Below are 141975 nucleotides of genomic sequence, written 5' to 3'. Positions count from 1 at the left end.
CTATACTTGCGTATATACAGTGCATTATACTGTGAATGTACATATTGGTTGCAGCAGGAGCTTGATACGTATGATTACAGTGACCAGTGTATGCTGATCCCTGACTTTTCCTGTAGTGCCACCATGAGGTCAAAATTCAAATTTGTCCAAAACTAATTTATGACCAAATACCTTCAAAACTAATGTCATTTTAATTAGCCCCTGTACTTTGTGTTTGTGTGCTAAATACCTGTTTTAACATCAGTTTGACATCATTGTCATGGTTAACATGTTAGCCAATGTTAGCATCTAGCTGAAGGCTCTCGGTTCTTAGTCTTAATTTTTTCATAACATTCTTCAAAGGAATATTTTTCTTTTAATACGTGTTTCAGTGTTTTGATTTGTTTTGTAAAAATGATCTTAACTTGGCCCACACACTTCAAAGTGAGTCAGAGTGCATCACTGGCAAAGCTTATTTGTGATGAAGCCCCTCGAGTAGGATTTGAAGTTTCAGACTCTGGTGCCCCTTGTGGAAATAAAGATACACGCTAATTTATCAGAATGGTTTTAAATTCTACAATCACATTAAAATGTATTCATAGGGCCTTTAAATGTTAAGAAATTCCTTCAAGTCAGAGTGACCCCCCATGAGGCAAGTAAATGTAGGCTATATACAAAAATACAAGAGCACAAAAATCAGACTTTTACCTTTAATCTACATTGAAGCCCCCATGAGGCCAATCAGTGCAATTCTTAAAGTCTACCTTGAAAATATTTTCATTTTCTGAACAACCTCTGAAGAAATCTTTTCTTTTGACAAGTGTTTTATGGTTGTGATTTGTAAAATGTATGTTAATGTGTGTCAGAGACACTTCAAAGCAGGGTAAGGGAGCATCATCTCAGAGAAACTGATGAGAGATGACACTTGATGCTTTTGAAGCCCGAATGTGCACCATTTGAAAATTTCTGACTATGGCACCCCCAAGTGGTCAAAATACAGTTTCAAACAGCCTAATTTCTCTCCAAATAAAAAATGAATGCCATCAGAATGATTAGAAATATACAATAATCACATCAAAATGCGCTCACAGCAGCTACAAATGTTGAAAATTGTCGTTTTAGTCATGAGACAAACATGGAATTAAAAACACGATCCAGGGAAGCTCGCCAGTATTAAATGATGCAGACAAACTAAAATGAAGGCACTCAGCGCTTCCTTCCTCCTTTCCAAACAAACATCTATCACAGTATGAAAATGCACCGTTCCTTATCAAAATGAGACCATCTGAGATATCATCTGTGAGTTGAAAATGTTTACCAAAAATCATTAGGCCAATCAGATTAATTCTCAAACACTGGAATTAAGTCCAACGGCGAGACACATCGTCCCTCTAGGTTTTGTCAACATAAGATCCTATCAACATTTGACAGACTTATGACAAACACACACACACACGCACACGCACACACACACACCACCAACCATTAGGTGTAGGATAATACCCTGCTGTAGCGCAGAGCATCCTAACAGATTAGTGTAGCGGTTGTTTTGTTGTCTGCTCTGTGGAAATCCCTTTTGTCATTCACCTCAGCCTCCGCCTCAACCTGCTGTCTCTCTGGCTCACAGTGACTTGGCTAAATTAGTCACACACACACACACACACACACACACAAAAAAAAAAAACAAAAACAGTTGGCTTCTCAAATGGATTATTGTGTAGATAGCCGTCTGTAGCTCACAATGTATTTTACTTTTATCTTCCGATGTCTCTGCTCTGTGGCCACAGTGCAATGTTTGATATTTAACTTAACTGTACGCCGCACAAAAGTGCACTCCGACTCTAAGCTACTTCACAGACTTCTTCTCAGTGCTGATCATATCCCGTAACAAATACAGCTCGCTAGCTTTACTATAAAGGTTTGACTGTGAGGTAAAAGTATTGGACTTCGTCTGATGTGTGACTTGTCATTGTGGCAATTTCCCGTTTTTACTATTCAACAACAATTGATAAGAAAAGGGCGACAGACAGTGATAACAGGATCAAATCTTAATCTGTTGAGATACTTTTGGCAGAAGTACAAAAGGGTCTGTGGCTCTTTAACATTTTATTTGATAGGGTTTAAAATCCCCTCCAGCGCTCAAAGCTGACAATGTGAACTCTTAGCATCACAGTCATCGTCTCATTTAACAGTCAAAGTACGAAACCTCCCGATATGCCACAGTCGGAGCACTCAGAGCTCAGCGCGGGTGCCTTTGGAGATCTTTGCCTGAATCCTTACAGTTTTTCAACTAGAAGTATAAAATGCTGAAAGAGAATCTGACCTCAGTCATGTAACACAATCAGTTTCTCTTAGTAGCTTCTGCCATTGTTCCGATTAACCCCGCGAATGCAGCTCCATCCGACTCTCAAGGACAAAATACAATACTAACATGTATTTATTAGCAGACTTCATTGTACCAGCAATCTCTGAGGACTGTTGTTCTGTTTAAGCTGTGCAAGAGGTTTGAGAGGATTCTTGTGTTTTATTGTAAAGGCACACAGGCTGCAGAGCTGGAGGTGCCAGTAGCTTTGGCAGCGCGCAGCGGTAAAGCTCAGCGCTTCAAGAGAAGTTGGGCTTTCTTGTTCTCACAACAGTTGCTGCTGAATGTGTCACCCTGTCCACCCATGCATCATGTAAGCCCTGTAAGCCAAGACCATATAATATACATAAGATCTATTTTGCAAGGAGAAGAATATTCATACGAGGTTTTTTATTTCAGAGGAAAAATAATGATCAGTGATCAAAGAGCAGTACTTAGTGCAGCTTGTTTGACATATTTCAAACCAAAGTAGACAAAAACTGAAAGTTTACTTATAGGCATCTATCTAATTACACTTTAATCAGCCAGTTATGAATTTGAACAAGGGGAACTTTTATGCAACATGCAAACTAGAGTAATTGCACTGGATATTTAGCGTTATTCTCCATTGCAAGTAAATGTTACATCAGTAAAATTGCCCATTATTGCAAACTGTACTTAAGTAACACTACTTAATGTAGAAAAATGGTGTCAGTGAGTGTCAATCTACATATTATCGTAACAGATTATGCATTAATTAATGTAATTAATTTTCATTGTTTTCTTTACTGTTGGATAGTTTAATTTCCACAGATAGTATTTCCTAAACTTCTCATATGTTATTTATGCAAGCAGCCATAGTTGTCATTTTTGTGGTACGATATTTTCCTCATACAGTACACTGGAGTATAAATATGAGATTAAAATACTTACTGTATGTAGTTAAGTACATTTCTGCCACTGAAAATCTGTAGATCTTAAAAAAAATCGCCAGTCTAATATTAAGACTTTTCTTCCTGTATAAGGTTTGTTTGTTATTACTTATTTTCATATACAGCATCTGTGTTCTAAACTAGTTTCCAGTGCAGAGCGTTTGCTCACCCAGTTAAGTACATAATCAGTGATGTTATCTGAGGATCAGTCTTATCAGCTCTTTTTAAATCAGCCACTCTCTGCTAGACAACAGGAGGATTGATCAGGCCGTGGAATGTGTCCAGGCAGTATGTATAATCTATGGATAACTCCTCTAAATCCACAGCCATCATAAGAGCCTGCCTGCAGCCTGTGCCGCAGTATGTGCACATCTGTGCTACCCCAGAAGACACAAATGATCCTGCTACACATCCCTGGGCTACTGCCCTGTGCACCCACCTCCCTCTTGGTGGTCCACCTCCCCGGGTAGAGGTGTCCTGTCTGCCTTCTCGGTTAATCCAGGCCTGTCAGGAGACTGCTGGGTTTGTGGAAAGACAACTATGTGACCTTCCTTGATGAGTACATACTGTGCACATCACTCTTAGCTGTGCCGTCAAGCCCTGATACTCTGTCATCTTCTCATCATCAGGTCTCCTCTGGCTGGTCCTCCCAGGACACAGTCAGCTCACTTTAAGTATCTGTGCTGATGTTTTAGACAGCAGCACATTGTTTGGACCAGGAATGGGCGCAGTAATGTGAATTTGAGCTGAAAATACCGCTATGCTTTGAACTGTCTGTCTTAAACTGCTCGGTTGACCCTCTCGGCTCTGACTTCTCCCCTGCTCTGATGAAAGTGGAGCCATGCCAAGCTGGTTGGAGTATCTCGCCTTCAGCACCTGGCTGTCACACCAGTGATGACTGTCTCCTCCCAGCGCTTAGAGCTTAAGATGTCTTACAGTCTTTCTCTTCTGAGGCACAGAGGGCATAATAGTCGCTCAGCAGAAGAAGTTGGAGAGGCAGTATAAACTGACTGAATCATGAAATTGACACAGTGAGGCCTATCAGGGCCAAGAACAAGAGATATCGTGGCCCATCACCTGCTCATGCACCTCGCTGCTTTATTCCTGCCGTCTTATTGGTGTGTAACTCTCACACCGCTGCTGGCACTTCCTCCTGGACTAGTTGTCATCAGAACTACTGTTTCCTGTCTATCTGGATAGCATCCGCATCATAAGGATACTGCAGCACAGTTGTGGCTGAACACTTCTAGCTGAATGTGAATATCATCCACGAGATTGCTCTCCGGCAGGATGGCTTAGCCGTGTGCCCCCCGAGGGCCTCTTTTCCACAAGGAGTCACACAATTAACACAAAATGCTTTTGTCCTTGTTATCGTGTCCGATCTTCCTCTAAGAGCCCTCAACAGTAGGCAGCGGGAATGTGCAGACAAATCCAGGTCATTTGGCAGCCTTGAGTTCCTCACTGCCACCAAATATGGGCCTAACACCAATCTAATCATTAGGATGGATGCTGCATCCTTCAGGTTGCAGTCAAAGCATGGATTGGATGATGGATGAAACACTCCCCATCTTCAACAGCAGAGAGCTTGTTTTGCTGAAGCTCGTCTCTGCCCAGATGATGTGAATCTTTAGGTTCCAGATGACCAGTTTTCTGAGGCAACAGTCCAGCAAAGACAGCAAATGAATCCTGAAATACACTTCACTGTATATGGATGCCCCCTTTTTTAAAAAATGCGTATAAGGAAAATGTGTTTTGACTTGTACAGATTTTTGCAATTTTCAACAGTATTTCTAAACGCACAGCTCTACCTTCAGTTACATTGCTACCATTTGCATGTGTGAAGAAGAAGTGTTGAAAGACATGGCACTACCCTCCAGCGCTTGTACATAAACTCATCTTTCTTCATGGAGAGATGGGGGGGGGGGGGGGGGGATCACATGCACATAAATAATGCATTGTTTTGAGTTGTTGCAGAGCACTCAGCGAGAGGAGAGAAAAGCAAACGCGACATATTAGAAACATTCCAGTTTGTTCTTGCTCTTGCTCGGCTCTCACGACATGGAGACTATTTTCACACATCTGCTGCTGCGCAAGAGGCTTCTGTCAGAGTTATGATACCAAACAAGTTCAAGAAAAAAAACCTTCTGTGATACAGGAGGATAAATTACGTCCAAATACGCCGCTCAGTATTCTACAAACAGAGACTCGTCTTGTTTCTCACCTCGTCTAGACGTGCAGCTCCTCGATCTGAATCAATACACCATCACAGCCGCCATGTGTTAGTGTGCAAAAACTACATGAAACAGAACAATGGCAGCACTTAGCCTTCATAACTACAGCCTCCTGCCTCTTTACAGTGAGGGGTGGGTTGAGAAACTTTTGAGTGGGGTGGGAGATTGAAAGAAGGGGAGCACGTGGAAAAAAGCCCTTCATTCTGGGCAATTATAAACTCAATAGTTTTTTTATGAATTAATTAACAACTTTAAATTCTAATATGTAATAATATCAGTACAGTCAATAAATAGCTGCTATTGTAATTCCAAATAGCCTACATGGCTAGCCTTCAAGCATGCGCTTTGCAGTCATTTTGTGTCTCTCTCTCTATCTTTTAGCAGTTATTTGTATCTTTTTGTAGTTGTTTTCTGTGTCTTTGTGGTCATTCTGCGTTTCTTTGTAGTTGCATCGTACCTTTTTCTTTATTTGTTTCTCTGTTTCTCTTTTTGTTTTGGGCCATTTTGCATCTGCATGTCATCGTTTTTACATCTTTTTGTGGTTGTCTTGTCTCTCTTTGAAGGGTTTTGCATCAATTTCTGCCTCTTTATGGTCGGGTTGCATCTCGTTGTAGTTTTGCATCCTCTTGTGATTTTGTAGTTGCATCATGCCTCTTTGTTTATTTGTATTTTCTTTCTCTCTCTTCCTTTTGTGCCTTTTGTTGTTGTTGGTGGTGCTGCTGCTGTTGTAGTTGGTTTGCATCATTTTGTGGTCATCCTGTGTCACGTCCCTCTCATTTTCCTTCCTTGTTGACTTTCCAGCAGTCACTTCATTCAGAGGTTCTGATACAAACAAGCTAATTTGCCATTTGTTGACTGAGGTACAGTTTCTTCATGTTTGTTTGCATCAACAAGTTTTAATCTTTCTCATTAAAGTTAGAGGGGATACAAGTAGCTTGTGTATTTCACACCTTCAGACATTTTAGTCACGAAAGTCAGTGTCTTAAATTTTATATGCATCACTTTCTGCCTATCATGAAGAGTTATTAAAATGAAAGATGAATCTCTACATACTATGTCAGCTTTTGTTATGGTCCAAACAGAAGTAAATGGCTGTGTTGTGCGGAGCATTTAAACATTTGTCTGGATTTCTAGTCACAGCAGTTTAAGATCAGGGCAGGAAGCCGCAGCCACACTGTTCATAATGGATGTGGTTTCATCCACATGCTATAAAGCTGATACTCGCTCACTGGTTTCATGCAGCATTTGCTGCTTTCTCAAAGGGTGTGTCGAATGGAGGAACACACTGTGTGAGTTGGATGTGCTCAGTGACCCTCTTTATAACACTAATGTTCATTACCGGCTAATGTGAGGCTTTGAAGTTTCCCAGATGGTGTTGGTTGTTATTATTCATGCTCAGTGTTCAGGCTTCATGACCTGTAAATAATAATCTAAACTGTGTTGTTTTCAAAGCAGAAGCTACGTACGCGAGCCTCGCTCTTCGAAATTTCCAAGTGTCACTTTCACTGGCTGTTTTAAATGACACGATCGCACTGCCGTCGAATCATACGTGTATTCATGTATTTTTTTTTTTTTTTTTTTTTTTTGCAAATTGTGTTTTTCACAACTTCGAATTATTCTAAGGTGTAATGATTCTATGCTGGCAGACGTCTGCAGTCGCAAAACACCGCTGTGCAAACAACGGAGCTTTTATACATTAATAAACAGAAGAGCACCAGCAGGCCCACATAGTGGAGTAAAAGGAACACACTGCATTAATATATAAGCTAGAATAAGATGGTAATAATACAACTGAAACAGTATCAGTTTTAAAAATGACGAGAGAGAAATACTGAAAATTAGAATTTGGTAAAAGTTTCCGGCCCTATAATTCCTGCTCACATAAATTTTGACACTTAATATTAGGAAAGACCCAGCTGAGATACAGCCTGCTGATTCACAGAGATCCATTAAGCCTTGAACAAACGCCTCTATAAACCGAAAAACATTTCAAGGCGCAGCGCACAAAAGAGCTGCTCACAAAACACAAGATAATGTGCGAAGAAGAGAAAAAATGACTCTCGGATTTACTGAAGATCCATAACGGCAACAGCTTCAACTTCAGCTTCATCATAATTGTACGCTCGCATTTCACCGCTGCTACAACAGATCCGCCATCTTTGTGCTGACATTATTATGCTGTTATTCATGTTTTTAAAACTTAATAACGATAGTGCAGACAGGTAGAACGTTATTTCGAGCGTTAGGCACTCTCTCATTACATATTTACGTGCATGTCTTAAAACAGGCTCCTAAAACAAGTGGAAATCTGCTGAATCCATTTTTTTTTTTTTTTTTTTTACATTATAATAACATAAGTCATGGGCTTTGCTTTATTTGCCTAATGGAAACAGGAGGTGGGTTGAATGTGAGAACCAGCAAAATTTAAGCAGACCGAGTCTTTGGATTTGGATTTTTGTGAAGAGGATAAAGGTTGAAAGTGAGCACTCAGTTCTTATCAGGGCTCGTCGGTCGTGCTATCCGCTACCACCTTGGATCTTGTCTGGCCTGTTAAATGGATTGCTGATAAATCAATTATGTTTTGGGGTGGCATATTTAGCTTATCACTCACTGCAAATTTGAGCTGTGTGAGTGATATTTCCGGATTCCTCTGAACAGTAATTTGGATGACTGAAAGCATCTCTTTAGTATGCAGGTGTAGTTATGGTGGCTATTAGAGCAGCTTTACACCTCAGGAATCAGAAAGCGAGCTCCTGATCCTGACTGATCCTGTGCTCAGGGCAGGCCTTTGCTACCAGCACCATCACTCATCCTTTCATGAGATACATTTATGTAAAGGATAATATTTGAAGATATAAATCCACTTTCAGTGTCCTTAAACCTTCCTTATATTGTGCAGAGACCAGCCCTCTCTGTTCTAGCTTTAACTAACTACCTTTTATCTGCCTTTTACAGGCTGCTCATATTATTTTACACAAATTCTGAGCTTTCTGACTGATTTATAGCAGGTAAGTCTGGTTTATAGACGAAGCCTGAACTGAACAAATTCTTCCTGCAGTGAAAATAATCATCCTCTTTTTGATGTAGCAAACATCCCTGTACTCTTTGTTTCATCTATACTCTCAGTCTCATTTCTGTAAATGCATGCACACACACTCATACACACACACACACACACACACACACACACCTTGGTGCCAGTCTTCACCCTAAAATTTAATGATTTACATTATGTAGACGTGTGTTTTGTCCCCATAAGGAGGACAAGTCAATGCAATGTAACTGTGCAAGCCGATTCATGTCCCCACAGTGTGAGTGATGCACGTCCACGCACACACATGCACACACACACAGAGAGAGTCGTGTTACCTTCACTTCTTGGGATATTACACAGATTTAGTGGAAATCATCAGTGAACGTGGAGGTTACAAGGGCTGACATTAGCAAACAAAGGGGTGGATTTAAACACCTGACCTGACATAAAATGTGAAATAAATCAAAGTGATAAATCTGACAAAAATACACAAACCTGGTTATAAGTCAACCAGGCCTCTTAACAATGTGGATTTTGGCCCAAAGTGGCTCCAGCAGTAACATACAGCTGCAGGTAGTTTGATCTTTCAAACTGGGAAAATGTAAATGGAAAACAACTTTGTCAGCGTGAGTGAGCTGCTGATGATTTGACCTGAACTTCAGGTTTTCTTCCATGTCAAGTCGAACCAGCTTACGTTGTTTTGTAAGCGATGTTTGAATTTAATTCAAGGATTCAAGGACTGAGGGACAGGCCAAACAAGACGGTCTTGTGAAACTGAAGAAAAACATGTCAATCAGAGAGGTTTGATTCTGCATTCAAAGCTGTAAAGAAACGCTGTCTGTCAAGTCAGACAGACAGGATCACGTATGCCGTCCCTGTCTCAGTTACAGTCTATATTCTGTTCTCTTCTATCACACTGTGGTGGCAAACATAGTCGCCTCCTGGATTATCTTCACAGCCAATGTTTTAGTACATTTAGGTACCGCGCTGGAATCACAGGGACATTGTTGGGGTGGATGGTGGGAGTACAACATGCAGGAGATCAGGATTCTAACCTTCACCAAGCGCTGTGAGAACCTAAACTTAATCATAAAGATGTTTATGGAGCCACTACAAGCTGATATTAAATCATTTGTTCAGTCTCAACAGCTTGTCAGATATGTTAATTCATAAGATTTCAATGTTACATGAAGACAAAACATAATCTGATCTACATTATTTTTTCCTTTAAAACATATTTTCTGGCAGTCTTTTTTCCCAGAAATGACATTTTAGCTTACCAAATTATTTTTCTATTAACATAATGAAGAAACGTTAATTCACATGTATGGCATGTGGAGATCAGCAGTCTGTGTCTGTGGGGCTGCAGGGTGTGGCCGGCAGGTTGAGACCAGCCTCCTGAACACACCTGCACACAGTCATCAATTAAGACCCACCTGCTCACTCAGTATACAAGCACCTGGATTACTACCAGTATTTGTCGTATGCCTTGCTGTGTGGTAACGGCCAGACCTGAAGCTCATGCTGAGTACCTAGTTTTTGTCTCGTCTTCATTCAGTATACTGGATCCATCTACCCTCCAGCTCAGTATAAGGGCTTGACTTTGCTGAACTCAGTCATTACCTTTCGTTCATTTATATTACTTATTTAAACTGGTTTCCCGCCTCCTGCCTCATTTGTCTAAGCCTGGCACTTTGAGTCCAGTAAATTCAGTCACAACAGGATCATGCTTTTGTAGCCTAAACCTACCCTCAGTCTGCACGTGACCCCTGAAGTGTGATGTCACAGTCCTTCACCCCGACCCGCTCCACCAACCGCAGCACAGTACATAAATGAAAATGTGAGGAATAGACTAAATGAGTTTGGCTTTTGATAACAACAAAACAAAAGCAGTGTTCAGGCTGGCTGCTGCACGTAGGCAGACAAATCTCCTGTATAAATTATGAGACAAAACAACACTGAGGTATGTTAGTCAAAATAACAATACCTGTAAAGGCCTGTCTGATGAACCAAAACATGTGAGTCACTGAGTTAGATTTGTTTAGTCAGTTATTGTGTACCAAATGAATCTTTTCCAGCTCACGGGTTCTTCATTCATTATTTCCGACCATCTGCTACACAAAACATGACTGATTCCAATCTCTCCAGGTTCTGAGCAGTGGGAGGACACCAGCAATTAGTGTCATAGCCCCCATTCTTCCATCCATCCAACCATGTTGTCGATACCTGCTTTTCCTTCGCGTTCAGGCTCAAAGTGGGGCTGCATGCAGGGAAACGCCCAGGACAAGTCAGCAAGTCTATCGCAGGCTAACACAGTTTCACACTCGTATTCACACATGGAAGAGTCAGAGGCTGCAGTCAGCCTGGCCCGCATGCCTCTGGACTGCAGGAGGAAACGGGAGCACCCAGAGGAAAAAGCCTTGTGAAGTCAAGTCAAGTCAAGTTTATTTGTACGGCCCGATATCACATAACACGTCTCAACGGGCTTCACAACGGCAACTGTTCCAGGCCCAGTCCGAGCTCTGTAAGAAGACAAGGAAAACCTCAGTAAAAAGACAACCACTGAAGAAGAAAGAAGAAACCTCAGGAGAAACAACTCAGTGAGAGATTCCCCTTTGTCTGACAGCTGGAGTGCAAATTGAGTGATAGTAGAGGTGAGAAAATAGCAAAAAAGAATAAAGTGTTGTACCAATTAATAGAAATACAAATGTGTAAAACGTGGTGCTCTGCAAGCAGTTTGCAGTGTGGATGTTCTCTTTGCTGTAGTATTTACCATGAGGTGACCACCCACAAACTAGACACAGAGTGGTAAAAGACTATAATTATGCATTTGATTTTCCCACTGTGGTGATTGAACATTCATCTGTATGACTATGACCATTTGTTAAGCTGAAATATGAGGGTTTTCCTCCTCGAGAATCTATTCATCAGACGGTCTTGTAGTCCTCTGGCTGCATGATAAACAATAACCTAAAAATAAAAATATGCAATCAGAGTGCTAACGAGTAATCAGATTACTTGACATTTACGATGAAAGATGGGATCTCGGCAGGTTTGTTTTTGCAGCAGTCACTTTGAAACACAGCAAACTGGTTGACTAAAAGGTGTTTTTATTTTTAATTAGGATGCACCTTGTATTCCAGATCACTTTACACTCTAATGCTGCAGTAAAATTTCATCGGCTCACCACAGTTTATCTGCATTGTATTTGACTGTATAAGTTAGTGCACATACAGAAAAACTGTCTTTTTAACCTGTTTTAACCTTTTTAACTTACCTCTTTGGTAGTGTTTGATATTTTTATTATATCTACTTCTTTCATTTTCCTTTTAATAAGGATGTCCTTGCACATATGGATGTAATTATATCATTTCCTCCCTGCAGGCATTTGCCTGAGGTCAAAACATGACAAATAAAATTAAATGGAGTCGTGATTCCAGTGTGGGTGTTCTTTGTGCTGCAACCCTGCATCAATGACCTAGAATTTCTATCAGTGCAATAATGCACAATATTTTAGTTGTAGATTTCACCGTTTTAATGGCACATTTGATTCATAGACAGTATAATAAGTGGACGAAGCCTCTGGGTGTGAAAAGTGAAGCTAGTGCACAATTGCCTTGAACCTGCATTCTTTCTAATGGGCAGCAGGGGCGACACTACAAGCTTGTGAGAAAATTACCCTACTTCTCACTTGATTTATTACCTCAGTAAACAATTTCTTAATAAGTTTACGGTCTCGATCCTCATTTCAGGACTTCTTCAAGGCAGCATAATGTTGATTTTGTAGATTGTGGTCCCATTTAGTGTAAAATAGAAGATAAAGCACGGTATGCTTTAGGGCGCTACTGCGGTGTTTCCTCAGGTTTTCACTGAGATCCAATTGTGATGGAGGCATAGAAAGACATGTGTCCCCCACCCCGAGCGCCATCCTTTCATCCAAATATGGTCACCTCTGGCTGTAAAAAGCCATGACGGCAAACTCAAGGCTTCAAAACGGTACTCTACAAACTGATTGGTGAATGAAAGGCAATTGAATATGCATCAGTGGTGTCCTAAACATAGAGCCCCAAAGCAGCAGTGTGCTATGTAGATTTAACTATTCTCATCACAATATATCAGTGCCAGTAATATTCTCTTTTGATTGAAAAAATATCTGCAGCTACCAAAAAAAAAAAACTTTCTCATCCTGTCCTCGTCCGGGCCTGCAAGACCCCCAGGAGTTCTGCAATTATGCAGGCTGTCATGTACAATTGAGGCCACGTGGGGATACACGTACAAGATGATTGAGATGGCCTCACATGGAGACCTGCCGATGCTGTGGATGCAGGAATATACTGTAGTAGGAGATGGCAGTGTTCCTGTACCTTAAACCACACAACAGCATAGCAGCTCACTACATATTGAAGGAATAAGAGCCAAATATTTTGATGCAATTAAAGAATTAAATTGATTTGTTCAGGCACCCAATGGATCACTGCGACTGAGAGTAAGACACAGATTAAATGAATACCTCTAGACGAGATTCTTCTCGCTTGTTTACATGAAGGAGCAGAATGAGGTGCCAGAGCTAGCCATTACCTCAAATTACATTCACGTCTTTTCAAAGAATCACAAGATAAAGGCAGATGTATCACAGTGTAAGCGGGATTGTTTTAGCAGTCAGCTCTGGAAAAGATGCAGTCCTCATCTCTCAGACACTCCTTCAACAAAGCATGTCTAATTTGAAAAAGAGTGAAGGAGGAAAAAAGCTATTTCAATGAGCCAGGAAATGTAATGCATCTGGCCCAGCAGCTTTGATGGGAGTCTATCAACTCCAATATTAATGCAAGGATTTGAGTGGCCATTCATGTGTCTCGTGCTCTCCATCTGAGAGAGAGCACAGTTGTTCTATTACATGGGTTAGCACTTCTACAGAGATCACCTGAGACCTGCAGGACATTTTCCCTCCGCACCCTCTCCCACATTGTCACTGATGTGTTGAGTGAAGTCAAACAAATAGCACCTACAGTATGCAGATGAGACGAGCGTGTACGTGGTGAATATACTGTTTCTTATCTGAGTCACAGAAGAGCTCGGATGATGTCATCAAGAGGAAAATTATGAAGCTCTTTCATGGCCAGTGAATAGGAAACAGATTTGTGGGTATGGCAACAGCCCCGAGGTTGATTTTCACAAAAAATATGGGGTATTTTCTGGTTCATAATAGTACTAGTAATACTATAGCAAATTATACTCATTTTTATGTCAAACATCAAATATTACAGGAGACTAAAAAATGCTTACAACATATTTTGCCTGGATTTCATGTTTGTCCATCATCACTGCATATTGTTTGAGGAGATACAAGAAAGAGTCAGTGCATGGATTCTGTAGCTCTTCAATTAAAGGAATAGTTCAGCATTTTAGGAAATGTGGTCATTTGCTTTCTTGCCCAGAGTCTGTTCATCTAACTCTCAGCAAGAAAGTGAATAAGGTTATGTCCCAAAATGTCAGACTGTTCCTTTTGAAAGATTTGTCAATAATATATTCAGGGTCAATAAGGAGTCAAAGCCACTGCTCCAAGATTAACCTTTAAGAAAGACACATTTTAAGGGTTTAGTATTAAAAAATTTAAAGGCAACTAAACACACAAGCATTCAAGCTCTGCAGCACCGACTGCACTCTCTTGAAATTATCTTTCTAATTCACAGACAGAAATGGGAATAAGGATAGACCAAGCATTCAAACATAACGGCAGCAGTCTGGCAATCCATGAGCGCAAATGTCAAAGGCCGTTTAGGTGCAGTGAAGAGCGTGCAGAGGTTGGAGCTTCTCGGACAAGCAGTGGCGCAGCTCACCAGCGGTGGGAAATGGAGGACATCTTGCCAGGGTTATGACTTCAAACAAGTAACAGCCTCAGCAGCTCCAGGCCAAGGGAACAGATTGCTCCAATTACAGCAAGCCTCACGCACCAGAGTCCCCTTGACACATGCAACGGTCTATTGGAGTGGACTTAGGGTAGTGGTATGTTGCTCAGGAGCAGTGGGGGCCCACACATCCCACTGCCAATCTGTATTCTGTTTGAACCCGCAGACATCTCCTTTTACCCCTGCTTTCGTTTCAAATTCTGTTCAGACTGGGTGTTTTTGGCTGCCAACATAGGTGATTGGCACCTTCTCTCTGAATTTATAACAAAATCAATTCTCTAACAGCATCCCTGAGCACATCAATCTAAGAGAGATGCTTTCTACTCCCTCATTTTCAGCTTCACAGGCACATAGTGGTTATGGATGAATCCCTCAGTATACCCTGAGAGCTGTGGCAGAGCGCTGCTTTAATTGGCAGCGTCAAGTAATGCACAACATGTTAGGAGCCAGCAGCATTGGGAATCACCTTGTTAATTGAGGGCCGCAGTTGAGAGATTGACTAATTGATCAAGGCCGTTACAGAGGTAGATAATTCATGGCGGCAACACCGCGGGGGGAGGAGCCTTGTCAGGGATGATTCATGTGTCTCTTGGAAGAGAGCTGGTCTCGATGGTCTCTTTTGTTCCGTGGGCCCGGTGTGAAGGGGATTGTATCATCAGCACCTCCGCCCAACCGCTTTCTTCACCCTCTAAATCAGAATTAAAAAGGTGAGGCTGGTGTTGATAGGTTGCCACAAATGATGCAGTGTTGTATGTCTGTATGCTTCCCCAGATGGTTGCTGCTCTCCCCGAACACCATCAAGATACGGGGAAGATGTATGGTTGTGTTGTAATGAAAGCATGAAGGGACCCCAAGTCATGGAGGAAATGTCTCCATCACACAGGTAGAGAGGTAATCATGCCCCTGTGTACTGTACTCTGGGAAAAAAAAATGAAATGTGTGACAACAATGCAAAGCTTATAAATTGAAGGAGAGGCTGAAATACCTCTGATCAGATCTGTGGACTGACTCTGTGTTGTGGTGTAAATAATATCGGAGGATTGTGGAGTATCTCTGGAAAAATATTCATGTGATGGGTGGAAGGTATGGACAAGATGGTGAGCAGAGTAAATATGGTGTGGTTGGAGTAATGGAAGATAATGTCATAGCCTTAGGGCAAGTGGATGGGGCAAAGGGGATTAACAGAGAAAGAAATGCAGGTATTTTACAGCATACATTATGCGCAGTGTTTAAAAATACATCAAAGACTATGGCTGGTGAGATTTCATGTTTTTCTTATTGTCAACTGCCATGAAAAGCCTTTAAACAAAAATCCTACGAATAAATATTTCCCATACAGCCACAGTCCGATAGAGCCAATCTATCTGGAGTTGGATTAAAAATACATTAATGAGTCCTCCGAACGAAACAAAAAAATATGTTTTTTGGCCGTGGCCTTGGTTTTGGATTCAAATAAGTTCTTGTTGGGGGAGCTACAGTTAAGGCTATGAAACGATGGTGATCATGCTTTAAAAAAGCAAGCTGGACTCGCAGTTGGCGGTTGGAAATGAACAACAGCCTCCAGCCTTAAAGTCTGATGCTTTCCTGACTCATCCACCCCAACCTCCTGACCTTCTCCTTTGCTTCCATTGTAATTACTGCACTATAAGGCTTTGATACGTCAGCATAAACATGTCGTTTTGGGGCACTTGTTGAATCAAGGAGGACGGCCTCCACCAGCACGTCACACGTACAAATATGCTGCAGAAAATAGTCCCAACAAATCTACCATTTACTTCTGTTTGGTAGTACTTGCTAAAAACTATAATAAATTATAATAAATATCATGTCTCTTCCTTCTTCAGAAGAACATCCGAGTCTGATGATGCTAACTCAGAGGATATGAGCTTGACTGGAGAACAGCAGGGCACACAGCTATGGTGCAGCAATCAGAGGACTAATTTGCGTTTGGTGACTCATTAAAGAATCCATATGTGTAACACAGCACAGCATGCATGTTAACATAAAGGCATACAGAACTAGGCTGCGCAGTGTTCGGCTTAAATGACTGGAAAAACCAAAAAAAGGTGAAAATGTGTTTTATTTTGTCGCCCAATCTCTCCTGCAGCCTCTAAGAGGGATATTAAGCCAAACATCCGTGCATTTAATGGTTGAATTAAACTGGCTTTGTTCTGTGAGGTGAAAACAATTCTACGAATGAGTCATGGGGCGAAAACAGAAGAAATCAAATCTGCCCTGATAAGAAGAATCATGTAGGCATGTTTTTTTTTGTTTGTTTTTTTTGTTTTATCTTTGTGGGAAGTTGCGATATCTGCATCGTTCTTCTTTTTCTCAGCAGCAGCGTCTCCTCTTTAGATTTTCCCCCAGAATTGAAGTCATCACTTCCAGCTGAAATCAAGTTGGAGGGTCTCCAAATTTAATTTTGTGAGAGTGTCTTGGGGGAATTAAAGTCAAAATCTATTTTTTGCATTGTGGTAAATTAGGGGCGATTCCTATGCTCGGCTCTATAATTATAGGTGGAAGCTGCATGTATTGTTATTTTTCTTTTAAACTTCTTCTCTATTTTGGGAGATGTGTGTTTACTTTGCATGCCATGTATACATATACTCTGAAAATATGAAAGTAAATCTGTAGTATGTTTGTCCATATGTGTGCATGGTACAAGTATACATTTATTTCTTTAGCATTAGTTAGATAAACATGATATTTACTGACATTTAATTGACTGTGATAATGCCAGTGATGAAGATGATGATGATCGCAGTGACCACACATGCCCATCACGTTGGAATAATTGCAAAATGACTGGTGATGCTGTTTCATCTTCCCGTTGCCACAGAGAAGGAACATGGACAGAAGAAATTCTCTGAAAAATGGGGTTTTCAAGTCATGATGTATTTTACAAAAATGTGCTTTTTCTTTCTTTTTCTCCCATTCTCTGTTCTGGAAGAGGAGTCACCAACTGCACCGAAAAATGACTTGAGGTGAACAGCCTGAATTATTTTCATGCTTTCACATAGTCTACTCTCTGCTGTAATATGACCAAATGAATCACAACAGTTTTATGCTTTGCTTAACATTAGCATCAAGATTGGAAGAGCACATCAAGGAGAGGCTTGGGTCCGCTATGCCGGATAGACTGGAGTCTATCTGAGCTAAAACACAAACTAGTGAGGCTTGCCAAGTTTGCTTGGAGTCAGTGAACTGCCAAATCTTTCACATCCTACAAGTAAAGGATTCATCTCAGTGTTTCAACAGCAGAAAATATGGCAAATGGAAATGTTTTCTGTGGCCAGACAGAGAATCAAAGGCTCTTCCCACTCACATTTAACTGTTTTTTTTATATGGATTAAGTCCACAAAGTATGTTATTGATTACTGCAGAACTGCTGAAGCCTCTTGACTTCGCTGCAAATAAAAGCACATTGTGAATTCTGCTGATGAAAATGACACTTTTGGTGAGGAAAATGGTCCTCTGACCACCAGCTTCATAACACTGAATTCAAGTTTTTGAAACCATTTAAAAGCCTGTTGAATGAGTTAACTTCTAATTTAGATATTTCAATTTTCAGAGTCAAAATTTTAACATTAACAGGACAACACAGTTCCCATCAAGTCTATAAGAAGCTTATGGGGGACGACAGTCCTTGAGCCAGTTCAGCTGTGTCCTGAGTATCATTTGAGACATTTATTGATTCCTCTTTTTGCAGATTTGCTCAGAGAATACATCACACGCAAGAACATAGAGTATGAAACTTTAAACTGCATCCTTCCTGACAAACCTGATGAGGCGAGAACACACGCAAAGCTGATTGACCACATTTTCTGTCAATTTTTACGACATTATGCATGAACGTTGTGGAAGATTGAATAATCTGAAATTTTCAAGAAACAGTGCCAGAGCCATTTCAAACAAGTCTTCAGTTTCCAAGGTTACCAGTAATACAGCTTTGTTTTCTTGGTTTTTGTTTTTAGGTAGCAGAGCTTGGGAATAGATCACAATTTGTTTCTGATGAGGAGCAGGAAAAGATTTATTTGTAATAGGAAATCTGTAAAAGTCTGCTGTGTTGGGTGAAGTGCTGCAACAGCTTGCCGCGGCGAGCCTGCCCTTGTTGAACTGTCCCTCAATAAGACAATAAACACCTTATAAAGGGTGACAGATACACACTCAGACCCACACACCATATAAAGGTGTACCAAAAGAGAAAAGTGACAAATTGTTTTGGAATATGGAAATTCATCCCTGTAAATTCAAGCACAAAAAATATGAACACCCAACTGGTTCAGACATATTAAAGATTTATTGGGAGAGGTCAAAGTGTCACAAGGTGAACACAGAACTTGGATGATGTATCAGCTCCCGTTTGACAGCTGGATGTGATGAGAGCCCTTGAGCATGTTCAGGATATGTTTGCTCATTGGAGAGGCAGGTGGCTGAAGGAATGAATTACTTTGCTCGGCTTTATTTGTGTTTTGGCTCCAGCTCCTGCAAAGCATGCTGGATACAATGCAAGGAAAGTAAGCACATTTGTGCATTTTGAAGGAAAATATGGTGACTTTCCCCCTGTATGAAGCATCTCTGTCACACACGCAGAGCCAAACAGAGAGCCAATGAGAAAGAAGCTGGTTGTTCCAGATCCAGAGTCGAAATCATCAATCAGCTCCTCGGCATTCCTAAATCAATACCATGTGATGACATTTTGGTGGCGCTCTGCATACGTCTTCGAAGACTGTTTGGATAAAAAAAAAAAAAAAAAAAAGACTGCCACGATACATCTTCTTCTCTCCCTCCTTATTCACCCAGGCAGTTGTTTGTGACAGAAACAGTGGCAGGTCACAGGTGCCACGAAAATTAACCATCTTCTTCCTTCCACTGCAAACAAGTGCAAACGTTTACCCTCCCATAACTGACACACCGCTCTGTGGACGCACTCAGCCGGTGCATTAGATTTCAACTTGTGCACAAATGAAGAGTCGACTTCTTTTCACGAGGAGAGGTGACTGCTGACCCAGTTTGAAGCTGGTAGTGTGTGCCAAGGTCAGACACCCACAGCTTTTATTTGTTCACAAACAGCCAAAAGGCATTCTTGACTCAGGTGTAGACACAGTTATGTTGTTTTTGAGCATGTTCATTTTCAATTCTGGATGTTTTTCTGGTCTTCTCTCACCTTTGTGAGTCTGTGCAGTACAACGGGAAAACAAAGAGCAGGATAAAGGTGCAAAAAAACAAATTACACCTGTCTTTTGATAAAATATATATATATATATATTTGTTAATCTCTAAATTCAAGGACAACCTGGATACATCTTGTTTAGGAGATTGGATGCATTCAGTGTATTGTTAAATTTCAATTATTTCAATATGGAGTTCTCTGTTGGCTAATTCCTGTTTATAACTGTGTCACACACACCTGCTTATTTACCTGAAGTAATCATTCTGCCGTATATTGGAAAGTGCAGCAAACAATAAATTTGTGAGTTAGTGTACATAGCTAATAATAATTGTCTGTTTCTTGACAGGATTTTGAAGTCTTAATCTCTGTTTCACAGCCTCTCTCTGTAGTGCTGAGGATGTCATTCAGAAACCTGACCTGATGAAAAGCCTTTGGAGTCAAAACACTGTCAACACAGAAAGCATGAGATACGCGACTATCTGTGTTTCCTCTTTGCATACTAAATTATTTAGCCATGATGGGGGAAGACTTTGCTGCCACAATACTGCTCTCTGCTGGTAAATGAACTCCTCGTGTTGGACTGACCTTTGAACTGTGTCAGAGCAGAGCTGGGGGAGTATGAGCGTTTAGGTTTGTGAAAGGAAAAGTGTTTCAAAGACATCTCTGTCCACGAACAAATTCAAATCCCTGGATGAGTGTGCACTGTTGCTATATCATTAAAAATGCATGTACTGTATATTTGCATATGTATGGCGAGAGATTAATGAAACCACTGTCATTAATTTGGTTTTTCCTGTACCTCAGGAGTGCAGCTTGTAAAGACTTCATGCAGATTTAGAAATGTTGCCATGTAGGTTTATGATACAGATTTTCCACCTTGTGACTTGCAGATTTACAGACTGTGGGGGGGCAGGTAGTTTCAGTAATGATTCCCAGGATCCCCAGCTGCAGGGGCCTCCTGAACATTTGGAGTAATATCACTTTGTTCCGATCCCGCAGTCGCATGTATGAGCTCTGCACTCACACGCTGTCAGGAGCTTAGAATTTCCTGCAGAGCCCCTGGAGCTGACCACCCACCTCTTTTTAGCCTTGTTAAAGAACCAAAGGGAAATCATATTTCAAGATGGATACCTTCTCTCTTCATCTGCACTATGCTTATTACTGCATCCAAGAAAGATCAAAGCTACCTAAACTACCCTCAGAGCTTGCAGCCCCCTGAAGATTCTCCACAGTACTAGAATAACGAGGTGAAGACTGCCTCCACTTTTATCTTCACCTTGCTTAGCAAGTGAGTCATATTTGTCAGAAGTGAGTCTTTTTGGCCAGAAGTGCCCTTCTCTTCTTATTAATACACTGGGGGAAAGTTAAAATCAGGGGATTATTCACGCAGGCAAGCACATTCAGTGTCATTATTACTGTTTCATTTGCCACTAAAAGGTGAAAAAAGTATATTTCCCCACTGCCAGGTATCGATTTATGTATCAGCATTACCCAAAACTTGCAGAAATAATCAAATGTGACCGGTATCAAGTGGTGAGACAGCAAACTAACCTGGGGACCTTCTCCCTCTCTGTCTATCCTGAAACAGCTGTTTGAGCTCTAATTAAAGGGAAGTAGCAGGTGTCACCTGAGCCCCAACTGCAGGGGCACACCTGGTTGCATTAATTTGATCCAAAGTGGTTTTGACGGACTGCCTGCACTCTGGCGTCCCACATTAAGCCAGTGGAACTGAGCACCTGCTTGGAGTGAGCAGGCAAGAGCACTTCACTAACACCCCTCTGTGGAGGTACGCCAAGCTGACGAGCCCATGTCTCCGCAGTGACCCAGGGGACGGCTCAGTCATCCCTGCCCCTGACTTACCAGCAACATCTGTAAGCGAGCAGCCCTGCAACGCTGACCTGTAGTCACACTGAGCCGAGGGCCGGGTGTGCCTAAGATAATTGTCTGTGGAAACCTCCCAGAGGCTGTAAAGGCAGCTTGTTTCAGATCTCCTGATGATTTCACAGGACATTTAACTTTACACCTCTCATTTGTTACCTCCTCGGGGTATTTCCAAATACCCATTATCAGGTTTCTCAGGAATGTAGCAACCCTTAACCTCCACTAGTTTTTATGTATGCATAAATTGCCTTAGGGATAAATGTGACACTGCATTCGGAGGTACTGACATGATATGTGTTTGTGTGCAAGCTTAAGCAAACACATGACCTTCAAAGCTGAGGAGGGACAGAAAAGGCCAGATTGTGGAATTGCAGATGCAATATTGTGTTGTCTCTCTGTCACATCAGTTGCCAAATTAAATTTAGATCACCCAAGAATTAAGCGCCAGCGGTTTGAATGGGTCCTTCCTCGGGTCATGCTGCACTCTCTGTTGCAACAGTTTCTTTGTGCCACGACAATACATTAATTTCATGAGTCAACAGGCTACGACTGGCAGATTGTGCCGAGCTAAACAGTGTTTAATTGGATTCCAATCCATGGCAACACCACCGGAGGCTTGTTTCCATCTTTTATTTCAGCAGCACCTGCGGCGTAATGGTGGTGATTACATCCCTCCTGTGGTGTCCCGGCAGTTCAGCCCTCGCAGGCCTCTGGGAATACGCTGCTGACAGTCACGCTCCATGCCGCCCTGCTGCCCCGTTCGGCTGCTGGCAAACCCTGACCTGCTGCTGCTGCTGCTGCTGAGGGTTTTTGTTACAGCACTGCTGGGACAAGCAGGTTGAAAGGGAATCATGATAATACAAACCAAATTGTTTTACTGCACAAGCTCAGGCACAGTCGCGATTCCAAGCAACATGTCAAAAAAGACTCCTGTTTGTACAGGCGCACAATTTAAATGGTTTACTTCAAAGTAAATTCAACCTTAATGGAACTCAATCGATTCACTTTTGATCGAAAACAAACCAAGCATGCAGCACTGAGATTGAAAGTTCATTTTTGACCTTGAAAACAACAAAACACAGTCAACAGACACGCCAAGGTCCATTCAGTAGCTGCCCAAGACCACATTTACATGGTGTCAAGCTTAGGGTGGGAAACTCAAATGCTGTTAACAAAAGGATAATATCCAATCATGTCATGAAAGAAGGGATTCTGACAAATCGCATTTCATCCCCAATGGATATGTAGCCGTATTTTAAGATAAACAACATATTTGATGACCCATTCGCTACTGTTAGACAACAGCTGACATTAGGATTCACTTCGTAGCTAACATTACATTTTGATAGTGTTACATGATACTGTAGGAAAGATGTAAATTACTTCTGAAATATCAACATACGTCTTGGACACATTTATATTGACAGCAAGGGTCCAGGAGCAGTGTTCTGTGTCATTTCACTGACCTTTAAATAACTTAGATAAAGTGTGTTAATTAGTGAACTTTAGGGGTGTTGGTAGGTGGGTTTTGTTACCTTATGACAGAGTCAGGCTAGCTGTTTCCCCCTGCTATCAGTATTTAGGCAATGCTAAGCTAAGCTAACCACGTCCTGGCTCCAGCGTCATATTTACCTCATTCTCATCTAACTCTCAGCAAAACAGCAAAGTAAACCAAAAGATAGATTTGATCTAAGCTGGTTAGAGCAGATTGAAGTGTTTAGGAACGTAATTAATTTCTCAGCTCTCCAAATCCTTTGATTTACAAACAATGTAATTGGTGAGGATGCAAGATTAGACTTATTCATTCTCTTGTAAGAATCCTATATTTCAAGAGTACAAGGAAATAGCACACATAACATTTAAGAATGATATGATTCGGTTTCTTCAGAGCGACACCAGCTAACGAGGCCCTGGGAGGAATGGCAGAGCGATCGCCCTCCCCTTCCACATAGACCGGGGAAAGGTCACTGACCCCTGCCGATGGAGATTTGGGAGGACGGCCTGCACATGAAGTCAGCGCTGTCAGGAAGTCAGGAATAACATTGCCAGGCCTCTGACCTTCAGTGTATCCCCACACCGTCTTACAACCACAGAGTCCGACACATCTGAATAATACATCGGCCTCTCCTGCTGGGACCACCCCCACCGCTCACACAAGCAGACGGACACAAACACAGCATTCACTTCATGGTGTGAAGTTTGCCTCTGACAGCATCCCATACAATAATGAACACAGTGAGTTTGACCAGCCGAGGCCAGCCCCCTGTATCTTACACAGGGATTTTTGTTACCCAGTGGCTTTTTTCTGGCTGTAATGCAGGTTGGCACTGATGTTTTTTGGCCCCAAATTTTCTTGTAATTGATCGCTATTGATCTTTTATTTGATGTTATATGCACTTAGTTTCCAGTTTCAAGCACTCTGAAAGTTTTGGCCGCTCTCCATCTGTTCCTTTATTCTTTGACATGAAATTTGTAATTGACTTTTTTTCCTTCTTTAATTCCAAAAACAATAGCAAGATCTTAAAAGAGAAAAAACAGCACAGTGCAGTTTTGGCCTCTACAGTAATTCCTCACCTCCATGCAAGTAAGTGAACAATAGATTGAGCCACGAGAGTTCTGCTGTTTGCACAATGAGAATGAACAGAAATGCATGAAACATTTTAAAATCCCCTGTGATTCTTGGAAAGGCAGGCTAGTCTCTCTTGTTTCCATCTGCTTTACATACAGGAACAGCTCTGCGGTTTGCACTGAGATTATTTGAATTTCATAGAGTGTTTGACATTTGATAATAGTGTCGTGTGTTTATAGATTCTAGACTTCCCTGCTGAAGGTTTCCTATCATGTTTGTTCAGGCTTCACCCCCCAGCCCCCCCTCAAATATCTCTGTGTGACATCGAAAAGACAAACCCAATAACTGTTTTAGCTTTGCATGAGCAGATACATATCAATCAGCCTTCTAGGAATATCTGTATTTACATAAAACATTCTGAGTAGCAGGTGCAATGAAAAGAGGGGGAAAAAAATGTTTTTGTAACAATTGCACCATAATTTATTATAATGGAAGAAATTGTTGCTTCAATACCACATAATGACTGGATGTTGTCTACCTGCTGAGATTATCTAACATCTCTCTGTATGTAGCCTCAATCAGGCTGTGCTGCCAAAGGAGCACTGTTTTATTCTAATTGACTGAACTTTATTACAGCTGGTTGATAATCTCAAAAAAAGAAAGAGCTCAGATGACAGAACAACGTGTTTTTATGCAGCTGCAAGGCTGAGAGGTTGGGGACAGAGGGTGTATGCGCAGCTGGATACTGGCAACATTTGACCAACAGGTGTGGTGTGTGTGCAGTGTCTATGGGGTGTGTACAGCCCAGTCACTGCACAATATGCCATTCATTTCAGTGTTCATCTCAGTGGCTCCACAGAAGATTGTGTCTGATCATGCATTTTACAGATTAGGGGATGTACAGATGTTACTACCCCCTACAGGAGCACAGAGTGAGTGCAGATAAAATATCAAAGTATAAATAAATTAAACATAAAACTTCGAAGTGTTAAAATGGCTTCAGTTATAATAACGGTGAATTTACGTATTTTTATATCATTTCGGGAATTTTTTCTTTTCTGCTTTGGACACCTTGAACGTAACGTGGAACCAATGTCCTCTGTTGTCTGAGTTTCCCCCCGGTGTGTTTTTGTCGTCCCACGCGCTGTGAGTAGAGCCGTTGAAGCGCCGATACTGGTTATAATGTCGTAATTTAAAGATAATATTGGTTTAACTGTGTAAAGGTCCTAATAACAGGTAAATACAGCGTATTGAGTTCAGCTTTAGCTCGTAATGTTTGATATTATATCGCTTTATTGGATTTGTTCGTGTGGGTAAATATTAGCTTAACTTACGATACAAATCAAGCCAAATGTGACACTTGTTGCTTTATTTACCACATTTTTTATCCGTTTTTCATTAAACGTAGCAAAGATAGTTCACATTTCTAAGCAGAGTGTTTTCCCTGAATGCACCAGTCAAAGTGCTTCTCGTGTTATCGAGCTGTGGCCATTGTCGTGCTGTACCTGAATATAAACAGTATATTAAGCCGCATTATTTCATTTGTTGTATTAGCTTAAGTATCCACAATCAAACTAAATATATATCTAGCTAAATTTTCACATGTAACTCGCATTTGCGAGTTTAAATATAGCTGTTATTAAAGTTATTATGACCCAGCGTCAAAGCTGACATCAGGTCCTTCAGTGCGTCTCTTATGGTTTTTGGAAAATTATGGGCATGAGCATAGAGTGGATACATGGTTGTATAAAAGTAGCATTAGAGTCCAATTTCCGAGGCTTTTAAGAAAACATCACTATCTTTCTCCCTGCCCTGGATTTGAAAACGGATGAGGTGCACTCTCAGCGAAGGTTCATCTTCCTTAATGACTTCCGTAATAAAATTTGACAATAGCACCGTAATTGCCCAACCATCCTGAACAATTGGACTTTCTGCTTGTTTTGTTGTTTTTGCAAAATATGCATGAAGCCAAGGGTTGCGTAAATGTTTGAGCTGATGACACTGTGCAGAGCTTCAGACTGGTAGGAGTGCGGCTGGAGTGCACTGCAGCCTCCTGACACTGCTGTTGACCTCAGGCCTGTGGCTTATAAAATGCAGCCACTCAGATCAGTTCTGTGAAGTCTGCCTCAAAGTTCACGGGGCTGCGTTTCTGTGCTCAAATGAAGCAGGTGCTCAAAGTTGGCTGCCTCACACTTTGGCATTGTGTCCACCTGAAGCATCCAAACATGGATGGAGTCACATGTCGGTGGTTTCAGAAACCACGTGGCAGAGTGTCATCAGTGTGCAGGTGTCACGCACATTTCTGGCTCGTGATGTCCTCACCTGCGTTTTGTGGTTGCCAGTTTGGAGATTAGGGGCTTACGTCTGTTTCACTGCAGCCACAGGAAGTATATGAGTAGGCAAGAACAGGATGAAATGACAACCTTTGCCTCCAAAAATCACAATGAATTGTGGAAGTCGTTCATCTCCAAACGGTGCTGTCCTAACTCACCCTCACTGTCTGTCCCTCAGCAGAAAGACCTCCTCATCAATGGCCACGCTGTGGTCAAAGATCTCTGCTGTTCTGCCTGTTAATGAGGAACAGTTTCCGCTGCACTTCAGTGACAAAGTGGAGTCAAGTGTGGTGGAAATGCTGAAACGCTGCAGGCAGCAGCTGTACAGCAACGCCGCCAGTTCCAGCCGAATGCTTGGTGCTCAGATCATTTTGGACTTTTCGTGGGAGAAACTCAACACGGGGACCTGGCACCATGTGGACAAAGAATGGAGACGCGTTTATTCGTATGGCTGCCTGTTCAAAGTGGCCGCGCTGTGTCATGAAGATCCATCAGCAGACAGGATCCAGGAGGCTGTAAGGATCTGTGACATGGGTTTACTCATGGGTGCAGCCATCTTGGATAACATACTGCAGGTTATTGTTGGGATTCTGCAGAGTGAAATCAGGAAATCCGCTGACGGGGAAGATGAAAGTGAACATGCTGAAGTCAAGGTCAGTGGTCTTTTAATCCAAACATTATTTTTGTCACTTTAGTTTATCATAAGCTGTTAGTTGCATCAGTGGGGAGCAGTAATGTGATGCTTCAGTAAGATTTTAGTTTGATGCAACCTTCCTAGCATGTTTCCTCTGTGGCTTAAGACAAATATCTGAAGCACTTTTTTTTAATCAAAGCTCCAAAAATGAAATTCCCATACTGTAGTTTTAGGGGAGCAGCTTTCTTTTCTAGATTCTCGATGATTCAGCAGCAAACACTGAAAGGTCAGATCGCTTTGTTTGGATGCCATCAAAGTTGAGATGAAAAGTTTAGTGTGAGGTTAGCGGGATTTTTCTGAATTACATCCAGTTTCTCCCTTTGCCTTTAAAAAAATCCTTCATACATTCAAACACCATAGCTACTCTGTTTTCATTGTCTTTTAATCTACCAGCGTCACCACTGTTGGTATGACTCCTCCTTGGTTCTGGCGCAGAGCTTGACAACAGCATGACAGTGACTTAGTCCAGCCCATGGTGCTGATTGGCTAATTGTTAGTCCCCCGCTGCACTCATTGGGTCGTCTGAGAAACCGCTCTTTCATTTCGTGATGCCAGATGAATCTGTGAAGTTGGTGGAGTGGGCAGATTCAAAGATCTGGACCGAAGGCAACAAAACAGCAGCATATAACTTTTCCTGCCATTCGATTTATCGATTGATCAGATAATCATTTCACCTCTGCTGTGGAAAAACGTGATCACTCTTTTTTTTTTTGCTTTATTTTCGCCTTCAAGCTCTTGATTTTAGAGCTGATTGAAAGACTTGACGGACTCTTGTTGTTCTGGCGTCATTAACAGAGAATAAAGATCGACTGCCCACGTGTTCCTGTGATCAAAGAGGAGCTGGCAGTTCCCAGGATGAAGTGTCCTTCACTGGAGAGCTTCAGCACAAACTACCTGCTCCCCCTCAAACCAGTGATTTTAGAAGGCATCATTGACCACTGGCCTGCCCTCAACCAACACCCCTGGAGGTTTGCTTTTTTTACTGTGTTCTTGCTCATTTAAAGAGCGCTGTTTGCACAGTACGGCTCAGTATCATCCAACAGTATCCAGATGCATTCACCAAGTCAGCTGTTTTACCTATTATGAATATGGAAAATATGAATATGAATTATGGAAATCACTTCTGTCTATAAGCACTGGCTCCATGTATCAGTATTAGCATGTGCAACAGTCGTCTTCCATCATGGTTAAACGCTACAACCCTACTTATGTTCAGTCCAGCCATGTAATCAGACTGATTCACACTTGTGACGCCAGCTGAGGGCACTTATCTTAGCTGAGAGGCCAGAAAACCTGCAGAATGCAACAGAAGATCTACATCAGTTTAACGCCAGGCAGCATGCTGTTAATCCATCGCTGTTAGTTTCAGTCTTAAGATAGGTTAAGATGTGGGAACAATATAAAGTGAGCTTAGGTTGGTTTACTCGTCACAGCATCCCCGATTCCTGACTCTGATGTCTGACACCACAGTCTGATATAACTGCCTCTCTATTTAAGAATATCCTTCACTGTCCTCCCTCTCACTGCCGACTGCTGACAGCTGACTATTCACTCTGACATCTGACATACGGCTCCTGGCATCTGACTCTCAGCGCTGATGGTGGAGGAGGACACTCAGAAGTGCACACTTGATATATTTTTGTGCAGTACCTGAACTGCCAGATTCCTTTTCCTTATAAATGATGCTGAAGCATTACAGCGGTGTTTAATTTGTTCACTGTCTCCCACCTGCAAAGCATAGAATACCTGAGATCTGTCGCCGGTTGCCGGACCGTTCCTGTTGAGGTGGGATCCAGGTACACAGACGAGGAATGGTCACAAACGCTGCTCACGGTCGATGAATTCATTGATCGGTACATTTTAAATAAAGTAAGCGCATCCTTATCAAGTCTCCTGCATTGTTAGCGTGAACAGGGGAAACACCTTCATGTGGTTTCTAACGCGGTGTTTTGACTTGGATTTGCTCTGCGGATCAAAACGAGGCAGCATGGAGGAAAAGCTTTGGGTTACCTCGCTCAGCACCAGCTTTTTGATCAGGTACGGTGCTGGAATATCTTTGGAAATGACTGTCTGATTATGAAACTAATAATTCTGTCAGTTTGCTAATTTATTAATCAGCTTGAATTTTTCAGCACTGAAGAAGAAAATGATCCTTTTTTTGAGCAGCCTCCGTCCTCACGTCACATTGCTTTGAGCAGTATTGGCTTTTTAGTCCTAATTTTACCGTACAAATCAATAGATTGTCTGGACTGAACTTTACAAAAAGGGCACCTTGTCAAGCTAAAAGTTGGGTATATGGGGCGGTTTGATAAATCGGAATGAGGCCAAACGAGGAGTAATCACTGCATCCTCATCCTGCAGGAATCTGTAACCAGCTGTTTATTTATATGCTCCGTGTCTACGAACGGATTTTACAATGTCCTGTTATAACCTGGAAAAAAGTGAAAAATTTGATGTTTTCATTTAGATATTAACACATCTTAATTACTTAATTACATTTACTATGAATAATTATTTGATTTCTCGTGATTAACAAGAATAACTGACTAAAGGAATGTTTTGTGCATAGAAGTGAGGTTGTGAAGTACGTATCTAATGACACATAAAAGCCAAACGCTGGAGTCTGGGCCCTCTCTTATTACACCTCTGATTATTACTTCAGTGACAGCAATGTCCGGCTTCATGTTGCCTCACCGGAAAATAATCACAAGGAGTTCCAGTCAGTGAGGACCACAGATTTCAGATCTGGGAAAAAGAAAGCGCTCATATTGAATCGGTATTGAGTATCAGCAGATCAGCTGATCTGAGTCAGTGCTGGAAGAGAAAACCCTGATTGCAATTACAGTAAAAGATCTGAGGATGAACACATTATAAACAGGACAGCATTTAGCATATGTAAGTGTAAGATGAAAGCGTGCAATGAATAAATAACTCGGAGTCTACAGCCAGGCTATCTGTGCTCTGTGAGGCTCCTCAGGCACAGTGGGGAGTTGAGCTAATTGCTAATATCAGCTAACACGCTCGCAGTGACAATGCTAACATGATCATTCTTTGCAGATATAATGTTCACCATCTGAGCGTGTTAGCATGCTAACATTAGCTAATTAGCATGAACCGCAAAGTACAACTGGGGCTGATGGGAATGCTGTTAAATTTTGATGATGAGAAGTTACGGGTTTGAAAAAAAAAAAAAAAAAAACCGTATTGCAATTCATCCACAGACGAAAAAGCTTCATGACAATACATCCAGTAGTTGTTGAGATTGCTAACTAAAAACCAAAAACTAAACTTATGGCAGCACAAGATGGAAAGTTGGGATCACTAAAGTCAGTAAGCTTCGTCCTCTGGGGACCATGAATATCTGCAGCAAAGTTGTTGAGATATTTCATTCTGGACCAAAGAAGTAGACAGACTGACAGAGCAGCACTGAAGTCCCTGGAGCCGTGCGTGTTTAGTGTCTCTGAAAAAGAGAAACAGCACAATATTATTTAGTCAGTGGAATGAGTCTTACATGCCTGATTGATGTTGCTTTAGATACCAGAGCTGAAGGACGACATCCGCCTCCCTGATTATTGCTGCCTGGGCGACGGAGACGAAGAGGACATCACTGTAAACGCATGGTTTGGGCCTGGAGGTACAGTGTCTCCACTTCACCAAGACCCTCAGCAGAACTTCCTGGCTCAGGTGACAGTAGCACTGATTGATGAATCCAGTTAGTGTCAGAGATCTGTCACGTGATCGCAGTTTGTTTACCACATGGGATTTCCCATCAGGTGGTGGGAAGCAAATACATCCGCCTATATTCCCCGGAGGACTCAGACAAGCTGTACCCTCATCAATCCCAGCTCCTTCACAACACCAGTCAGGTGGGATTGACAGTCCATAGAGATAGCACATGTTGAGCCTGCAAATATATGCAGCATTTCCAATTTCTGGCTCCTTCCATGCAGGTGGAGGTGGAGAATCCAGACACGGAGCGATTCCCGCAGTTTGCCGAGGCTCCGTATCTCGAATGTGTGTTGCAGCCAGGAGAAGTGCTGTTCATCCCTGTCCGACACTGGCATTACGTCCGATCCCTAGAGCTCAGCTTCTCTGTCAGCTTCTGGTGGTCATGACTGCAGATCCAGAATAAAAAAAAGTATATTTTTGTAGAGTAAGATTTGAGTTTGGCTTGTTCTCTGCTGCTGTGGAGGGAAATCAATCCGGAGTTTTTAACTAATGCGAGGCTAATTCTCAGAAATCTTAGGACAACCACTGATCACACAAACCTTTGATCCATGAACAATGAACACACTGCCGAATGATTAGTTTAATTGTGCTGCTGATGATTGCCACGCCGCCTATTGTGTGGAAAGCTACCGGCAGGAAAAAGAACAAACAAATGAGCAGTTAAACTGTTTGTGCTCATTTCATCCTGCATATAATTTAGGGAGGGTTGTTAGTCATCTAATTTGATAGGATATGTTTCTCTTTTCAAATTGGCTTATTTAATTGTGTTCTCAACCTTATTCCTACAAAAATCCTCAGATGTGTGATTTCCATAATTCATGGAAATGAGGCAAGTCTTCCAATTTAATAACCGAGTGAGCCACAGGTACAAAAATGTGGTGCTAAACACGGGTTTCCGGTTTAACTGACAGTGAGGCAATCAAGCAGGTCACCGATGAAAATTAATAAATGAAATGAATTAATCCCCCGGGCACAGACAGACTTTCAAATTAAAACTGTCTCATTGGTTAAGTACCCTGACAGTACAACTCTTGTTGAGCACCAAAAACACAACACCTGACTACAAAGACAGCAACACTTAATTTCGGGTATCGGGCCTCTGACAGGCCCCAGCCGTGCATCCCGTAGGTCCGTGTCTATCAAGCTCTCCAATTAGAAGCACGAAGTGTGTGAGGATGTGACAAAATGGAGAAGATGAGCGCTGATGTACACATTTGATCTGCTCTTCAACCACAGTCGCAGTCAGCTAAAGTAGTGCTCTGGGAAATCAAGGCTGCACCAGGCAGAATGCTTGAGAGGAGAAGGTGAAGAGATGTTTGGGAATATTTTAGTAAACACAGCAGCTCAAGAAAATTGAATTAAATTTGCTGTTTTCCCTGATTTTGAAGAGTTAGAGGTTTGAGTGTGAAGAACGAAATTAAGAGTCTAAAACATGAGAAAATGGCTAAAACCAACTTGAGCAATTGGCTGCAAATGTTTTCGACTGAATTTGGAATCACTTTTCTTGAAGTGCTTGTAAAGGTGATAAATATGTGCTCATAGATACACATTAAATGATGAATGGCTCATAGACATACTTATCTCAGCATCCATCAAAGCGCTGCAGGTAAAATGTGTAAAGATTCTACTTATTTATTCTGATTTTCAACCGAGAAACACTGTGAAATAACTAATGGCTGCTGCATTAGACATGCCGGTGATCAGGTAATAGACTTATCCAAACGAAGTTACTTTCCTTACAAGGTTATCTCTCCAGACCAATAATATGAACCCTGCCAGAATTTAATTCAGTGAGTAAATGCCGTAGACTTCACTTAGCCCATCAGTGCTTTGTTGTTGTCAAGTAAGTGGCACAATTGACTTAAGATCACACAAAACTGCTTACTCTCATTATAATGTAATCAATACTCAATTACCAGTGCAGTAATGTGGGACCTCTGGGCCTATAACCCTTTCTCTTCCATCCAGACCCTCTCCCCCTGCTGCTGTTTTGATTAATGGCCTCATGGATTTTCAAATAAATCTGGCAAATCAGGATTAAATCCAGGAGATTTGTCTTGTTTTGTGATACAATAAAGTGACTCCTGGATGTGCATCGGATGCCTTGTGGTGGGCAAATCAAGTTAAAGTGAAACACAGACTGATCTAAATAAAAAGACAAAGAACAGTTCCAGATTTTTCTCAGTGAAGTTATCCAGATAATTCAGTCAGCCTGCTTAAAGCAGGGCCTTTAACTGATTTACAGGTCCTAAGCAGCATAATCAATAACGTGACCTCAGTAAATATTCCTCTACATTATCTTTAGCTTGAACCTTTTACTTCAGCTGTTTTCAGTTACACTGAGTCTCTCACATCTACACCATCTGAACTGCATGTTTATTACAAAATGCTAAATAACAGTAAAATGCATAAAACTTTATTCATCAAAGATCCACAGAATTACAGACAGACACCGACAACATGCAAAATGTACAAAAACAACGTTAAAAACAATGATTGTCAGGCATTAATTAGTTAACACGTTTCATGACAGGAACAATATTGCATTATTTTGTCTCATCTACTTTTATCAAGCTGCCAATCAGTGACAAACTATGAACGGCTATAAAAGTTACGAGGTTACAGCTTTCGATCAAATATTTTCAACAATACGATTTAACATTTGTCTTTATTAACAAACCTGAGCTGGAAGCAGACGCGGATAAGTACGAGATAAGGCGAGTGGTTATTTTTAAAATCCTACAGTAAGACCAACAGTGCGACGGTGCAGCGAGAAAATCACGTTAAGGATTAATGATGACACTGTGAGCGCCTGGTAATTAGAACAGAAAGAGTGCAATGAACGGTTCAGGCTGATAACTAATCAAAAGTTGTCTGAAGGCACATCGGTTTCAGTTGTGGCAACAGTTCTGAAAGTGAATGTTGTCCAAGTGTCTATGAACTGCAGTGCAATATACTATCACAATAACCCTTCATGAAACAAAAGAGGACTCTTCTGACGCCCTCGTGTCCCACTCTGACTAACAACACAACGCAGATGCAGAAATGTCTTCGTTCTAATATTCCTGCAAGTCTACAGAGAAGTTCTGCATCCTCTCCACCACGAAGAAGCAGAGCGTCCCAGTGAAGCCCAGGATGACCATCAGCAGGAGCTGCCACATCAGCAGGACGTAGCCGCTGTAGAAGAACGCCACGGCTGCAAAAACAGACTGACAAAAGGGGAATGGGTTTTATTCTGCTGTTTAATGGAGGAGCTGTGGACAACAGCTGCAACCTGGACTGCAGGAGCAAGATTATAATCTCAATCCAACACTGCCAATCAGATCTCAATGGTGCATTTACTGTCATAACCATTCAATACAGCCCTCCCCTGAAGCAACACTCCAATACTGTCCAAGTATGTTTTTCTGTAGCTAGCGTTCAAATCCACAGGATGTGTTAGAATGTGGGACATTTTAACGTGCTGTCATAACAAAAACTCTAAATATATAACAATTTCTCCCTTTTGGTGTCAGATTTTTTTCTCAAAGGAAACAGAACAAATGACTGACAGCGTAGATGTGTTCGCTGCAGCAGACCTAAAATGCATTTTAATTTCAGTGGAACTTAAAGAAAATACCACAGTTTCATAAGGTTTACTTCTTAGAGGGCAATTTTGCAGCAGAGAAAAGGGGAGATTAAGTGGTGGATGTGAGTCTGGTTCTTTTCCTTTTTAATGGGGCTTCAGGTGAATTTATTTCATGCTGGACAAGACAACATTTTAACCCAGCTTTGCTCAGCTCTGCTAACAATGTCTGAGAATTGGCAACTCGGGATTACCTGGATGAATTTAAAGATGGCAAACGCAGGCGTGCTTTGTTCAGCATAAACACGGCCTAATATGCTGTAGAGCTGTGTGTTGAAACAACTGTCCCCGAGTCCAAGCAAGAAGCTGCACAGCAGGGCAATGGATACGCTGAGAGAGAAAATACACTTCTCATTAAAATAAAACAGAATCGTGACCGGCCTTCCCCGTGTTCACTCTTTCTTATTCTTACACTGTTAGAGAAATGAACTACCTTGGAGCGAGATATGGCTTCTTTTGGGTGCTGGTGTTAAAGACAACGGGGGCATCATCTGGGATGTTGAGGAAGATCAGATAGAAGGCAACGAAATGGACAACCATTCCCAGGAACACCACAGAGGTCCGTCTGAAGCGATTGTTCTTGCACAACAATCCAAACAAGCCTCCACCTGACAAGAACACATGTATGAATTCAATGCAGCGACTTTAAATCACCTAAACATCACTGACGGAGGAGAGCAAACTTACCCACAATTTCTCCAATGCCTACCACGATCCCAGAGATCCCAATCAGGCCTTTGGCAGCTTCTCCAAACTGTGCAGTTGCTCCAATGCACGTCCCGTAAACTCCACTGTAGAAAGATAGCTCCAGGCCTGGAGAACAAGTAGTTCGCGCTGTAGCTGCGAGCCTTCACTGGAGGCTAAGATACTTATTCCATTAATGCTTTCGACTTACCGCTGTACGCCATGCAGGGACTCAGGAGCAGTATAGTTTTCGCCTTCAGAAGTTGCAGGATGGTTTCTGAAGAGGAGGATACATAATGCACTCATCTGAATTGCTAATAAATACATTATATTCCATACACTTGTATACATCTGGCTCGAGCTCAGATATAAATGCAAAGGCCCCATTACCCCGTGACAACTAGAGTTCAATGCAGATAGAAGCTGGGAAAATATTCTGTCTCAATAAGACAAAATGCCACATTTAAATGCAGGTGAAAAAACCCCCAAGAGAGAATTTCACTCAGGCAGTTAGAGAAATTCAGATTTCAGAGGAAGAAATCTCACTAGGTTTGTTTATATATGCCCCGGTGCCCTTTCGTGACATAAATCACTGTGCATTTTCGATAAACCTGATACCTTTAAGGCAGGTGTACACCTGCACACAAGATACACACAAGACAAAGAGCAATCTGCTCATCCAAACAACTCCAGGCTGCACTGAAGGCAGGCGCAAGTGCAGCAGAGTTTCCTGTTGACAAACAGAGATATGATCTGAAATAAAAGTCTAGCACAGGCAGTTTTTGTGTACTATGTTGTAATGCTAGAAGAGTTTTATCCAGATGAAAGCTGAAGAAAAACAAAACTGCCTGCGACTGCCTGCTACTTTCAGACTGAGCAGAAAAGTGTGGACAACTAGAGGTGACCAGCTAATAACCCGGAACGAAAGGAAAATAATACACACATCTATAAGATCACTTACTACGTACTTATCCTATACCACAGTACCACACACTAACTGTCATGGTGTACTGTTTGAGCAGTAGTATCATCATCACCATCACATACTTCCACCACCATTAAAATGTCTTTTTCCAGGATCTTACTCATATTTTTTGTCATTGTCTACCTTCTGTTTGCTTGGATTTTTCCCAGCAGAGAGCAGCTCCTCAATTCCCTTTGTGCATTGCATCATGGGAGAATAATGTACATCAACATCACGCTCAAAAATCGATCATATTTAATATGCATGCTGTCTGGTTTGTCACTATTCCAGTGTGAAGATGAACCACACTGATTAGAATGAGTATGTAATATGGACTGAGGACACACTATTAGTCTTCTTACTGCATACTGTTAATTATGTGTCCATACATACATATGGATGGATGAATGCAGTCCATGCATGTGCATGAAAAGTGTACATGAGCAAATCCCAAGTGTCACTTAAATCTAACAGCTGATCCAGTATACACTATTGTGTGTTACTCCAAAAGCATCAGACTTACTGAATTCTGATTTGGCATCCTGCACGGCGGCGTTTGCTCTGTGCTTATACCTAAACAGAGAAGAAATCAATTTTAACTTCTACAAAGCTGAAGTTAATCAATAGAAATGCGTGAACGAACAATGACACAACTTCCTGCAGGGGAAGAACAGGTGGAAGATTACAAATCAAAGAGACATTAGCTGCACAAAGGATTCCTGAAAATCCCAACACACTGCAGAAAAACTGTTTTTCACAGTAAATGATGGCTCCCTATAGGATTCCTTGTTGTGCTGTTGGAATCATGCACGCACTCAAACTCAGCCAATACGCGAGGATCAAATACTTCCATCTTGGAGATATGAAAACAGTTTGCAAACACAATCTGCTGCAACAAGACAGAAACAGGCAAAAAGAAAATCTACTTTCAGTCTCATCATCGTTTTTGTTCAAATGTCCTGCACATATCCTTGAACTTCACTTATAAAAATGTCCATTTGTGTCCAGCGGTGTGCTTACGTTGCTGCTGCCTTGAGATTTCCTCTTATATAGTGCCAGCACAAATGAGGGTATGTCAGGAAGAGCCATAGACCAAAAGAGAAAAGCAAACTTTTTCGAGGATGAGATCATGGCGATGGTGGAGGAGACTGAAGGCAGGAAACATGTATTACTGGGACAAAGGGTTGACAAAGAAAGCCAAACACACAGCTCAGGTGTGTGTCGCTGCTGCTGTGAACGAGGTGAAAGACAGAACTGCGGCTGATATTGAGAAGAAAATTAATAATGGACTGACCTTAAACGACAAGGGAGAGACAAAAGAGCGAAAAGGACAATGTGGCGACTTCAAAACACAAAGAGTCGCTGAGAGGCTGAGGCCGCGGCCTTCCTTTGTCTGACGCGCTTAACGGAAAAGAATCACTGCGATACGGAAAAATACGTTTCGCTTTTTGTTAACAAGAAACAATAATCAACTCAAAGTGATCACAGCGATCAAAGAAAACGTCGATCAACAAAAACACGGCGAACCCGCTCACCCTCTCTCTCTCTCTCTCTCTCTTTGTCCAGACTCAAGTCGTAAAACCTTGAATAACTCTGAAATTGAGGGCCGCGCCTGGAGAGTTTGGGGTCTTTAGCTGCTGTCACTCTCCCAGACAAAGATCCGTCCCGGCTGGCCCAAACCTGCCTGATTGCACCCTGCTCGTATAAAGTAAAATGATTAGGCTTGACTGTCAAAATTGCAGCGAGCTGGAGAAAAATGGCTGGTGTCATTTTTTGTGAAGGACAAGAGTGGTTTAAAACTCAGAACTGCGGCGTTAAGTCATCTTGAAAATCCTCCCAAAATTCAGCGTGGGTTATTAGAAAAACTCATTTCTTTGTTGGAAGCTTAACGTGGCGAACTGGATGAAAGGTAAATGAACAGTTTGGTCTTTATGTCGCGTTCATTCTAATATATTTGTACTGTAACATGCAGCAGAAAGCACAGTCTGCTTTGTATTCATCACTCCAGGTCCGTGCCCTCTGTATCCTTTCTCAGCGGTGGTTCAGACATTTGTGAAACATAATTATCTGAAGGATATTCACTTACATCACACGCGTCGAGAGCAGCGACTGCCCTTCCTCTTCAGAGAGCATCTCCTCTTCACGATGATGGCTGTTACCCAGCACCAGAAAGCTGAGTGTGCCGAGTATGGAGGCGACCAACAGGGACAGAAAAATGTTTTTCCTGCTGCTGTCTGAGAGAGGAAGATTAAAATAAACCGCTTAATTAAAATACACAAGATATATTAACAACATTAAGCTGGAGCATTTTCAGAATAACAAATAACTACCATAATCCTCTCCATATTTTGCCTTAGTTTTGCTCTTATAACCCTGACAGTATTTACACAAGTTTAACCTCACCTGAAATCTCTGCTTTTCCGTTCCAGTCCAAGTAAATGTAAAGATTGCCAAACAACATGCTGTGAATGACAAGACAAAGAGGTCAATCAAGAGCGTGAATGACTTTCACACAAACACAAAATGCATTTCACATGATAATAAATCATTGTAGTGTAAAAAAAATAACTACGCTAATATAAGTTATGAAAAGGGAAACACCTGTACATGCACATGTAGTTTAACAATACTAATAATATTAACGGTATCTTTGGTTTTGCAGGAGTTCAGTGCAGCCAGCGAGGAGGCAGCTGGGGAGGACTGGCGGGGTCCGCCATCTTTTCCTGTGCGAAGCTGTAAAAACTCAAACCCAGAGTTACATTCTGTTCCCCTCAGATGATCCAGTCACCACTTGGTCTGATTAATCAGAGCAGTCAGGTCCCAATCTGCGTGCAGCAGGTTTCATGTGGGTTTAAAGTTTTGACCTTTAATCAAGCGCTCCCATTAGGACAGTGAGTGTGCTCACACTGTGTTTGACAGACAGAAGAAGCAAACAGGAAGGGCTGTTTTTTGGGTAGAGTTGGATCAACTCTCCGAACGCAATCTGCATTTCTGCCTCTGAGGATGCTTCTTTCAGTGTTTTTAAAAAGCTATTTATTTTCCTTTCATGGTGAACAGTGCAGCGCTATAAAATGCTACGGTCTATTTCTGTCTTTAATTACACATCACCTCAACTAAAAAATGTAGATGAGCAATTAGTTTGTCCCAAAGCCTCGCTGAGGGATAACTGGGGTTATTCATAAAAGATAAACTGCACGCCGCGTGTGTCTGCAGGCTGCGAGGAACTGATTCACAAGTTTACTGTAGCTGGGATCACCACTGCGGCGTCTGATTAGCATTGCCCTATTGTGAGTTTTGGCACAGGTGACAGCCACAGTAATTATTATACTAAATCAATTTGCATATTTTAACAAATACAAATTTGTTGTCCGGGCCAGTGTGCAAGACGAGTGGGCCAAACCTAAGAGATGAAAAGGCCAAAACTCTCCCCTGCAGAACTCCAGAGGCTTCGCTGTTTATTGATTTTGACTGACAATTTGTAATTTTAAAGTAAAGCGTGCAGTAATATCCTGTCAGGCTAAGAATACAGACAGCACAGCATTCTGGATGACGCGATGTAATTATATCTTACATCGACTGGAATCAAACACAACAAGGGAGGAAAAACCATGAAAAACATGGTGATGAATTGTGTTAAATAATACAATTCAGGCTATTTTAAAAACAACCTTGGTATAAAGCAAATTAGAGAATAATATTTCATTCACTAAAGGCCATTTTTAAATAATTTCACAGAGAATCTCATAAAGTACGAGTATTAAAATGCAGCGTGGTTTAAATTAAACCCTTTCAAATTCTAAGTGAAGTAATGCATAGAGGTAAAGGTACTCGGGCTGCATCTATCAACACTGAATTGACTGGAGTTTAACATAATTGTGTCAACAGTTGTGTACCTGCACTGTAAGAGAGCCCAGAACATCCCCGTGTTCCTGTTGATGGTGGAAGCCTCTGAGTTTTCCACCAGGAATTGACCTTGAGCTGTCCAGAGCACTGCAGGAAAGCAAGAGAGGTCATGTGAGGGGGGATTAAGCAGTCAGCTAATTGCCTGCGTGAAGTGAAAAATTATCTTTCTGTGTTTGTAAGTAATGCATCTAAGCACACAGAAGCCCGGGACATGATAAAAATTCATCACACTGCAATGATGTGCATTAAAAACAGCCCAAAGGAGGGCTGCTTTCTCAGTATTTCACTAACATCTCTGCTCAAAGTGCTGCACACTATTTACAGACACCGCTCCTAACCTATTTAAGGTCTAATTTGGGATATACTGTTTATACGCATCAACACATCCCAGTCATGATAATCCCTGTATGCATGATTAAACACTATTTGGATTTGAACACAGGAACTGAGCCGAGGCTGCAGAAACCAACAGGAACCGAGGCGAAGTGTTTATGTGCCTCAGCATCTTGGGCCATTGTTTACACACTGTATCCTGCTCAAACGTTGATGTGTGCTGTTTTTGTAAATGGGATGTGTTACACTACGTGCCAAACCTGCCTGTTCTTGATAATAAACTGACAGAAATAAACAGGAAGTTTGAGCTGAAATGATAAGCTGATTAACCAGTTAGTCAGCTGATGGGAAGTTATTATTATCATTAATAACTATTTTGATAACTGAGAAAATAACAGACAGATGAAACCATCATGAAAGTAACTGTTTGTGCTGTAAGCAAGATAAAACTCGACATATCCTCTTGAATGACAGTAAATGTAACAAATATCAAAAAATGAATGAGACCCATTAATAATGGATCTTTCCTGATATCATAAGCAGGATCTAGGTCTGCATCACAAAGTAAGGGAGAGTAGTTGTCTTAAAGGACGGGAATTTGCTCTAGTTTTGGGATACTGGAACACATGTCATCTTCGACTCATCGCTTCCCTCTGAGGCAGCGAATAATCACTGCCTTATCTATAATCTGCATGCTGGTGCAAACACATGAAAACAATCTGTTGTGACAGTGAAAATGAAGGGAGACGGACTCACTGGCTGCTCCGATGCCGATCAGCACAGAGGTCAGGTAGAAGGCCCATGTCGAAGGGGCGATGAACACGGCGACGTACCCGCTAGACAGACAGCATGCAGAACAGTAACGAGCAACACGTCTCAGCTTCAGCAACATCCTGTTTTTAATCACCATGACAATGTTTACCTGTAAAGTAGGCCACTCAAAAACATAGCAATTTTTGGTCCAATTACTGCAACGGCTGTCGGTGCAAGCAAATTGGAGAACGAGAAGACCCCGTAGATGATTCCAAGGCTGTAAGGGAAGCAAAGAGAATTATTATTGTGCTTTCACTCAGACATGCTCTCTTTCTTTAATGAACAGCGGCTCCATCCTGAGCCGTGAACCTGCAGGACCCACCTGTGGTACCCGCTTCCACTGAAGGTGCCATTCTCCAGACTTTTCACCACAGTTTGCTGGAAACAGGATGGAGAGAAACTCTGTGAGGGTTAGACTAGACAAATTGGGTCATTGTTGCGTCCTCGGGTCATTCATCCGGTTTGATTACTTCACTGCCCACTGAAGAAAATTAGAAACACGAGGTGCGCCTGACATACAGCTGCGTTTGGCCTGTTTCCAGCTGCGCATCAGACATGTGAGGCTGGATTTTTCTTTTTTTAAACTCAGTCTTTTAATAACGAAATGCGCGTACAAAGGTTATATATCTTTATTAAATTTAAATTAAATGTAAACTTTATAAATGTTCTACATTACAAAACAGAAATGTAATATTTGTAAATCCATAAGAAATAGTGTGCTTTTGTGTGTCGCCTACACTTCTAACTGCACACCCAGGTGTGTGTAAGAGCAGCATGGGCTTATCCTGGAGTTTTTAATGAGTTTTACAAAGTTGGGGGTCAGGAAATCTGTTCCGATCCGTCGATAACAATAAAAAAAAATCTCAACGCAACGGTTTCTCCTGCAGGCTGTGGGGAAAATCAGCTGTTACAGACAACAGAGCAAACCCGAGTGACTCACGGGGTGAGAATCACTGCCTCGGAAGAGTGAAAACTCCGAAAAAAAGCTGAACTCACTTCAACGTTGCCACAGGTGGTGAAGGCGGTGAAAATGAAGAGAAATCCCAAACCCAGAACCACAACGTTGAAAGTCCGTCTGTCTGCCATGGCGTTGGCCCGCAATGCATTTCACATTCACTGCGGCTGAAGTACAGAGCTAAGAGAGACTCCCGTACGGATCCATTAACAACTCGGATAAACCCATCTTAACAAAGTGGCGCCAGTAAAGTTGACTTTTCTAACTGTTCAGTAACACTTTAATGCGCCAGCAGCGCAGTCAGTGGACAGTTTGGACGCAGGCGGCAGCTGTTATAAAGGACACTTCCTCTCCGTCATGCCAAGTACGCATGACAACTTGTGACTTTTATTAAAACCAATTTTCTACTCTTCCTTTTTTCTTCTTCGATCTCTCCGTTACGGATGCCCCCCTTTCCCTCCCACTGCTTCTTCTTCTTCTTCTTGTGCAATTTGCGGTCATTTACACTCATCCAGCTTTGCTGCCTTCCATAGGTAACCAGGAGGAATATTCTCCCATGACGGGGAAAGCCGTCATCCTGAAGAGGGATGAGAGCATTTACCCGCTGTGTTTCATTATTAAATCAATTTCAGTCTCCGTGATTGACTGATATTTAGAGGACATGTCATGATCAAGCGCGTGCACTAATTAAGATCACATGCCTACAGCTTCCGTATGAGGAGGAGGACCAGAAAAACATGCTTATTATTATTATTATTATTATTATTATTATTATTATTATTGTTATTATTATTATTATTATTATTATTATTATTATTATTGTTGTTGTTGTTGTTGTTGTTGTTGTTGTTGTTGTCAGTAGCAGTAGCAGTATAACTGTTTGTCCCATTTTTTTGGCACAATTTTCAGATTCATATAATTAAGTTAAGCCGAAGAGAAACTGGGCGAATGAAGGAATTTCCCAAATTATAGTAATGTCAGTAAAAAGGAACGCTCTATTGAAGATGACTCAAAGATGCAGAACATGGGGATAGATTGTCGTCATAAGTAACTAAAGGGATTTTTGCTTTGTCCATCATAAGTTTTCAGCCTGAGTAGCATAAGAGTTTGGTATATGAGAGAGCAGGGGTGGGTGGGGGGGGTTACATGTTGTCATGGTTGGAGATGTGTCATGTAATCCAATAGTTGGCGATAATGCATTTTTTTAAACCCCAAACGTCAAACAATATCAAGAAAGAAGAAAAACGTAACCAATAGCCATCGACTAAAGTGCCACCTCTCGGTGTCTGCTTTCGCTGCCACAACAACAAAGAAGCTGAGCGAAGTGAGTTGATTCACGCCCGCTCACTTCCGTGTTTGCCAAGAGTCCCGTATGCGGTAACTTTGTACAGTTCGTGTTGTCAGTGACTCCAATAAAATATTTGTTTTGTGCAAGGCTTACTCGATCATTTTAAGGTCATATGTTGTCTGGTTGATCATAAAAACAACTGTTTTTGTCAAAAAATAATAGTTAGTTTCAGTTAGTCTCGAAGGCGCATGCGTATGGTCATTCTGCCGTCTCGTCCACCGGCTAACTGAATTTACATTTTTTCTAATATTGTGACGGTAAGTATAGCTGTACTTGTTATGTCTGTTTAAAACAGATTTTTTTTTCTACTTGTTATGTTGTCACCCATACATGTGTGCTTGAGCACGACTTTCGTTGTGATCGACTTGAACTTCCTGAACATCAGCTCTCATCCTGCTCTCTGTAATCTCTTTGCCACAACCTACAACAGATTGTACACAATCATCATGGCGACCCAGGATGGTGGGTACTAAGAAAATATAGCAGTATTTCTTTTGTATATTTACATTTTGTCCCAACACTCTTAATGAAATAACGCATGGTTGTAACTGACATGTTAATATATTGCCCTTTCCGTTTAGAGTAATGTCAATTTACGTTTCTCCGTAACGTTATTCTGTAAGTTAACTGTTCACCAGTGCTGTAGCTAGCTAACGTTAACGATGGCTAACGTCAGTCAAATTTAGCTAGATCTTTGTAGGGCTAAAGTTGATATTAGAAGATTCAACCACTGTCAGGCTTGAATTTAGTAACTTTTGCTGCTGAATAGATAATTACACATGGTTAGGTTTTAAATGTTAACGACGAAGTACCAACGGACGCTATGTTGCGTTCACGTTACCAGTTTTGTAGCCACTAAGGCCAGTCATGTTACAAGATCCCGTGTTTTGCGTGTGCCGGTATATCATTTCTTATTTAAAAAATCCTTTCTGTTTGGGTTCGAGCGTGGTTCGGACTTATTTGTACCCTAAAGCGACACACAAGAACTGTAAATGGAAGAAAGAAAAAAAAGCATTGGTGGAAAGGGCTAGAAAAACCACAAGAGTCAGAAGCGACTAAGCAGAAAAAAACGAAAGCAGACTTCATTAAGTTACAGTCAAACTCTGTCGACTCATAACCACATGTCTTTACTTCACGTTAGCTGCGTATGAGGAATTACATACAAAACAAATCTAATTTGTATTTCGAAAGAGAGCCATGCCGATTGTGAAATAACTGTTAAGGACCAGCTGAGCCGGTGTTTGTCAAATGAAAGCCTCTAAAATGAAGAGACTTGGTAGATTTTAAAAGGTATAAGTCGTGTGTGAAGGCAAAAATAAATAACTTACTAAAGTTGTTTAAAAAAAAAATAGAGATGGAATGTGTTAAGAAGAAGAAGAGTTTCTTTTCATCAGTGTTGCTAAGTCATCCAGGTTCAGACACATTCAGTGTTTGTTCGTTAGCCACCTTTAAAGCTGATAGAAGATCTTTTATGTTGTGTTATCATGTTTCATTGTATTCCACCGTGCTGTTTGGTGGAGATTAAAGGCTTTTCTGTTGTTTTTCCCATTTTTTTGTGACATAACTTACAGGTCTGCTTTGTTTCAATTTCACTTTCCAAACCTAAAGTGAAAGTTTGCATCATTTGGCCTCATTTCATTGCGAAACAAGGACTCCTAGAAACACATCATCTTAGTGCATGTACTGTACTATCCACTGTTTCAAGTAATTGTTGCGAGACACACGTGCATGTCGAGTGTCTCTGTGGTATGTAGGACATGCCGGATGTGTATTCCTGAATTTTTGCATCTATTTGGGAAAATGTGAGAACAGCAATCCACTTAGGAGCTGCATAGAATTTCATTTAATGGCTCTAAATCAATGTTTTCTTTCTCTTGCAGGAAGTGAAGAAGTCATAATGGAAACTGAGGCGAAGCCAAAAGAAGCTGAACCACTAGGTGAAAATGCTGAAAAAGAGGACGCAGAAACTCACACAGATGCAGGAAACGCCACAACTCAGGACTCTAGTATTAGCAATGGGGACGACGCAGATGACAAGCAGGAGATGGTGGACTTGAAGATTATCTGGAACAAGAATAAATATGATCTGAAAATTCCTGTTGATCACACCGGAGCCAAACTAAAAGAGAGCATCCATTCTCTCACAGGTGAAAGCACACAGTCGTTCACCTTTAGCTAAATCTTATAGTGGTCTTATTCACAAAGACTCAAAACTGAATAAATGTTCTTCTTTCTCTTCCTAGGTCTTCCACCGGCAATGCAGAAAGTGATGTACAAAGGCTTGCTTCCAGAGGACAAGACGCTACGTGAAATTAAGGTTACAAATGGTGCAAAAATTATGGTGGTAGGATCTACAATCAATGATGTATTAGCTGTGAATACACCCAAAGAGGTCATTCAGCAGGAAGTTAAAGCAGAAGAAAACAAGAAGGAGCCTTTATGCAGGCAAAAGGTGAGAGTCATGACATTTCCGCAGAATGGAGGAAAATATGAATGATGTTTTGGGATTTTTAAACCTGCACTGTTGTTTCAGCAACACAGGAAAGTCTTGGACAAAGGTAAACCAGATGACATAATGCCGGCTATTAAAGGAACAAAGGTGAGAGAAGATGAAGGGAGAGCAGTATGTATTTTTGATTGTCTTGTATTGACTGCCACAGAAGTCCAGAGCTGCTCTCACGGACGTATGTGGACGGTATGCCAGACACTGCGAGTAACCGCCTTTTTCCATTAACAGGAACGATTACCAACAGTGCCTTTATCCGGAATGTTTAACAAGTCCGGAGGAAAAGTTAGACTCACATTCAAACTGGAGCAAGATCAGTTGTGGATCGGAACAAAGGGTGAGAGAACTGGCCTCATTTTGCTGAATTCGCTGCAGCACAAACATGCTGGTGATTAAACGTTCTTGATTTTTTTTCTGTGTTTTTCTCTGCAGAGAGAACGGAGAAAGTCCCAATGGGCTCCATTAAAAACGTAGTGTCTGAACCCATCGAAGGCCACGAGGACTATCATATGATGGTAACTGTTCTTGCTGCCACCTGCATGTCAGACTTATCTGTGTTATGACAGGTGATAATGCCAAATGATCCGAGGCTGACGTGTGCATCTGGGGGCAAAATGAAGACAGTGAAGATTGTGTGATAACTGTAACAGCTGAGGAACAGACCGGATTTGTGTTGCTATTTCTTCCACCAAACTAAATGCATTTAGTTCGGTTGTGCGTTGTCTATAAAGATCTTTTCTGGAAGTGAGGAGTGCGGGTTGAGCTGCTCACTGCAGTCAGTGTGGTGTGCGTGCGTCAGAGTGATGGGGTCATCGTTTGCTGTTTTGGGCTCTGCAGCCGAGTGGGAAATGTCAGTGCTTTCTCTAGATTAACCTTTCTGTCTACAGTCTGTTCTTCATTGTCAGTGAAATAGAAGTCCCGGAACAGAGAACTTAATTGATCTTCACTTGTCTCGTGGAGATCAAAATCTGTTTTTAAGAGAGCCAAATTACGTGTCGTAGCTGCATTGATATAAAGAATATAAAGTGTAGAAGAAGGTAGTATATCTGGTATATGAGTGTTATACTTTAAACATGAACGGGAAGTAAATAAGACCAGAAAAAGTCACCTGATAATTCATTTTATTCCAGACTGACAGCAGAATGGGGGGAATGTCGTGGCAGTTGACCACAAGTGCACTCAAGCAAAAATGTCAATCATAAGTTGAACATCTTAGCTTTGTATGTGTGGGAATTTGAGGGAATTTCCAGATATTCCTGCTTCCATGTTGAGATTTACTCCCACCTCCCACTGACTGAACATTTAGGTGAGAAGGGCCTGTGCAGCCAGTGACAGTCTGTGGGAGTTGATTCCTGTGCAGTTCAGCCGTGTTTCATGGTATGGATCCCAGTATGTGCACTGGATTGATAGCAGATACCAGTCTGTTGATCTGAAATCGATGTGTTGTTACATCTGTTAGCGCAGAATAGTGGAAGAAGAGCGACTTAGTGTTCTAATGTTTTGGCTCAAGAATGAAATGTGATGCCAGCGACTCCCTCGGAGCGTGTTTCTGCGTCACTGAGGAGGAGATGAGGATGATTTAAACTGGCAGGGAGCTTTTCCTGTAAAGTAGTATCCTGGTCATTGATTTTTTGTGATCCACCCTGTTTGCACTTCCTGTTTAAGTTTAAAAATAGAAGGTAAGGAGTGAACAGCCGCATGGACGAATATGAAAGTCGCAGTATTTTTTGTACGTCAGACTGGCTTTTGGTGGGCTGTCGTATTTCTGCAAAGGAAGTCTTTTTCATGGAAAGGTCTCAGGAGAGGCAGCGTGCTGCACACAGTAGCTATCAGGTCTCTGAATGTTGATCTGTTTAACAGCTTTGTTATGTTGGAAGACGTGCAGGAATCCAAATGTCCATGCGTGTCGTTCCAGCTGACCTTATTTTACATGGTTAGACCTAATTTCATCCCTCCAGATGTCACATTGATCTGCATCCAAAACAGTTTGTTGGTATCGACAGTTTGTAGGAAATGTGAACTGTAAAATCATTAAATGTGATAATTTGTGACACCCCCCCCCCCCCTTTCCCCTCCTTTGTAGGCTTTTCAGTTGGGTCCAACAGAAGCTTCTCAGTATTGGGTCTACTGGGTGCCTGCACAGTTTGTCGATGCAATCAAAGACACAGTCCTTGGAAAATGGCAGTATTTCTAATGTGCCTCTTTTTTTGATGATGAACTTCGGATTGAGAGGAGAAGCCCATGAAAAATGAAACTGGAGTCAACAGCGAGGCTTCAGGAGCTTCTTGGAATACGTCGGAAGGAAACGGACGGATGCCTGTGGACTAATCATATTGTTTTTAGGTTTAAAGTGCACTATGTGGCAGCATAACATTTCTCAGCCCTGTTGATCATTCAAGGTTTTCAGCAAATCCAAGGGAAAACAATGAAACAATTGTACAGAAATTGCTAACACTTTTCTTCAGTTATTCTTAAAGAAATAAAACTTATTTAATGAAATGAATGCACTGTTGCATTGTTGTTTGTATCCACCCAAAACTTTGTCTTCATGTGTTTTTGATTCACTTTGTGTGGAACCAAAGTTTTGGACGTTTGGACAAAGCTGGTCTCTGTACAAACTCTGTATTGTTGTGTGGTTTCAGGCTCAGCCACGGATTGTGGGATAGATTGAGGTCTGAACTTGGCCTCCTAAAGACTTCTAACGTCTGTCTTTACAGAGTCATCTTGCTGAAAAATAAATCTTTTCTCCCTTCTTTCCTTTACAAGCCTTGCAGGCCTGCTGCCATGTTTAGTGTTCGTCTTGTATTTAACACAGCTTTTACTGTGATGGCCTGAATGCTCATTCTCAGACCAGAGAACTGTCTTCCACTTTGTTAATTCCACATGAAGCTCTTCATTCGGCAGAGCACCTCTTAATGGAGGAAATGATTAACATATTAGGCTTGTATCCCAACCTGCCTTATTTCCCTTTGCTGGGGTGAGTAAAATTCAAGTGATAAATTTATGCATCAGAATTATTTTTGTGACTTGCAGGGTTAATTAGTGTACTAATTCATTGCAGCATGACAGACAAACAGCTCTGTACTTTAAAACATGAAAGTATGGTTAAAAGCAACTTCTCTTGATTGTGTTTTTAATTAGTCTTACAGCCCGCCTCTTCATTTTTTTTATTTATTTATTTGTTTATTTTTTTTGTTTAAATGCAGTGTTTTTCACACCAGTATTCATCAAAGGGAATGAATGATTTACACATTAGTCTTTCCTCAAATTTGCAGTTCACACCACCAAACTGGTGGCAAATAACTCTTAAATCTGTTCCGAATTCGCTAAACAGAACGAGTTAGATAAAAGTTTTTCCTGTGCTAGATGATGTGTCCCTGGAGCTAATATGTACGCACATTTTTTTTTCATCCCATTATAATAATAGAAAAAAATGCGCTGAAGTCAAAATTCAATATGAAGTTTTAAAAAATGGAAAGCCATGACTTGGAGCTCTTTTTATAAATGGCAAAAGCTGAAAATTTACTCCAGAGGACAAAACTGTGTTAGCTTTTTACAAACTTATTTAAAAGGTCCACCTGACCTTCATAAGGTAAAATAAAGTGTGGTTGATGTTTAGAGCCAGAGGTGGTGCTTTTACTCTGAAGGATTCCGGACCGGAACTGAAATTGCTGCTGTCTGAAAGACACGCCCAGAACTTCCGGCAGAAGAATGTTTGGCGGGAAGCGGTTAATGAGAAGTTCCTCAGGCTGGAAAGACTGCGGGGAGACAGCAGCAGCTGGTCATGAACCAAGCGGAGAAAACAGCCGGAGAGAAGAAACGTCCGCCGCCCGTCAAAGTGCTGTCCGCCCAACTGAGGGCGGCGGGGAAGCGGACGACGGCCGACAGCGGGGACGCGTATGTCATCAGGCCGGGCGGGGGTCGCTCTCTGCTGGTCTCACTGGTGTGGATGCAGGGAACTGTGCTGGACGTCCAGCTGGACAGAAACACCGTCCTGCTGATGGATGAGACGGGGACCTTTGCTGTTCAAGGCGTCAACAACATCCCCAAAGGGAAGCCATGTTTGTCCCAAGGTACGTGAAGCAGACCGACGCTGGTGAATGGGTCAGTTTAAGAGATGAAGACTTTCAGGTGTGGAACACCTTTGTTTCACTTTCCTACAGACACACACACACACATCAGGTCTGGATAGGAGAAAAGAGCAAGTCAATAAAAACAGCTGTACTTAAGCCAGATAAATCTGCAGGGACCCAAGACCCCCAGGGGCCCTGATAGACCCAGGCCCACTGTATGTCAAATGATTTCTGATAGTTTCACTGATTAAAATAAATATGGCTGCAACTAACTAATATTATTACACTGGAATCAGAATATCTGGCATTTTTGAAAAATGACTTGAAATATGAATCAGTTATCAAAATCAGAAATTAAAGCAGTTTAGTGATTAGTGTCTTTTTTTTTTTTTTTTTTTTAGCTCTAGGGCCCCCAGACAGGTTAATGCATCCATGGTGGACTCTTTTAAACCCTGTTCTTTCCTCTGTCCAGACCATGTAAGACCACATAAGTCTAGATACAAAACCAGGAGATTTTCTAGACTGGATCCAGTTCTGTGTCCTGTTTGTGAAGATGAAACTAAATGTGATCTTGTGATCTGTTTTACTGGAATGATTTCACCTTATTGCAGATTTCCGTGTGTTTTCTATGTAAATGTTGAGTGCTGAGATCAGAGCACAGCGCGTCTGTTGTCTCATCCTGTGATTCCGGCCTTGTTTACATGAAAGTCTCCCTGAGAATTGCAGACCGTGTGCAGGAACATTAAGCTCCAGGACACTGACTGCACATGAATCTCTTTACCTGAAAAACAGCCTCATCTCGCCGTTATCACCGTCCTCGTTCCCTTCAATCTATTGTCACTGAACAATTGACCACCTGCTGCTGCTTTTACAGGCAAATATGTCATGGTGATGGGTGTCATCCAGGCCGTCTCCCCGGAGCCAGTCATCCGTGCAGTGAAGATGGCAGACCTCTCCGAGCTCGCCGCGCTTCACAGACGGATGTGGAGGCTGGAGGTGGAGGACCTGCAGCAGGTGCTGGCCTGAATGCAGAGCCGTCGGTGGAAACGCCGCCTTCCCTGGCGCTGGGATGACCTGCTCCTGTCATGCGTGTCCAGCTGGGTGTGCGGTATTGAAGTGATTCTTGACAAATGGAAGAAGAAAAAAAAAAAAAAACCTACCTCATAGGACCAAACAGCACACTCTGCTACGATGTCAGGCTCCTGACCGGGAGGCGTGATGCAAGAGTGACAATGACTTTGACATGAGAAAACAGTATTTACGCTGAAGTGTGACGCTTAAATAGCAGAAGTTATTGGCTCCCGCTCCAAGGAGATGAGAGAAGAATTGGAGCTGTAGGCCTCTCTGCTGGATTTATAGCTCTCTGTTCTTTACGGTGCTGGACGTGTACCTGAAGTACACCTCCTCAGGACACTCGCTAGCACACGGCTAAAACGTAAGTTATCCAGTTAAAGGAATGACGTCTCCAGCCATCCTCCTGAAATCAATCCGCTAATGCTCGAGGAGGAAAATACCACCCACACTGAGACATCCTCTACCGTCAACTTGTCTTTGTCAGATTACATCACTGACATCTTTGTAATAATCTGGTATTCAGACCGTCTACAAGATGCCAGATATTAAATATTTTCAAGACCTCTGCCTATTCCTCTGGACTAAAAGTGAAAAGGGTACTTTCACAGTGTGTATTAGTACTTTTAGGGAAAAGAATACTTCCAGATGTGTAATAAAACTGCAGTTGAAACACAGATTATGGAAGAGGTTTTATTTGGTGTGGTGCCCATTACACTGGTAACACTATTAGATAAATGGAAAGTGAGAATGTCAACTGAACTCTCAATTTAAGTATTCCATACTTTAAACTTAAAGATCATTAACATATACTACAAACTGCTTATGAAAAGAAATGAGTTTTTTGTTTTTTTTTTAGGTCAACTGTAAGAACACGTCTCTGATCGAGGTCTACACATGCTGCTTTCCTCACCGCTGTCAGATGCTGCACTGAACGGTGCATAGCAAAGCTTCAGGTGTCTTACACTCGGTATTTGCTGTTAGCGATAACACTCCTGTAGTCCGGATCAGAGTAAACCAGCCACCAGTCTGAGGGCCGGTCCTGAACACCCTCTTTAAAATCATGCTGTGATCAGGCTAATTCCTGCGCGCCTCAGAGGTCCTTAAAGGATCGTCTGATTCAAGTCTGAATACTGCATTACTTGCAAGCGAGCGTAGGTATTGTCATCACATTATTATATAATGTCTTTAAGCAGAAAACTGTATTTTCCAAAGTCATTGTCATTTGGTGCTATAAGATGGTCTTTTCTGGCTTTGGCGAGTTTCATCAAAAGGAATTCCCTGCGCTCCATCCACTCTTTTAGCTCCTGCTCCCCGTGCGCCAGCTTACACAAGTCGTCCTCCGTGCACGTGCCTTTGAGGAACCTGTCAGAACACAAGGTCGAACGTCAACCATCAGGCACGGGTAACCAGAGACACCAGCCTCTTTCACACAGAGCTACTGGTAAATTACTGGGATACCAGCATTTTCCCTGAGGTGGGAAATCAGCGGTACAGATTTCACTGAACATCGATCCCTGCTCCCCCTCATACAGGACGCCATGCGTGAACGGGGCTGTAAAACATTCTGCCGGACAAACTCACCTCTCACAAACTTTGAAAGTGCCCGTGGGAAATCGATACTGCCAGCAGTTCTGATCGTCCTCAGAGTTGAAAACTCTGTCTTTGTGTTTTTCTGAAGTGATGTGCTGCTGCCACTGCTTCTCACTGTTGCAGTTTTTACCACACAGCCAGCAGTGATTGCCAGCCTGTGAACACACACACACACACAGAGCAATCCCATTTACACAGATGACTAATTACCATCTGTTTCTTAATCATTCAAATTTATCATTGTTTATTTTCATCACTTGGAAAATAACTACAATAAACACAAGATTCTATCAAAATGTTGACCCAATTTAACCATCAGGCTCGAACAGTTTCCACTGCATCGACAGCTTCTGCAAACCAAGTGATTATCTGCTAAAAGCATTATCTACAAAGCAAATAGGATGCAGCTGCTAATGAGCAACAGGACGGTGGAACCGTTTAAAATCCAAAACTGCAACCAAAATTAAGCTGTAGGGTTTCACTAAAAGGTCCCTCAGCCCTCCACAGTTTCCATGCTGATCATCGCGACACGTTTGCTTTTAAACTCACCACTTCCTCCGCGTAGTCTGTCGGCATATGGATCTGTTTGCCATTCTCCCTCACAGAGTTATTGGAGGTCTCTTCGCCCCAGCCGGGCTTCTGAGACAGCAGCCACTGCTCATAAAGCTGATCCATATCTGGAACTGAACGAGGGGATAAAACGCCTGTGATTACTTCTGGTGCATCACATGCTAATTAAGTTCCCCTAATTAAATTGTGCCGTGTTTAGAGAGCCCGTCTCCTTGACAAAACTCACTGTTGTTTTCCTTCATGTAGGTCCAAAGGTCTCTTTCTTCCACACTGTGAGCAAACGTGCAGTTCCCAATGTACTGACACTTCTTGCCAGCTGTCACATGCATGCAAATCTAAGAGAGAAACATGATTTGGCGACCACTCCTTTGATTTAATCAGAAGCAAACAACAACAAAAATGTCCGACACGTACCTCGAATTGAGACGGGATAGGTTTTTTGGTTGGAAGCGGTCTGACCGTCGTCCACTTTTTCCTTTCATGGGAACTTACAAGCACCACCCGTCTGTCTTTTGCCCACCTGAGACAAAAAGACAGACACTGAGCGTGTGCTGATGTGTTGGCTCGCACGGTTTCACTCATCGATTCACCTGCTGTCCACAGTTCACAAGCTCTGACTTTGTAATACTCACGTGTGTCGCGCCTTGGCTGAGCAATACTTCTTGTTTCTGTCGGCTTCGCTGAGTTGGCCATGCCTCCAGCACTGGCCACAGACAAACATCATCTTCAGATTCGGAGGCCCGAACCTCCTCTGTGCACTAGAAAGCTGCTGATGGAAACGGATTCAAATCTGGTCAAAATTCAGGCAAAGTCAAATCTAATTGTGATGCTTAATAAACATATATGTTGACTTCAAAGCCGATGAGCTGTATTAAAGGTACCCTCAGACTGTTAGCAGCTAATGTTAGCAGCAAACACAAAAGGTGACACATCAGGAAGAGTCCAGATGTTGGGCTCACCTGGGCTCCCTGCAAAGACGACGTTGCACTCCAAAACTTTTTTGCCTCTTGGACAATACTTTCATGCGTGATACCTGTTAAGATGCAAAAGAAAAGAAAAACAATGAACAGTGGAAAAATACTGCAAAAGGTGTTCTTGTTGGTCAAATATGGCAAAAATACATTTCAGCTCCGTTCCAGGCACAACACTGTCCAAACCTTGGACGAGCACTTTGACAGCAGTCTTACCGAGCTCGTGCTGCATCATCCAGACCTTCAGCTCGATGAGGCTGTGTGCGTAGAAGCAGTCGTCCTCCCTCACGCAGCCGTAACGGACTTCATGGCGACAGAGATCCAGCTGGCACTGAGGACTCAAGGGTCTGATTTTCGAATAACGGACTGTATTCTCCTTTAAAATGTGGACCAGGCACCTAAAAGACACACAGGACAGCGACGTCTACAAGTGTATCCCGCTCTTACACATATAAAAAGGTCTTGTTTGCTTTGGTAGATTAATTAAACTTAATTAAAAGTCAAATGATGGTTTTGGAGCTGGAAAGCGAGAAACGACTTACTTATGATCCTCAAAGTCGTGCTTTGTCACTGGGTGAGAGCAAAGCGAAGGCTCGTCTTTGTTGGTTTTGCTGATTATTCTGGGCTTGTGGTCAAAGCACACCTGAAAAATTGAGCAATACGCATTTGGCAATTTCCAATATTGTTTAAAAGCAACAGATATACGACAGCAATGACAGGAAAGAACAACATGTCTGAACACGGGAGCTTCACCTTGCAACATACCAGGAGACAATACCATCAAACGTCACTCTAAAAGTCCCTGACAGCTGATTTAACAATGCTGTTTTCTCGAGCGTTTCTTGTAGAAAACTTCTTTAAAGTGAAGATCCATTTACAACGAGCACATTTTTCCCCTCACAATGGAATGAAAGAATGCTGCCAACAGGCGTCACTGCAGCTAGAGGCGTCATACCAGCTTTAAATAAGAAGTGAACTCACCCCACACAGAAACATGAATATCCCACGATGCTCCTGCAGGATCTTGGGGACGGTCAACCTGACGTTAGAGTTGGGCCCGTAAGGATCGAAGAGAAGCTCTCTGGAGATAAACCCTTTTCGCTCTAGAGTCCAGACATCAATCTCTTCCTGGCAGTATGCAAACGTGCAGTGGCCAGGGTACAGGCACTCTTTCCCAACAGCCACCTCTGAAAAACACAGGCGACATTTTAGCATCGGCTGTTATCCAGATGTGACTCGTGCGTGCAATGACAGCAAAGTGTCTTTACTGAAGAAATGAGGCGGACATTTTGCTTTCTCTGGGAGAAGTGAAGTAATTCTCTAATAAAGTACACAGCTTTTTGACCCAGGGTTAATATGGATAAATGAAAATGAATGTAAATGCGACATTGTCTGACCAAGAAAAAGTACATCTGTATAAATATCACCTTTGCAAATGTAATAAGGTCCAACATATTGGGTTTTTGTCGGTCTGGGACGAATGAGCTTCCACGTTTTGTCTGCCGAATGTTTGATTCTGCCCAGCAAAGCGTCCTTTTTGCATTTATGCTCCTCTGTATGGAGTGTGTAATCCAGCACACCGGGCCCTGTGGACATGTAGAAAAAAAAAAGCCCCACATTAGACCAAACCTTTAAGACACGGACCACACGGACCGTAAAAATGACTCCTCACCAGTTTTCACGTAGCAAATGGAGCACGCTTGTTTGAATTCATGTGTTTCAGCTAAGGGGTTCTTCGCTAAATCCACAGCAGCGGGAAGACCCTTGACTTCAGGCATACCCACAGCCATTCCCATCGGGGTTTCATTATTGTTGAGCTTTAAAAAAAAAAACACGAGATATGACAAAATGTCAGTGTGTAACAAAGCCTGGGCTGACAGTTCCTCATAATTAACACTATAAACAAAAATTACCTGTGGAATGAACGGACTTGGAGCGTACTCTGAAATCATACGAGAGGGGAGGAAAAGACAAAGTGCTGGTCAGATGTTTTTTGTAATGTAACATGTTAATGTAACCCCACAGTTGAGCAGGCAAAAAGCAGCATACCTGTTTTAAAGTCTGTTATGGTGAGACTGTCCAGAGAGTCGAGCGGAGGGGGGAGGGTATCAAAAGTGTCCATACCAAAATACGCACTAGACCCTGACTTGTGATAAAGCGGGGGCAGAGTTACGGTGCACTGCTGGGCACTGCTGTGGAGAAATGGGTTGATGTGAGAAGGCATCAGGAATGGACTCGACATGGAGCTGCCCGAGGCAATACTGGTTGGCAAAGGAAGAGGCCCCTTCACTGTGGGTATAACCTGAACCAAGAGACAAACAAAAGTCACACTTTAGTTCAGATAGCAACACGTTGTCACAGTTTATTCATCAATCAGACCCTGCGGCCATACATGCTCACTAACCATGGCTGATTCGGGGCCAGCTTGGTCCAGTAGATCATCTAGGTCGTCCCCGATGATGTCCGCGTCAAAATCTTGACTGGGTTGAAGCATCGGGCAAGGCTTACTGGTTCTGCACCCGTTAACAAATGTGGGAACAGGAAGAGCGACCGACGTGGGCACGGACACGGGCAGGGGAACAGACTCGAAGCCCGGGGGTTCAGACGGGGTCACAGATGAGATGCTGTTGTTGGGCGGAAGTTCGTCCACCGCCGCGTCATTTAGAGGCGGGTGAGCTGCCGCCGGGGCTTGGATTGGAGCCGGGACTGGAGCGACAACGCCGCTGTCCTGGGTCAGCTGAGGCACTTCTAAAACACGTCAGGGCAAAACAGGATGAGTGACTGCTGCTCCGACTCCCGTTAATTAACTCAAAGCTGTGTGAAGTGTAAACATACCAATTTCTATATCTTCAACTGAAGACGAGCCGTGGGAAAACTGAATGAATGCAGAGGAAGTTCAGTGAGCAGTTTGCTTCGTGGGAGAGCAGATACATATTTTACACAGTGTGGTGAAAGGTTGTTGCTTACCTTGTCACATGATGCATCTTGATAACTTGATCCTCGCAAAACATTCAAGGCAGGCTGTTGAAACGGAAGAAAACTCAATTAGCGTAATGACATTATGGCTTTGGTTCATGCCGCAGTGCATGTGCAAAAACGACATTTAGAAAGCCATAAATCTGAGAGTATAGAGGCAAATGCACTGTAACATAGAAAAAGAACATATTTCAGTAAATATGTATGAGACACACTTACCTTACTCCTTACATAAGCTTTACGGATTTTCAATCCCAGAATTTTGGCAAGGTCCTGAGTCAGCTGTGTGACACTGGAATCCTGGAGAAACAATAAATGACCAGCGTTCAGGAGATCATTTTCCAGACTATTTCAGTGACGATCCACAACATATAGCTCTGACAAAAGCCTAGCGGTTCATTCTCAGCTAAAGGAAAATGGGACAATGTTGAAATAATTTTCCAGGACAGCTAATTTCTCTCTCATTTTCCATGACTGGAAAACTGGCCAACTGCTTTCCAGGCTTGCTCTTATGAATCAGGACTGATTCGCCCTTTTTGCATGTATCTCAGCATCCTTCTGAAGTGCTGTTGTCGGCTGAAAACTGCCTCCCCGCTTCAGTATTTTATCATAGTGCAGTTGAAGGGAGGTCGCCTAAATCTTGTCAAAATGTTCCTGCCACGACGTGTCCACAGATACTCCTCTCCATATCCAGGATTATGTAACACTCTAGGACAGCGATGCAGAGTGATGGAGCTGTGAGGCGATTACTCCTCAAAGCAGAGCGACTCGGCTGCCAAACACACCGCTTTCCTAATTTTAATGTAGCCATAGATGTGTATATCTCTAAGAAACAGTGAACAGAAATGGAGCCAGTGGACTCCGTGTCAGGAAACGCCACACCTGGACGCCATTTCAACCATTTGCCTGATTTTTGTCAACACTGCTGGGACATAAAAGTGAGTGAATTACCATAAAACAAACAGAGGTTGCGCTTACCTGAGGCACTGCTAGAGAGCATTTGGCAACAGCCTCATAGGCCTCTTGATGTCTCCCCATCTCCTTCAAGGATTTCGCTTTTCTGTACAGAGCTTTGTGGTTCCCCTCGTTCAACTGGAGAGCCTTTTCACAGTCTTCTAATGCTTGGTCATACAGTCCCTGAGAAGAACAATACACCCCAGAGTTAGAAAGGCTGTGCTTAACCGCCGTGGTGTAGCAGAACACCAAACAACGACACCACTCTTTGATCACAAATTGACTTTGCGTGTTCAGTGAGTTGAAGCAGGTACGGGTGTCGTCTCCCTGAAGACAGCAGAGTGGTTTCTTACTGCCATGTAACATGATTCAAGGCAGCCAAACACTGACAGTGAACAGGGACTGAATGTTCCTCTGAAAGCACCAATGTTCCCCAAATTGAAGTTTTCTCAACTGAGAAATCATGTGAAATACTTCAACAGATGTAAGAATTCATCACTACAGTTCATGATATTGAACTTTATCATAATAAAGCAGAATGAATGGAGTATGTAGCATAAATCCCTTCATTGTACATGCAACTCACACCTTTCACGTGGATCATTACTTGACGCATTTCCAAAAATAAGCAATTCATCAACTTCCTGCCTTATTAATGTATTTTTTATTGATCCATTTTTGCATGACAACCAAATTATTGCACATTTCACGGACACTCAAAGCATCTCATTATGCTGTCAAGCTAAGGTTATCGCACTCTGTGTAATCAGAGGCGAGCAAACACACCGCTGAATAGAGGCAACAGTTAAGAGCAACAAAGCTTTTTGCTTTAGAGGGAACACTTCATCAGTGTGCTTTGTTGCCCAGAGTTAGATGAGAAGACTGTGTGCATCTTCGTCATGGACACAGTGATTTCCCGCTGCCTCGTCACCACGGTGTTGCCATAAAACACACATGCAACCAGCATTAATAGCAGCTTTGTTCCATAGAGGTGTGCCAGTGAGCAAACATGCATAATACCAGAGCTGGAACTGGCACACATACAAAGAATGCAGCCATTATTAACACTGACAGTTCCAGTCTGCCTCCTGTTAGGTTCACATTTTGTGAGATGTGTTTTGGTAAAAATATGAAAGTACCCACGTGTGACCGTCACCCCCCTGCTTACCGGAACAATATTTAAGTACGCAGCAGCTCGATTTGCATACAGCTTTTCCAGCAGACCTGTTGGAACGCAGATTTCTTCGGAGTCGGCATAATCTGCTATACTCAAGGCTTCGGTGTACATCTCGATGGATTTCGTCCATTCTCCTTCTTTAAACACGTCGTTTCCTTCTCCAAAAAGATTCCACACGAGATCCTTAATGAACACCTGACAATTTAAAGAGACCCAAATCAGCATGAACGAAAAAAAGACACCTTTATTTTGGAAAGAGGAAATCAAAGGCTGCCTTTCACCTGATTCAGTCAATACAACACGCGTGATGATACAAGAAGGAGCTGGAAAAGCCCCGTTAAAATTCACCTATCTTACCTCATACTGGTCTTGACTCCCAGGAAATGGGAGGGTTGATCTAAAAGAGGGGGGGAAGTCCACGTTAAAAACAAAGTGTCAGAAAAACAACACACACAAAAAAAACAGAGTGAGAAGTAACAGTTTTGATTAGTTTGTCAGCATTCAGAGCTAATAAAGTTTAATTCAGGACTGCAGCTGAGGATCATTTTTCATTACTGATTAATCTCCCAATTATTTTCTCAATTAGTCTCTTCTTGTTTCTACACATCTTGTTTTTCATATTTATCCAAATCAAACGTGTGAAGCAGCTTAAAAGTCAATTAATTTGAACTGACAACAATACAGTTTGTTACGTTTTTGTCTAATATGTGTGATTCATCAATTAATATCTCCAGTACGTCACTTGATACTGCATATTCTGTTCTGCATCGTCCTTAAAAAACAGATCTGAACTTCAGACACGGGGAATTCAAGACAGGAAGGTGTGTGTGTGTGTGGGGGGGGTGATAGGTTGCTGTGTGTGCAGCTGCTGACGGCATTGGCTGCTGAATGCAAACAAGTCGGCAGAACAACGTTGCGTAAACAACTTTCAGTCTAATAAAAAAAAAAAAAATCAAACTCAGGGTTGAAAATATTTCTAATTGTTACATTTTGTTTTCCATTTCTATCACTGAAAAATGGGAGCTGTTATTTAGATGGTTGCTGTGTCTCATATCAAAACAACATAGAAGTGGGTAAATAAGGCTGTAGGTGTAATATAATACACATCTGCATGCTGACACAGAACTAAAGTTACTGTAAAGATTAATATCAGCAGTCATGACTCATTTGGAGAATCGGGCAGATCACTTGATTCTCTGAAAACTAGCTTTCTAATCAGAGGTTGTGGCATGAAATGTTGCGGTTAATAACCACTGTAAAGCCGTTTTTGTCTTGCCGGTTTCAAGATCATCTGCCGTCAGCATTAAAAGCTGTCTTCATCTTTTGCACGCTGGACTATGAGAGTAATAAGTTTTAGTTTACACCATCACACCTCCAGTGAGACAGCTCTTCTGAAGCTTTCAGCTAATGAAGAAAACTGCCACAATGCAAAGACCGTCTGGACATGGGAGTCTGACCACTTCACGTCTAAATGTTGCGACTAATTCCTGTTTTCACGTCTTAAGACCACAGCCTCTCTTTCTGATACACTTCTAGCATCAGCTATTTGTCTTTGGTGTACAGGCTGACATATTAGAAGTACTTACTAAATAATATGGCTCATTAAAGTGACAGCACATGTCAATCTTAGACAACACATCATGACATCAGTCAAGTGTCAAGCTGGCTGCAAAGTGATGATGTGCAGGGAAGTATTTTAAGTATCACTTTTGTTTTAAAAAGAAAAGCTCCTGTCAGATTAGATAAAATGCAGTACTGTGCTGCCGGGCATAGCTCGAAAACAGTATGTGGACATGCTTAGAGTCTGCCTGATGCATAAATACAAAAGACCAGATCAGGAAAATACCCCACATTAAAAAGAAATCTTAGGCACAACCAGTAATCAGCGGCCTAGCTGACACCCAGCTCATCTGAACAACATTGCATGCCATCAAATCATTCTTGCATCATGCAGTTAACAGAGAAATGCATTAAAAGGACAAACAAGCAAAGGCAACAGCAGCGTAATATCTAAAGAAAACCCAGCTGATGATTTAGTTGTCTTCTACAATATGTCCAAGATAAGATGATAAGAAAGACGAGTGGGCATGGCAAGATTAGGAAGTATCAAACATAAGATCACAACAGACATCAAGCTTTAGACAAGTTTCAGGTATTACATTAAGTAAAATTCAGTTACTCCGGGATCATCTGAGAGAGAGCCGCTCCCAAACACACAGACACTTCAATGACCAGTGACCTAAATTGAGCTGCAACTAATGATCATTTTCACTGTCAATTAATCTGTTATTTTCATGGTTATTCACTAAGTTGTTTGGTCTATAAAATGTCAGAAAACTGTCTCTCAGTGTTTCCCAAAGCCCAAGATGACATCCTCAAATGTCTCGTTTTCACCACAACCCACAGATATTAAGTTTGCTGTCACAGAGGAGTAAAGAAACCAGAAAATATCCACATTTAAGACGCAGGAATCAGAGAGTTTTGACTTTTTTACTCAAACTGACTAATCGATTTTCAAAGTGGTAAATTTAATAGTTGACAACTAATCCACTGATGATTACAGCTGGAGACCTAAGCCAAGACACTTACTGGATGAACTGTAGGCCCTTCTGAATCTCCTGCCAGCGACTCCTTCTGTCCTGACACGGTCCGGACATGTTTGTGTGTTTTAATATCCTCTCCTCAGTCAGCACCTGCAATGATCATACACAGTATCTTCTCAAGTGGTGACCGTGACCGTGACCGGCAAAAATCACAATGACAGGATCAAACCAGTCCTCGCTTCTAGTTAATCACCATCAGCAAGTTGTCCAACTGGTTCACTGGTTTATTATACTGACAGTCATTCATGAGCTTTATGTTGCCTGTTTTCAATGTTCATAACTTCCGCATTTAGCAATGACGACACACGTGTAGTTCCGGAAACTGAACCTCAACATTTCTGTTAGCTTACGAGCTGATAATGTTAACAACATAGTTGCTCGCCGTGTCTTATAATCAATATTATCAAGAAAACTAGATACCTGAAGCTGTGGGCTACTAAGGGTCCACTTATTGGCCTGGTGAAACTGTTTCATCATAGCATCCGTAAGCAGGAGGTCCATCATCGGACATCACTACGATGGTACTGACTAATATTTCAGCTTTTGGCGTCTATTTTCTATCAAATTCAAGTGTTTCACGGTGTAATAATATACAACGTTTATCTACGGCGCCCAAATAGTTGCTATGGGAGCCTTTAAGGTAACTGTCAGCCATTTATCGTGTTATTATCATGTTTTGATCAGGACGACATCCGCAGCGCATAAAACCGCCAAGTCAAACAGTCAGTTCTGCCACTTCAGAGCTGATGTTTAATACACATTATTGTTTTCACCACTGGACTCAACACTCCTTCAACTAGCTGCTGATAAATGAGGGTTTGGATTACAACTCATGAGCCAGGGAGATGGCGGTAATGTTAAGGTTAGCTGTAGACGGGTGCGCCATCCTATTTTGGTCGACAAAGACGAATTTAACTTTGTTCTAGAAAAACTTTTGCGTATAGAAGCTTTCATCACTGAACGATCATATCTGCGATCAATACGCCGGATCGGCAGGGGAGAAAAACACCCCCTGAGTTCAGTTTTAAGGCTGAGAAAGCGTCAGGTAGGGAGAGTGTCCGATAATGGAGGCACAGCGTTTAGCACACGTGTGTTACCCGCGGCTTGGGACCACCGAGTGTAGACTTCTCGTTAGCAATCATCATCTGCTAGCAAAGGTTAGCAATTTGTGTCTCACAGTTTAACCCCTATCAACACAGAAATACCCTTAACTGGTAAAACTCAACGGTTATCTCCGGTGCTGGAAACACACTGATCTAACAGGCTACATGACGTTACCCGACTAAGTTTCTAGGAAGTAGACTGAACCTAACAAAGCATAGGCATGTCCAACTTAAACTAGTTCCCCAACGCAAACAAAAGCGACAAAACCAAAGATGTTTAGCTGTTGTCTGGGAGCTGGTAAATATCACACAAAATATTTAACAATGGCTGCTGTACATACTCACATGAATGGATCTTTATTCCAGACAAACCTCAGGTGGGTTATCCAAAGGGAGGGAAACTGATTTTTTGTTATAACGTTAGCTAAGATAACTTGATGTGCTATACTGCTGAAGGCCGCCCTTTGCTTCTTCTTCTTCTGTGGGCTGAGGTAGAGCGAATATTGACTCGCGGGCGGTGCTGCCCCCTACGTAAAGTGGAAGTACATCACAACGTTTGACATAAAAAAAATGACAGCAACTTCAACAAACATGGGTCAATATGCAAATAATCAATAATTATATTTCTAATGACAATAGTAATATTTATTATTAATATAATACACCCTGTTTCTTATTATAATTGTTATTGTTATTATTATCACAGGTCCAAGCAACATTGCTCACTGCTGGAACTCTGCTCTGTTTGAACTAATGTTTGTGTTAATTATTCCTTCTCTCTCTCTTTCTCTCTGCTCTTATTTCTTATTTCGTTCGTCTGTTTGTGCAACAAAACTATCAGATGCAAACTTACTAAAATGGGCAGCTGAGCTGTAAAGTCCACCCACGACTCAGGCACAAATAATGACATTCACTGACCTCAAGGTGGCGCTAGTATTATCGAAATTATCTTGAAAACGGATTGCCCTAAAGTCAAAGTTCTTTCATTATACAGTTCTCTCAAGCCCGCTCTAAAAATTGCTCTAAAAAATAGATTTTTTGCAATTTGCTTGGACCCCAATGTTGCTGCTTGTGGCTATATTTGTTATTTTTAGTAGTAGTTGTAGTAGCAGCAGTAGTTGTTGTTGTTTTACAGGTATTTAAATATTATATGGATATATAGATTAAAACAAAAATAAAATGAATTACATACACATGTTTGTTTGTTTGTTTGTTTGTTTGTTTTTTATGCACAGGCCTCCATTTAAATTGTTGCTTATTTGTTCCATTGCTGTAGTTTGATTGAATTTGCCTTCTATGTATGCTAATGAGGGTGATTTCCTTGTGCCTAATGGCTGACTGTGTGGATGAACTGCGTTTGCCTTGGAGCCACTCTATGTGCATTATTGTTTTGTTATTTGCAAACAAAGCAAAGCGCACAGGAAATGGCTTTCTTCAGGCAAATGACAGAGCTGCCACATCAAGGAAATGAAGCTGAAAGTCATGCCTTTGCTGAATAGAAACCTTTTCACTGACTAAGACGCTCATCAAGTTGCTCCTGAGGCTGACCATGTATAGTTCACAGCACTTCCAATTTCCCTTTTTTATGCATATTTGCCAATATTTATGTGGCAACCTTGAAAATCCATACAGAGGACTCCATATTAACATTACCAATCCAATTAGACCCTTTGCTAATATATATATACTACCAAGACATCCAGTTTCCATCTCTTCAACCAAATGTACACTTGACATAACAGGTCAGACGATCAAGCCTGAAGCAATGAAAACCTCTCTTACCCTCAACTCTCCCTCCAGCAAATCCTCCTCTGACAGTGAATTTCCTGGTTGTGTCCTCTCTGAATTGACCAACACATCGAGCCTCTCACACCATGTGCTCCTGCAAATGTGGAACTGGGAACCACAAAGTAGACGCCGGGGACATCCAAGAGTGGCGTCTGATGGTCCTCGAGTACGATGAAGAAGCATTACATTTTCTTATTTTCAGTTTTAATTTGATTGCCACGTCAGTAGAGTTCAGGTGTGTTGTTTTAGATTACCGCTCATCCAGTGATAAAAGTGTTTTTGATTAAAAAATAGCAAAACAGCAGTAATCATCCGCAAAAAACTGTTACCTTGCAGAGTTCCTTCCACTTTCTGCATTTTGCCAGCCATGTGTGAAATGTCAAACCCATTATGCCAAAGGGAAACAACAGTCCAGGGTTGAGTCAGTGTGTGTTTGAACTCCCCTGGATCAGTTGTGTTTTGTTATGTGTTTTGTGTATTTTTCCCCCGAGTACGCTCAGTTTTAACAAAAGTAAAAATCCTAATCCCCTGATGTTTCTCAGGCTGAAACTCAACAAACTTTCCTTTTGTCCAGTGCTTCTCATTTAACCCGAATAATGTATTTTTTGGATTGTTTTTTTATGCACAAATCTCTCATTTGCATATTACCTCACCTTCAGCCTTAAAACAGCTTTAAGCACCATAAACTGTCTCGGATTTTGCTTTCGCTCCATTTCGCATTTGTAGCTCATTCAGGCTTCACGTTGACATTAACATTTTCAGTCGGGTGTGTTCAGCCTGATACGATCTAAATGTTGACTGGATGTTTTGTGGCAATGGTTTAGTTTAGCTGAAAATCAGATATGAGGGGACCGAGGGATGTGCAGCGCAGTAGTCCTGGCAGCTATAAGAACTGCCAGGAGGAGGCGCTTATCTCACATTGTGCAGAAGCATCACTGAGGAACTGAGTCTCACACAATCACACACACGAAAAAGCAAAACTGTGAATATGTCCCCTGTTATCGAAACCCAAAGCGTGTGTCTTTTATGATTTAGCTGCCCTGACATTACCACACTGTGAATGACAATGGAGTCCAGTGTGGATGAGCTGAAAATACACACTGAGAAAACATAATAAAAAGATGAAGTGCAATGATATGACACAACTCGTGCCATTTTTTCCAACCAGGTGTGCAATTTGTCAAATAAACAATCTCAGCTGTTAAACTTAGACACATGTAGTTCTGCTCAGTAAATCGCACTGACAATGATAATAGCTACGGTGTGTTTGAGTGTTTGCTTTATGGGGAGAAGGCCTTTTCTAATTCACCCTGCTGACGTGTTTATTTACAAGGGGGAAGAGGATGGATGAGAGGCCTCAGTCTGGAGGAAAAACTATGTTATTAGAGTATAATTACCATAATCTGCAAGTCTAGGTGCATTTGTTGTGAGGAAGCGGAACCAAATATGTCATGTGTTGCTTACTAGATATGTGCTGTGTGAGCAAAAATTGGCCCTGCAGCTCAGTGTTTCTTTGTGTTTCATTCATTTCTCATATCCATTCTGTAGATCTTCTGAATGCTGGATATGCAGAAAGCTCAAGATGACTTGAGTTTTATGTGCAAACCATTCATCCAGATTTAGAAACAGCATCCAGAAAGACTCCAGCCTGTAAAATTTAACGCATTTGATTCGTCTTCCTGCCTGTTATGTAACACGTGGCTCAGTAAGAGAGTCAGAAAGTTTTCTCTTCGAGCGTGCGGTGCAGGATCCGTGCAGCATCCAGAAATTCCCTGTCTGTGACTTTTAGAGGCCATGACAAAGACAAAAAAAGAACTTGGACAAGAGGCAGTGATGTTTACATGTGAATGACACCGTATTAAATGACAAACAAATGTGCTTTCATGTCTACTTGTGTATATTTGATTTTCCTACAGCTCCCAAGAGAGCTGTGTCTAAGTAAAACTAATCCTTTTCTGTGATACAAAGCACATTATTGCAGCATAAAGCTGGACCTCCAAACACACCAACACTGGTCCAGCTGAGAAGAAGCAGTGAAAAGCTTCAGACTGTTTCCTCTAGGGGGCGTATGCTTTGACAAACACTGGATTAGCCTCGAGCCAATGGTGATGTTCAGGAGATTATTCAAACAGCATCTAAAAAAAGCTCTCACTCAAACCTGCTCTCACAGAGCGCAAGTGACACTTCTGTGGAGTTCAGCTGCCTGTTGCATGCCATGACTGCGTTTTACCGGATACTCCTCCTGTTATCTGGTGAGTTGATGACTTGCTTTTTAGTGGAGCTCCTATTAGTAATGAAATGCCACAGTCTTGAAAAAGTATTTTAAGGACTCAGTGCAGGTAAGAGCACTGAGGGGAAAATACTGGTGTTTCCATATGCACTATGATTGAGTGAACTTGTTATTCTAAATGAGCAAGTGCAAACAAACTTTAATGATTTTGCTCTGTAAAATTATTGGCTTTCATTTCAACTGTGAGGCTGGTTGATGTGTTCAGACAGAATGTACCTTCCTGGTGTTCATTCGGTGTGAGTAAGCCAATCCCCTGGGTCCTATTAACTGCTGCACTATGGCTCTGTGAGCTTCAGTGGGACACAAACATTAGGTACACTATTAGTACACTTTGTTAAAACAAATGCAGTCTAACACAACAGTTCTGTAATAAATCCTTCCTTTTTGAAGGTTATAATGTCTTTTTTTTTTATTGATACTCTTTTATGGATGTGTTGATACAACTGTGTGTTTATATTGCATTATATGGCGAGGTGTTTCTGTCAGCAGGTGTTTCTGTCAGTTAAAACAATAGAAACACCTCTCTGTATACTGTCCAACAGCACCATAAATTACAGCCCCCAAAACGATCCTAATTTTGGGGGCTTCATGAAAGGTAGGATTCACTGCAGGGCTGTTGTATTAGATTGCATTAGCTTTAGCTAGAATTGTTTCAGCTGATAAAATGAGTGCATAAAGGCTGGGCAAAAGAAAAAGAAACACATAACAATGCAAGACAATCACACTGCAAAGACGTGTCTCTATTAATGTGTCCACCCCTGAATACTGTGCTATACATCAAAACCTCACCACAGAAACAGGAGGACAGAACGACACGAGACAAAGTGGGTGGGGGTAAAGAAACCGACGCTTGTTTACAAGAAGAGATCTGAGTTTGTTCCTCCTCTTTTTGTTCTTTATTTTTCTTTGCAGTGGCCGTGGCCTCTGCGGCGACACGCAGGTCCCAGCGGACAAAAAGAGGTTTACTGGAGTTGGCAGGAGCCATCAAATGCAGCACAGGGAGATCTGCCTTGGCTTACATGATGTACGGATGCTACTGTGGACTGGGGGGTCAAGGCTGGCCCAGGGACAGGGCAGACTGGTGAGACACCACCTTTAATCGCACTCTTCTCAAACCTGAAAGAAGAAAACACGACACTGTTAAGTATGCTTTTCATTTCCAAGAATATCACAGCTGGACACCTGATGACAGTGTGTACCAAAATGTAAACATTCAGTTTACACTCCATATATGGCCCACCTAGACATTATGCAATGTAAAAGATATAATTCAGCACGCAGTGGTGCTGTTTAGACCTCCACTCCTCGCATTGCGTGTGCACATTATATCCTCCCCCCGGGTGCCTTTGGTTCTTCCCAGTCATCCTACATCCTGCATGCATACACACAGTTTCCGCTTCTGAATGAGTCGACCGAACCACAAATGCTGGGCGATGGGATGGAAGGAGGGGATGGTGTCCAAATTGAGCAGACTCACATGGTCCAGTGGGTACTTCAAAATAGGCCCTAAAATTCCACACCCAAATCCTAATTGCCGTCTCCTTCTTTTCCTTTTTCACCGCAAGAACCCCCTCAAACTGGTTAACTGTTAACTATCTGTTGTGAAACCTCATGCGGCGATCCTGCCCTGTCTTTAGAATAGCCGTGGTGTGATTAAAACCACAGGGCTGTGTAAGTATCCACCTACTACTGTCGGGACCCTGTCTTGTCTGGCCCAGCCTTCATATTAAATCATTTTTCATGCTGTTAATCTCTCTGTATGTAGGTGTTGCCACAGACATGACTGCTGTTATGGAGATGCAGAACGTCTTGGCTGCAACACCAAAACAGACCAGTATCAGTGGACGTGTGAGGACAAGACAGCTGAGTGCGGTAATGCATTTTTGATATTCGCGCAAAGCATGATGCTCACCAATATAACACACTGACATGGGTAAACCTGAGGGTGGCACACAGACAAGGCTGCATGTGATCTACAAATATCCATAGTGTTGATAAAAAATAAGCATGCAGGCAGTTGATTGGAGAAAACAGGAAGTTTACCGCAAATATTTATGGCATTTTAAGCCCCCATAAACACAGTAATTGCTGATTATAAATAGCAACAGCCTTAATGGGATTTGCACATTTAGGTTCCAAACATTGTGGGCTGTTTATGATATTCTTTAACTAAATCAATGCGAAATTAATTCCTAATATTTACAGTCACTGTTTGTTCCTGGCAAGTTTCTGTTCAGTAGTCAGAGTGAAATCATTTTCAGATTAATTAGGAAGCAAACTGAATAAAGCTGGACTTTCTCTGTAGCGTTAACAGCCAAGACAAAACACTCAAAAGCAGCACGTCACTGTCTGAAGACATTTACATGCCTGTTCTTCGTTGCAGATGATTTGGAGGACAAATGTGAAAAGCTGCTGTGCAAGTGTGACAGAAATGCAGCCAAATGTTTGAGAAGAGCACCTTTCATCCGGAAATATGCCCTATGGCCCGATTTTCTCTGCGGTTACGAACATCCAATGTGTAATATTTACTGAGATAATAATGCACCTGTATGTCCTCTGTGCCTTCTGTAAATAAGACATGTTACAGTAAAGGGTAACGGCTTTGCTGTAAAATAGTCAAATGTTTGACTTATATTGTGTTTTTTTCATGACCAAGCTCTTTTGATTAATTTGTGAAAGCAAATTTGTTTTAATAAAAGACGAAACTGCTCTTAAAACCCTCAAAGAGTTTACATTGAATCAACACAGACATGCAGATTTTCCTGACTGCCTGGAAAGTCCTGAGGATTACAGTCACAGTCGGTTCAGTCAAAGAAAAGGTAATTTGAGCGCTTCTCTGCTGAAACTCAGTCTCGGAGGTCAAATGTTAATCAGTGAGGGAAAGATCAGATAGCCGGTCCTCACAACAGTACTTGTATTTGTTGAAACAGCGAGCGGGGCACTGCCTGCCTTATAACTGTGACTCACTGTGCTTTGGGAACGTCCATGACTGCACTTCATTCATTGAGGTTTTAAAAAAAAGCTATTTGGAAATTTAGTGAGCTAATAGGGAAACGGAGGCTGTCCTGAGTTTCTAATTTAAAGCCTGCTGTGACACAAGTGTCTTTCCTTTCCCTTTCCTTCCCTTTTTTTTAAAAAAACAAAACATATATATGAAATATTTCAGCTGCATTGTGTGTGTCATTTCAGGGGCTTCACAGCCAGCTGACTGACTCATTTCCGTCTCAGGCTCTGATAGCATCACAGCACAGTTACAGATTGTTATCCTTAAAGGAACATTCCCATGAAGTTTCCAGTCACTAAATAGTTATTGTGACCTCATTTACCCTAAATATTATGACCGTGTGCGTGACCTCATTGGCTGTTTCACAATTTGCTCTTTTCTTGCAGTACTGAACACAAGAGAAGCATCTCACATCCACTGTCTTTGCACAGCAGGATGCCTCTACAGAGGAAACAGCGTCATCAAACCATCACCTGGTTTGGAACGAGTACAGTCTGTACATCCACCTGTAGATGGTGCTCTAAGTGCTGAATGTGAAGCCCACTGACTCCACAGGAGCAGAGTGTTTATGTGTCTGCGCCTGAAAAATGAGAGTTTGCATTTAATAATCAAATGAAACAAAACTAACTCATTTGCAAAAAGCAGATTTTATTTGAAGTTCCTAAAAACAACGTGCCTGTGACTTAGAGTGTGGGTTTGAACCGTTTACATGCAGTAAATGTCTCTATTTTTGGTCCACCACAGATGGTTTTGGGTTTGGCTCGGGAACCTCCTTCGGACCAAATTGGTGAAAGTCCCACTGTCAAGTCAAAGCCTTCATTTCCCCTCTGACACCCACAAAGCAGTAACACCATGATGGCTGTAATCACAGTAAACAAAAACCTCCCAGATGTTGCTGCTGAAGGGAACTTTTACACTCCGAAGCATCACCCATGAGCTCACACAGGAAACAGCTTCTTTGCTGAATGAGCGCGCCGCTCGTGAGTACCGGCTGACGCAGGAGGCGATGCCGCGGTGCAGTGTCCAAAGTCCAGGACTGGAAATAAGTATCTGGGTCACGGCCCACAAACACTTTGTCATGGATGGTTGTGCAGAGCAACGAGGACAAGACCCAAACACAGACAGAGGAGGCAGCAGGACGACCTGAGTGATTTACTGATACAGAGGGCTTACAGACAGGTACAGGTCCAGGTTAAAGTTCAGGTGCAGGACTGTGTGACACACTAGCCCGATCGTGTCTAACCTTCAGCAGGACTGGGCTCTGAAGTCCCACTTTTTTGTTTTTCTGTACTGGTCTGCCTCAAATCTGTGCAAATCAAAAAAAAAAAAATTACTGGTACTGCAATTAAGGCTTTGCTGCACTGCTCTGCTGCAAATTATATGCTTTTTAATTCAAAGTGTTTACATGCAAACATCCTGTGTTAAATAAGAAAAAGGGAAAACATATTCATGCTTTGCCTCTGAGGTTTAGATTTTTCTGAGCTGGAGCACAGAATGAGTCAGCAGCTGTCTGAATTCATGCGATCTGAAACTGAAACCTCTCTCCACAGCAGCTTCTCTTCAGCATAACGCAGGCTGTGCTTTCTCCAGCAAACCTTTTCTTATCCTAAATGTTTTCTTTTAGCAAAAGTGACAATGCAGAGGACAGTTTGATTCATCAGAGGAGCAGACAGACTAGAATGCCTGACATCTATTACTGGGCTGTAAGTGGCTGGTGCAGCGTTTTTGAATTTAATGAATGGTCAATCGCTGGCTGTTTCCTTGTATCACAAAAGGTGTTCATATAATTTCTGTCCAGGCAGCTGTCTCTCACGAACCCACGAGACTCTCCTGAATCCTGGTCCTCTCTTTTTTCCCCGCTGCCTCAGATTGTTGATGAGTGTTTTCTGGCAGCACACTCCTCTCTTCTGTTCCTGCTGCCTGGAAGTGGCCTTTCAGGGGATTTCAGCTCTTGACTTTGTTGATGATCTCTCACTTGTCCTGTGTACTTTTGCCAGTTGCCATCATCACACAGTCTGTGTCTGTCTTTGCTGTCATCTGCACCCTGTTTGGATTGGACCCTCTGGGTGCCATTGTTGACTGAAAAGTTGTAAAAGTTCAAAACTCTGCCTGGTCTTCTTAAATCTCAGAAGAGATGTCTCCTGAGTCCCTCACCGTGTTTAATTATCAACACTCTGCTGAGAACTTGCCACACAATAATCCAATGTTACTTCACACTTATCAGCAGTGATTGAGATTGGCTGCAGCTGACACACAAATCCTGGTTAAAAACGGCTCAGCTGACCTCATGTGAACATTTCTGGAGCAGTGTGGCGCTCTTCAGGAAATCCTCGGACTGAAGAAACGCCGGTCGCCCATCCTATCCTACATATGCATGACAGGGTGTTTGTCACAGTGAATGAGCGCATTCTTTAATCCCTGCCGGGTGAGCTGACAGAACCAGTTCCACACTAATTGGGTCCTTTAATCAACTGTTTGGCTCCCCAGCTGAGAGCCAGATGGCACACAATGAAGTCTTGGCTTAAACTGTTCAAAACATAAACAATAACAATCATGTGCAGAACAAATTATGACTTCTAACCAGTATAAGAGCTGTATTCCTGGTTGGACTGTTCAGGCATTTTGTGCATGGACGGTTGCGATACAGAGGATTTTCTCATCTTCTTTTTCTTGGAAAGTATGGTCTGTTTGTGCAACTATCTACTGATGTACTATGTATTGTTTTAATTATATAAAATTCAGAGATAATGTCTCTCAAGGAGTTGAAAACATGGTTTTGACGGGCTACATCATTTGCATGTAGTTTAGAATGCTACCTCCCACACAAACAAGGAAACCAATGTTTGCGCAGCCAACAGCAGACCTGAACCTGCTGCCAGTATAATGCATGTTACAGGCTCTTTTGTCCTCCTCCTCCTATTTTAGTCTCCTTTGTGTTATTTTTTCCTTGAGGACTCTGTTCATTTGCAGGTGGCAGAGAACTTCAATCACGGCGGTGAAAAAGCTTGTTTGAATGGTCAGGCCGAGCAAATTCTATTCAAATGTAAACAGATTTAAAGGTGTTGTACAAAAAAGTCATGTCATTTTGGTTACAGATATCATAGGAAAACTTCAAGAGAGAAGAGGGAACACCTGTTAATATGTGCGATACAAGTTTAGGAAGGAAGTAAATATGCTGCACAAAGTCTGCACACTGCTCAGCAGCTCATTTCCATGGTCAGACAACTATCCAGTGCTGGTGCTGATATATTAATTTGTTTTATACAGACTGTTGGGTGCATCATCAGTCATTACCAAAGGGTTCCACCAGGGGGCTGAATTTGCAGTACTTTATGGGTTGTTCAAGAATGGAAGCAGTTGGAAAATGCCCAGAGGGCTTTGGAGAAAGGGAGAGAAATAAGGGAAATAATGCAAAAGAGTGTCAAATATTTTGACAATGACAACAAAGCTGAAGAGGTTGTAACTTTTGCTTCTAGTGACCCCATCTGGCCAATTAGCTCCATTTTTCAACGCACATGATTTGTTTTTTCCTCAGGACGGCACATTTCCTGCTTTGTGTTGTATCCTAATTGGGACTGCAGCTCATACTCTGCATTTTTTTTTAAAGCCAGCTTGGAGAGGCAAGCGAGAGTGAGGATACACCTGGTACGTTTCTCCACAGGCCTGCACCACACAGCCTCCACCTGCACCACAAAAACACTGGAAAGGGCAGAAAACATAAAGAATGCAGACCCTTATTCTGATGCTATATCTGGAATTTAAATAGTAGATGTGAAAAGGAAAACTATTTAGAAGGCTCCTGATAATTGCTTTCCTAATCTTGCTGGAGGAAACGTTAAGCGACACACTCATTTCCACCAGTGTGAGACTGTGTCATGTTACGTAGGTGCACGTATACCTTTACGGTAAACATTCTTTTGAGGTGACATTCTTCTCTAATTTTAACTGTGTCTGGACTTGTTTGAGCAACTCTAACTGAATAGTGACATCAGCTGAGGCTCATGGATTTTAGAACATTTCACTTCATTTTTTTTTGTCTCGCCATCTGTCAAGTGAACTATCAAAAGCTCAATGGCAGGAAATCCTCCAGAGGAGGAAGAGACAAGGAAAAACAAAGCGTTATCTCAAATTTCTGTCATGGATTATGGGTTTAGGGTGTGTTTCTTTTATTATTGACACTATTCACAAAAAAAAATCATCCAGGTTACCATGGAAACAAGCTGCTGGCACTGCAGCATGAACTTACTTACAGATGTCAATCACAACGGCCTTGACAGCACATTGTATATGTACCATTTGTGAGCACAAATTCCTCATAAACAAGCTGCTTTATGCCGCCATGCCGAAATGTAAAATTATCTGCTTGTAGATCAAACCTTGGCGCACTGTTTGTTTACATGCTCATATTGTCATAAAGGATCATATTCTTTTGCACCATCATGATGAATAAGCTTCAGGAACAGCCATTTTGCCATCTGGATCTTATTTTCAAAGGCCAAGGTACTGATTTAAGTGCTAAATGTAGCACTTCAATTCACAATGATGGTAGTTGGAGGTTGGACATTATCTGCCAGCACTGTGCTGTGGATGTTGCTGAGTAAGGTTTTTGCAAACCTCTGCAGCAGCTTCCAGTTGTTTCCCTCCTATCATCACGCGTCACTTAACAAAGAGTCACTTCAACAGCCAGAACGTGATGATACGCTGCAGCATGAGCCAGATATGAATCATGGATGCTGTAACGCAGAGCATTACCCAGGAAACCGTGCCAGATGAGTGCCAGCTATGTGTACGTAATTAGTAAGAAATTATCACAAGGTGATCTGAAAACATATTTTCACAGGTGACTTAATGGATAATGTGAAAAACATTTGATCAAAATCTGAAAAATGCACACACAAATCTGCTGATAGATGCCGTCCTCATATTTGGAGGACATGCTCTGCTGTGTTTCAGGTTGCCATTTCTGCACTGCATTTCCTTTCATTTTAAGCAAATGCACTTTGTTCTGTTTGAAGGCAAGAAGGCAATTATACAATTAAATGCACCAACATAAATTACTGAATTTATCTGGGGTGTATTCATTGTCTGATATTTTCCTGAAAATAACGGACAGTGAAGGCCCACACTGCCTCTTGTGGTGCAACTGCTGCACCACAGCTGGCTCTTTGTTGTTACTCTGCTGGATATTAATTTGACATGGACATAAATGGTTGATTCACCACAGAGTTCAAACAAGTGAGTAAAAATGCATAGGATACTTTTCTAAAACATGACAGAATGTAAACTGATGGAAGATGACTGATGAAAACTTTGGCAATATTTCTCCTTCGGATATTTAATCCTGTGTCAAATCTCAGTACACATAAACTCTGAGCACCTATGAGAGACTGACCAATCGAACAAGTTTATGCGAACCGCTAAAAGGCACGGACGGGGTTCGAACCCGCGATCTTCGGTTTACGAGACCGACGCCTTACCACTTGGCCACCGCGCCTGCGCTGAAAAGGCCGTCACGACCCTCTATGGTTGTTACAGATCTTGGTATATGTCTGACAAGTGACATGTAAGATATAAATATGAGGGTGTGGTCGGTCACAATTGTCCATTATTTACTGCCGAGGCCCTGCTTCCTCCCTCAGACGTACACGTGAACCACGGGAGCCGCCAGGCACGATACTGGTATAAATGTATTGTTGTAATTCGGCCACAAGGGGAGGCTGTTCTCTACCATGTGCACCGACATGCGTCTTTAGATTTCAGCAAGCAGAGGTCTCCGCGGTCCCTCCTCCAGTGTTAACAACAAAGAAGCACTACGGAGGTGAGAGCTTGGTCTCTATAGTCTTTTTCTTTGTTTACTATCAAACACGAACTTGTCTAATTTACTGAGAAACAAACCAGTTCGAGAGAACTAAAGGTAAGGCTACCAACAGGCTGCAGTGACTGCACCTACAATGCAAATGTGCGATGGGGATGGACAACAAAACACACCATCTTGTACGTAGTGACCAAATATAAAGTTTGTCCTGAGGTTGGTAATGAGGGAAAAGCCAGTGGGTCACTAAAATTAAAAAGGCTGATCTTCATGAAGTCACATCAATATACCCATTAGATTTCAATACATCTTATCTACCAGGCTGATAGTGGAAGAAAATATCAGCAAAAGCTTAAAGTGATATAACCATCCGTTTTTGTGTAACCTCAACTATGTAGAATGACAGAGAGAAAACACAAAACAGTACATACCTTGTCAAGGTGTGGTCAAAGGGAATTTTTTGTAGGCCAGGGGGTCACCATAATCACCAGGAGTCTTCATCCAAACTAAAACATGTACCCTAGGTCAGTTCTCCTGTCAGTGCTGCAACTATAACTGCATGAAACAGTAAAAATCTTCTTAAACATAATGGTAATCTGTGCAGTACCTTCAAGATGTTTTGTTCTGCATCAGTATCGAACAGGCTGAGATTGAGCTTGCATAGCAAATAACTATGAGAACCAGTAGGCTGCGTGTAATTCTTTCCTCAGCAATACAATATGCATGAAGCCCGACTGCAGCTTTTCTCTGTCTTTCTTTTCAAAACATCAAAGATGAATCCTCGCCTGAGGGGCTTTTTCCCCCTTTTATTTGGATCAGATATCCTAGAGGCTGTTTGAAAAATGAATAAGACTCATTTCCATTGGGAATGAGTTAGCGGTGAAAATCACAGATGTGTAGTATTCACCTTGACCTGCTTACAGCAAGTCGTCAGCACACAGACCGAAACAGGGGCTTCTCTTCACTAAACCGCAGAGGTAGATTTAATTCAGAGCACAATGAAATGTGACAGGATTTCTCTGAAAGTCCATCTTTGCTTTAGTGTGCCGTCTGTTCGAAACTTTTACAAAAAAATAAGAATTTTAGACAGCATTTATGTTCATTTCACCCACGAGTCATATTGTATGCAGATACACTATGCATCTATGTCAAAGTCCCAAGGTTTTTGGGGGAAGTCTGAATTCTGAATGTTGAACTATGATCTAGGGAATAAATATTTGTTATTTCTCTGCTATTTAGGCCCTTAAGATGAAGCTTTATTGAACAGTCTGTCTCAAAAGCATGTTACCTGTACCGTTGATGACTAAACAGGATAAGCATCCTTGAGCGACTCTGAAGGATTTTCAATTGCTGGAGGTGCTTATAGTCAATTTTATGTCACATGGAATCGATCCTTTTCAGCAGCTCTGCCTTTTTTGTAATCATAAACCTCTTCTACATCATAACCTGAGAGATACAGTATGTTCCAGTCAGAGATCACATGGATCTGGGGCATTTTTGCTCATATGGGGAACACCAAGCAGCTCACTCCCTCAGAGAATACAAAGTATTACTGTAGCAATCTATTTAATTATTTATTGGTGTATTGCTTTGAAGAATCATCTTATTTTGCTGTGCTTGTGCAGGAATACTCCTGTGCCCTGAATCTGTGCGAATATTTTTTTTTTGTTTGTTTGTTTAACAGACACTTTTTTTGTACAGAACTCTTTTGTTATGTAAACAAGAGTGAGTCTCAAGTGCATTTTCTGTATTTGAATTCTGATAACTGACCAGCAAAATGATGTACTGCACCAACCCAGCAAGCTTCCTCTGGCTGCTTTATATTTCTCTAAGCATGTTAGCACAGTCATCTCGGCTCCGAGTTGCTGTGGTGTTGCTGAGTGTTTATTTTATGTAAAAATAGCTAGATTCCTGCAAGATGTCTCCATAGAGCACAAAGGCAAGGCCACAACAGTATCTGTGTTTCATAACTCTTAACATGGCACCATCAGTCACACCCAAACCCAAATGAAAGCACTCCAAATCAGATAAATTGCATTCCTTTCTGCATGAGACATCCATAGACATGTTTATTTTCATTTAAAAATTGTGCCTATAACTGTGATGGTTGACAGGCTCCGTCTCATGGTGCCACGTTTGACGTTTCACTATTTTAATTTCAATTTAAGCAACAAGCGAACTCCCACTAAAATCATGAACTGTCGTTTTTCCACCTCAGTTTTTGTATGGATTCAACAAATGAGACATAATGTATAAATTAGTGAACTGAAGTTTGCTGGTAAGTGGATTTTGTTACCTTTGGGCAGACTCAGCTGTTTCCCCGTTTACAGTGTTTGTAGTAGTGCTAAAGCTAACCTAGCTGCTAGCTGCAACTTTGCGTTAGCAGACGAAGTGGTACTAGCCCTCTAGCATTTATTGCTAAGTGTCGGCAGAAAAGCCAATAGATATGAGGTTATTTTCCACAATGTCGAACTAGCCTAGGTATTCAAAAATGTACAAACAGTATACAGCTGTGTTTAGTGGTTTCATTATTCTGATGCAGATCACACTGTAGCCTTAGCTAATTGTTACTTGTAGCTAGTTGAGCACTGAGTATTAAAGTAACGGTAACGTTACAATTACTTTTCGCAGCCGTTTTTCCTTTTTACAGTCTCACACAAGGCTGTTAACAGAACACACGCACATCAGGCAAAACAATGATTGGAGAAATTTACGATTGGTAAACAAAGTTAAGAGTCTGCTGTTTCTACGTTAATAAGTAGGTTAAGTTAGCTAAATGCTAACGTTAGCTTTTTGTGGAAGAGTTTTTGTGTTGAAGCAAGCTAAAACATTGTCTTAGACCACCCTGAGGCAAAAGAATAACACATCATCTTAAACTTACTGATGGGAACATTATCTACTGAAATAGACAAGGTTTAGAAACAAATCTGAAAAGTACAGAGCTTAACTAAAATCAAGAGCTTGTGGATTGAAAGAGAGAAAAACCTAATTTAAGGTGATAGTTGGATATATTTTACAAAGATACTGTGCAGCCTGTAATGTGTTCCTGCTATTCATCTGAAGAACAGATCGTTCGAGTTGTTTGGCATTTTCCTCTTTATCTTGTGGTGTTTTATGATTTCACTCCTGCTGATCTTTTATAGCTTGTTTTATTTTGTGAAAATGTCATTTTTGATATTAAGTATGTGTTTGTACAGAATACTGACAAGTTAAAATCTGGGAGTAAAATGCGTTTAAAGGCATCACAGTCCAAACAAAAAAGTGGCAGGCGGCACCGTGGGTCTTTGCTGGCGCGGCGTGAGGAGAAAATTGGTCATTGTGAGAAGGGTATGCTGGATCTGACCCTGGCTCCAACCAGACATGCGAGTGTGAAATCCACTTGAAAGGTAAGCAGCAGATAAAGCTACGCAACAAAGGCAATATCATTTCTCCCCCTTTCTTCAAAAATTCTTTTCACCCATCTTTTTCTTCCTTTCTTTGCTTTCACCCCCTCAATCTCTGGGTTATTTTCACAACTTCATACAGCAGATGGATGTGAGCTTTAATAAAATATCACTTAGTGACGCTGTTCGTTGAAAAGCCTTCGGGGCTGAAATTTGTAATGTCAAAGAAACCAATTTGATTTGGCACAACGCTGCTTAATTTATGTTTCTCTTTTTTCCTGTTGCTTAATGTGTACGGAGCAATTAGGTGCACAATCACTCATGCCTGTTGGGTCTGTTACCATAGCTACAATACGATTGTGCAGACAATCATCTGGTCCTTGTTTCCTCCAATAGGGTCGCACGGCTGAAGCTGCAATACAAAGTAAAGATGCTCATCTTTCAGCAACACACTAGGAAGAATGAGAAACAGGTTTATGAGTACGAGAAAGTATTGCAGAGTGGCAGGCAGGGGACTGCGCCCAGTCATGGCGGACAACAGAAACCAGATCCGACGAGCCACACAGCAGGAGAGGAAGGTGAGAGCATCTGCCATTTTGAAATTCAACTCCTCTTATTGTTCACTGAAAGAGTTTGGCGGAACAAAACAGTGACAGTAAACAAGATATGCCTTTGCACTCGAGCTCTGAATGCAGAAAAGAGCCAGGAGGAACCAAAAGGAAGTGTCACTTTAAATGAAATGCATTAGTTGAAGGAAGGCAGACAGTCTGCTTATACTTATACATGTAGTCCGAGGCTACTCAGGTCAAATTTAGTTTGAGTTGGTGAGATCAAAGAGCCCCAGCTGAGCTTTGCTTAAAAGGAAGATGTGCTTTTTATGTTACGTGTGATGGAACAGCTGGAAATGGGGAAAAAAAGGTCAAAACAGTTTTTTGGCTTAAATGATCAGAATCTATGGTTTATAAATTTGCAAGTGGTTATACAGATGTGGCCTCAATCAAAGAGACCTCCAAATCCCATCAATCAGAGCGCTGAGGAAAAGATGCGTTCAGGGACAATCATGGTGGAGCTTTGAGGCCAGGCTTGTTGAAATCAAAGGCCTGAGAGCTGAAATTATTTTTTGCAGGCTGTCTGTATCATTCTGAGAAAAATAAATGTGGTCAGTTAATCTGCGGCTTGGAAAAGGACAACAGCCAATGCAGCATGTTCAAGCTGCCCCCCTACTGGGCGGCCCATGAGCCTGTCGATATGGTGGTTTGATGTTGGATGGAAAATAAGAACCCCCCACAACAAACAGAGGGCTGGAACAGAGAGACTGGAACAGAACGAGAGGCTAGAAAGGGAAGAACCATCGACAGATGGACTCTGTTGTGATTAAAGATGGCGGCAGTCTTCACTGCAGACTACGAAGGACTATACTCGATCCATAGAAAAGCGGTGGGAGTAGTCTGCGATTCAACACAACAAAACCAAGACCCACACAGTAAGGTAAACCGACAGGTATGATGTCTGCTTTTGAATCTCTGAGGATGAAAACTACGGTTAGCAGTAACTTTCCATTGTACTGTTTATCGTTCTATTATGTCTGTTATCGTTTTTCATGCCAGTGCCATACTGGTTTTGTTGTGTCCTCCCTCTCATCAAAACCGAAGCACATCATTTGATTTGACCAGTGAATGTGCATCCCATGACCAGACGGCTGAAGACCCCGATAGACTGAACGCTTAAATTAATTTGATTTTTTTTCAAGCCAGCAGATGTCTGACAACGTACTTTCGCCATTTGGTACATGGCTACGGACGTACGTCTTTGGTATTATATCACCATAGGAAATAAGGGCCTTTTAATAAGATTTTTTCCTTTTTATGGCAGTCTGGCGCTCTGTGAGCTAAAATATCCAGCAAAATAAACTCAAGTCTGCAAATTGCTCAATCCTCTGTGCCTAATCCACTCCAAGCCTTGTTAGTCATGATATATTCATCCAGGACAAAGGATATCAGCAGGACTCCAGAATACATTTTCTGACAGTCTTTGGAAATTTCTCTCTGAATCATTTTCAGAACTTAAAACAAACATTGAATACCTTTTAATATGCCTGACACATTTTCATTAAACCCCTCTTATCTAAATAACTTGATTAATCATATCTATGGTTTGGAGTGTCTCAGTTTAGTCTATAAGCTCCATGTATGTTTTCCACTTTTAATTTTGAGGGCTTTAAAAGATGTCTTGTCTTCATGTCTTGTTGTTTCTTTTGTTCGTCTTAACTTTTAGTGAATTCTTTGAAGACAGCCAATTTGAAAAATAGAAATCTCTATTGTGTGCACTCAGAATGGGAGCATTCATTTAAACGCCTTAATGGGCTTTTGTTCATCAGAGAGTCTTCAATAGAGATAAGCCTATTTCAGCCAAGGCCTACTAGGGAGTCTAAATCCACACTGACAGGTGGAACAAAAGACAACTGAAAGGACTGAATTGGGAAACATGAAGTTGTCCTCTGGTAACACTTAACAGCAACAGCATGTTTAAGAATTCCAAAATATTTGAAAACATTGGTCTAATTCCCTGTAAGGAACCAAAATCATTCGCACATTTGAATGCATCCTTCCTTAGGAGTCACGATTGGAACAACTGTTTTTACAAGCCACAAACTACAGAATTAGCATTTTTCTGCAATCAGAAATGAATATCACTGATCAGTGAACACATTAAAAAATAATCCGGAACAACTCTTATTGAAGGCTTTTCACAACCACATTTCTTTCATAATTCTGACACTAAACACCACTTATACATAAGCTTCTGAGATTTCGTAAATAACCAGGTCTGCCTCATACAGTCACACCTCAGAGCTGGAGAGAGAAATGTCTGCTTATTGTTCCTCTGCCTACTGAGCAGCTCTACTTGCCAGTTGCTTAAGGGCTTCTTGTTTGTGGTTGCTGAGGAAGGGAAGAGTATTTTTCTTTCACCCTCCGCACCCAGCCGTTTCTAGCTGTTCAAGAGATTCAATTTACCAACCTCCTGGTCGCACGACTTCACGCTCTTGTGTTACTGAAACATTTCATTAATGCAGTTTAAATGTTTGTGAAAGTAGTTTTTAAATAGGATGCCAGTACAAGTCAAAATGCATTGTCATTCTGTATTATGATACAGGGATGGAAATCTTCTTTTAGAATATTTTTGCGTTATTATTCTTTATGTTTTTCTCTGGTGCAAATAAAGCTTTGTACAATGGATTAATGCTCTGGCAAATATGACCATAAATTCCCTGATGTGACTATTAGCTGTTATTTTGATTCTAGTCTGTGTACTCACAGCCATTTCTGTGCTGAAAAAGTTGTTTATAATAATCCTGGTTGATCAATATTGTGAAATGTACAAAAAGTAAAAAGTAAAATGTGTCAGTCAGAAACAAAACAAAGAAATGGGAGCAGCTCAGTATTAGTTCATGTTGCATCCATGGAGTTCAGCAGATGTACAGTTGGACCACAGAGAGACAGTACTAGTGTATAGACATATTTCTTTCTGATGAGCATGTCATTAGTGAAGTAACCTTGAACGTCTGCATGTGAGAAGTCTGTCCACATCAGACACGGCTTTGGACCGACCCCAGCTTTGGTTGATCAGGGTGGACTGATATGCGGTCACATCGGCCCTCTTGAAGCTGTGTTTGTAGTTTGTGTTGTAGTTTTCTTCGCCCTCCTCCCTTTGATTAAAAACTGTCGCTGCAGGTCTGAAAACACCTTGTGGCTCATCGTCTTGCCTCCACACCAGCTGCCTGCAGCACTCATTTGCAGGCTCCTTTTTGCTTGTTTCATCAGCACTGCCCCCTATTTGATCATGCTGGGTCCTGACCACCGTTTTGATGTTTGAAACAGCACTGCTGATAATTCAGCGTTGCTCCAGCTAGCAGGAAAGCTATGGTGGGCTTGAGAGGGTGCTGTGTAAATGTCGACTTGATGTGTGATTTGCCTGTCTGGTGACTCTTCCACCTGCGCTCTCCTCCACGTCAGATTGTAAAAGCCAAAGTTTATGCACTGCTCACATGGATGACAATGAATTCAGCTCTTTAATCAGCCGCATCGCATTAAGTTTGCTGCTGAGGCTTCATGATGGTTCAGGCACCTGGACATAATTGGTGACTGCTGACATTTTAATCTGTGAACAGTGGGACTTCATGTGTTATGTCTCACTGGATGTTAATTCTAAGGAGTGGTATTTAGCAGTACGTTGTGTCTCCATGAGTATGGCATCTGTGCTGTAAGACAGAAAATGTACTCTCATGCAAGAAGTCTGTCCTGGGGGTGTTCCAGGTTTGATTCTGACTAGATGTGTATGTGTTTTAATGACAACAGTGTCACATGCTGTTGCCAGAGGGATAGAGAAAAGGAAATGTTTTCAATCCGGCAAATCTTTATATTCAGAAAGCCACTGTTGGGAAAACTTTGTTTCAAAAGAAGGCACCATGCTGCCTTATCAGTTTATGGCATGAACCTCCACTGTGATATAAGGTAGACTTAACAAATATTTCTTCTTCTTCAGGAACAAATGGATGGCGGAGACAAACTATTATGGCGACATTCTGCTTTGGCCAGGTCTTCTTGTGTCAAGATGATGAGAGGGATGTTTCCACTACTGCAGCCCGATGTGTTTAATAACCGTGCAATGGAATCCTCAATAACTGGATGTACTCCTGGAGGCTGTGTGAGGAAGACAATCAAACTCAAGGTAGGACATTTGCATGCTTCTTCATCATCTTCATGTGAACTGTTTACAAAATGAAGACCCAGTACCTGAACATACACAGGCAGAATACTTAGGAAAACCAGTAAAAGAAAAGGATTTGGTTCATCTTTAGCTCTTAACCCCTTTGCAAGTGGAAGACAGTAACTTATCTTCATCACATGCAGCAGTGCAACTGGTCTGTTGATGATGACACAGTGACGCCCAGTTTGACCATCAAAATGAATGTTCAGTGAGAGGAAGCTCGCTCATTAAATAATGCACTTTAGCTTGAGTACCAATTAAAAAGCCCGACGTGCTGAGATTGTTGATACGCTGTTTGCCCAAAGACAATTTATACATTGTCGTGACGATACCAGACCTTTGCCTTGAAAATTAAGTATGCTAGTTTTGCACAGTTTCACCCGCCCTCACACGAAACAGCCTCATGGCTTACGTATTTCATCAGAGTACAGGGATGGGCTGTGAATGAGATAGAGGAGGCTCTGCATCTGCCATAAAACAGCAGATAGCTCTGCAGACTGTAGACTAGGTTAGAGCAGTCAGAAAGAGTCACATCCTCAGTCTAAACTCTCTTTTTTAATCGTCAAACTTGTGTCAGGTCCAGTGTTTTCATGGTTCATGGTGTGTGATTGTGATGGAACAGCATCCAGAAATCAACAGAGGAGTGTAAAGAAATCAGTGTTATGGCTGGAAAAAAATTCAGACTCAGAAAACAATTGATGTTTTATACAAAAAAACAAAACAAAACAAAACTGAATATTTGAGTATCAGGATGCTTAAATTGTTGCTGCCAAAAAATCAATTTTGCCTCGAGGAAGCTGAAGTGCGTTGGGTCTTTTTCGTGTTTTATCTTGCTGGCATGAATATTGTAAGCACAGCGTACACTACACACTTTAACAGGTTTCTGGGTTTGAGCAGGTATTTCAGGTGATATGATGAGACAGAGTGTGAAATATATATTCCTGTTCCTTCTCGTGCTCTCGAATGGTTTGAGCTAATTACATAATCAAATGCATTTATGTTTTTATGGCTTAACATCGGCCTTTCATCTACCACTCGGTAAATTGGCGTGACTGCTCAATGACTGCTTGGCATGAAAGCGTAGGAATTGACAACAACCTTTATTGCTGCGTTTGGTCTATCCTTCCATCTTTGCATTGTAAAGTTCTAAAGTAATGGCACACTAAAGTCTGTTTAACCATGCTGCTAAAATGTAGTGAAATGTTCTGAGCTGAAACATTCTTGCATTGAATTTCTTGTTTCAAAGCATCAGGACCAGCTGTTACAGTGGATAAAGGCGAATTATTACAGTTCTGTGTGCAGGCTTTGTGGCAGAATGGTCAAAATAAAGATTTAAATTTTGTCTAATGGTGCAAAGTGGCATGTTGATGGCTGAAGGACATGAACAGGTGTATCTCCAATGCAGTCGCAAAACTTTCGGGAGCTAGGACACATCATTTTAACGGAGGGCTCTTACAAGTCATTGCAAATTATTGTTGCATTGAATGCATCCCAAGTGTTGGTGTTTGAGTGGTCATGTCACTGTTAAATATGACACAGACAGTAGACAGATGGAAAGGTCCCTGCAGTATGTGTGTACTGATAAGCAGACATGAAACTCACTTTGCATATTGTTAGAAGCCTGGAAATGTTGCTGTTCACTGCGCCATTATGCATGTTGTGCTAGAGACTGGCCTGTCGTTGTCCTTTATGTGATGCAGTAAAATATCCTGAACTCATAAACTCAGGTATCATGGAGTTTCCCTCAGTTTATGGCTGCCGTTTGTCAGCTGTTCTGCTGAAACTTCCTGGTGGTAAGATTTGTGGCAAAGGCCACCTGAATGCACCACGTAACAGGAAAGCTCAAACTTGTGCCATGGTACAGTGATTTGACTGATCAAAGCACCTTCATCCCATGTAAACTAATCAGCGAGGGGATCTGATGCAGTCTTGAAGTTGGAATGAAAACCCGCAGACCGGCTGTCTCCAAAGCACGTTGTTGTCCAACCTGCTCTATAAACACTTCTCACATTGAAATTGAATTAGTAACACTCAAATAGCAAATATGTACTGTATTTGTCTTGTAATGTCTTGTCTGAAAAGGGCCCCAAACGAGAGGAAGCCATGACAGACAGGCCCTTTGAAACCAGAACAACTCTGCCTCTGCTGCGTCAAGTTTGTCCACCAAGTTTGTGGAAATGCAAAAACAAAATCTCCAGAGTGCAACTTTATTGTTATGCAGGCTGAAGATCTGACATGATGAATAATCTAATTTGCATTTGTACAAACATCTTCATCATTTATATACAGCATATAAACAATCGACACACAAGAACGCCCGTGCTTATTTAATTCTCCTTGAATGCTTGCAGTGACATTGAGATTAATATGTTGAATGTATTGATTTCTTCCCCCAATAGATGTTTTTGTTTTGAATTTAGTCAAAAAATAAAAAATATGCCACGCTCTTTGGATTTTAAGCCAAAAAGCAAAAGAGGGAGTACCACAATCTCAATCAATGCATTTATTTTAATTCTTAAGACAGAGCGAGACAAAAAAAAAAAAAAAAAAAAAAAAAAGTCAGTGTACCACATGTACCAAAACTAAACACTGGTAGTTTGTGTAGTGAACGGGCGAGGCGCTGTGCATCATCTCCGCGTAGCCTCGGCTCCGCACAGACAGTGAGAGACAGCCATGGAGAGGTGGAGAGCGGACTGTTTTCTTTGTTATTTTTAAAGTCTTGCACTTCGCAACTATGACACTGTTGGCGGTGACTTGTGGGGATCCAAATTCCCGATGCACTCGAAAGCAGCACGAAGATTTCCACCGGTTAAGTATATGTCACTTTTTTCTCCCTCAGCTCAGAGATTGGGATTGCGGTAGTCGGGAGATATGTGCCATCGCTTTGCTGGTTGTAAATCTATCCGGGGATTGATGTGGGGTTCCCTCCGGGTCCTCTGACGGTAGGGGAAATGTTTGCGGTCGTCATGTTGTTCGTTTAGTTTAGCAGCTGTTAGCGGAGGTATCACAGATATTAATAGGTGAATAGTGTGACAAAGTTGTGCACTTGTCGGTCGGCTGCTGAAAGGCCTGGCTCTGTGTGTGTGTGTGTGTGTGTGTGTGTGTGTGTGTGTGAACGGAGTTTGTTTCTGGCTCCCCTCCCCCACTAGCCGCTGCTGCTCTGCTCATTCTGGAGAGGCCAAGACATGAATGTGATGAGAGGCTCACTTCAGAGGAACAAACGGATACAGTTTCGGTAAAATAGGGACATTTGCTGCACCTGACTGTGACCGGCCGAATTCACACCTGAACCTTTCTAAATATTCCTGTCAGGCCGCACACCTGTGACCGCAGAACCGCTAATTTAAATATCCGTGCGCTAACCGAGCAGCTCTGGAGCCGATGCATCATCACGTACAGGTAGCGAGATGACTGCTAGTTTGACCAGAGGATTCATTCCTTAGCATTGATAAACAAGGCGTGAAATGTATTGAAACTGCCTAAATTGTATGGCTGTCATTGTCAGTCCTGCACACCTGGCCTCGTGCACAGTGCACGCGCTGCTCACACTTCAGGATTGTGCAGAGAAAAGGCTCTGCTGCCAATTTTCTCTTTACTGTCTTTGTTCAATCAGGGAAATGATTTGTATCTGTATGAGCAAGACAGAGAGTGGGTGTGCCCTAAAGGGAATGTAATGGCAACCATTAAAATAAAATGTTTTTGATACCACAGCTAGAGCAAACCTAGCTGTCAACCTTTTGGAAATTATGAAGCTACTTTTTCCAGATTTATTGCCAGACCGTTGGTGTTCATTTACATTTAAAATGGAACAAAGTGAAGTCAGGGCCATTTGTGTAAAATGTATTTTAACCAAACGCTTACTCTCCTTGTTTTGATTGGTCACAGCCATTACTGGTCACCATGATTTGGTCCTGCCCACAGCTGTCAGGAAATACTGACTGCTTGCTGCGTGGATGTGAGAATTGAAACACTCAGAGAAAATTGGCTCTTTTTTTCGCCGCCGTGGTTGCATCAGGAAATCGGCACTAAAGCGGTATCAGGGAAGTGCAGTCCGTAGAGGTGGAGATAGTCACTGCTGTGTCTTTGCTCAGCAAGAGAGCACGAGGACTGGGATGTGTCCTTGAACAAGACATTCAATCCCTAAAATCATTAGGTATGCTATTCTGCAGCTGGCCCTGCACTCTGATAACAGGGAAATGAAATAAGGAGAAGACAAAGATCAATAAAGTATCATTTGCAGTGCTGCTCATATCAGCGAATAGTAGAGAGACTAAGACTGCTTGATTATTACGTTCATGCTGTAAACCTCTAGTGAATTTATCATTGTGATAATACACTAATACTAATTTGGATGAAGCTGGTGCAGCAGTGCAAAGTAATGATGTGCTTATGCATATAAATCAGAGGATAGTACTGCAAAGTGCATAAACACTGTATTCATGATCCTGCCCAGCAGAAAGCTTCCCGGCACTGAAGCCATGACTCTTGGCCTGGATTACCACAACACTGCCACATACCTCTGAACGTGACTCAGTGCGGCACCGTTATTGACTAGCGAACCACATTAGAAGCCCGATGACTCCAGTTGTCAATTTCTGCACAGGGTTTCCGATATAGTGCAGAATGCGTGCTCGCTTATCAAGCGCATGAAGGTTCTTCAGTGTATTCTTGTGTTGTTTTCTGATTTCATCACCAGTTTCCATAGCATTTCTATTGTACTGATTCTCTAATTCAGATCCAAGCTTATTGTACCAGCACTGTAGTGTAGCCAAAGAATGTAATCATACATGTAAACAGCCAACCGCACTGAACGCGCTGCATTTTAAAGCAAACCAGCAGCTCGTCTCACATTTTCAAATCATCATCATTTTTCAAATCCTCTGGATTTCTGCAGAATTTGTGTTAATTTTAATGCTCTGCTGGAAACTGGCCACACGATGACTTTTTCATGGAAATCTGATGAAAATGCAAACTCTGCAAAATTCCACAAATCCCTCAAGAGGTGCTAGTCCTCTTCTAACCAGGCATATAATTGATATATCTGACGTATATTCCACTGACCTTTTGTCAGCACTGTATCTGCTAATATGAATTCATTTGAACGTGTTATCAGTAAATTGCTGCATTGAATGTTTTTGCCATTAATCTAGAGTGAATGTCATAATATCTTCTCATAGTTGTGCCCTGTCGAGGCTAGGACTACTCTACCTTTCAATGATGTGGTGAAGCTGCGTCTCATTATATATTTTTCCTCCTTGCAGGAGTTTTTCTGCAGTGGCATAAGTAGAGGTCTGGATCTAATAGTTGTGCAGTGTGGGCTCTACGGGGACGTGGTTTTTGGATGCTGGGACTATGAGCATAAGCGACAAAAGGGGCTACTTAGCAGACCTGGGAGGCAGCTTCACTGAGGATGCTCCCAGACCTCCAGTCCCAGGAGAAGAAGGAGAGCTGGTGTGCAGTGATGGACGCCAGTACAGCAACCTTGGCTTCTCCTCAAAGAACGAGAACCTCAAATGTGAGGCGTCTGTGGCTACACCCAGGCGACCTGACTTGGACCTGGGTTATGAGCCGGAGGGAAGTGCTTCCCCTACACCACCCTACTTAAAGTGGGCAGAATCTCTTCACTCCCTCCTGGATGACCAAGATGGCATCCATCTGTTTAGGACGTTCCTCAAGCAGGAGGAGTGTGCAGACATGTTGGACTTCTGGTTTGCATGCAGTGGCTTCCGCAAACTCGAAGCTAATGAGGGTAACGAGGAGAAGAAGGTGAAACTGGCAAAAGCTATCTATAAGAAATACATCCTGGACAACAATGGGATTGTTTCCAGACAGATCAAGCCAGCTACCAAGTCCTTCATCAAAGATTGCGTCATGAAGCTTCACATTGATCCTGCAATGTTTGACCAGGCTCAGACTGAGATACAGACGATGATGGAGGAAAACACCTACCCATTATTTCTAAAGTCTGACATTTATTTGGAATATACGCGGACAGGAGGAGAGAGCCCGAAGCTGTACAGCGATCAGAGCTCGGTTTCCGGGAATGGAAAGGGGCTGTCTGGTTATTTACCGACTTTAAATGAAGATGAGGAGTGGAGATGTGACCACGAGCCGGAGGAGCAGCCAGAGTGTGACCCCACACCGAGCAGCCGGCTTACTCAGAAGCTGCTAATGGAGACGGCACCACAGCGTGCCGCCAACAGCACGAGATTCCAGGACAGTCACGAGTACAGGTAAATCCTCCCTGCAATCTAGAAGGCTTCACTTCATCTCTAACCACATAGATTTTCTCTGCAAGCTTCTGAATTAGAAATAAACCTGAAACCCCACAATACCATGAACGCTGCTTGAAGTTTGAAATGAAAAGAGTCGGAGTGTAGCACAAGAGACAGCTGATAAGAGGAGGACGGCGTATTTACACCTGTGGTGGAAAGGAATCTACTGAGGCTGTGTTTGTTGTTAGAAGGTTGAGGTAGTCTTCTTTGCGTTTCTTGAGCAGGTACTGTGGGAATCATGTTTTCCCATTGGACAAGGATTTGTAGTGAAAGAGTTCAACATGATTTTGTTAAAGGAGGAGCTTTTTGGAATCACTTACCCTGGAAACTGTAATCTTTGCCTTCCTCTTCCTCCTCTTCTTTGTAATATCACGTCTGCATTTATGGGGAAAATGGTTTCTCTGTGCATAATGAAATTTGGAGATCCCAGACTTTCCTAATATTGACTGAACACAGCCATGGATATTGACTTGCTTTGATAGCTGTGCCTCTGATCTTGTCAAACACATTTTTAAAAAGAAGAAAAGTATTGCAGCAGTGAAACAGTGCACAGTACACCCTCCTCTTGACTTTATCTACTTACATTAAAATGCACATCTGCTGTGAACTTCTTGAATTTGAAATGAAGGACAATGTGCTCCTTAAAGGTGGAAATGCCTTAGACTTCACACACTTTTGTATCAGAATCAATACGAAAAGTAATGTTTTATTTTCTCTAAATTTGAAGTAGAACACTCGGCTCGATACCCAGGTTCAGTCGAGCAAACAGCTCAACCTGTCAATAGAAGCAGGTATTCTAGAAACTTTCTGGTTTCTTTGGACTGTTTTGCTGCAGGGAAAGAGCTATGTCAGCCAACTATGTGTGTGTGCGTGCAACAGCGGCATTAAAGTAATGCTTTTCATTGTCAATGTGAGAGGTCAAAGTAGTTTCACCCTAATGTTTTAATCTGTGCAACGGCACATCTGCTGATTGATGCTGGGAAACATTATCTTTTAGTGAGTTTGATGCACGTCGATGCATAATTAGAGGACTGTGCTAAGATTAAAATTCAGCCTTCAGTTGTTTTTTTGGAATGATCAGCGTCTGTCCTGCTGCTGTCTGTTTTTCTCCTTTGATGGCTGAGTTGTTTGCATTTTTTGGCTGTGTGAGCTTCTTGTAGATCCAGTTCACCTTCATTTGGCCCGGTGTTTTGCGTGATTTACACCTTTGCTGTTTGTCACGACAGTAGTTAAAGTGATAAATTCTTTGGTTTGAAACAGGCGTAGAGCTACATCTAAAGCCTTTTTAAGGCATGAAGGCCACCGATAGAGACTTTACAATTCTGCTTCAACTGCGGGAGCTATTCTTTAAGCTGTATTTACACACTGTCATTCACACTGCTGCCCTGCCACACAGTGAGTGAGTGGGCGAGTCGATGACGTTGATGACATTGGAGTGTACCTGCTTGGTACTCTTCTCTGCTTGCCTTTATATTGCTTTCCACTCTTTCGTTGATATTGCGGATATGTTCAAATACATGTAGGTGCCTTGCAAAGTCGCTTGATTTGCGCAGCAGGATTAAGTCTGAACAGTCAATCAAAATGTTATCAAAATTGCAGTGTGCCAAGTGCAATATCCAATGATTTTTTTGATGAAGGCAAAATGTGTCAGCGCAAATGTTATGGCAGTAAAAAAATATGGAGCCGCAGATTCATGTTCTTATATCACATCCGTCTGAAGACTGGAGTTTTAGGCACAGCATGACAAACGCTCCGCTAATGTTAAAACAAGCTCGCTACAGATTATAATGGATGTTTTGACAGCAACCATGTGGGAAATCAGAGCATTGATCTGCTCTAACTGCAAGAGTGGTATGCCAGAAATCCATCAGCTCAGGGAAAATGAATACATTCATCGTGAACCCCCCTCCCACAAACTGCACGTCAAATGGCAACCAATCTGGCAGAAATTTGGCCCCATTGTAAAATTAGTTTGGGGTGACCAATTTGTTGCTAAAATTGGGTTTAGTCCACACAGAGTCTGCCAGGCTGAACACACAGCAGCCCGTGGAATAGAGAGGAAAGACAGTGATTGACTCTAAAAGGCTCTGAGTAATCTGGGGATGCTTGTTTACATACTTGTGATCCTCTGGCATAAGAAATTGTAATCATGTTAAACAAATGAAAAGTGGCTTACCATTAGTGACATGTTTACGCTTTAAATCTCCTTGCAAATGAAAGTGCAACTCAAATGAAAACTGAAGCGATTGCTCAGTACAGCAGCTCATGTCACTGTGAAACTCGTAAAGCTTATTATATGTTGGTGCTGGGGATTGTGCAGCGTTCATAGATCTGGATATAACTCTGCATGTCTCCTGTAGTTTGATTGCACATGTGTGCCGCTACGTCGGCTGTGTCTCTTGAATGCTCAAGTGAGAATTTTGCATTGTGTAGCACCTTGTAGCTCTGGTTCAGAAAGGCACTTTAGAAAGAAAGTTTACTTGCTCAATTAGTAATAAGCTAACATCCTCAAAAGAGGATTAAGGCCACTTGGAGTAGAAAACAATGTGTCACCGTGGATGGTCTCAACAGAATGATTGATGGTCAGACACTGCAGAGTCGTTCCCATATTTGACCTCTGCTGCTGCAGCACCAGTGTAATGTGGAGAGACAGGAATTCACGTCAGCTGACAGACAGACAATGCCTTCCAGATAAGACCCTCTCTGCGACTCAGACACTGGCCACGGTGCTGTACTGGCAGTGGGGAGAGAACACATCCTAATGACAGTTTGTGCAGTTAAAATATCAAAATGAACCGATATCTGACATGGACCGGGCAGCTGCTTGTCTTTTCTACGGTCCAGTCTGGTGTCTCAGTACGTTCTCCAGTGTTGGCATGCAGCTTTTCTAGTTGATATCCGCAGAACACGAGATGAAGAAAGTGCTTGTTTGTGTTTGATTTTTTTCCTTTTTGGGGGGGGGGGGGGATAACCAAAGGCAGTTGCATTGGAGATCAATGTTTGCTTGAAGTAAGAGAAAAACACAGAAGTTTTAATTAGTGAGTGAAACACAGTTTTGGGTTTATTTTCACATCATTATTTCAGCAATCAAGCTTTTTGGCTGGAATTACAGAACGACACGCTTCATTTTTAAATAGCCTTTTAGCAGCACCCTTCGGGTTTTTCTGAAGCTAAATTTTACATCAGTTGTGTCTGATATCTTCAGAGACAGGCAACAAAAGACATTAACCAGTCTTTCAGATCAGCTTTAAAAAATCAGCCGACTTGAAAGAGAATGACCTACACGTTCATTAATGTTCGGTGAGATTTCTGAAATGTGAGCGGCTCAGTTTTGTTCTCATTCAAGTAAGGCGTGTACTTCAAAGGCAAGACTTCATCGTCTTTGTAATTTTAATGAAAGTTGTTGTTTCCTTTGAGTGATCTTTTGAGGGTCCTAACAGTCTGCATGCTGGAGCGAAGCTGAGACAAACGGGGAATAACAATGCGGATGAGCAAATGTGTCAAACCAGATTCAGTTCAAATTTAGAGTTTGGAGATCTTTTAGTAGAAAGGGAAATGATACGTTGTCGTTTTTTAAAGACTTTTTGTATCTTTATATTTATTTAACAGCTGACGAGAGAGAGACGGGGAGGGCAGAGGGGGAGACGAGCGAGTGGCATGTGGAAGTTTTGATTACACATGCAGGCCAGCTGAGGACACCATAGCCAGTATCAAAAAAATACATGTGTGAGAAATGTTTCAGCTATTTCTGAAACAGAGATGTGGCCAACGAAACACATTATGTGAGCAGTGTCTCCAAATATCTTCATTATTTTCTCAATGAGTAATGCTTTCTGACTCCTGCCTGGAGAGGAAATGTGCTCAGGCTCAGGTGGTGATGGCGAGCCTGGTGTTTTTATTCTGTCATTTATTGCTGTATTATTTCTTATCAGCTGGAGTTTTAAAAATGTGAGCACCAGTTTGTTGATGGTATTGTGCAAAAATAAGGATTAAAGCGTCAATGATGAGGGTCCAAGCAGACTGCGAGTAAGTGGCTGCTTGTTTCTTTTTTAATTGACAAGCAGCAAAACTCCTGATTTCGTTAAAAATAACTCAACGTGGTCGTGATCTGTTGAGGTGTGTAAATCTACTTTCAGCATCGTTTGGTGGAGTTTATGACTGCGTTTGTTGCTGTTTTAATTCACGATGGACTGGCTTGTACGGTAGAAATGGATTGACAGATCAAAATTTCTTTAACTTGATTGTTGTTTTGCGATAAGTGACCTGATCGGGTATGAAAGAGGCGTCCTCGCAAGGCTCAGTCGTTCACAAGCGAGGATGGAGTGAGGTTCACCACTTTGTGAACACATGATTAGATAAAGGATATTACTACATGGGCTCAGGAACACTTTGGAAAACCATAATTGGTGAACACGGTTTGTTTCACACAGCATCCAAACATTTTGGGCTTTTTAAGAAGAATAATGAGAACAAAACCAATAGGCTTCCTGCAGGGAAGCTTTTCTGCTCCGACTCTTAATAAAACAGGAAACAACATGATACAGGAACCAGTTCAGAAAGAGACCCAGCACTGATCCATTTTTCAAGTGAACATCCAGTCATTTTATATGTACTGCACTGTTTCCACGACGGCTCGGCCACTGTTAGCAGCGTGGCAGAACAGTTCTGCTCGAGGAATAATCTCGTCTGTCTCTCGTCAAACGACGGATCAAGTTAAATCATGTCTGCTTCTTTCATCGCACATCATCAGGAAAATTGCCAGATATAATCACAACCAGAAGTCGTTTTCTTTAGACTGCACTTCGTCTTTATCCCGACTCTTCGCCAACCTGCCGCTGTAATTATTCACTGTTGCTGAATGTAGATGCTAATGAAAATCAGTCGGTCACAAAGGTTTCATTTTGAACTCTGGGTGCTTCTGCATTCCAAACAGGGAGAAAGCTGGGGATAAATGCTCCAGGGATTTCCAATTTGAATAAAAAGAGATGATGCCTAACATCTTTAATTCATGTGTACAAAGCCCTGTAAGAAGTGTGTTCAGCAAAGTCGGTGACTGCGAATGTAAATGGTGTCAAATGAAGCTTCCCCTTATATCTGTAGACGCTCTTGGAGAATGCGCATCAGAATGTGACCTGCCGTTGTACTCCACTGTTCAATTCAGTGCTTTCACAAAGGCTGTTGAGATATAATGACATGCGTGGTTTGTAGAAAACACCAGTGTGCTCACTGTGGCTGTAGGTTTGTTTGGATTAAGAGGAGTTTGAGGAGCTGACGGAATCAGAAAGGTTGACAAATAGCAGGCGGTGGCAGTTTTATGGATGGGGGGGTGAGCTTGTGTGCACATTTTAAATGGTTAGCTGGCTTGACTGCTAGAACCTGACAAAAACTGGATTTTTGAGGAGGATATTGATATTTGTGACATGACTTTTCTTCTGTGTATACCAATATATTCATTGCATGTACTGATGTAGTTCTACTGCCTGTGTACACAAAGGTGGCAGAAGCAAATGGCAGATGTCATTTGCCATTTCTCAGCATTGCCCATGAATGTTTTTGGTTTGCAAGACTCATTCTGACTCGCGTCATGTTTCTTCACGTTACACTCGAACTGTGGTGTCATGGCTCGTCCGGAGCGTCAAACCAACCCAAAACAAATGGAAGACAGTTGGATCGTAAATCACAAAGTCAGCAGCCTGTCAGTCAGTCAGACAGTGAGCAGACAAACCACGTGCAGACAGATGTCCTCTTACAGCCTCTAATAATTCATGATCAAACAGCGTGTATGTTCTTGATTTAGGATTGCATCAAAGAGACGTGTTCATGTTTGTAAATGAGCATGTCTACTATGTCACGGTCTTTTTCTCAGCATTTCTTGCATTCCTTCGTTTTTCTAGGCACGCACCATGTCGGGAGCCCATCAACCCGTACTATGTCAACACAGGCTACGCGATGGCTCCGGCCACCAGCGCCAACGATAGTGAGCAGCAGAGTATGTCCAGCGACACGGACACAATTTCCCTCACCGACAGCAGCGTGTATGTATTTCATCATCACACACACACACACACACACACACACACACAATCACAGACACACATTTCATGCATAAAAATGTCATAGCAGGTTATAAAGGCCATGCCAGGCTGCATTTTTTTGGCTGGAAAAGGAGTTTTGACTGAATACTCGACAAAGTATCCCCAGTTGTTATTTAAAGGAAGCCATCTTGTGAGTTCGCATTGCTCTCAGACAGAAATAGGAGTTTAATTGGCTTCTAAATTGCCCTTCTTGTTTGTTTTTACCTGTGCTCAAACTTAAAGAGCTGCAACTAAAGTCCCCTCTGCTCATTACCAAACCAGCTGTTGGAATTGATCTCTAATGCTAATTAGGAATCCTCAGTCTCCGCAGACGGAAAAGCAACTCTGATAGAATGTGCAGGAATGAAACTACTAACCTCATGACCTCCTTTGCAAATGTGACACAGGAGCATGTTTGAAATATTTCCAGAGTGAGTCTTCATAGTCCCAGCTCTTCATTTGAGGTGAACAGAGCAGAGCTGGTGACTTTTCGTGGGCACAAGCATGAGTCAAAGGCAGTGCTTTTTACCATCCGGGATCACTTGCGTGCAGGACTGGTATTTCAGTTCAGTGTGCAGACCAGGCATGTGCTGGTGAAAGAAGATTTAAAAAATAACGTTTTCTAGGTGCAGAGATGGTTCTGTGGAATTATGCCAAAGAGACTTCAAAGCTTGCACAACTGGACAAAAATGCGTTTGAAGCTGAATGGATTAGGGGCTGTTATCACCTAATTGGTCCAGAGCTTCCAGCACAGGGGAGTGTGAAACCCAGCATGACCAATACCACATGGAAATACAGAGTCATGGATGTGTTAACATCCGTAATCTGCCAGACCACTTGTGGTGCAGGAGGGACGCAGTAAGCCTGTGAGAATGCCTGTCCTGCTGCACTGATTAATCAAGACTTACAAGGTGTTCGTTTTGGGCTAAAATGCAGCCGAAAGCTTTCAACTTCAAAGCTGTCTGTGTTGTTTATTCATGAGGATGTTTTATGAAAATGTCTTTGTTGTTAATTCCAGAGATGGTGTTCCACCCTACAGATACCGCAAACAGCATCGCCGGGAGATGCACGAAAGTGCCAAAGCAAATGGGCGAGTGCCACTACCTCATATTCCAGTGAGTTATTCATGGGTTCTTTCCCTTCCCTCTCACTTTCCGCTGCCACACTTCTCTTTAACTGTCTGTCTCTGCCTTATTTTTTCTCTGCTCCACCATTGGAGATGTGCATATTTAAGTTCTGCTGTGTCGCAGGGCCTGTGATGGAGTATAAGAATAGCTGATGGTGAAAGAGAAGGCTGTCTAAATGCAGCTTGATGCTTTCCTAAGCTGTGTGCGCTGAAGCCTAGCAGACATGAATCTCCCCTGTGACAGCCTGATGCCTCACTGTGCAGCTTACACTGTCTCTTGGTAGGAAAACCCTGGCCCTAATTAGGCCTTGGAGTAAAGAGTCAAATTAAAACTCCACACGTAGCATCCTATTAGGATGCATGAATTGAGTGTATAGTAGAGCGCAGATTCCCCCAAGCATCGCTCTCACGTTTCCCTGCCCCAACAAATTAATCATGACTTCATTGGCAATAAGAAAAGTGACAGTGGCTGATGGGTCTTTTTTTCTAAGGTGACTTTGTTTTCCAACCTCTTTTTTTAATATATAAACTGGTTCCAAATCAGGAGTTAACAGTTTTGAATTCTGGTAGTTGCAGTAACTGGTTCTCACAGGAGAGGAAATAAAAGTCACTCATGTCCTTATTAAGGCAAGGCCACTTTCTTTGTGTTGCACATTTCATACTCAGAAAGTGCTTTACATGATGCATTATCCTCCTTATTTTGTGTTCCCCAAATAATCTGGAAATGTAACATAAAACAGAAAAGTAGGTGTCAAATCTAGGTTGAGTTCTCTTCAATAGTAAAGTCTTCTCGCACTTTATTTCAGATGTTAATTTACAGCCCCTTTGGACGTTCAGCGCTTGACACTGTCTTCTTTAATGTTTCCTGCTCATGTTTGAGTCTCTTCACGTGGTCGCTGACAGGATGTTCAGGGGTCAGGGTGGTGAAACTGCCTATATGGCGTTGACAGTAGTGCAGCAGTGACAGATACTCACAGTGCTTACAGTTTGACATTTCTTCCCCCAGCGCACAAACCGGATTCCAAAGGATATTCATGTGGAGCCGGAAAGGTTTGCTGCAGAGCTGATCAGCAGACTGGAGGGCGTACTGAGGGAGAGGGAGGCTGAAGAGAAACTAGAGGAGCGACTGAAGAGAGTACGACTGGTATGTTCGCTTGTTTTTTTTTTTTCCTGAACCAGCGTTTAAAGCACAAGCAGATCCACTGTTTTGTTAATTTGGTTTAACACGTGTGAATAAGCAGTTGTTGCAGAGGCTCACACTGGAGAGCACTGTCTGCACACTAAATGACCCCGATCATGATAGAATTGAGGCCGTGCAAGGAAGGAAAAGGGACTCTCAGACCGATTCTGAGCCGCTTTTAGTCAGTGAAGTGACTCATTCAAATCACGTGAGGTGCTGTTAGCATCTGATTATTACTGCTACCACGTTAGCTTCTGGTGACAGCAGCTGAATAATATTGGTGGACAAGGAGGAAAAGAAAACTAAAGTATGAATCCCTGAAGTAGAGGCTATTTAGGGCTGAAATGGCTCATCTTTAGTAGCATTATTTATCTGAGCGTCAGTGTCTTTTTTCAGTTGTTCCCGATGAGGAGAAAGTGTATGCACCACCATGCGAGGCTGGAGAGAAAAGCGCTGTGCTCGGCCTGTTTCTTAAGAGTGTCGTATGAGCCTCTTCTGCTCCCCAGTGCCCTGCTAGCACTTTTCTTGGGACATGGGGCATCAATAAAATGTCAGAAACTAGTGAAAAATGCCTGTTGTAGTTTCCCAGAGCCCATGGTAACATTGTCAGATTCCTTATTTTGTACGACCAACAGTCCACAAACCTAAAGATATTAAATTTACTATCAAAGCACAAACTGGAATCAGAGACATGTCTGACATTTTGCTCGAGAAATGACTGAAACAATTAAGTTATTATTAAAATGGTCAGTCAGTAGTCAACCCACTAATCAATTCATTGAGGGATGAACTTAGCTGGGGTGCAGTTTGTATTATATTGGACATTTTTATATCGCGTCCTGATATATTTTTGCATTGTCAGACTTTTAAAAGACAAAACACACGTGAAGCTCCTTTTAAATCCTCGTTCTTGATTTCAAAGTAACTCGGTTTTACTTGAATAAAAGAATGATTAAATAAATCCTGATCATAGATAAGGTATTGAAAAGCAGACTGAATATTGAGCAGCATCAGTAATACCACCAAAGCCTATTTCTGAGCCAGAAAGCGAGATGTGTGTCTGGCCGTTGGGCTTAAAGTTTTCAGTAACAAAGGAGACTTAAATCCGTCTGGCCTTAATGAAATTAATGAGGCTAGCCATTTGAATGGGGAATAAAAAAACATCATGAATCATTTGGAGAGTTCCATCCTCGGCCTGTCAGCGATCTGGCTTTGTCGATGAATCAGATGGAGCACCTGCACGCTCGGCCACTTGTAAGCCTGGAACAGTGTGCCGCCCGTTTGATGTCACTTGAACGGTGATGAAATGGTTGCTGCTTCCACAAATGAAATCTCCCTCAGTGCACAGAGCCAAGTATTAAGTCTCAAGGCAGACAATTTGTGTGGTTTGGCCCTGAAAGGAAAAAAGCTGCCATCACACAGCTCAGGGTTTGCTTTATTAAACCTGAAGGCAAGCATGAAATGATACTCTGTGCATCTAGAAACGGAAATCAGAGGTATTAAAAATGATGTGGTTATAATGCATGAAGGACTCCTGTAGCATAAAATCAGATTCAAAAATCCACCATCTGTTTAAAAATTGATGTTATTGTTTTAGTTCTGAGAGGAAAAGGTCCACGCAGTTTCATGAGGATGTGAGCAACTTGACTTACTGACGCACAGTCTGCTGAGAATTAAATTATGGCTTCACGTAATGTAATCTTTGGAACAGTAGACCCTGTGGCCCAGCTATGCACTGGATAATTCACATAAACAGGAGCAGCAGCGTGCCGTTCACACAAGTAAATCAACGGCAAAGAGACTCGTGAGCAGGACGGTCATCGCTTGTCTGAATTGAATTGTTATTTGATGTTAACAAGATAACAGAGTGTGCAGCTGTGTGCGCTATTACTCATCACAAGGGGAGGCATGACGTTACCGCTGTTACCAGTGAATCCCCATCCACCACCTGAGCTAACCTGTAGAATCTCAAATATCTGCCGTTGTTAAGAATTTTCATTTTCAGTTGCAAAGTGTGGGAAAATGTGCTCAAATGAAGATGTCGTGGTTCCATAAATAGCTTCCTGTGGGCTCAGCTAGCACAGGTACCTGGATCTGGTGCAGCGATACGCACACATATCAGTTATTAAGAAGCTGCCAAAAAATATTTGGCTGTATACGGCATCGTTTACAATATCGCTGATTTAAGAAAGCAGGGAGGTGCAGGGAATTTAAGTTAGGAGCAGGATGAGAAAGCCTTTAATGTTTTATATGATACAGTTCTAGCAAATGGATGGTGAGCACAGGCCAATAGCAAACCCAGTTGGTTTGGCTTGTTCACAAGTCAACGTTTATCTAATTATTAACGTAACCAACATAAAAAGTTTGGGCTGGCGAGAAGATAAAAGTGAAGCCACTACCTGCTGTTGTCTTCCCACTATATCTCTTTGTTCTCTTCCCTCCCTTCTGTCTTGGCCCAAGTGTTTGTAACTCCTTAGAAAAAAGCTCTGCTCACTGCTCCAGCCGCTTTAGAAACATTTCATGATGCTGTTATGTGACCGTTTCTTACAAAGTCAGAACAAAAGATTCAGCGATACAACAAAGTCCATGTCAAATGTGCAGCTCCGGTAAGAAAATATTGGGTCTAGAATTTCATTTATTCGTAGCTTATGTAGTATTGGTGGTGTCACAGCTTCACCATTAACAGTTTAAATGATTGGATTTCTCCATCTACTGCTGTGCTTATCACTGCACATCCTCCACTCCTCGCTGTGCCTGCTTATCAAAAAGCTGAAATGAATGCCTGCAGCACCCCACCCCATGATTCCCCCCGGAGCAGACTGTGTCAGAGCGTCATTTTGTCCCGGTCACACAGAGCTGAAACCGAATCGGCTGCACTGTCATTACATGAAACAACACAAACGTGCTGTGTGCGCACTCAGTTTCCCCTGAATCTGATACTGTTGTATCCTTGGTGTGTCTCCAAACCTCTGCAGTAAGAATGAGAAGACACGTATTAGCATGTGGTGGAAATCTGCCACCTACAGGCTGAAATTAGTACAACATATGAAGCCTTACAGAAAGAAAACCATCAGCTGTGTAAAATGTGCAAAGAAACACGCTGCTGGATGTGATAGTACGCCTCAGGTAGTCACACCATGTCCTTATAACCTGCCTCCGTTTTTCCAGACTTTTATGCTACATTAGATTTCTTTTCTCTCAGTGATGTTTTGTTTCATGTGTGTTTTTGTTATCAAGGAAGAGGAAGGTGATGAAGTCATGTCCACAGCCACAGCGTTATCCAGTCACAGGCTCCCCCCTGGTGCTTATCCGCAGAATTACAACCCCCGCTATGCTGACGTCACCTACAGTGGGCCTTATATGAGAGATGCTCACGAGGAGAACCCGGAGAGCATCCTGGACGACCACGTCCAGCGGGTCATGAAGACTCCCGGCTGCCAGTCACCAGGTACAGGGCGTCACTCTCCCAAGTCGCGCTCACCAGACGGTTTCCCAGGGGGCAAAGGGATGGGACATGGAACGGCGCTGTCAGGCCCGGGTAAACATCTGTCCAGGCACGGTGTCAAGGGAGAGACCAGCCACCTGTACCACCACAAACACATCCACCACATCCACCACACAGGCGTCGGGAAGCCCAAAGAGCAGGTGGAGGCCGAGGCGGCCATGCGTGTGTACGGCAGCTTTCCCTGGAGCATGGAGACGAGTCATTACGGATCAAAGTCTCGCAGCTACGCAGATGGCATGGGATCCAACCCGATGGAGCATACATGCTATAGGTATGTACCAAACTCAAGCATGAACACCCCTTTTCTCATTAATGCACCCAAAATGCTTTTTTGCTTTTCTGCTTACCCGGCGTTTTCTTCCATCGTACAGCAGCAAAGGTGGCACGCAGTGTAAAAGAGCATTCAAGAAAGGTGAGGAAGTGCGGCCTTATGACATGCCCGGGCCTGCCGACGAGATGGAGAAAAACCAGAAGATTCTTTTGTGGCTGATGGAAGGACAAAAAGAAATGGTTCAACATAAGAGGAGCCCATACGGGTCAGTGCCAAGAACTTTTTTTAACATTTACAGTGAAGAACATCTTATGCACAGATACACACTCCAGCCAGTCCAGTAAGCAAGGGACGAAGAGGAACAGACACTTTTTTTTTTCATTTTCCTGCTTTGTTCAGTTGAATTGTTGATATTCAGAAACTCATAACTTTACATTTCAGGAGCACTGCAGGGTCCAAGAGGACCACTGGCCACGAGGGGTCCCGCCTCAGCTCTGCGGAGCGATCGGGGCCGATGCACCCATGCGTCGGCAGCCAACTGCGGAACAACGTGCAGCCGTCTCACCCTTTCATCCAGGATCCCACCATGCCCCCAAATCCAGCTCCCAGCCCCCTCATCCAGCTGGAGGAGGTGCGCCGGCGGCTTGAAGAGGAGAAGATTAAGTCTGGAACTTTACAACCCAAGCAAAGGTAAGTGGACGGACATGTCCCAGTACCACGGTTATCTGTCCAGGTAACCAGTCCCTTTTTTTAACTGATTCTGTGTAACTCGATCCACAGGCGAAGAGGCCAGGTCTGTCCTTTTTCTTCAGTCAAAATCAAACAGTTACTCTTTTGCTGTCTAGCCTGTGTGCCCCTTAGGGCCGGTCTGTGTCTAACCACTGGGGTGTTCGGTCCCTCAGGTATGTGATGGAGGTGATCCAGAGGGGTCGTACCGCAGTCAGGCCTGCACTGTTCCCTCCGCTCAGCGTGGTGCCCGCCGTTTCAGACAGCGAGCTCTCCGAGCCCGAGTATGTCTACTGTCCTACCAGTAACTTTCTCCAAATAACCCCATAGGTTACGGCAACCCACTTCACTTCCCATTCTCATTACTGGTAGATTAGTTACCCAGGACTGTGTGTTTTTGTAGAGCTAGAGCTACTGTAATGAGTAATTTCCTTCCCTAATCGCCTCCTCTGTGTGCTGCATTTGTAATGTCACCATGTAGTGTCCCACGATCTGTCCCTGAATTTGTTTTAATGTGGCATCTTGCCTAGTGTGAGGTAAGACTCAGCCAGCATCCACATACTCCTCATCATTTCAAGATGCTAGCTATTGCATTACCTGTTGCATGTTAAGCCAGTGGAGGGTATTATGTAGCAATAATATACAAATTGGTGTCCAGAAAAATTAAGATAATGGACTCGAGGAGGGCAAAGAATGGCTTGATGTGAAGGGATTTAGAACAGTGGTTAGACCATCGACTGGCCATCCAAGTGAGAAAAGACTATTTTCAGTCCGTGGTATAAACCATTATTCCTCCATGTGACTTGTTGGTAGGAAACATCAGATCCCTTGCTGGTCCAGAAACAGGATCACAGAGGAAACAGAAGTGTTCTTGCAGAGGAACTGTTGAGGAGAGGGTTGGCTTTTTGATGTTTTGTCAGAAATGTGTTTCTGTTTGATGTTCGACTGCCCTCACAGATGCGTTCCTAACAGACGGAGGGGGATTGGGGAACTGTGTAAGAGGCAGATGAAAGGCAGATTACGTGGCGCTGTCAGAGGGCGAAGCCTCCGGTCAGATGTGTGAGGACCGGGGTTCAGGACTCGGCCTGGATCACGATCAACTGAACCTTTCGGTCCCTCCCAAGCTGGAAAATGTGTGAAGGATAGCTGAAAGATGGGAGCTTGGGACAAAATGAAGGATGTTTGTTGTGAAAGAACATGGCGGTGGTGTTCTGAGGTGCATTGTTCCATTTCACTGCTAAAGAGAATAAGACAGAAAAGAGAGGCGGACTGGGATGATAATTCAGGCTGAGTCATCCGCCAAGGCCAGTCTCCACATTCACTCCATTCACAACAGACCACACTGACTGTCAGCCTCGCGTTGGAATATTTTTCTCTGTTTACTGCTTATGCCAGTAACATGTCCACAGTTTCAAAAGTTAGTCAATTGCACTTCCATAATTCAGGAGCCTCTCGGGGTCCAGGCCTGACATGACAGCGTGAAGCGTAGCAGTGTTGCCGAGCAGTACCAGCACTTTAAAAACACCATGTTTCACAGGGAAGCTCCGGACTTATAAGGAGTTTCTTTTTCCTGTGATTTCTAAGCGGTTTTATTAATTGTGTCTTGGGGAAATTCAAGTCAGACTGAATCTAAAAATATGTTTATTACGTCTGACGAGTTATGACCCAGATAAGGATTGCTGTTTCTGACGCAAATTGCGGCAATCTGGCTCTAAGGGAGGCTTTTTAACTACCTCATTTGCCTCCATGAGCTGCGTGTCGCCGCTGCAGCTAACCTGACTGTCTATCATAATATCCTGTCATGTAACGCTGGCCACCCCCTGCATGTTGGCACCTGTTTGAGAGCAGATTGATGTAATGCTGTGTAAATGTACACCCACACTTCAGTGACATCACTCAGCTGCAAAGGCTTTTTTTTTTAATTTGCACCAAATGTTGGTCTTAATACAATGTCTCAACCACGACACTGCTGACTGCGACTGGTGGAAAAATACGTTTATATCTGAAACCTGTAGTAACCTGATCCCTCTCAGGCCTGTTGTCGCTGCACATTCAAACACTTTGCAGTGACAGAAACAGATGCAGTTATGTGGTTGTTCAAGTTGGTTCAAAATGTGTTGGCTAAAACCATCTGCGATCACGTATGATAACATTATCTCATTGTGCATCATGGCACACCCAAAGGCTGCCGGTAAGATCATTTCAGAGCCTCTCCCTCTCAGAGGAAGTCATGAAAACTACAGTACACCCATTTACTGCTGGCCAGCTGACTGATAATGACCCATCACCAGCAGACCTTTTCCACTTCCGCTGGTGGTTTTCACCCTGCAGACATTTATGGGTTTGCCAGTATTTGCTATTTTTCGGTGTTGTTCACCGGTCTGTTCTAATCTGAAACTCAGAAATGTCCAGCTTGTTCAAAAGCGCAGTCAGCCAGCCAGCATGCGAAGCAGAAGACAAGAGGATGTCAGCCCGCATGCTCTCTGTCCTCACTCGCTCCCTGTTAGTGCTCGCATTGATCAGAAACCGTAAAGATGCAGAGTGACGTCAAGTTCTTAAACATCGCTCACAGAGTGCAGCACTTACTGTCACTAGACAACTGAACATGTTCATTCCATGTATTTCACTTGGTTATTTAGTCCTTTCATCTTTTTATTTCTTTTTTGTGCAGTACTGAACATGTTCAGTATGAGCATGTTTGTAATCATCATTCCCTCAAGTCTTATCAACCTGTGGTCCACATGAACCTGTCGGTGATGGGAAAGCTTCAGGTTTTCTGATGTTTTTTTTTCTCTTTTCCATTTGCAGACATAAAGCCACTAAAAAGCATCCATGTGAGAACATTACTGTGGCGTATTACTTCTGCGAGGAGCTGATACCGTACAGGACGTCTGTCAAAGGGAGGGTCGTCACACTGGGCCAGTTCAAAGAACTGCTGACAAAGAAAGGAAATTACAGGTGAATTTCTGGCGCTTTGTGCTTTCCATGGACGTGGAGATGCATCACGGCTAAAATTCAGAATTCATCTTTAATAATTAGCAAGCAGGGTTGCATCAACATTGTACTGTACCTCGTTTAGATATCCCATGTGTCACTGCAGGACATAATGTAAGAAAATGTCACAGCTTTTAACCCTGAAAAGTTAACTTTGTTCCATCCGTTTTCAGGTATTATTTCAAGAAGGTAAGCGACGAGTTCGACTGTGGGGTGGTGTTTGAAGAGGTACGTGAAGATGATGCTATCTTGCCCATCTTTGAGGAGAAGATTATCGGGAAAGTGGAGAAAATCGATTGAAGCGAGAACGTTGAAGATGAAAGAGTGGACAGGCCGGCGCGCGATAGACCGGGGAGCGATTGGATGGCGAAGAGGAAGTGCTTTAGGACGTGAAAGTGGAGGAGCGGAGAAGAAAGTGGTACAGGAGAAGCGGATGTGGAGCCGAACAGCAGTCACAGCAGATGGCTTCTGACTTCGGAGGCTTGATGGCTCCGCTGCAGGGGCGGTGGACATGAAGGAAAAAAGACCTCATTCACTTCTTTGGAGTGTAATGTAGCATTGTAAAGTTTACTAGATAAATGAAGAACAAAAGTGCTACTAAAGCTACATATTTTTGATATGATGTATCAGAAGGTGTCCTTTCTAAAGTAACCACACTTGTAATTTTTTATATGTATTGGTACCAGATGTGTACAGTTTGTGTTAAAAGATAACAAAATTTTATATCTATTTAAGTATTTAAAATGCTCATTTTCAATCCTATTGAAGCAGGAGTGTCGCCCCTGTTGAAGACGATCAAAATCCTTAATAGGGCTGCGTTTTGTTTGCTTTTGTCTCATTCATTGTAAGAGCCCTCTGGACTCTAATGTTTGCGTTCCTCTTAGTGCTTTTAACACTTAACTTGCCAGTACTTTGTTTTGTCGCATTGAGTCAGGCTGCACTTTCATTGAATTACATACCACTGACTATGTGTCAGCGTGGGCTGCAACATGAGTTTCTACAGCTCCAAACATGAGCGACCACAGAAACACAAACCCCTGTACAGTCTAATGCAGTGCAGCCCAGTGTCCCAGTGGCTGTTTTATTGGGTTGCAGCACTGCATAAAGCACAGGGTGTTGTGTTTCGCTGGTCCGTCGGTGTGTACTGCATGTAAATGTAGCTGATGGCTATGTTTATGTACGGTCTTCTGCTTCATTGTTTTCAACCCAACCAAGTAAAAGTTGAAGAGAATTGCCTTGGAATGACACAGTAGATGCAATAATACTGGAATAAAGATGTGATTGGAAACTGCAAGGTGAATATCTATGCAAGGTGGTTGAATAATTTTGTTGCCCTAATCCAAAAATGCATTGGGCGTTTATATTAATTAACCGAGTGAATAAGTAACATTAGAGAAATGTTTAAAATAATTGTAATCGACTCATAAGAACAGTCGTGTTTTTAAAAGCCTGTTTGAATAAATGTCCTTTAATTTAATCCATTAGGCTGAAATTTGGGTTGATGCTAAAAAGGCTTTTCTAAAGATTGTGCAGTTTTGGTGATTAATGCTGATTGTGGACGACTAATTTGATATTTGTGAAATGAATCCCAATGAAAATTAGGATCGTAATTACTCATAGGAGGCCAGTTTGGCACTTTTCTTTTGATTATTTGCAGTGGAACACTTCATTTTCTTGAGTGAAGTACTGCTTTCAGCATTAGAGGTTAGTGCCACTTATGAAATAGAAGAGCAGCTTGTAGACTTGCACACTCGAGTTCATGCCTGCAGCGCAGAGGGGTCCTTGCACCTGTTCATCAGAGGTCATATCACAGTAAGAAGGCCGGTGAATGTCATCAGGATGCTATCAAACTTTGATGTGTTTGTACAGCGAAGGTCACGTAATGCCATATTTAAGGCCACTGTAAGTGCTCTGCCATGTAACAGCTCAGTGCAGAGGATGACTCAGCATTGTAAACACATTTTATTCCTGGAAGCTGATGAGGGCAAACGCACACTGAAGTGTCCCGATTGTGTTTACATCAAGGTTTTCTCTCCAGCTGCGGCGTCCGTTCGTGGTTATTTCTGTCATCCCCGAGGCTTCAGAAACTTTTAATGAGCAGCTGATCGAGGGGCCGCGCTAAGAGCTGATCTCTAACCTGTAGCCTCCTCCAGCTCATCACAGCTCATCACAGCTCCATCTCGTGCCTGGCAGCAATGAGTTCAGAGCAAACGATCTACTTTTGATAGATCACGTTACACCAAAGAGAAAACAGTAGATGGGAGGTACTGTAGGCTCTTGAATGACCCTTTCACGCTGATGTTGTGGCAGCACTGGTTATTTGGTATCATGAAAACATTGACGCTCTTGCATGAAAGGCCAGAATTTTTTTTTTTTTTTTAAGACAACATGCATACGATTGCAGTTTTCTGATGCATCTTTTCTTGAGCGTCAGATACTTCATGAGGCTTGCAGGGCATTTAAATCTTACTACTTCAGCACTCTGAAAGGATCTCTCTTGCAGCTTGGATTTATGTTCTGCCCCTTCTTTTTGCCGTTGTAATTGACCATTTTGCACTGGAATAGCACAAATGAAAATCATGAAACAGTCAGCTGGAGAAGCTACGTGACATTAAGATTCAAGGCCACCATGTTTTGTTTTGTTTTGTTTTTTTGTCTGTACCTCATCATTGTGCTGGCGTCCACAGTGAGGAATGTGCTATAATAAAAGCCTTTTTGTTATGTAACAACAGGCAGAAAGACAAGTGGACCTTGAAACCAGAGTGCTGTATTGCATGTGTTGCTGCATAGAAACCCAGCGTAAGGAATATCTGCTGGTTTTTGGTGCTGCCTTTTCTTAGACTCCTAACCTAAATCACTTTAATAAATTTAGTGTGTTTGCCCCCCGTGGTCGTTTGTATGTTAAGTTATATATTTTTGAGTTTGTGGTCAAGTTAAATGCTGTATGTGTTTTCTTGATTTCCATTGTTTGTTTCTTTTGAAATGCAGAGTATCAGATCTGTTGTGATTCTTACTGTGAAAGCCCCCAAATTAAACTACCCTTATTTAAGATCAATGAAATGTATATAATAAACATCAGAGTGCCTTTATTACTATGCTAATGATGTCTGCAGTGACTTTCAGACAGAGGTGGGGACATGAACACCAGGGACTTGCTTTATATTTTATTGTTTAGCCTTTTTTTTTTTTTTTTTTTTTTTTCTTGTTTGTTTGTACCCACTCGATCTTTTTTTATGTAAATATGTACAATTTAAATTGTCATCAACCAGCAGCACATTCAGTACCCTGGACCTGTTTCTGTTCATTAACTAGCATGGTTACCATTTAAAGGTACCTGGACAATAAATTCATGCAATAAACCAGCGCTTGAGTCCTGAGTGTGCTTGAGCCAACCTTCATCATCATTTGCTGCACGCAGACGCACGTTAAAGGACCCGCAGAGGCCGAGCGTTCACAATGTGACAGATGACTTCTGTTTGCTTCCTAGTGAGTTTAATTTGCATTAATTATAAATTACACTCGGTGCCCTGAATGCTGTATGTGCAGCATCGGATTAGTTTTGAAGTTGAGCAGAACTGCAGTGCTGCTCCACAGACTGAAGAGGGCGCTCTTGTTTTACTGGTAATACTTGATGTGCTGTGTTCATGGGACAGAGGGAACCGTTCAGACAAGCATATCAGGTGATACACAGGCAGCGAGCTGTGGCTCAGTGTGCATGCTGAATGTAAAAACAGGAGTGAAGAGGTTGAACCTGCACTGCCCTCCAGTCTGAATGGATTCATGGAGCCCCACGAACACTGCTCCCTCCCTCCCTCTCTCTGGCTGTTAACATATTGATTTAGAGTGAATAACAATAATCTATTTCCTGCAGACATTGCGAGGAATTGTGCTGTTTTACCTTGACTCGTACAAGCTCATCTACGCTTCCTACTCAGGAGAGCTGTTCAAATGAACTCGATGTGTGGAGCAATTAAGGCTGCACTGCTGCCGTTGCCATAATGTGTTATAGTTGTGCTTTCAACCCACAGGCTCATATTAGACTAATGATTGATGAGCCGGCTCATATTAGAACATGAATAGGAGCTCTTTGGGTGATATGAACATGCTGTTTAATCAATGCCTTAAAGCACCTTGTGGAGTAAATCAAAGACAACCTTTAATTAGAGTTTCCTTAAGTTAAATTGAAATCTTTGTGTACTCAAGTCTTCACAGCGTGTAGCTGCAGGTGATCTGACAATTACTCTGCACCTCTCAAAGACGCTGTGTGCTGCCTGTTGTTTCTTAATGTTCCTGCTGATGAGCTCTCTCTGCAACATGCTGACCTGCCTGTAAACAGCGTTGGTGTCACTCAGCTCTTCCTTTGACTCAAAGGGCTGCCAGTTAGTAACCTCAATACAGCGAGGCGAGACGGCTCAGTTATAAAGGGCCTGTGTGCTTTTCGGTCTGTGGTAGATTTACTGGTTGAAAGCAATATGAGCAACAAGGACAAGATATTCACATCATAGTTTTTGAGTAAAGTCAGATCAGATTCCTGGAACAAAATGTCAGGATTAACAGAAAACATACGACAGAACAACCGGAACAAGTTGTGTTGGATTCTGTATGATGGCGTGTCAATGAATGTGTGCTGTGTCATCAGAAAGAGGTGAAGCACACAGAAAATGTCAGCTATTGATTCCCACTCAGTGTGTGGACATACTTGATATTAGGTACTTTACTCTGATGGTCAATTATGCAATCAGATATTATTATCATTGATTTGGAGAGAAATATAATTGTGTTGCAAATACTCACACTATGAATAGTCATCACACCCAGATCTGATGCAGGTTTATGCATCTTTGGTAATACGACTATTTGACCTAATTATGGTAATTAACGCTCTCTTCTCACTGCAGCACCATCCTCTAAACATTTTGGTTAAAAGTTTTTTATCTTGATTAAAGAAAGTGCTGATGCATGTAAGACCTGATGAAAATCACCCTCTGAAGATAAGCAGTGTCCCCCAAACTGAGCTGCTTTCACAGAATGATTTCACACCAACATGTAACCTTGAACAAATTACTGTATGGTTTCCAGAGCAACTGCAGCACCGACGCAGACCCTGTCAAGGCTGTCAGTGACATAAGTAGAGATTTCCTACAGTCACTTCGCACACACACTCCTAACCCCACTTTGTAGAAACACATTCAGTGTGGATGTGTAAGACGCGTGTTTCGGTAAAAGCTGTGTTCCCTCAGCAGCAGTTAATGATAATAGAGATGCTGTTGGTGTGGGTTTATGCGTCTCTTTATGTCATTTATGGTCTGACCTACGGAAGGCCAGAGAGGCCATTATCGCAGAATAATTACGTTGAGATCATGAACCATCGTGCTTCAAAATTTGGTCATGAATCAACCTTCACAGAGACCACGAGAAGTTTAGGTTATATCCAGCTCAAGCACCTGATGTTGCCTGGCCGAGCACACTGCTAAATGAATGGATTTAACAGGATGCAGAACGTAGTACATACTGCATTTGTCAGCCTTAGGCAGCTCAAAATACAGCCTCAGACTTTGCTTGTATGTGTGGTGAGTGTTCTGGCACAAAATGGCTGCCGTGCATCACCCAGGTGGATGCTACACATTGATGATAGATAGATTAGGTTGATATTATCTAGTAGCATTATTAGCATATTTGTGAGCTAACTCAGTTTACGTTTGCTGAAATGTAAACCCGACAACACAAGAAATACTACTCTAAGTTCAAGGTGAGGCCCTCTCAGTTTGTGTGTCCTGTGGTGTCGTGATGCTACAGGGTGAAAATAATTTTAAATTACTTTTATTAAAAGTTAATGAGTTATTTTATTTATTTAAAAGAGAGCATTACCGGCAGGGCCAAGAAATCCAGTGTGGCTCAGTGCGAGGTCGTGTCAAAGGGACATCTTTTCACCTTTTGGGACAGGTTTTGATGCAGGAGTTAAATATTATGTATTTAATTTTTAATTTTTAATTTAATTCACATTTATGCCCATTTTGAATCTGAATAAAACCTCTGCTAAAATCTCACAGCAGAAAATATTTTATTAAGTAAGTACTTTAAGCACATTGCGTTCTAAAACATTTTGATTAGTATCTATTTAAATATATATATATTCTTAAAATCTACAGGCTGTTACATTTGAAAAGTACATGACGAAGTGGAACAGAGAGTATATACCATAGACACAAAGGGAAAATCACAGACTGCATGAAAATTGGTCAGTGCAAAAGGAGAATGCTCTGTTTGGAAATTATTCTCTGAAGAAGAAAATTGCATCTTACACAATCTGAACAGAACACAACTAAGAGGCAAACAGATTGTTTCTTTTCACAGCTCTGAGGTAGGACACAAGCTTACAGCAAAACACAGAGAGAGAGAGAGATACCGGGGATCTGGTTTCATCTGGGAAAAGAAACTGAACGAACCATGTTCACAGCTTTCAGAAGTTTGGAATACACAAAATACACACATCTTAAAATACACAACTCATAAATGCTGAAGTGCACTCATTGATAAACATATTAATTTAAATACATAATATCTTACACCGAAGAGAAACATGCCATGAATACAATCATTGCAAAATACAAGGAAAGCAACAATATGTCCAGAAAGAAGAACTGTTTGCTTTTCATCAAGAAAACATCGCTTTCGGACACTTGAGCTTCTTGAGTCCAGTTAAAAATTTGAGATTTTGAATGCTGGTATGAAACTGAAATATAACTGAATATCATGTTTGCACACATTTTCAGATCTTTTTTAATGTTATCACATCTATAATTCAAATATACCAGTTATATCTTGAAAAGACAGAAGAGCATCTGCATGCAACCTTAATAAAAGACTTTCCAAACGAGTCAAAAGGGTTCAATCAGACTTTGAGTTTGACAGCTGTAGTTGAGCTTATGTGAGGAAAAGACCACATTCAGTCGAACACGGTGTTGGAGACCCTGCGGTGGTGTGTTCACTGTCACAGGATGGACCACTTTGTGGAGGAATGCCTTTCCTTCAGACTTCATGAGCAGGACAGTGACCTTAAACCTGCATCAAACCCTGTTTGAAGTCAAACTCGTGTGTCTTTCCCCCCACAGTCGCAGACCTTTGAATGTCTTTGGGACAAATTGGAAAACATATGAGACTCATTCTGTGCTGCTCTTAAGAAGTGCTGCAATAATGTAGATTTTCAAATGCTGAAAAATCGTGAATAAATACAGGTGCAAGCCATGGTTAAGGCAAATGGTGGAAACAGGAAATACTGAGACTTTTTCACTTTTAGTAGATATAAACCTTTTCTGTTTATCTGTTAGAGGAACATTATAGAACGCAGCTTCCGACAAAAGGCAAATGACGCTTAAAACCTTTTCTGTGTAAATATATTTGTGCATGAATCCTTTTATCTCCTCTCTGGTTTGCCACCAAAAGTGTGAATATCATGATGAAATTGCACATTTTTTTGAAATATTAGCTGCAATGTCTTTCGCGTAAGGCAATCTGTACTCAGCAGAGCTGAATCACTCGTCAAGTCTGTCGCTGAAAGGGCAGATTCAGTGTCACCGTGGCTTCTCTTGGCTCTGCGATCGGCCTGTTAATCATTTCACATTCATTCTGTCGTATGTTCTCCTCGTTCATCTGCGACACCTCTGTGGAGCCTGCTTCGAACCCAGGCACAGTGTTGGCCACGTGGACCACATGAACCTTATTTCTCCCATTTTTACTGAGGATGCAGCTGAACACTTTCTTGAAGCCTTTGCGAAAGTGCTTGGACACCAGAGCGTACACGATGGGGTTGACGCAAGAGTTGGCGTAGGCCATGCAGTGAGAGAGAAGCCTGAAGGCATACGTGGTCTGATTGAAGGGGAAGTCTCCGTACAGGTAGCACAAGATCACCACGTGGTACGGCAGCCAGCATATGCAGAAAAGAACGGTGACAATGATGATCATCTTGGTGACTTTGCGCTTGGCCCTCTTGGATTCTGACATGCCGTCCAGAGGGTCGACGGCGGTCCACAGATACTTGATGGTTCGAGTGTAGGAGAGACTCACGATCAGCACGGGGATGACGTAGCCGAACAGGAAGGTGCACGTGTCCAGCACCTTCCGGTTCTGCTCCTCCCAGCCGGGGATGCACACCGTACTGTTGGCGTAGTCGATCAGGTCGTAGTAGCTGAGATAAGGACCCGCGAAGACCAGAGAAAGACCCCAGATGATCACCATGGCCACTACTGCATTACACGGGGTCCGTAGCTCTCTGGAACGCAGCGGGTAACGAATGGCCAGATACCTACAAAGAGACAAAACAGTACTCTCACATGTGAGCCAAAGCACATGAACACTGTTAGACATCCTTAATCATTTTACCATGGATTTAATCTCAGATACACAGAGCACTGAATGAGAAAAGAGGAAATGAAACTTCACCAACAATTTGATCACGAGGGGAAAATCCACCAGGGACGCCGTCACCTCCACAGTCACTGCTACGGGCGTCACGGCTCACGCTGACATTACCGCTGGCTGTTAATCATTCACAGCGAGGCTATTTGTGGGCTTATTGAATAAAAACGCCTCAGGGAAACGTGTCAAACAGAAAGGTTATGGCGGGATATGAGCCATGGTCTTGCATGAACCGCTTGGTAAAACCATGACAACTGCACAGAACATGACTGTGCCTCGTGGTGAGCTTCTGCTGTTGCTGAGCAGGAAGGCAAAAAAGGCGCAAATCCCAGCGCGCATCACGTGCTATCAGGAGGAGACAGCCTGAGGTTTTCATAGCACCAATCACTTTCAAGGTGCAGGTTGTTTATTTCTCATTTTACAGCACAGGGTTGTATAACGAAATGCTAGCTGTAGCGCCGTTATCCCTACTCACAAAAACAAAAACAAAAAACACTTGCAGAGATGGATTAATAAATAATAAGTCCTAAAAATGAATCTATTTTTAGTGATGGAGAGCAGAGGAGCCTCACAGCCTGAAAACAGACACCACACTGCTAAGTTATTGCCTCCTCACAGCCTGTGTTTTGTTTTTTTTTTGTCTTTGAACATGTTCTCACCGTATTCAGTATGCTGCTTTATGAGATAACGTTCTCTGAGGGAGAGGGTGTATTTGAGGTATTGCAGGTTCTTTTGCCAAAGGCAGGGATTCTGGGTAAAGCTGCAAATCCATGTCCTCCACGTTTGCGTTTACAAGGCACTTCACCTGGCTCTCCACAACGAGAAGGAGCTGCCTCTCTGCTCTTTGAACCCTCACTGAAACGAGGCCCAAGACACTCATGTTGCACATGAAAGGACAAAGCAGATTCCTTGAACCTACTTGTCACATATGGAGGCTCAGCGGCATGAGCGACTGCGAGGACTCAAACATGCTTGAGTGCTTGGCTCATTTCCAAAAAAAGCCTGTTAATGTCCGAGATAATTTTTGTGTTTTTGTTCAGATTCTAAATGATGTTTTGCTGAATCAGAAACCAATTTGAAAAGCAAACATCTGTTGAATGAAACCACCTCACTGGGTGAAACGGAGCCTTGACTAATACATATTTTTAAATAGTACCCCCCACTTCACACAGTGCTGCCCAACCCAGACCTCAAATATAAATCAACAGATAAACAGGACTGCATGAACGACTCCCTCCTCCGCCACGTCTCTCTGAAACTCCAGATTAGGAGCAGCAATGCCAAATTGTTTTATTTAATATGGAATCAAATTCACGTTGGATATTTCTCTGGCATAAAATCACAGTAAATGGAAACGTGTGGGCAGCACTCTGCAGCAGCAAAGACTTTGGATTAAAAGACCCTGTGAGTGAGTGTGTGTGTGTGTGTGTGTGTGTGTGTGTGTGTGTGTGTGTGTGTGTGTGTGTGTGAGCTGCTCATTGAGGCTGAACTGGGATTTAATTCCTGCTGGGGACTCCTGGTCTAAAGTGTAACTATAAGATGCTGCTTTTTTTCACCTGTTACTCAGGAACTGAGGAGGAAAAGCAGCAGAAATTCATTAACCTCCCAACTCTGCTCCTTTCCAGGCCGTGCAGGAAGCGTCTGGCTGGCAAGATGAAAAATCTATTGAATCCTCTAAAGTGTAAACAGAACCAGTGTGAGCAGAGGCTGTCTGCTGCAGAGGGCAGCTGCACACACACTCTGTCCATATTGACTGAGCTGACAGTGTTGCACAACAACTATAATGATAGATTAGAGGGGGGCCTGATTTTCAGCCGGGGATAATGAATGATCTCTCTTAACATATTCAATTACAGATTCATGCCCATGATGTCAGCAGACTTGTTTTTATCTTCGGGTTAGAAAAACACATCAGTGATTAATTAAATGCTCCTTACTGTGACACTACGTGATAAAGCAGCAAATGAAGGAATTCATAGCAGCTTGAATAAAAGCTTTTTGCAGCCCCCCCCTCATGGTTTTTTTCAGCCTTGATTCGCTGCTGTCTTATAAAACCTGTTTGTACTAAGATGTAAATATGATTCCCATTAACAAACACCATCGCCGAGGATGCTTGCAAGGCTACACATTATAATTAGGATGCAAAACATGTAGCAATGCATGATGCATTGATTCATGATGAATGAATGCAGGATGTATTGTGAATTCCTGTTTGTCATTAAGGAAAGCACAAAGCAACTGTGAGTTAATACTCAATAATCAAAGATATATTTAGTATTAATGAATCACAGACACTGATTTGTTCAAAGTGATACATCCTGCTTTATAATTAAATCACCATAACTTATGTATTGGTGCAGCGTTTCTCTAAGTATGTTTTTTCTGTGCTCATTATAAAGTGTTGGCCTTGCAGTTCAGAGCAGCAGCTGCACTCCATTCAACACTGTGTGTCCACTAGCATATCAGCTGGATTCCTTTATGGCACAAAACAGCAGGAAAGTGACATTCCTGCAGTGCAAACAAAGCTTTCAGACCTCTTCACTTACTAGTTTGTGTGCTCAGCGATTTATACCCTTCAAAGCCTTCATAAATTCCCTCAAATTGATAATATGCGTCCTTGCATGACTAAATCCTTCATGAATCTGTTCTCTTTTGCTTCTGTTGTGGAAGTAAAAGCCAGTTTTTATGCATCAAAAGACACCAGCGTCAAAGTGTTAACTCTCTCCACTTGCTTGCAAATATGATTGAAGCCATAATACAACACTGTGCTCAATAGCCAATCCATATATCAAGGTTGAAGTTTCAAACCAAAAATACATTTAAGGGTGTTGAGAAGGCGAATGGAAATAAAGGTCATGACTACAGCCATCAATCCGAAGGACTAAATGAAGTGATTTGACAAGGAAACACAATATTATTTAAATGGGGGAAAAAATGTTTAATTTGAGGGAAGCGACTCGAGAAAGTCAATTCTGTTAATCACTGATTAGTTTATGTCATTTTTGATGTAAAATGAAAACATTGCTTGATTCCATTTTATCAAATGTGAGTATTCGCTGTTTTCAATCATGAAAAAATAATTGACAGAAATAATAACTGCTGTGGTCGCAGCCCTAATAACAACAACCTTTCGCAACAGGAAGAAAAGTCCTTTATGGGGATTACAGCCTTCATTTCGCTAACAAGCATCCAACGTTTTCTCATTTGATTGCAATAATAGTTTCAGGGTCATGTGAAAATTGTACACGGATGTTTCAAATATCACATAAGGGCCTGCTGGGTAGGTGGAAATTAGCACATGCTGTGTTGTATAATATGCTGCAGTGTGTTTATGTGCACATTTAAATAATTCCTCTAATGATGAAAATACCTGTCAACAGAGACGGCGGCGAGCGTGAAGCTGCTGGCGTACATGGTGAGGTTGATGAAGAAGTGGACCACTTTGCACATGAAGGAGCCGAACACCCAGCCCTCCAGAGAGTAGATGGTCGCTTGGAACGGGACGCAGAAGATGATGAAGAAGAAGTCGGCCACGCTCAGGTTGAGTATGAACAGGTTGGTGGTGTTGTATCCGACCTGCCCGCTGCGCAGGAGCACAGCCAGCACCAGGCTGTTGCCGATGGTGCCCAGCAGGAAGATGAGGGAGAAGACCACCGACACGATCACGCTGGTGGGGTTCAGCTGGTAGCTTTCAGACACATTCACCTGCCCTCCTGGCTTGCTGAAATCCTCAAAGTCAGACATTTTGCAAGTCTGAAACAGCAGAGGAGAGAAGATGCACGTGTCAAGCAAATTATAATCACTCTCCTGGAGCTTTCTGCCTGTTTTACAGTGTCTCTTGTGCAATTGCATTTCCCAATCCAGGCTCATTCACTTCTCTTAAAGCCAGGGTTCATGCACTGATGGTCAGTATTGATAGGATGACAAAGGAACACACTCAGAGGGGGTTTAATGATGAGTTAGTCTCTGCAACTTTTGAAATTGCTGTAAAAAAGTTGACAAGGCTGCATGCACCAGAAGATTTCTTTATCCAATTAATCCCCAGTCGAGTCATGTCACACATATTAGTAAGACAAGAATTAGAGGCTGCTTTTAATTGGCTGGTGACGTCTTGTCAGATGTGTCCAGGGAATATTTTCACTGTTTAATCAAGATACACTTCCATGCAGTGTATCTCCAGATTTTAAGTTTCAATCTAAATGCTGGATTAAATAGTGATGCTAAATAAGTCTTTTTGTCTTCTTGTCACAGTGGGGAAGAAGGTCACCTTTAAATTTTGATGCTTTGCTGGCAATTAATCTTGTGAGACACTGCGGCAATTTATTGGCTTCAAATCTGAACTGGAAGGTTTTCAGGTTAGTGCGTCGAGCCACTTGCAGAGGGTATTTCAGCCCCTCTTCTCTCTCAGGTAATTGTCTTAAACCCAGAGCTGTCTGAGTGCTGTCAACTGTCAGAGTCAAGAGCAGAAGTCCATCGCAGCCGGGGCAGGGCGGGGGGGGGGGCTTTCCTTTCAGCCAAGAGCACATCGTCTGTTCATGGTGGGCAGTGGTTTATCTCTGCCCATTTCTAACCGGCAATAATGTCATGTGACAGCTTCTGACGTGGTTGTAAAGTGACGTCTCCAGTGACGCCAGTGTGCACTCACAAGCTTTTTTGTGGAGCAAAATTGGGGCTTGAAAGTAAAGAGGTTCTCCTGATGGTGAAGTCTGAGTCACAGTGAATAGAGACACACACGAGCTTGATGACTTCAAATGTTTAATCTAAAACCTCAAAGAGTTCAATCCTGGATAAAGTACATGAAATGAGCAGCAGAGACTGCAAATCCTGTGCTTTTGGTTATATTCCTTGGAATATAAGTGTTCAGTGCTTGAACCATTTAGCAGTCATCAACTCAATAAAAATGATTCCTGCACTTACCCGCCATTCAAAAGACTCGAGGTTTAAAGATTACTTGATGTTATCAAGAGCAGGCCTCTGCAAATCATGCTGCCAACTGCCATCCAGAAGCTTTGGAGTACCAAAAGTAATGATGGGATGCTGGAAGCAGATGCACCATATCTGGTTCTTTAATCAGCTCTTCGTGCTTAAACGATGGCCTGCATTTAGAAGTATTGCTTTTGTTGTGGCCTGTTTGTATAAAAAAACCAAACCCAAACTAAGCGGCAAACCACAGATTTTTGTCCAATTCTGTTATCTTCCTGATTACCACCACACAATCTGTGCTGTGCTTGCAATTTCCAGCCATGAAAGGGACAGAAAGAAAGGAAACAACCCAAATACGGGATAACGCCACGCTATGCCAGGCTCAGCTACAACCATCACAAGCATTTTGAGAGTAAAGAGAAGAAGCAAAAAAGATTTCCTCATGGAATCACCCTAAAGCAAGAGAGTAGCTTGATCTGAGCTGAGCTGAAGAAGCACGAGTGGATGTTACTAATTAATACTAGATGTTTATGACAGCACAAATCTGTAAATAACAAAATTCAGCTCAGACTGCAACAAAGCGACTTGTAGACGGACAGATTTGGTTTTATTTTGGCTGTTGATGAAGAAACCAATCACGGATCTGTGAAAATTACATTTCTGTAAGTGCAGACCATTAAAAAGTGAAATGCTGTGCCATTATTTTAAGTCATCCTGAGGCTTTTTTTTTTTTTTTGCTTCCATTCCTCAAATCTCAGCAATAACCTGCTCAGAATGAATTATTAAACGTTATTAAACTTTCAAGATGCTCAGAGCGTAAACTCTGCTCCCAGTCTCGCTGCATAATCAGAATCGTGACTGAGAATGAAACGAAGAGGGTACTGATCACAGACGAAAGACACTCTAAAGAGGATATAGAAGGAATATATTCTTATTAGCCTGATAAAGAGGCGGCATCAGAGCATCGACTGTTCGATGCTGCAGAGGAATTTTCCTCCAAGCCCATGCTTGACTTCAGCAGCCTCTTTCATGGTCTGGCTGATTCCCTTTCCTTCCCACCAGGGAAAACAATCTGGACTGATATTAAATTTCCGACTGCGGTGGAATATCAGGGCAAAGGCTCCAGCCAGCGCAGAGCGTGTGCGAGAGTCTCAGGGGGGATCAGAGACAGGAAGGATAGACATACAGAAGCTTTAGGAGCTGTTAATAGAGCGTGTTGGACCTGACAGGCTGTGGAATTCGCAGACTTTGGCTGAGCTCAGTGTGACAGATGTGACGGTGTAATTCAGAGTCTTTGGAAATGCAACAATGAGTAACGAAAACAGCAGAGCCAGAGAGGAGGAAGAAGAGGAGGAGGAGGGTGGTGGGGATGTAGCGCGGGCTACACAGGACTGTGGGAAAACATCTTCATTTTGACAGGAGAGAAAAAACGATGAGCAGGCAACAGATTGCATCACCATGCTTTGTATCTTTATCAATAAGCAGCAGAGTTTGAACTAAATACACGATATTAAATCTTCCTCTGATTAAGGTAACAGCCAAACTTTTGATATCAGCTGAGCAGCTTTAACATTTCTGCATCTGACAGGAAATGTTTAGAAAGAAAATGCTGATTGTGATCATAAATCTGAATTGCTAATGTGCTGTAGATCCTTTTCAACGTGTCTATTTGCATGCAAACAGCAGAATCAGCATGCAGATGCAGTGTGATAGACCTACCCGGCTGATCTGATGATGGCTGGGCAGTATCCAAAGCAGCAGCGCTCGGCTCAGATTAAGAACAACGCTGCCGGCAGACCTGCTCTGTTAAGATGCTCATACTCTTTACACTGAAGCCTCTCTTCTCTCACTGTACATCGCTATCTGCCTGTGTTGCTGGTATCTTACTCTTTCTCCGCCCCCCCCCCCCCCCCCCCCAACACCCCCCTCTCCACCCCATCCCTTCTCCCCACAGTGAGGACTCCTCCTCCACATTCACTTTAATGTTCACACTTCACTGCAGACAAGGATTGCAGAGCGAAGGTATGGAGGGAGGCTGCGGCGCTTGGCAGTCTGTTCACAATCAGTGCATAATCAGGAGGTTCCCTGATTAATTCAAGCAGCATCGGTCGCCCCTCTAAAGGGTCTGCACCTGTACCCAAACACGCCTGTCTTCAAATAACCCAGTGACTTTTGCATTCATCTTTAACATGGCTTATTGTGCAGAGAGACCATTGTTTGAGAAGAGGGAGCACAATTAGCCAATCAATGCTGGAGGGACGCGGGGAAAAGTAATAAATTCTGTGTGGATGTTGTTGGAGCTTTAACGCGTGGGCAATGCCGGTTCAGCGTCAGCTCTTCTAAATTAAAGCAGGCAGGTGACGTCACGACGGCTGCCTGGGACTTCCAATATGATTGTGTCTTTAGAAGCCTCAGTGTCCCAAAAGTGAAAATACTCACAGTCGCAGGAAGTCGCTTTTCATCCAACAACTAAAAATAAACCTTGCAACTTACATGGTCGTATAATATTTCCAAACATCTTTTGTTTCCATTCAGTAACTGTCCAACAAAATGTAGAATCAGGGGAATGACTTCAGGAGTTTTCATATATTATTCAACAAACTGTATATTCAACGACACATCCTCAGGCTAAACATTGATGCTTACGTGACTGTTGGCCCAGAGGTCTCAGTGGTTAACAGCTCTGATGGGTTTGGATTCACTAATAATTACTGAGCTGTCTTGGCCTGCGGGGTATCATGAAATGCATGTATGAAAGTCTCTCCCAGCTTGATGCTGCTGTCGTCATTACTTGTTTTTATCAGTAATATCAGAATCACAATGACCCCACATATCTTGTACAAAAATATGACTTTTAATATTAATATGTAGAACTATTTTATTAGACGTGTGGTGAAAAAAGGTAGTGAGTGTTGCCCAAAATGTCTTATATTGAGTAATTTATGAATGGGATTCACTCCCTTGACAGATTCAAAGGATCTTGTCAGTCTTGTCTGTGTCTGTCCACTCACGTCATTGGGCATATTTTCATATGGACTGCAGGAAAATAACTGCCATGACACAATCGAGTCCAGACAAGAATGCCATGGAATGAATGAATGGTGAATGAAAAGGTTAGAAGAATCAGCAAAGGGTCAAGCTGACTTTCCATTTCAAGAATAAACAGGGGACCGAAGTGACTCATGCGACAGAGAATAGGCAGCAGGCAGGACCAATGTCATCAGCTGCTAATTCTGTGCTGTGATTCACTGAGTCATGACCAGAACAATCTGCTCAATAAAAAGCCTCGTCATGACAAAGTTTGTAGGTGTGTGACACAAATACGTGAATCAATTGGTATGATTGTGATTCTAAAGAGTTTGTATTTATTCATCCATTCATTTATGTGTTTTAATATTAGTCCTGAGAATACAATGTTTTGCACCCTGATTCATTGTGTCTCCAGCCTCCCACCCATCCATCAAACTGCCAAGTGTACACACAGAATCACCCGGTGGACCTCGTCACCTCTTATAAAGGATCCGTGTGCAGCAGAGAGAAGGCCTTAATAACCTGGTGCTGAGCTGCATTTCTTGAGGAAAAGACTGACTTTCACCTCATTGATTTACTCACTGCTTCAACTGTAAACTCAGATGAGTCATTTAAGTTCCAGGGCATCATCGCCAGCTTCTATACGCTCCAGTGTGGCTCAAAAACATTTTGGCAACAGGTCCGGTGTGGGCTGCTCTTCCTGCGGTGCTTGATTTTGGCCTGATCAGACACAACCTCACAACCTTCAGCCTGACATGTTTCTGCCCCCTCCTGCTCCAAACATGAGCGCTGACATGTTGTCTGAGCTGCCGTCAGCTATCATCCATCAGCAAACTGCACGGCACCAGGGTCAGACAGGACGGGGCGTCGTGTCCACACAGCCACCACCTGTGGAAAACAAAAACATGCCTTATCCTCCATCACTTTGCATTACTGCGTTTTACATCGCTGCCGCTGTGTCTTTTACTTTTTCACTCACAGGTTTTCCAATGTCTTTGTCCGAATTCTACAATGTTTTACATGGTAAATCTGAAACTCATCAAGCTCCCAAACAAAGCCCATTAACTACTAACATTAATTTACTGAATCTTCTCGTCAGATTCAGTGAAGATTCCTCTGACAGTGAAGAGATAAGCGCCATGTTTACGCTGGCGCCTTACATCCGTATCTAAAACGCAGGGTGAGAAATGCATCCGATGCACACAGCTTGGCTCGGACAACAATGGATTGTGGCCTCGGCGTAAGGCAAATTAACATTCAGAAATACCTCTGGGTGTTGTTTCATGTGAATGTTTCCATGGAAACCGCAGATGGATCACTTTGAAAGGATGGTGAAAACATGGGATTGATTTCCATCCTGAACACAACGAGCAGCGTGACATTTTACCGAGCAGCCGACATAGAAATGCAGTGAAATGTTGAAATATTAACAGGAAGCTTCAGGCAAACACAATCAAAAATAGCAGCCATTCTTTAACTGATTATCAGTCAGTTATCAATCCAGACTCCCCTAATGATCTCAGGCATGTATCAGCATCAGTAGTTTGCTCCCACATCACAAAGGGCATAAGCAGCATTCTTCTGTGATTCTCTTCAAATGTTTTACTCATTGTGTCTGATTTGGACTCACTGTCTTCCTCCCAGCGTATGCAGAACGTTCTGCAGTGCACCAGCGGCGTGCAGTGACACTGTTTCTGAGCTGATGAAAGCAGAACAAAGCGAAGCCGCCGTGCACATGGCCCGCGTGAGTAAGAGCCTCAGCGTGGACAAGCAATCAAACGCCTCCTGTAATGAAAGTGTGACGAAAATACTGATGGAATCATTAACTTCAAGCTTCAGCATCCCTAAAAGAAAGGCACGTTCTCAACTCTATTACTTTGAACAGACTGCTGTATTAATTACTCTTGTGCTGAGGTGTAAACACAAGCTTTCAATATTGGTGTCATACAGTAGAAATCAATTACGCTGTGAGTGAACGGTTTATATGCTGCATGTGATCTTGCTTTATACGTCCCCTCTCAGCGCTGGAGATTAATCACAGCGATGGCCTCAGAGGAAATGAGAGACGTATCTGAGGTGAAGTGTTAATGTGGAGATCTACGGTCTCCTCCTCTTGTTTTCTTTCTTGTCTCCTGTCTGTCTCTCCCCCTGTCTGTCTGGTCCAGGCTGAGTTAAGCACAACTGCGCTCAATCGAGCAATCAGACCATCTCAGTACATAAGCGTCCGTGTTCCAGCCATTCATTGAATTGTCAGACTACCTGTGTGGTAATGGCCAAGAAGCAGCCATAGCTAAGTACCTTTTGACTTTTTTTGCCTCCCTGACTCCTTTTTGTCTGTCTGTGCTCAGGCACAAACCCCACACCTGTCTTTGTCTGTGCGCTGCCTGTCTGCTCTCACCTGAAGAAACTGGTCTTGTCGCTTCTGGATTCACATGTTGCAGATTCTCAAATTGTCAAATTAAAACTGTTAAACCTTCCTTTGACTCCTGTCTCCTCTGTCTGAGCTCGGCATTTTGGGTCCTAAAACTATGCAAACTCTAACACTTCATGTCACATGCTTGGTTAAGGATCACATGGAACCCATGGATCTCTCAGTAAAAGTACCAATACAACAGTTTAAAAATAATACAGTACAAAAGAGGCCCTGTATTCAAATGTGAAAGCACAGAAGCAAAATCGGCTGTACTTAAAGTATCAAAAGTAAAAGTACTTGTTCTGCAGAAAAATGGTCCTTGTGATATTATACCATGAATGTTCATATTAATGAATCAACATGCAAGTATGATTCTATTGTTGTGGCTTATCAAGGTTGAATTAGTTTTAAAAACCTTATAGTTTAGTCTAGTGGGTCCCAAACTATTGGTCGAAACCCCTTCACAGGGTCACATGATGAATCAGGGGGATCGATCGGTGATTAATTGGATGAGAGAGAAGAAAAATCTAACTTTGGACTTGTCCCCAGTTGTTGTTTTTTTAGTGAAACATTGAATAATTCTCCCTGTTTGGGCTCCAAACACATCTGAAACGTGACTATTTCTGAAAGATCATCATGTTCTTTTTTATTATTATTATTTTTAAACGTAATCTGAAAAACTGGTAAGTGCCTGAAAATTGTACTAAGTATAGTACTTGAGTAGGCTGTTTATTTCCTCTCCACCACTGGCTGAGTAACATGTAGCCGCTTGAGTGACTTTACATTAATCAGTTTGTCTCTGAGCAGCCAGCACGGCCAAAACAACAATCATTATCATGCACACAGCAGAGCAGGTGATTATTATGTTCAGCATACAGGCCTGTGTGTCACTCACCTCTGGCATGAGTCTTCTCCTCTGGGAAAAGCCATACAGAACACTTCCTCCGCAGCCGTGCCAGCACAGATCTGAGCCGTTTACCACATGTATGTTTTTGTGAGCAACACTGCTGAGACTGATCTGACGCTGGTATTCCATCTCTCCACACTGTGTCTCTCAATGTCAATAAGTCCCGCTGCATGATTCATGCTCAGATGAAGGAAGAAGAGGAGCATGAATCATGGAAGTTTGTGCTCCCCAAAGCTTCGAATAACTTTCTTTCACACACCTCCATTCAGACTGTGCGGGAAGCCTTCAAGGCTGCTTGGTCACTCAATTTACGAGAATTAGGAGACGCGACAAGGATCACATTCGTAATCTTACCAGCGGCAATAAAATGTTTGATTTATCTCTTGAAGAGTTTGAAGTACTCTGGTAAGAGCTGGTGCTGAAACCTTTCTTCGTAAAAAGAGATGACTGTGGGAGAAATGTGAGAATGGGATGAGAGAGGGCGAGATGCTTGCATGCCAGTGGAATAATGTGAAAGTGAGTATTCAGTGACTGACTGTGCAGACATCAGAGGCTCACAACAGATCATTCATGCTGTCCTTGAGGTATTTCCAGAAGTGAATGTGCTGGAATAAGTCGTTCACATGGCCATTGTTTGCATTGCCGTGAAATTTGGTGCACACTGTATAATCCTGGTGCCCAGAGGATGAAACCTCAGGACTTTGGTGATCCTCTGACTTTTTCCTCTAATGCCACCATGAGGTTCACATTTGTGGTTTTGAGTGAAACATCCCAATGATGATTGGATGGATTGTTGTGACACTTGATGCAGACATTAATGCTCCTTCTGGACTGAGCTTCACCGGATCAAATTTTTGATTTGTCCAAAACAAATGACATTCCCATGCATTTCATCTGTATTCAGTGCTTAGTGCAAATTAGCAAATGTTAGCATGCTAGTACACTTAACCTAAAAGGTGAACATGACAAACGCTGTTCCCGCCAAACAGCTTGTTAGCATTTAGCTCAAAGCCCTGCTGTGCTCTTTTAGTCTTGTTACGAAAGCAAAGCTTATGGATTAAATTACCTTTTTATGTGAAAGCTAAACTATACTGGAGGGTTTTCATTAAATTTTGAAATGAACATGGTGTTGGAGCAAATGTTTTCATCAGCAGGCAGTGGTAGTCTGTTTCACATCTTAGGTGTAAGCTGTTTGAGCAGCTTTGCAGTGAGCTCTGCTTCTGTGAGTCAGAGGACTGAAACCTGAAGCAAACACTCACTCAGCCTCATTAGCAGACTCATCGCAGCAGCAAAACAAGGTTTGATTGCACATGGAGAAGACTACAGTCCCGCACTGCAAAATGCCAGTGTGGGTCAGTCCAGGTCCCAGCTACCTACTGTATATCATTATCCCCAGGTTGTCATAGAAACCAATGCAGATGATGTCTGCACATGTTGAGTACGATAAATACGTCTTGGGGTGTGCTTCGGCTGGGGTTGTTTTTCAGGCTGAGCGGAGCCTCTGCAAGCTGCTTCAAAGAGTTCTTCTCTGCAGACAACATTTCAACTTTTCAGCATTTTTCACTCGCAGTTCAGAGGCATTAGATGAAACTACCCACACTGTGCTCGCTCCTCGGCAGTCAGATTAAACACAAGCATCGACCTGATCTCGGGAGTGACCATTAGGATCGTAGGTTTATTGTGTGCAAACTGTATTACAGAGTATTTTGTCCCCTCGCTGTAATAAAACACTAATTTCCAGCACTTCCCCTTTGAGCATTTTTCTTCACACAGTAAACTCTGTTGTTGTTGTTGTTGTTTGCTTGAACGCACTGAGCATCCACCTCCACATTCAAGCCCACCTTTGTGTGATCAGCTCTTAGTTTGATATATCGGCTCTAAAACCACAATTATCTGGATTTGGCAGTGCCTTTCGAAAGGTCTTTATTAGAAAATAGACAGCAGTGGGTTATTCAAGCCTGCTGTCAACACAGGTATGAATGAGCTAGTTTTAACCCCATTCTATCATGGCACACACACGAACACACAAATGAAGAATGCTGGGCTTCATGGAGGATCCTTCAGCAAACCCCACTGGCTGATTGATGGTCAGGAAAAGGAAGCATTCATTACCCTCGGAAACACCACTTCAAACAAAACACCATCAAAACAACAGATGGAAGTGCTCGTGGTGCCGCGAACAAATGATTGCTTCTGCATAGTGAGCAGACGGGTAGAAACGAGCCCAAACTGAGGAGAGTTGAAGAGAATTGTACACAGCGTTCAGCAGTTTGTTTGCTTTGGATTTAATAAAGCAGACAACCTTCATCACCAGAGAAGCGGCGGCATGACTGTTAAAATGCTGCTCATATTAAAGATGATATTACTGAAACACTTTAAGGTTTTTTCCTGTATGAACAATAACTTCTCATCCTCAGAGCTGCTTTCCCTGCTAGCTGTTTTTCAGACATCTGCAGCTGCTGAGAACATCACGAACCCACAGACGGCTCATTGAAGTCCGGCTCTGGACTCAGAAAGGAGAGCACAGTGTAAGCTGATTTCTGTATGTTCATACTTGGGATACGCACCACAGCTGTTGACTTGACAAATAATTGAAAACCTGAATGATTAAATAAATCGGAGATGCAGCCTTTTTCAATTACGCCCCAAAAATCTGGAGCACCACAGATATAAGGGAGGATTTTCTGCATTCTGTTGGCTCTCTTTATATTCTCACTACTATTCAGCGGGTTTTATCTTCCATCTCATGTTATTCATTCTCTTTATTCTCTTTCATTCTTCTCTTTTCATCCTTATTCTGTCTTAATGTTTCTATTATTATCAAGTGGGTTTCATGCTCCAGCTCTTGCTGCGTGCAGTTTCTTAGTTGTGAAGCACTTTGAGTTGCTTTCTTGGATGAAATGTGCTGTACAAATAAATTATTCTTATTATTAATACCAGGAAAAACCTGATTGAATGTGTGTGTGTGTAATCATTGAAAAGTGTGTGCAGATGCAAGGAAGAGTCATGTGATGAGCATGATTCATCTCCTCTATCAAATAAACCAACAGTATTTATTACAATTTGATGATAATTTCCCACAATCCCACCTGTAAAAACAATAGCAGGCGTGCAACTATTGTATAGGAAAGATTTAAGTCTTTGTTGTCAGGCTGCAAAAACCTGCTAAATATGATGTTAGCGTTATCTTTGTGAACATGTGGTGAACATGGCTGCAGACTCCTCGTCCTGTTCTCTGATGCCTCAGTGAGATTCAGCTCTGCGGCATCACGGTCGTTTATTGAGCACAGTCTCGTTTTTGCTCTTTAACACCTGTGAGTTCAGATGATTGCTGTAGCTGGACAGAGGTCTTAATGCTCAGCTTGCACCCTCTGAGCATGAAAGACATGCTTCACCCCCCGGGTGCCACAGATCAGTGGTGATGAATCCACTGTGGTGGTGAACAGATAATATGTCATGCTATCTTAAAGCTGTTTCTTTGCAATTATAGAAAATCTACTTTTATTCTTTCGATGGTTCTCTGAATTACGCACATGACTTGACAATAATCTACCCTGTCATATAAATTTGATGATGCCCAGAGGAGAGTCTCACCCCTGACTGACCTGAACTGGCTTCTTATTGATCGTGGTGCAGGGTCATAGCAGACGCTCCACCGTGTCCTTGGGCTTGCTGAAATATGAATCTGGTTTTGCTGAGATGAGAGCAGAGGTAATTATAAGCAGGAGCAAAGAGACACGGAAAAAAAAAGAAAGACACCAGGATTAATGGGAGCTGATGGATGGAAGCACTCAGAGATATCCTGAGAGATTCAATCTTCTCATGATGGTCAGCCGTGGCTGGCTGATCCAAAGAGGTGGAGTGTGGGTGGAGCTGAGGCCGGCCAGTTAAAGCCTGGTTGCTGAAACCTAGCACTAGCTGTTACTCAAAGCGGCCATGCCCATAACTATGCAGAACTTTAAGCCTTAATATATTTTTTTAAAGTGCGTGAGTTACATAAAAATTGACTTTTATACAGCTGTTGTCATGAGAGATGAAATTAGCTATTGAGACAAAAGCTGTTTTTTGTACCAGTGTTTATTTCTGCTGTGAAGTTGTGCATTTTAATATGGGGGTCTATGGGGATTTGGAGCCATTGGAGGAACTGCAGTTTTTGGCACTTCTTGCATTGCCCTCGTTTTCCAGCCCTGGATGTTGCTGCTTGGGTGGGATATGAACTGTAGCTTTAGCCAGAGCACGGCGTCATGTATGCAGCCATCAAGTACATTTTAGCAACCAAGCTAACGCTAATACAATCTGCCACCAACAGTCGGCTGTTTGGCTAGAAGCCTGATCTTGTTTTGTCTGAGTTAGAAGCAGAATTCCATATTTATTTCCATGGACATCAACTTTGGGAACAAATACTTTCTCTATTCAATTCAACATGAATAAACATGAATGAACTAGAACTATTCAGTTTGTAGTTTGCGTAAATCGACCTTCATTGGACTGAAGTATTTTGCAGCCCGCTATTGTGTTTTATCCTCGAGTGTACAATCAGCTTTTCTGTGTTCCAAACTCTGCCCTGTTCTTTGCTTGTACACCACTCATCTGTTCGACGGCTGAATATATCATAGTGAGAAAATTACACTCAGCCGGAGTTTTCCTGTCCAGTCTGCCCCACTTTCATACCCCATTGAGTGTCAAGCATGCTTAATACTTAAAATAAAATCAGACCCACTGAGCTCTAGAGCTCTTACTGAACCTCTGGTTTTCAGGCTGTAATTGGTGTGTTTTTCCACTGTGCTCTCATCTGGTTTTCATCCATAATAATATCCAAAGACATAAATAAGACTGCCGTTCTTAGAATAAGAGCAGTGGATATTTAAAGTTCACCATATGTGGTATGGTGATCACCAGCCTGCTGGTAGAGCTAAATGCACAGTTGAAATCATTGCTCTCTGCTTGCTGCTGGTGTGTTTTGTTGTTGCTATTTTGTTCTGCAGCTATTGGGAAAATAATGAAAAACCAAGTCAGCTTGCAGCTAAGTATGCTAGTGCCAATAGTGTCAGCTGTGTGAGGTTTTCTGACCAGTTTATGCCAAACCAGTAGGCCAGGAGCTGGTGCTGCTGGTGAACCAGTTGGACGTCTCAAGTGAAGATGACGCACGCTTGAGCTGATGAGTTACTCCATATTCACTCACCATCTGCACTGCTAAGGTGAAATCTTCACATGAGCACTCTGCAGGAGTGAATCTGTTTCTCATTCACACACACACACACACACACACACACACACACACACACACACAAACAATTGTGTTCCCATCACATTACATGCACTTACCCTAACTTTAACCCAAGTCTTCACCCTAAAATTATTATGTTACAGGGACTGGATTTATGTTTTGTCCCCATAAGCAAAGCAAGTCCCCACAATGCGACTGTGCAAACACATCTATCTCCACAGTGTAAGTAATACACATCTAGACACACAAACAAGCTGTTGTGTTACCATAGCAATGCACAAATCTCCCAAAGCTGCTAATGAAAGTGTCCATATTAGCTGCGGATGTGGAAACTGCTCGTGCATCCTGATCTAAGCAAACCTTCTCAGCAGAAGGTTTCTGCCGCCTCTCCAACTTCTCTAACTTTTCCATTTGCGCCGACGCAACAGGAGAACATTTCAGTCCACTTTCCTGTTTTCCTGCTGTGCTGTGAAATGACAATTGTGATACCAGGAAATTGGAGTCGTGTTAGAGCTCTGTGTTTTCCTCCTCAGCCTCCAGGTCATGAGCCTCCAGCTGGGAAGAACACGTCAGCTCCTTTAACACCGACACCTGTTGCACGCGTGTGATCAACCCTTTTGTAGTTTTTTCAGAAAGATGTGGAAAGCTACATATAACAACCTTTTAGACCTTCATTCTTATGTTTCTGCACTAACACAGTGTGTACGATGTTCTAATATGCCAATAAAATCCATTTTACTTCAACAGGTAAGCAAAATTCAAACCTTGACTTCTGCAAACTGAGAAGAATTTCAGGACTACTCACAAAACCCTGCCAGTGCACGGTCATATGTTGAACTGGATTCATGGCCAGCACTGCTGAGTCACTTTCTCAGCACACACACAGAGTCATTGCAGTTTACTCAGGAACACTTTGACAATTTCTCCTCAACTGGCAAAGCAGCAGACAATCAGAAAACCTTTAAATATGCTGCAAGAAATTCAGATGACTCAAAGGCGGCCGCGTCCCCGTCGCTGAGGCGATGGGGATCAGGTGCATCAAGGTTCTGCCTCAGCAGGCTCCATCACGACCTGGACGAAGATCCTCGCCGACAAGAGGCAACGGAGGGGAAGAGTTTCTGTCTTAAACATGTCAGAGGCTGAATGTTTTCAACACCCACAGGAATGACCTTTTCAGCAATCGCACGGAGAATTTCTGTTTTAAAATGTGGTTTTCTTCTAAACTTCTGTCTGTAGTAACCTTTCTCTCTTCAGCCTGCATCATGAGGTGGGGGAACGTGAGCCTGCTGTCCTGCCTGTAACTGCTTAAAAACATCAAGTACTGGGACCAGTGCGAGAGTTCATTGAATAACTTCGATGACGTCACACTAAGCAGCCAGTTATGAGCAGAGTCCATCTTTGCCTTTCTAACATTATAGTGCTGAAAGTGGCAGATGACTCTGATAACTGCGAGGCACAACAAGACTGCATCTCAGCAGGGAAAGTGTTGTGCAAACATCCATTTTCTACGTTTAACTTGAAGTAATTGGTGCTCTTCTTCAAAGTCACTGCAGACATTTAGCGTGCTTAGCCATAACTCAGCAGTGTGTGAGTCATCTCCACACAAACTCTCCCTACTAGTGATAAGAGTGACTCACACACAACCCCAACACCAGGGAAGCTGGGACGCTGTGGAGAACATAAATAAAAACAGGATGCAATCATTTACAAATGAACTGTGTTTACCAACAATGGTTTGACAAAGTGCCCCTGAGCCCATGCAGTAATCTCCTTTATCCAATCATGTGTTCACAAAGTGGTGAACCTCGCTCCATCCTGTTCCAGTTGCCTTTGGAAGCACTTTCAGAATAAGAACATATTTACAAAAATCGACGAAGCTGATGAGGTCGAACATTAAATATATCGTCTTTGTGCTGTTTCAGTTGAACATTTGTCAAAAGGATTATGAAATGATCTCGGTCTGTTTTGTTTCACGCAGCGTCCAAACTCTTCTGGAATCTGCTTTTAGTAGTTTGAAGAAAATTACTTTCCACATGAATATGCAAATGTGTGCAGCGAGTTGCTACAGCTACTTCTAATGTATAATTCTATTAAATAGGAAGGCTCCAATGCTTTTAGTAAAGAACCAAATGTCACGTCGATGTATAGCGATTAATTCCTCTGATGGTGTTTTTATGTTAGTATGATAGATGACAGAGGTGCCTGCATCACTGGCCTCTGATGATGGTGATTAGGTTATAGACACACGCTAACCTCAGCAGGTTGAAGAGGTCTTGTCCAGCGGCTGTACGCCTCTCAGCTGTGGCCATTAAATCTGATGATTTAAATGTGTTTGACCAGTTTATGTCACGCCTCTACTTTCCAATGCAGCAGTTTAACACACCAAACATCTCAGCGGACCTCAACCGCGTCTCTGGATGAATCTCTGTCAAAGGAGCAAAACTGCAGAGATGTTTTCTCAGTGATAGCCGTGAAGTAAACCTCTCAGCCTGCTGTGAGATTAAACATCATCTGTGAAGGCTTACTGCCCTCTGCTGTACAAACCCTGAACCACTCGTACCACAACAACTCTCACTGAATCTGACCCAAACTAAGTTCATCTGAATCAAGTGAGCAAAATTCAGCATCTTTGAAATAATTTATTCAATATTCGTATATGGTAATATAACAGTTTCATCATGATCAGCATATAAAATATGTACAGAGCAAACCATTACTAAAAATGACAGATCCTGCTGGGAAAGTATGTGCTTATATTGTAGAAGGCGGCAATAGTATTTCTTCATTGAACAATCATTGATCCTGGGTACTGATATCCCAGATGTGCAGTTTCTAGTAGATAATTAGCACAGCTTGAAGTGTGAATGGAGGCCGGGGCTTAAGAAAGGCAGCAGTTGGACTGTTTGGACTCCCTCCCCTGAACAAAGAGAAAACACAGTTAATCAAACTCACACATTTCCTGTAATAACTCAAAAAGCATCAAAGACATCAGTCTTTCATCTTCTGCCAATAAAGACAGGTCAAAGAGGATGGGTTGCCATGACAAAGGTGTACCTTCCTGTTAGCATGCTACTGACGGCTAAGCTTTCCGGGTACCTGCTGTCTCTGCTGCTGGCGTCTGTATTCTTCTTCACTGGCAGCGAGAGCCTGAGCGAGAGCCAGATCCTCCTGCTCCTGAGGGCTGAGACACAAACGACGACACGTCACACTCACCTGGATTTACTCATAGGTGTGTTTATGCATGAGCAGGGACGGTGATAAATCAGCGTAAATATCACACTGCTTCCCACAGCCTGAGATTTATGACTGAGAGCTTCACAGCAGCTCACGAGTGCGGCTTTGTGGTCAGACAGTGTTTGTCAATCACCACAACGTGTTCACAAAAACCTGAATGAGTCAACCTTATGGTTGGCTGAGCTCCCACACACACAGGAGGAGACAGAGGAGATGCACATCACAGCAACACTGAGCATGAAGGCAACTGGTGACAACATCCAGGAAACTAGTGACAAAAGGCGCCTAGCTCAACTTTATCGATCTATTACAGACAACATGAAGTGAATGTTTCCTTTAAGGCACGCTTTCTTGTGAGTTACTAATAAAAATTAAAGTTAAAATTGAGTTTTTAAAAACACAAAACTCTTACTTGTGCAGCATTTTGTTACCTCATTGAGAAATGTGCTGCATAAGCAAAGGTTATTATTTTGGATTTGACTGACGGGTTTGCTTGATGAGCGTCACTTTAGACTTGTTTTGATCTCTGTAACCTTCTAAGTGTCAGAGTTTGTTTATGAACTCAGATCCAATCAACATTAGTTCAACTGTTTCAGGTTAAAAATAAGTAAGTTCCAAAATAAGTTCCAGTCCCCACAGCACAATGACACAAGTGTGTTAGGAGTGACGTTGAGCTGATAATAGGATATTTCTGGGATTATGGGTTTTGATGACGTTTACTCACCTAGGGGCTGGCTGAACTGTCCGCCTTGAATCAGCCAAAGACATCTCCAGAGCCCTTTGTAGAGCCTGCTCCTCCGTCTGCAATCACAGCACCAGAGCAGCACACTCGTGTTCATGATTTCCTCGCACTGGGGCATTTCTATCAGGGGATGTCATGAAATAACGTGCTTACCATGCCGGCCTGAAAGGACGCTGATGGTGGTATTACATTCTGAGCTGAAACGGAAGTGGGGATCCGCTGGGTGGAGCTGAAAAAAAGGAGAGGGAGGTGTGAGTTAATATTTCAGGTACCAGTGTGTTCGAACGCCGGTTTTATGTAGAACATTTAAAAATCAATGATGAGGAGGAGTGCTTACCCGCTGTTGTGGCCTCTGCTGTTCGCACTCACACCATTAGAAACGGGTCTAGGGTTTCCTGAGGAAGATGAACTAGAACCAGAAGCAGAGGTGGAGGAAGCACTCTGGGCCCTCATCGCAGCGGCATGTCTAAGACAAAACATCAAGTCATTTTTGCTGCAATGTTTCATATCAAAGAACAGCATCTGAAGGCGGAGCGGGACTGTACCCACCCTGACTTGGACATAGGTTTCCCATCAGTCTTACAGTCGTGGTCTAGTGGGTGTCGGTGTTTAAGACAGAAATTTAAATGACACTGATCACAGGTCACTCGCATCATTTCCTTCTGCTTACAGCCTCCTTTAGAACATTTATTTGTGAAAATCTGAAAGAAAGCAAAAAAAAAGTTTGTTATTGTTGTTTATGGTAAAACTGACTGTTGGCTGAAACACCTCTGTTTCATATTAACCTTTCTCTTTCTCTGTGCGGGGTCCGATTTGCAGTCCCGATCAATGTGTTCACCGACTTTAATGTCGGGCATCTCTCCTCTCTTGATGGGAATGGGGATGTTGCACAGAGGGCATACTGGGACCTGGATATCCTACAGGACAAATTAAATCAAAGGCATTAAAGAAAACAGGATTACAAGGCATCTCCTGAGATTTTTTTTCTCTATTCCACTATTTTTTATTCTAACAATTTTATTGCGATATTGATATCATTACAATAACTGACATTACCATCACCACTGCTGTCAACTGTGGCCTTAACAGTATGAACAACCAGTATATAAAAACATTCACAAGATATGGAGAAGATGGTGGTTTTTGACACTATCCAGAATAAATGTGCTGAGGGACTGACAATAGGTGAAATAGGTTATCAAGATGATGAAACTCTGGTGGGATTTATTTTTTTATGGGATAATTTATTTACGTGTACTAATGTGCTGTGATTCAATCAGTCACGACACATTGCTTTCCTCAAGTTCACAGCAATTAAATTTGATCCAAAAACAAAGTTAGTAACGTTAGCTACATGCATGCTGAACACAATACAATTGCCTAATTACCTTTTTGTAGGAAGACATGCATTTGTGATTTGCATAAGTTATGTGGTCTTTGCAGAAGATCTCTTGGCAGGCGTCACATCTCATGGGAAGAAAATCTGTAATGTGATGCAAGGTTTCATATTTCAAGTTCATGACAGAGTTTTAGCTGAATAAACAAACAGGATATTGTCATCTTTCCCAAACAATACTCGCCTAAACGTTTGCAGGTCTTCTCAGTGCAGTGCTCCCCCAAATCTGGAAACTCCATCGTAAAAATATCTCTACAGGTAAAAGCGTGAGACCTCAACAACCTGAAGGAAGAAGAAGAGAGAATGTTTACTGTCTGATGAAGCTCTGACTGTGTGATCACTGGAGTGGGTTGAGCATGCTAGCTGACGCTGACAGCGGGATAATAAGCCAAGTCATCGTGACTTTCAAGAACTGTTCTAGCATCATGTCATACGCTTACGACTACATAATGCTACAGGGGTTGTCTTGGTCCAGAAAACAGTGGAAAACCAAATGTTATGAGACCTTTAGAAGACACTGCTAAAGCTAGCTAGCTAGGCCAGGCTACCTTATACGATTAGGATGATTACATAACTCCAGCTCACGTAGGTTACGATCGTATAGATACAAGTAGCTTAAGAAACAAACAGAAATATGTGCAACGCTCCGGTGACCAAATCTGGAGAATAACATGTTTTTCACGTAGCTAATGCCTCCTCACTAACTACACAAGTGATGGAAGCTAGCTAATGTGTCGATAAGCAGTGAGCCAACATTAAAGTATCTTGTCTAGAAAAACATTATTTATGTTAAGTGGGTGAAGACAAACAGACTCTCTCCCTCTCCATGAATAAACACCGTTATCATCCGGTTGGTTTGGTTGCCCAACGTTAATCAAACTGTATAATTAGCTGACTAAGCTAGGTTAGCTAGCTAGTTGAATATGACAGCCAGTCTGAGCTTTTGTTAATTCTGTACTCACCAAATCCCGTTTCCTTATCTGTCTGCTGTAGCAGGAGGCGACAGCGTTATCTTGAATTATCGAGCTTTATTCTAATTTTCCCGTGCCTTTTTCACAGCAGTTTGATGCGAGCACCGCTGCCTGTTAGCCGCTGAGCTGTCTGTTTTCATCAAGTTTTGATGTGTCACGCGCGCTCCTCCTACGGCAGAGCGTCACCCGACGTCAGGAAAAACGTACGTCACCGCAGTGGTGATTTTATAGACGGTCGGTGGGTGTGACAGGTAAAGTCTGGAAAGAGCGAGACTTTCTGGCAAGGTCCAGACTTTTCCACGTTTACAGATGTTTGTCATCTGGTGGACAGTCTGTGTCAGATTTGCCTCCTTGTCTCCATCCCCGTGCCCTCTCATTGTATTTTTTTAATTACTCTTACAGACTGAAAAACATCAACTATTTATTTTACTTTTATTTTGAAAGTCCATACTGCAACTCTTAATAATTGGAGTTTAGGGGCAAACCTGCATGTATTCAGAATAAGTGTTTGCTGCCCTCAAGTGATCGACGTGGTGAACTGCAACACATTAGATTAATGTGAATACTGTGAATACTTTCAAAATAATCTAAACCAAATTTAGGCAATCACAAACGAATTAACATCTGATCTGAATATGACTGTTAATCGTCTGTAATGGCCACAGTTAGTGCACATTCACACATTCATTTTTTTGGTGAGAACATTGGAGAAAATCAATCAATAGCCTCTGTTTCAACGAAATAATCTTTGTTATCAAATAATACAAAAGCCTGTCTCATGTAATGTATTCCAATAAACAATAAATGTTACCTCTGTGAATGTTTTGTCACCTTCATCAGGAGAACATGCCGTGTTGGGCTGGAAATCATACATACTGTTGTCGTCTCGGTTGTTTTATTTTGAAAGGGTTTACCGGAGATGTTCGTACAATATTACGTTTATCTTGACGCTATGATTGCAGTTGCACTTTCCTCTAGTGGTCACAAGGAGGAACCGCAACACTCCATTAAGTTTGTGGTTAACAGTATTAATACTAGTTTAAAGTTATTAATTTCAGTAGTTTGGACAGCTCATTAATAATGCGATTAGTATGAATAGTATTCATACTAATCACAGTGACGCTAATTTTGATAATAAGTATAATAATGACCGTTTATATATGTTTCTGATGTGCAGGCCAGCCTAGGCCTCCTTGCTTGCCTGGACGGGCAGCAGACTCACAGTTTGGGAAATGGGATAAAAATCGTTTTTGTCATACAATGGACGGGATATTTTTTCACCCACATGATTAAAAATGTCTTTGAGGATTGTGGAAATACCCCAAAACCAACGGTAAGTCTTTCTAAACGACGCTCTGGCCTTTTCCAACACACTACTGTTTATGCTAATACACGAGATGCTAATACCGGGGCTAACGTGGGTGTTGCTAAGCAATGAGCCAACTCTTACACTTTGGCGACAACATTACTTGTCCAGGCTAAATATTTAATACTACTTTGTCTATATACTTTAATATATAGTTGCTTTTGTTGTCTGTAATCACACTGTAACGTTTGCTAAATGAGCGTCAACAAACTTTTTGACATGGTTGTCTGTATTTGCCCTTAGCGGTCACATTTGGAACTGTAACAAATTCGACTGACTTACTGACTTAAACACTTCCGGTATTTACTTTAAAAATAAAACATCGAAAACAAACGTAAAGTATTATGTATGTTCTTTAGTGGTCGCACTAAATCCAACAAATGACCCCATTAGGCCTTCTCCCCAGTGTAGAGCAACAAAACGACTCTTCACAGTACAATCAAGACGACTCCACTTGTCAGGATTTTAGTTTCCAGCCTCATCCCCCTCACCCTCTCTGCCAGCTGATTGCCTTCTGAAAGGTGCTTGTGTTTTAATTAACTTATCACTGTTGCTCATCCTGTCTTGTTACCCGTCCTCAGTGACCGCAACGTGTAAGACTGATACGTTTCCATAAGTCTGACAAACAATCTCAATTCAAGGTGCGTTTGTCTGCTTTGTACAGTTTGGTTAGTGAAGAATGACCTTTGAGCTGTAATTATTTCCATACATTCCTTCTCTGTTTTACTCTGCTCCTGATTCAGAGTTTAATTACTTTAAGGCTTTACAGTCAAAATGCTAATTAAGCACATAAATGCTACAACTTTTAGTAACAGTACAAGTGGTTTTGTCATATTTTTAACCTCAGCGTTGTTGTGTTGTGGTAACTTGGGCATATCAGTGTTTGGAGCACATTTTATTTAAATAAAGTCATTATTGCCTCCCAAGATGGCCGTTTCTCAGCCATAATAGAGTGACACAGGGGCTGGCGTGCTGTGCATTATCTGCCATGCACAGATAAAACCTTTATCTGTTGCACATCTATCAACCTTTGCAGATCAATAGCTAAGCTTTGCTGAGATGCAGGACTGTTTTGATTCAGGCAGCTCTTAACCTCCTCTGTACACATCTGCGAGCTGGGGCCACGAGGAAGCTTTTTCCTCAGAAATAATTTACAGATATGAAATTTTATACTTTACTTCAGAGTGTTTCAAACATACTTTGTGTTGTAGTATTACTGGACATCTGGGATCAGAGTATGTTCACCATTAATGGGCGCCCGGACCCCTTCGTGCTATCGATAATTAGTTCTCACTTGGGATAAGATGAGGAGTGGGAGACCTGGTGTGTGTGTGTGGAGACATGTATTTACCTGAGAGGAAGAGTTTCCCATTGAGCAGACGGTAAGACAGTAGTTTAACTGCTGAGCTGGCGGCTTAATAGAAGGCCAGTTGGCAGCTGCGGGTACCTGTGGTCTCCTGCTGGTTTATTCACAGTGTGTTTGAGGAGGGAAATTTGCTCACTGAACCCTGCAATTATTCTTTCTCTCATTATCATCAGCCGGACAGCGTGTGAGTGTTGCATTGTGGGAGACGCTTTAATGCGAACAGTTAACGTTTTGTACCTGCTGTATTACTGGGGAGATGCAACGAGGGAGTCAGGAATGTCAAGCTCCTTTAGCAGCAGGGGAAACTGGACTTTGACTCCTCTGCGCTTTATTGCTGTTTCATCTGTTTGATATGAGCTTCCCTCTGTCCGCTACAGGAAAGGTAATAATAGATTGAAGAGAGGATTTGACTTGGAGTTGAGTCCGTCCTGCCTGAGATTTCATTCCAGTGTCCTCCCTAATCCGCAGTGCCCTGATCCCAGTTTAGATAGTGGATGTCCGGAGGCGTCCACAGTAGATTATCAGCAGCCGTTGGAGCTCTTTCAGTATTATTTTGAATGGATTTAAGTTCATAAAGATCTTCTTGCTGTTTTACGCTTTTCCAATACATCCATACGTACTATGTACCATGTACATATACTACTCTGTATATTTGTGTTCATTATTATGTGTAATGCAAACACTACCTCAGTACGCCGAGTCACAGTTGCAGAGACGCACCATCACTCCTCTGCACGTGGATCAGCTTCATTCACAATGCTCAGGTCATGTCGTGTATTTGGCCAAAGTATTGTAATGTGCAGTATGTCATTTACTGAATTTAGTTATTTTTCCATCCTTAAAGTGAAGATTTTATTTCAGGTAACTGTCTGTTACTCACTTTTAGTCACGATCTTCATCTATCACTGAGTGAGTTGACACACAGTGATTGAGCCCACTGATGCAAGTACTGCAATATTTATATATTTGCAGTATTAAGAACGTTGTGGCATTATTCCCAGAAAAAATGCTGTTTTAATTTCCTGCTAATGCAAACTGAACATTTCCTACTGCTCCAGCTTCACATTAAAAGCATTTAACTGACGAAACACAAGCAGGCTTTTATTATGAAGTCTTCACAGGAAATGCAATGTTTTTGTCGGTGAGCTTATTGTTCATCAAAAATGCATCTACAAAACAAAACAATGATCGTTTTTCTCCATTTTCTGACAGCGGATCACCTCGAAACACTGCAGGAAGCAGCTGAAGTGAGCGGTTAGATGACGAGCTGCCGGCGACAGGCTGCACACCTCCAACTTCTGAGTGAGGTAACAGCACCTTTCACTCTGCCCTGCTGTCTGCAGACTCATCAGGGTCGCTCACACAATGATGGAAAAAGGAAATTATCACCTGACTTCTTTATTAAAATGACAAATGTCCTCTCAATTACGTGACCTGTCGTATCAAAGTTTGCTTGCTGTTACCAGAAGTAACCACAGGTGTCGCCAAATCTCTGAGATTGTGACTTTAAAGTTTATCTTAAATATGGCCACCAGTATCTGCATTTTACTTTCTTTCAGGATTAGCCAAGACGAGGGTTGATTTAGACTTAATAGGAGTCATAATGAATTCAGTCTCATAAGCCTGGAAATATAAGGCTCTCGCTACAGCACCTCTGATAAACTGATCACCGAAGACTTGCCAGATAGAAAAATAGTCATGTGCTTTCTATCCGTTGAAATATTTAACCCCAAAAGAGTCTTTAAAAAAAAGCCTAAAGTAATATT

General features: G+C 42.2%; 9 protein-coding genes and 1 non-coding gene across 26 annotated transcripts; 5 read left to right on the top strand and 5 right to left on the bottom strand.

Moving 5' to 3' along the window:
* Window positions 1-25166: 25166 nt before the first annotated feature.
* On the top strand, window positions 25167-31230 carry kdm8 (lysine (K)-specific demethylase 8). Of its 2 annotated transcripts, none has more exons than XM_076752609.1 (8): window positions 25167-25282; window positions 26558-27032; window positions 27869-28041; window positions 28810-28942; window positions 29060-29110; window positions 30608-30757; window positions 30847-30939; window positions 31024-31230. In XM_076752609.1, the coding sequence occupies exons 2-8, from the start codon at window positions 26577-26579 to the stop codon at window positions 31186-31188; spliced, it is 1221 nt and encodes a 406-aa protein (XP_076608724.1). In that variant the 5' UTR covers window positions 25167-25282; window positions 26558-26576; the 3' UTR covers window positions 31189-31230. The 2 variants fall into 2 exon arrangements, with proteins under 2 accessions (XP_076608724.1, XP_076608725.1); XM_076752610.1 differs by having other exon boundaries at window positions 25170-25282; window positions 26561-27032.
* A 1954-nt stretch (window positions 31231-33184) lies between these two features.
* On the bottom strand, window positions 33185-42544 carry LOC143334080 (UNC93-like protein MFSD11). The gene is made up of 13 exons (XM_076752608.1): window positions 42121-42544; window positions 41447-41502; window positions 41234-41341; window positions 41068-41147; window positions 39969-40065; window positions 38479-38537; window positions 38162-38309; window positions 36599-36648; window positions 35323-35388; window positions 35115-35240; window positions 34861-35035; window positions 34622-34757; window positions 33185-34011 (listed from the first exon to the last, which is right to left on the bottom strand). Exons 1-13 carry the CDS (start codon window positions 42208-42210, stop codon window positions 33859-33861), a joined length of 1344 nt encoding a protein of 447 aa, XP_076608723.1. The 5' UTR covers window positions 42211-42544; the 3' UTR covers window positions 33185-33858.
* Window positions 42545-43629: 1085 nt separating this feature from the next.
* Window positions 43630-48436, top strand: ubfd1 (ubiquitin family domain containing 1). Of its 2 annotated transcripts, none has more exons than XM_076751543.1 (7): window positions 43630-43684; window positions 45308-45574; window positions 45671-45879; window positions 45961-46026; window positions 46165-46270; window positions 46366-46448; window positions 48017-48436. In XM_076751543.1, exons 2-7 carry the CDS (start codon window positions 45325-45327, stop codon window positions 48125-48127), a joined length of 825 nt encoding a protein of 274 aa, XP_076607658.1. In that variant the 5' UTR covers window positions 43630-43684; window positions 45308-45324; the 3' UTR covers window positions 48128-48436. The 2 variants fall into 2 exon arrangements, with proteins under 2 accessions (XP_076607658.1, XP_076607657.1); XM_076751542.1 differs by lacking the exon at window positions 43630-43684 and adding an exon at window positions 43839-43889.
* A 1281-nt stretch (window positions 48437-49717) lies between these two features.
* rmi2 (RecQ mediated genome instability 2) lies at window positions 49718-51570 on the top strand. Its single transcript, XM_076753492.1, has 2 exons — window positions 49718-50006; window positions 50881-51570. The coding sequence occupies exons 1-2, from the start codon at window positions 49718-49720 to the stop codon at window positions 51030-51032; spliced, it is 441 nt and encodes a 146-aa protein (XP_076609607.1). The 3' UTR covers window positions 51033-51570.
* Window positions 51571-51757: 187 nt separating this feature from the next.
* Window positions 51758-63505, bottom strand: zc3h7a (zinc finger CCCH-type containing 7A). 3 transcript variants are annotated; one of them, XM_076753545.1, is made up of 23 exons: window positions 63370-63505; window positions 61908-62011; window positions 59676-59715; window positions 59310-59513; window positions 58166-58324; window positions 57407-57487; window positions 57179-57232; window positions 57047-57086; window positions 56616-56959; window positions 56261-56513; window positions 56125-56153; window positions 55884-56028; window positions 55639-55797; window positions 55193-55398; window positions 54754-54854; window positions 54428-54609; window positions 54200-54273; window positions 53873-54006; window positions 53655-53760; window positions 53467-53575; window positions 53220-53353; window positions 52662-52825; window positions 51758-52442 (listed from the first exon to the last, which is right to left on the bottom strand). In XM_076753545.1, exons 2-23 carry the CDS (start codon window positions 61973-61975, stop codon window positions 52253-52255), a joined length of 2976 nt encoding a protein of 991 aa, XP_076609660.1. In that variant the 5' UTR covers window positions 61976-62011; window positions 63370-63505; the 3' UTR covers window positions 51758-52252. The 3 variants fall into 3 exon arrangements, with proteins under 3 accessions (XP_076609660.1, XP_076609658.1, XP_076609659.1); XM_076753543.1 differs by having other exon boundaries at window positions 53873-54009; window positions 63370-63499; XM_076753544.1 differs by having other exon boundaries at window positions 53873-54009; window positions 63366-63485.
* Window positions 63506-66980: 3475 nt separating this feature from the next.
* Window positions 66981-69805, top strand: pla2g10 (phospholipase A2 group X). Its single transcript, XM_076753302.1, has 4 exons — window positions 66981-67064; window positions 68015-68183; window positions 68868-68974; window positions 69486-69805. Exons 1-4 carry the CDS (start codon window positions 67028-67030, stop codon window positions 69632-69634), a joined length of 462 nt encoding a protein of 153 aa, XP_076609417.1. The 5' UTR covers window positions 66981-67027; the 3' UTR covers window positions 69635-69805.
* Window positions 69806-75528: 5723 nt separating this feature from the next.
* Window positions 75529-75600, bottom strand: trnat-cgu (transfer RNA threonine (anticodon CGU)). Its single transcript has one exon. It is a non-coding gene; the product is annotated as a tRNA-Thr (tRNA).
* Window positions 75601-79712: 4112 nt separating this feature from the next.
* On the top strand, window positions 79713-109581 carry axin1 (axin 1). 11 transcript variants are annotated; one of them, XM_076752975.1, is made up of 13 exons: window positions 79713-79879; window positions 80428-80784; window positions 83844-84029; window positions 89330-90301; window positions 96238-96378; window positions 97436-97532; window positions 98550-98687; window positions 101961-102499; window positions 102600-102764; window positions 102941-103189; window positions 103402-103509; window positions 106034-106183; window positions 106393-109581. In XM_076752975.1, exons 4-13 carry the CDS (start codon window positions 89421-89423, stop codon window positions 106517-106519), a joined length of 2595 nt encoding a protein of 864 aa, XP_076609090.1. In that variant the 5' UTR covers window positions 79713-79879; window positions 80428-80784; window positions 83844-84029; window positions 89330-89420; the 3' UTR covers window positions 106520-109581. The 11 variants fall into 11 exon arrangements, with proteins under 11 accessions (XP_076609090.1, XP_076609088.1, XP_076609092.1 ...); XM_076752973.1 differs by having other exon boundaries at window positions 80428-80789; XM_076752977.1 differs by having other exon boundaries at window positions 80428-80801; window positions 97457-97532.
* Window positions 109582-112264: 2683 nt separating this feature from the next.
* On the bottom strand, window positions 112265-123265 carry galr2b (galanin receptor 2b). Of its 2 annotated transcripts, none has more exons than XM_076751576.1 (3): window positions 123170-123265; window positions 118005-118387; window positions 112265-114521 (listed from the first exon to the last, which is right to left on the bottom strand). In XM_076751576.1, the coding sequence occupies exons 1-3, from the start codon at window positions 123215-123217 to the stop codon at window positions 113759-113761; spliced, it is 1194 nt and encodes a 397-aa protein (XP_076607691.1). In that variant the 5' UTR covers window positions 123218-123265; the 3' UTR covers window positions 112265-113758. The 2 variants fall into 2 exon arrangements, with proteins under 2 accessions (XP_076607691.1, XP_076607692.1); XM_076751577.1 differs by lacking the exon at window positions 123170-123265 and adding an exon at window positions 121277-121422.
* A 10492-nt stretch (window positions 123266-133757) lies between these two features.
* On the bottom strand, window positions 133758-137651 carry zfand2a (zinc finger, AN1-type domain 2A). Of its 2 annotated transcripts, none has more exons than XM_076752577.1 (10): window positions 137469-137651; window positions 136691-136788; window positions 136499-136593; window positions 135896-136027; window positions 135660-135811; window positions 135448-135576; window positions 135264-135339; window positions 135093-135169; window positions 134189-134315; window positions 133758-134051 (listed from the first exon to the last, which is right to left on the bottom strand). In XM_076752577.1, exons 2-9 carry the CDS (start codon window positions 136743-136745, stop codon window positions 134204-134206), a joined length of 828 nt encoding a protein of 275 aa, XP_076608692.1. In that variant the 5' UTR covers window positions 136746-136788; window positions 137469-137651; the 3' UTR covers window positions 133758-134051; window positions 134189-134203. The 2 variants fall into 2 exon arrangements, with proteins under 2 accessions (XP_076608692.1, XP_076608693.1); XM_076752578.1 differs by having other exon boundaries at window positions 134231-134315; window positions 137469-137635.
* Window positions 137652-141975: the final 4324 nt, after the last annotated feature.

This window comes from Chaetodon auriga, chromosome 16 (assembly GCF_051107435.1).
Source record: "Chaetodon auriga isolate fChaAug3 chromosome 16, fChaAug3.hap1, whole genome shotgun sequence".
In the NCBI taxonomy this organism is placed as follows: Eukaryota; Metazoa; Chordata; class Actinopteri; order Chaetodontiformes; family Chaetodontidae; genus Chaetodon; species Chaetodon auriga.
Note: the sequence above shows the minus strand (reverse complement) of the source record. Positions and strands in the feature narration are given on the sequence as shown.

Coding starts and splice junctions, on each gene's coding strand:
- zfand2a (XM_076752578.1), bottom strand. CDS start 136,745: ATGGAGTTTCCAGATTTGGGGGAGCACTGCACTGAGAAGACCTGCAAA. Junction 135,812..135,895: donor CCGCACAGAGAAAGAGAAAG/GTTAATATGAAA, acceptor GCTTTCTTTCAG/ATTTTCACAAATAAATGTTC. Junction 134,052..134,230: donor GCCAGCAGCAGAGACAGCAG/GTACCCGGAAAG, acceptor CTCTTTGTTCAG/GGGAGGGAGTCCAAACAGTC.
- axin1 (XM_076752974.1), top strand. CDS start 89,421: ATGAGCATAAGCGACAAAAGGGGCTACTTAGCAGACCTGGGAGGCAGC. Junction 103,190..103,401: donor ACTTTACAACCCAAGCAAAG/GTAAGTGGACGG, acceptor TCGGTCCCTCAG/GTATGTGATGGAGGTGATCC. Junction 106,184..106,392: donor ACAAAGAAAGGAAATTACAG/GTGAATTTCTGG, acceptor ATCCGTTTTCAG/GTATTATTTCAAGAAGGTAA.
- pla2g10 (XM_076753302.1), top strand. CDS start 67,028: ATGACTGCGTTTTACCGGATACTCCTCCTGTTATCTG. Junction 68,184..68,867: donor CCCAGGGACAGGGCAGACTG/GTGAGACACCAC, acceptor CTCTGTATGTAG/GTGTTGCCACAGACATGACT. Junction 68,975..69,485: donor GGACAAGACAGCTGAGTGCG/GTAATGCATTTT, acceptor TCTTCGTTGCAG/ATGATTTGGAGGACAAATGT.
- ubfd1 (XM_076751542.1), top strand. Junction 45,575..45,670: donor GAGCATCCATTCTCTCACAG/GTGAAAGCACAC, acceptor TTCTCTTCCTAG/GTCTTCCACCGGCAATGCAG. Junction 46,449..48,016: donor ACGAGGACTATCATATGATG/GTAACTGTTCTT, acceptor CCTCCTTTGTAG/GCTTTTCAGTTGGGTCCAAC.
- galr2b (XM_076751576.1), bottom strand. CDS start 123,217: ATGATGCCCTGGAACTTAAATGACTCATCTGAGTTTACAGTTGAAGCA. Junction 118,388..123,169: donor CTGAGTTTACAGTTGAAGCA/GTGAGTAAATCA, acceptor CTGCTGTTTCAG/ACTTGCAAAATGTCTGACTT. Junction 114,522..118,004: donor GCCGCCGTCTCTGTTGACAG/GTATTTTCATCA, acceptor GTCTCTTTGTAG/GTATCTGGCCATTCGTTACC.
- kdm8 (XM_076752609.1), top strand. CDS start 26,577: ATGGCCACGCTGTGGTCAAAGATCTCTGCTGTTCTGCCTGTTAATGAG. Junction 28,943..29,059: donor ATCGGTACATTTTAAATAAA/GTAAGCGCATCC, acceptor AAAACGAGGCAG/CATGGAGGAAAAGCTTTGGG. Junction 29,111..30,607: donor AGCACCAGCTTTTTGATCAG/GTACGGTGCTGG, acceptor ATGTTGCTTTAG/ATACCAGAGCTGAAGGACGA.
- LOC143334080 (XM_076752608.1), bottom strand. CDS start 42,210: ATGGCAGACAGACGGACTTTCAACGTTGTGGTTCTGGGTTTGGGATTT. Junction 38,538..39,968: donor TGGGCTCTCTTACAGTGCAG/GTACACAACTGT, acceptor TGTCATTCACAG/CATGTTGTTTGGCAATCTTT. Junction 36,649..38,161: donor CTGCTCTCGACGCGTGTGAT/GTAAGTGAATAT, acceptor TTCTCTGTTTAG/GTATAAGCACAGAGCAAACG.
- rmi2 (XM_076753492.1), top strand. CDS start 49,718: ATGAACCAAGCGGAGAAAACAGCCGGAGAGAAGAAACGTCCGCCGCCC. Junction 50,007..50,880: donor GAAGCCATGTTTGTCCCAAG/GTACGTGAAGCA, acceptor CTGCTTTTACAG/GCAAATATGTCATGGTGATG.
- zc3h7a (XM_076753543.1), bottom strand. CDS start 61,975: ATGTCCGGACCGTGTCAGGACAGAAGGAGTCGCTGGCAGGAGATTCAG. Junction 54,274..54,427: donor GATGATGCAGCACGAGCTCG/GTAAGACTGCTG, acceptor GCATCTTAACAG/GTATCACGCATGAAAGTATT. Junction 54,010..54,199: donor CGTCTTTGCAGGGAGCCCAG/GTGAGCCCAACA, acceptor CGTTTCCATCAG/CAGCTTTCTAGTGCACAGAG.